Here is a 144,179-nt window from a genome sequence, read left to right on the forward strand (position 1 = left end):
CTGTAAGGTATCTGAGGAGGGAAGGAACATGGGCAAGGCATAGGTAGTGGTTACAAGCCTGAAAGATCTTCAGTCACTTCTCAGTAATGTGCTAGAATCCACTGCCAGACTCTCACTTAAGGAGGAAACATCAAATCCAAATGGAGATTTGGGTGAATCATCTAGGCTTCTTTTGGTTGTAAGAATAAAGCTTCAGTAACAAAAAAATTAATTTGTGGCCTTTCCTTTAAATGCAAAATGTCTTTCATCAACAAAAAAATAAGGTTAGAAAAATGTGTGACTTGGACATAGGCACATCTATTCATGCTCCATTGGCATCAGGAGTCCCATAACCAACGTCCAAGGTCAATGAGGTGGAAATGGGGAGCCAATATTTTGTTGGCGGTTTATGGGAAGTTCCTTGATCCATGTATTCTAGTTACAGGCAAAAATGACAATATATATTGGTCTCTGGTCACATTGCTGTTGGCTTGTTGATGCTACAATTTGTAGTGAGAAGGTGTATGGTAAAACCAGTGGATTCCATAGGTATAATCTCGTCACACACTTCCTGCATTATAAAATGAGTTACCTGGTCAGACTTGTCCTGTGGATGGATGAGGATGAGGCCTTCTAAAAGTCCAATAGAGGCACCAGCAGAGGTATTTCAGGCAGGGAATGTGAATCCATATTCAGAGGAAGTGATAATTCCAGGGAAGGCACATACCTTCCTCTGCCCCTACCTCTTGTGATGGGGGAGGGGGTCCAATATATCCAACCAGCTGGCCAGCTGACTGCCAGAAAGAAAGCTGCTAAGTTAGAGGGCTTGGTGTCACCCTCTGCTGTGGTCAGGGTCAGCACTCAGTAGATGCTATGGCCAGGTCAGCCTTGGTGGAGGAAAGCCCATATTTTTGAGCTCACACTTGACCATCAAACCTGCCAGTATGATCACTTCACATGCAAGTCTAGTGGGCCCACTTTGGGGAGGTGGCAAAAAGAGTGACTGATAGCCACTCATCAGGCTACCTTATTCTGCTGTTTGATAAGAGCCACCTCTACCATAGTTGGGAAGAATTTCTGAGGTTCCCAGGTCCTCATGCTCTGACTTCAGAAAGGTCCATTCAAACACTGTTTTCCCAGAGCATTGATTTTTCACTTCCAAGTCCCTGAACATCCAGTGATGCCATTGGGCGTGACCTCTCACTCAATGTGGTTCCATACCTCTGGCCCCTCTCCTTGCAGGTATAGTGAACAAACCTGGGGGGACCCCCCTTTCCACTGCCCTTGAGGTCACTCCCCTGTGGTGCTGTAGAGCTGCAGCTGCTGGCTTTCAAAGATGCCAGCAGAACCATATGAAAATGAAGTCAAGGGTTTTTTTTCTTCTTCTTCTTCAATCCCCTGGTCACTGGGAACTTCCCGTTGGGCCACAGGTGTGAGTTGTGGTAAAGGTATCAGTGCAAAAGAATGAGGTGCACAGAAGTTGAAGCCACTTGTTTAAGCAACTTACTTGTGCCTTTAAGCCCAATTTCCCACATAGCAGTTCAACTTGATGATGGACAGCAGCTACCATGCCCAGCTTTGTGGCTCAGTGACTTACAGCAGGGCTTCCCAATCCCGGGGCCATGGACTGGTACTGGTCTGTGGCCTGTTAGGAACCAGGTCTCACAGCAGGAGGTGAGTGGTGGGTGAGTGAGCATTATCACCTGAGCTCTGCCTCCTATCAGATCAGCATCATCACTAAATTCTCATAGGAGCAGGAACCCTATTGTGAACCATGCAAGCGAGGGATCCAGGTTGTGCGCCCCTTACGAGAATCTAATGCCTGATGATCTGAGGTGAAACAGTTTGATCCTGAAACCATCCTACCCCCTCTCAACCACTGTTTGTGGGAAAATTGTTTTCAACAAAACCAGTCCCTGATGCCAAAAATGTTGGGGACCACTGACTTAGGCAAGACGCAACTCTCAATGTGCATCTTGAGCTACATAGATGCTACCAGGGCCCAGAAGCAAGTTAGGAGCTATTTCTTAAAAGGAGAGGAGTTATATGAAGGAGTGGATGATCTTATTCCAAAATTTTAAGGGATTTCTCACATGTAATCTTCTATCAGGGTCTGCTAATGCCCACCGTGGACCTGCTAGACATATGGCTCCTATGTAAGGCATCTTGCCCAGTAGGCTAGATCAGCTACAGAGCCTTCTGTAACTATGGCACCCATTCATATCTGGCAACCTGATGGGTAACTCGGGAAACAGGTTGGAACAATATGGTCAAATAGAGATTTGACCAGGAATCTATTTCAGAACCTATTTCTATACATAGTCCTCAGGTTACACTCAATGTAAACCAATAAAATTTTGCAATTATTTTGTTGCATATTGTATTAGTCCATTCTCACACTGCTATAAAGAACTATATGAGACTGAGTAATTCATAAAACAAAGAGGCTTAATTGACTCACAGTTCCACACACTGCACAGGAAGCATGACTGGGGAAACCTCAGGAAACTTATAATCATGGTGGCAGGTTGAAGGGGAAGCAAGCACATTTTCACATGGTGGCAGGAGACAGAGTGAAGAGGGGAGGGCTACACACTTCAACGACATGATATTTGGGTGGGGACACAGAGCCAAACCATATCACATATAGAATCTCTTTTGAGATCACATTTTATACCCCTCCCCTTAAAGTCCACGGTGAATCCATAGCTGTTATTAGACTCTTATTACAGATGTGAAAGTATTAAGAGTTGGTGAGGTGGGTCTGAGGGAGAATCATCACCCCTTGCAAGCTAACTACTTCAGATGCAGTTATTATACAGTCTTCAAGTAAGAGGAGGCTCACCTACTCTGCTTGGGGAGAAAGGGCTACTCTGGCAGGTGGAGCTTGCTGGGACGTGGGATTCAAGGTCCTCAGAATGATAAGAACAGGATCATACTGATCCCATTCCAATCTCAGGGATGTTCTTTCCTGATTAACACTTTAACTTTACGTAAGATACCAGAAAACACTGCAATTCCAATTTGTATTATAATTTGGCTACTCTCAGGATTCAATTTTGGCCTGGTTAGTTTCCCTGAGTCCTGGTTGTTCAGCTATGAGAAATAAGGGATTTCCTGAGGACAGCCATTGAACCTCTGTATGCATGCCTTAAGATGAGAATTTAAAGTGACAAGCGTGTCACTGCCTTTTCCCCAAATCTTCGTTCCAGTGAGAAATAACCATTAAGCCCCACATTAAACCTTGGACTGTTCATTTCCATCAGAACATTCCATGTAGCAGCTGCTCAATTTCCCATATTTGGCCTTCTATAGGCACTTGGTTCCAGGCAACTAACTGCATTTGAGAACTTCAATGGCTTTGCCACATCATGTCATGGGTGGTAAACATCCCATTTTCCACTGGCAATAAGGTCTCCACTACGTTCATATTTGGTCAGATCTGAGGAATCCTCTGGTAAGAAAAACTGTATCCTTCAACATTCAGATAGGGAACAGAAGCCACGCTATGCTCTCAAGGTTTAGAGGTTTTAATGTAAGGAAATAGTGGCTTGCACAAACAGTTGGAAGAACTATGAGTGAAGGTTGGGGAAGCTGCCACCAGCGATCTCAAGCTGGCACACCCGAGGGCGGTTCTTAAGTGCACCCCAGGAAGCCCCCATAATTCTCCAGAACTTCTAGCAAGCTCCTGCCATTCTCCCCATAAGAGCAATGAAGTAGGGGGGTCTCCAGAAGTTGCTGGGAAGCCACTGTGAATCACGCATCTGCTCACACCTTTGCCCCCAGTTGCCTCTAGAAACTCATGGCCCTTCACTCTCTTTTATCTTTGAAATCTCCTCTGAGTGCCTCTGATTGACAGTCTTACCCAGACCCACATGGAGTGAGGATTCTGGGGAGATGGGGTGCACAGCTTCTTTACTGCAGAGTAGAGGGGACCCCAGGGTGCAGCACTGGCAATAGCTAGTCAACTGCAGATTGTCATGTGCGAGAACATCTCTCTGCTTTTCTATAAGTGGGGAATCTTGCTCCCAATTTGGATAAAGTCATGGGAAAATGGAAATACAGTGACTTGGGCAAGGAGCAATTGGCTTGCAATGGAAGAACTGAGGGCTCCTACTCAAGTGTGGTGAGCTGCTCTACAGCCACAGATCATTCCGTCCTGACGCATGTCTCTTTTCCAGGGTCATTTTGCCACCTTCTCCCTTTTACCCTCTTAGGGCTCTACCTCGAGGTCTGCTGGAAGGGAGCCACTCTGGCTCACTGGAGCCTGGGCGGCTCCATGGGGGAGAAAGGAGGGAACCCAGGCGATGGCCAGTGCCACCTGTTGGACATGTGAATGTGACCATCTTGAACCGTCCAGCCCAGCTGCCTTTCCAGCTGAACATAGCTCCTGGAGTGTGCCAGGAGAAGCAAGCAGAGAAACTGCCCAGCAAAACCTCGTGGAAGCATGAGGAATGACACATCATTCTTTTTTTGAGCCACTATGGTCTGTTGTGCCGCAAGATAACCAATATACCACAGTGGGAAAGCTCCAATATGGTGCGAAACTGGAAAGAAGAGAATGCAGAGGGTAGCTGTGCTGTTTACAACGCTCCCTCTGTTTGCTAGCTTCATTTTGTTTAGTGAGTGTGCAGATTCTGACAAGGATCATTTAGACATGTTTGACCTCGTCCTTGGAGCCATGAATCGGAGACCTCTTGACAGCAGGCACAGATCCTCTATATGGAAAAAACAAAACAAAACAGAACGAAATAAACAAAAAAACACAGGACAAGAAAAAATGTTGAAAAACATATTTACCTATATTTCTCATTTCATGAAAAAGGATTCCTGCAGTTTTGTTTAGAGAGCCTTGAAAACAAATCATCACCACAAAGACTTGGTTTTATTTCACTTCTAAAATTTAAGGAGATGAAACTTCTGAAAAAGCAACCATCTGCAACGTCTAGCATTCATCAGTGTTCTCCTCTATTAATTATTTAGATATACTGGGCTGGGGAGATCGAAATATAATAATAATACCACCAACAATTCATATTCACTAGGTGTCAGACTGTGTTAAATAATTTACATGCTGTGTCTAAATTAATAATTGCAATAATTCAATGAGTAGGTACTGTCATTATCTCTACTTTACACATGAGGAAACCAAACTCAGAGAAAATAGGTAATATACACAAGGTCACATAGCTAGTTTGGGAGGCAGGGACTGACCCATGACTTTCAAATCAATAATGTGATCCCAGGTGCTTGCCCCAAGGGCTTGGATATAGATGCAATTCTGGTCACTGGGTGCTATGCAGCCTGTGTTGCTGTGGACATTTGGGGCTCTGGCCCTCATCACACTTGGATTAAAACAATGAATAAACAAAAATCAGGATGTAGATTTTCCTTTCTGATCACTCACACCATTTATCAGAGCCCAGTTTCTTTTCACTAGACCCAAAGTCTTCCCTAATATTTTTTAAACTTGCTTTTTAAAATTTGTGATTATATTTACTGTCCTTTTAAAAATATATGTAATATAAGGTATTAGGACAAGACAGAAAGTACCCTTTTTCCCCACTGCCCAAAGATAATTATTGTTACAATTATTTTGGCATCTTTAAAGATTTTGTTTTTTTTGTTTGTTTGTTTTGAGACGGAGTCTAGCTCTGTCGCCCAGGCTGGAGTTCAGTGGCCCGAGCTCAGCTCACTGCAACCTCTGCCTCCTGGGTTCAAGCGATTCTCCTGCCTCAGCCTCCTGAGTAGCTGGGACTACAGGCGCCTGCCACCACGCCTGGCTAATTTTGTATTTTTAGTAGAGACAGGTTTCACCATGTCGCCCAGGCTGGTCTCCAACTCCTGACCTCAGGTGATCTGCCTGTCTTGGCCTCCCAAAGTGCTGGGATTACAGACATGAGCCACTGCACCTGGCCATCTCTAAAGATTTTTAAGTCATAGAATTATATAGGTATGACTCATATACATATATCTGTGTATAAATTTATAAGAAATATGTGTGTCTATATGAATAAGAAAGAGACTACAACATAGATACAGTTTTCTATCCTACTTGTTTCCCTTAACATTACATCATATTAGTTCCCGCATCATGCACTTTTGTTTACACATGGCTTTAACGGCTGCATGGAACTCCCCAAGGCTTTGTTGCAGTCATTCTATGATGTTTTCTCTGAGTTAGGACATAAAAGAGCTAGAGCCTAAGACAATCTTCTTGGAAATCCCATTCACGGTGGATGTCCCCATGTTTTTGACACGGGCAAGCCCCCATCTTTATACCTGTATTCACTTTGTTCCTTACACAAAGAAGTGGGAGGTGAACATATTACAGACTTTGAGAAAAAGGACCTGGGCTTATATCCTGCCCTGCCACAGTGACCTTGATCAAGGAGGAGAGCCTCCTAGAGCCTCTATTTCCTTGTATATCAAATAGGGGTGATTATATCTATCTTCCAAGGATGTTGTGAGAATTAATCAGGTAATGTTGGTGCAGCATCTGCTACATAGTGGGTGTTCAGTCTCAACATGTATGTTATTTTCTACTTTCCAGGCTTATTTTCCTTGGAGAAGGGAGACAGAGGCTAATTTTTGAAAGTGAATTATTTGTCTCGTATTGTCCATAAGTATGGCTGTTTAGTATGTCTGGTGGCTAATAGGGCTTTGTGGCAGGCTCCTTTTAACAGTCGATAACACAGTAATAGCACAACAAAGGGATCAAGGGCTACAGAGCCAGCTACCTGGATTGGCTCTACCCCTTACCAGCTCTGTAACCTAGGTTATTTCTCCATGTCTCAGTTTTCTCATTTGTCAAATGCAAAATCAATGGTACTTTGTCTATAAGATTAAATACATCATTTCATGTGGTGTGATATGGCAGGACATTGGGCAGCATGAAGTGCTTAATAAATATTAGCTCTTACTATTCAACATCATCTTCCAAATCCGGTAATATACACAAGGTCACATAGCTAGCATGTGTTGATTTCAGCACAGTGTGCAGAAGTCCTGCATACCATCCCAGGTTAGGCCCGAAAGTGTCCACGAGGTCCTGCTGCTCTCTCCCCATCTGGTGGCTCATGCAGAGGCTGCAGTGGGGAGCGCTGCAGCCCTCAGGCAGGGGGAAGAGCCTCAAGGTGTAGAACCTGTATCCGCAGTCCCCATGTGGAAGGATGTTGGCCAAACACCCTATTGAACTATCATGGATGCACAACCCAAATCTTATATTTGGGAGTTGTTACAACAACAACTTGCTTTATTAATATAGCAATCATTTCCTCATTTGCAGGGGTAAAAACTATGATAATTGCTAAATTTTTCTCAATGTAAAGTATACCGTCCATATTTTTCTCTTAAGCGATTGGCCCCTACTGTTGTCTGCTAATGATGCCAGCAAATGACAAAACTATTAAGTCATGAATGAAGATAAATTATAAACTCGAGGAATTAATTATCATTCTTAGCTCAGAAATTTGCTTTGTTGATCTTCAGGCATACTCATGGTTATAATTACAGAATGTACCAGTACCTTAGAAGAAAATCCTGGAAACAGTCGTGGAGTGCTCTTTAAAACTAGTGCATTGCCATTGCTTCTGATGGTGCAGAAGACAATTTGGGATAGAAAAAAAATCGTAGAAATTGGCCAGGCGCAGTATCTCACACCCGTAATCCCAGCACTTTGGGAGGCTGAGGTAGGTGGATCACTTGAGGTCAGGAGTTCAAGACCAGCCTGACCAACATGGTGAAACCCCGTTTCTACTAAAAATACAAAATTAGCCGGGCGCGGTGGCACAAGCCTGTAATCCCAGCTACTTAGCAGGCTGAGGCAGGAGAATCGCTTGAACCCGGGAGGCGGAGGTTGTACTGAGCCAAGATCGCACCATTGCCCTCCAGCCTGGGCAACAAGAGTGAAACTCTGACTCAAAAAGAAAAAGAAAAAAAGGAAAAAATCATAGAAATTAATGACTCATTCAAAAAGTGATTCGAAAGAGAATTACTGTAAGTATAAATGTTTTAAGAATAACTTAAATGGTCAGTTTCACACATATTGTGCTTTCCTTTATATCCCTTAGTGATATATAATGAAAAATCTATGCCTAAATAAGTCTAAAGTGCTTTTTTGACAAACTTCGAAGTTACTATTGTTTACTGGAAATATAATGTGAGCAGACAATTTTAAATCTTCTAGTAAGCATGTTCAAAGATATAAAAAGGAATGTCAAAATTAATCTCAGTAACATGTTTTTATTTGAAGAAATATATTGAAAATATCAGTTCAACATGTACTCAATATAACAAAGTTATTGAGGTATTTTACATTCACCTTTTCATACTAAGTCTTGGAAGTCCAGCCTGTATTTTCCACTTCACACCTCAATTCAGGACTGGCCACATTTCAACTACGCCAAATTCACATGTAGCTCATGGCTACTGTGCTTCACAGTGCACACCTAAGTGGGACAGGAGACTCATGTTCTAGTTTGATTATGTTTTTATTTGCACTGGGGTGCAAAAGAATGGTGCATTTTATGCTTAGTCATGTCTTAGATTAGATGAAATAGGGTAGTTTTTACCTTGCATTGAAAAGGGGATTTAAGGTAAGAAATAAATTTAGTTAGGGAAAAATATTTGTTTCTCACACATACCTACTATGTAGTTTTTGGAAGAAAGTTGTCCGAGAATGCAATTTCTTGCACAATATTCCTAAAAATGAGTTCAGTGAGTCACCATCACTGCCGGCTCTTCCTCTACTTGGGCCCACGTGGGTGGCTGAGGTCCCTGAAATGTCTTCTTCTAGGTTTTCTAGCACCCTCCTGGGCTCTCCTATACCCCCTTTAACCTCTTCATGCCAGTGTTGTTTTAAAAACTAAAGGGCATATTGCTGTTTCTATCTCCTTTTTTTCCCATCCTTGGGATGGTAAGCCAGCAATAACAAGAAAAGACATATTTTCCAAAGTCATTGATTTTTCTTTTGCTTTGACTTTTCTGATCAGTTTCTCAGGGGGTTCCTCATTCTTAAGTACTGCTTGTTTCTCCTACATGATACAATGAGCTAGGAGAGTGGCTGGGCATAGAGCTTGTGGAATGTCAATCCTTCCTGGCTGCTTTCTCTATATCACATCAGAGGCACTCTTTATATTGGGCCATGACAATCATAGAGGCTGCCTTCTTATAACAAAATAATTGTACTTGACTGACACATACAGTTCAGAAAGACTCTGGGGCTCTGGGGATTTAGAGGACTGGAAAAGCCCAATGTTAGTCTCCATAAATTTGAAAGCACAGTTTCTCACAATATTCGAAGTGCAATGATCCTCTGTAGAATTTTTTAGTGTTAGGGCAGCATCCCAGGGCAAGGCTGCTATTAGAAGACTAACAATCCTCCTGACCAAAGGCTTTGAAGCCAGTCAGAGATTGCATGTCTGGCTCTGTCATTTCCTGGCTGTGTGTCACAGGCTGACACCTAACTGCTCTGACTTCAACTTTCCTGGGCTAATATAATACCTATTTTAGAAGGTGGTCTTATGAGGTAGAACCACAAGACCAGCCTAAAGAGTTTTCCACAGATTGTATTCATGATCAGGGGTCAGCAAACTGTTTCTGTAAAAGGCCAGGTTGGCATGGTGGCTGCAAAGTCTATGTTGCAACTACTCAACTCTACCCTTGTAGGGTGAAAGCAACCATAGACATGTGAATGAATGAGCATGGCTGTGTTCCAATAAAACTTTATTTACAAAAGTAGGCTGTGGGCCAGCCCGTGCTCTAGGCAATGAGGGGCTTGCAGAGATCTAGTGCAGAAGGGCGTTCTCCCTGCCACATTTTGTGCACCAGGGTCTCTTGAACATAGCACTTCAGCGCATTCAGTGGGGTTGACTGGGTATGCCTTTGGTTGTGAGGTAGTTCTGTTTCTGAGTTGATGATTTTGATATGCAAATGGCATCTGGGACCCCGGACTTACTTTTCACTCCCTCTCACTTTAGCCTTCTCTCTCTCTCTGCTGTTCACTTCACCTCCTTCCCCTAGCTCCTGCTGTCTCTGAGTGCAACGTATCTTATACAATTCCTTTCTCTTCCTCTGAATCCTCCCAGCAGCATCTAGTGCTAATGGACACCAAGTCTCCTGTGTGTGCCCCTCAGAGTCCCTGGAGTATGCGCATGCCTGGCTTCTCCGAGAGCATGGAACAGTATCCTTCCAGTGATCCACTCCAGCCCTTCCCGATCAGGGCTGGTGCAGCCATGTCTACCTTTTAATTAGCTGGAAGAAAGTGGTCATCTTGTGGGGAAAGAAACACAACAACAGCATGAAGGTGGTGAGAGTCCTCTCTGATTCAGCACAGCTGTTTGAGGTGATGGATGACTCTGAATTTCCTACCTGCTCACACTGTCCTCACATCAAAAACCCCAAAGACTTTCTTGATTTGAGGATTTCCTCACATTCTAAACAGAAAGCGCAAATGACCGAGAATTTCTTTCCAGGAGCCTAATTAACTAATTTTCCCTTCATGTCACAAGTATGAAAATACCAAGGCCAATTTGACATTGTGGTGGGTTGTAGGTGACTCAGCTGTCTTTAGGCTTTCCTCGAATAACTTATTTATGTTTTCTAAGACTTAATGCCCTGTCAAGCTGAGGAAGAGTCTCCCAAAGCCATGCATTCATCAAAATCTTGGGTTATTAAGTCAACATCAAGATTTGTTAGCCTAAATATGCCTTTTCCACTTGATTTCGCCACTTTCATTCTCCGGCATGTGGCCATTAATCCCTGGAAGAAAGAAACCCGCCCACCTGTGGTTTTAGGCCCAGGCTGTGTCGATATTCATGGCTGAAGGCCTGCTGCTGTTCCTTCTGTTGCCACTCAGTCTGCTAATTAGATTTCAGCTTTGCCATTTGTTTTCCTAGGGATGGATTGTTATTTTGCCACTTGCTCATTTGTATGTGTAACTTCTACGAATTAAAACAAGAAACTTCTAGACAAATGAAAACATGTTTTATTTACAAGAAAAAAGTCTGTACATTGTGTATACATAAAAATATACAAAACCAAAATAGAAAATATCAAAGTGTTAAAATGTGTACAAACACTTTTAAAATGTGACTCCTGGAAAACTTCAAGCTTTAATTAGTTTGAAGAGTACACATTTCATTTTAAAAATTATCATACAAAAGAATTCCCAAAGCTGTTAAAAAAGTTCACTGGTTTCCACTGGAAGAATTGTCTAAGTATTTCATCTAGAATAAAACAGGATTTGTTATAAATGTTAGATTTTAACACCACCAATGCAATTTCTTTGTTTCCAATCTACCTAGCAAGAAGACTATTTTCCATAGAACCAGTAAATGTTTCTTCTAATCTTTGAAAGCCATGAGCTATAGCTAAGCTTCCCTTCAAAGTTCAGTGTTAAATCAGGCTTCTGACTAGGATAAAATATTAAGGTAGTGTTCTACCTTCATAGTGCCTTTTAAATAATTCTGTCAGACCATTTTAATGTAGCCAAGATGTGCAGAGTATGAGTGTGTGGGAAGCGGTTGGCGGAGGACTGATTTTTTTTTTCTTTTAACAGAAGGACATATAACATTTGCTTCCTTCTCTCAAAATATTAGTGGTTACATAATTAAAATAAAATTTATTGTAAAGGTTTCAGTCAAAAATATTGATGAAAAAGCAATATAAAACCAACCATGTGTGTAGATATGTATATACACAATTATATAACTATATCTACTACATGTACACTTTTTATACTAAGAACTAGATCAATGTCTTTAATTCCTTAAATGTCATTAGCTCAAGTTTGAACAGAAACATATTACATTACTTTTTTTTTTTAACCAAAAGGCTTCATTCATTTAATAAAACAAGAACTTACATTTTATTTCCTTGAACGGACAGAGAAATACCTTTCATTTATCAAGTGTGTAAATAATGCCCATGTGACAGAAACATGCATAATAATCTCAAAAGAGAATATCCAGAGTATAAAAGACAAGTTGAAACTCAGGGACATTTTACCTAAGCAATTAATTTCCAGATGGAGTTGCCTTGATCAGTCATGTAACCACTGGGTAAGAGTTCTAAACTATCAGAAAGAGTTCTAAACTATCAGAATCAAAACAGACAATACAATAGAACATACTTGGAAGCTACCTGGCCAATAGGTTCACTTATGTCTTTCTGATAATTCCCCTGGTCCCACCTCACTCCCTTTCTCTGTCTCTTACCACAGCTAAGCAGAAATTCAACCAAGTAACTGACCACATGTACTGTGTGTTGATCTATAAGAGAAACTGGAGAGAGAACTTGAATCATGGCATTTGTGCGTATGAAATTCGATCACATACTGGCACTCATCTAAGACTGATCCCACTTAATGCACCCAAACGGGACCTACCTAATTAATTCAGGAGATGTGTTACTGCTCAGAAGAGTCAATCAGCAGCGTAAGTATGATCTGGCCAGCAGAATGAACTGGCTCATACACACGTAAGAGAGTGACCCAGCTACTTTGATTTCCTAATTTTGAAAACGCGAATGATTATTTTAGCATTTCTTTTTTGGCAGATGCTATGGCTACAATGACTGAGGACTACTGGAGAGTCCAGGATTGATTAAGTGTCTGGCTGAGAGACCAAGAGGACCAGGCACATGGGAAGTGCTGTTTCTCGAAGCTCTGCCTTCAGGCAGACAAGGAAAGACCTGGTCGTTCAAAGATGTATAAAAGCCCTCCCTTGCCCATTTTAATGCACAAGCCTGATGCTTACATGCAACTTTTAATTGACCATCCCTTGGTCCTGAGCACAAAGTTCTCTGTAAGAGCAGCTCTATAAGGACATAGTGGGAAAGGTCAGCTCCCTGGGACGAGCATCGGTATTCCATGAGAACACCAGGTCTGTTAAAGATTACCCACCTGCCTGGTGTGACTGGCTGGAGAAATAAGTTAGGGAGAATCTAGATGTGGTTGAATTGTCATTGCTGCTCAAAATTTGTTTCTTTGTGATAATAACAACAACAACAACAACAATGGGTGAAGTTATCTTGAAATACAAAAGAATGTTTGTTGGTCCTGAGAGTGAAAAAGGGAATCCTTAACAGCTTCAGCTTGCACCAAGAGGATTTTTTTTTTATCAGCTTCCCTTCATAAGAGAGGATGGAGGATTTTGGAAGAGACAGAACCTGGGAGAAATTCAGTGAGCTGCCACTTAACTGTTAACTACTCCACAGAAGAACTGTATGTTTATTGGAATTCAGTAAATGTGGCATGTAAGGATTTAGTCAATGTCTGGCAAAATGCTGCCACTTAGGACCCATTTGGCTAATACCAGAAGTAGTCATCAAGTTAACTATAACTGCCCAACATTTTCTTAGAAGCCAAAGAACTTAAACTTTTATAGAAGAATGCCCAGTCAGTACTATATTAATGTGTGTATTACATTTATTGACTGTTGAACAGACCCTGATTCCCAAGAGTCTTTAAGGCCATAATAAATGCAAAAATTGTAACTAAATTTCCTTTGTACTCTTCAGTCTTTCTTGAAACCTCCTGAAACTGAAAGTACTATTTTAAAAGTACAATGATTATGACAAAATTCTATTTAAAAATCTTTAAAGTGTGAGGTTCTGAGGCTTTTGAACTTGAATATTTACACTGACCCCAATAAATTCTCCTCTAACCAAGTTCTCATGTCAGCCAAGGGGGATTGTGCTGGATAGTAAGGATGTCTACAAGTAAATCCACTTGCACAACTATAAAAGGAGCTTCAATAGTCAGGGGCATTTAATGGCCTGGAAGATCTAGAAAGATCCAAGGAGGGTAGGGAGTAATATTCATCCACCAGAGCCACCTCACCCACATTCCAGAGTTGCTGAAATTATTACACACATGTAAACATAAGGACAAGACAAAGTTTTTTCAAGAAATTAGAAAGGAATGGCCGGACGCGGTGGTGGCTCATGCCTATAATCCCATCACTTTGGGAGGCCGAGGCAGGCAGATCACCAGGTCAGGAGATCGAGACCATCCTGGCTAACACGGTGAAACCCTGTCTCTACTAAAAATACAAAAAATTAGCTGGGCGTGGTGGCGGGTGCCTGTAGTCCCCAGCTACTCAGGAGGCTGAGGCAGGAGAATGGCGTGAACGCGGGAGGCAGAGCTGGCAGTGAACCGAGATCGCACCATTGCACTCTAGCCCGGGCGACAGAGCGAGAGACTGTCTCAAAAAAAAAAAAAAAAAAGAAAAGAAATTAGAAAGGAACATGGCTTAACTATGTCTATTTAGACATAAGTTAATATATAGGACAAAGTTCCCTATCCCTTCTCATTGACTTAATAACAAAACTCTCAAAATGGGCTTTTATTGGATATTATTGTGATTAAAACTTTCCAATTTCTCCTTCACTATTATAACAAGCTATAGGAGATGTCTTGTTTTCCAGCTCCATATCTGCTGAATAGACTAACCAAACAGAAGCCTTCAGTCTCTGTAAGCCATTCTTGCTCAAGAAAGTAGTCCTGAGAACAGTCTAGAAGAAACCAATCCTGAAACAAAGAAAACTTTTCCACTAAACTCTCCTGACATTCATACATTTTGCAAGGGAGAACGCATTTAATTAAGCTGCTATTGTCATTGCAACAAGTCTTAATTGTACCATGGAGATATGTTTTGGTTATACATTGAAATAATAGCATGTTTAATTAAGGTATTACAAAATGTTTCTGTTTCACTATATTCATAGCAAAAATTTTTCAATGTATCAGTGACAGTTGAGATTAAAGAAAAAATCAACCCTGAATATAGCTAACATATTGGGATGAAAATTTCCCTCTAGCTGCCTTTCCCTCTGAAGCATCTACATATTTTCCTTGTTAATAAGCAATGCTTTCACATAAATTATTTAATTATATGGCTTTGTCATGCTGCTGACATAAAACATATCTGCAAAAGCAAGGACTGGATTCCTAAATGTCTGTAGGAAGATTTAGTGAAGATTCAGTGCTCATCACTGTGGAGTTCCCACTGGCTGATAAAAACCTGCAAGAAACCTGTATAATAAAGACAGGCGTGCATCCCTAGAAGCACAGGGTGATGGCTCTGAAATCTTTCCTTCTAGTTTGGAAGGAGCAAGGTGTCTCCCGTCTTCCCCAGCACAGCTGTGCCAATTGTCAAGTGTGTCACTGACTATGCAAAAGCTGCAGGGTGGATCTGCAGGTGAGGAGGTACAAGGCAGAAAAGCCAGAACCGGGGAGTGTCCAGGGGCACCTGCATCCCTGTGATTCTATGTTACTTGCCAGTGATGTGCCTCCTGGTGGATGTGATACTAATGCTCCTGGTTGAAATATTGCAGGGAAACAAAGGGCCTCCTCTGTGGTGCTATATGGAATTTGGCTTTTTCTTGGACCTTTCAAGATGGATGTTTTCTGGTTTTAGAACTCTGTCTTGATGCACAGAAAGCAAAGCATTCAGTGGGCAATGGGAGACAGAGATGAAGAATGCAACGGTTGGAAACAAAAGCCTTTGCCAGGATGTGCTGGGAATTTTTGCTGTTAAACACATCTGAGTCATAATTTCAATGTCTGTCATAAAACCTAGGATATTTAATGATGAATGCATGTATAACTGACACACTCGATGCTGTAAATGATGTCCCTCAATTTGAATGTTTCTAAACATAAACCACTTCATATGGTCAGGAACATCACCAAAACCTGTCATTGAAACCAACCCTGACGAGGGGTACTCATGGCAGAAGAATAAGTTGTTAACATTTCTGGAGGTATCATACCCATGGTCATACACGTGTTTTCTTTCTAGCTATCCTTGGTTTTGCATCTTTCTTGAGCCTTATTTTTTTTAAAAAAAACCATTTCTATGTTCAAAGCAGTAATACATACTCAATGGCTTAGAAAGAGAAGGATTCTCATGACCACCACTAAATTACAGTTTAAAGACTCAAAACTACATTGTCTAAAATCTATCTTCAAGTATTCTTTTGTGACTTTGAGTACAACAGTAGTACCTTATTGCACACTGATTCCCAAGAAACCCTTTTTAAGAGTGTGGAATGACTGGACTTGGTGCAGGGCAGTGCACCGCCTGGAAGCCGGGCAGAACCACCTTGCCCTTGCGATGCAAATCCCCCTGCGTGCCCGTGTTCAGGCGCTGCACCAGGAGCTTCTCATAGAGTAGTGGGTGGTACGCCCCGAGGGTGCAGGCTGCGTCGTAGTACAGCTCGTGGTAGTGGCACAGCTCCGTCTGCCGCACGGATGGGATATATTCATACACGTGCACCTCTCTGCACATGGACATCATGATGAGGATTCCTGACATGAAAACCAAAAATTAGAACCTAATGAACAACTCCATGTGAGAGGGATGAGTTTTTTGGGGGAGGGGTGGTGGTGATGGGATATGACTGTGGCAAGAGACACTTGCTTTGCACTCACTTTTTTGTTGTTGTTGCATTTGCAATGTTATAACTTCCATTAAGTGGTGTGTATGCAGTTCATGGAGTATGGGGGCATATTAAAATGTAATACTATATATATATATATATATATATATATATATATATATATTCACTCATTCAATTTATCACTGTGGGCCTGGTAAGGAGAGATGAAAAGAAGTCAGTGAACTTAAGGGAACCACACTCTAGTGAAGGACAGATTTGCAACCCCAAAATCAGAGTTTCCTGTATCACATTCTATACACATGTCCCATCTGGTTTGCAATGATGGGACAGTTATGTTCCAAAGAAACAAATGCCATAAAAACTAAATTATAAAATAGTTGCTTGATTATAAACTGACTATAATACAGTTGTTTGAAAAGTTGTAACATAAAACTGTACAATGGATCAGCTCTTATACTATAGTTGTCCGAATGGAAAGAAATGGAGTTAAAGCGACAGAGTTTAAGATTCATATTAACAAAATTATTTTTCTCACTGAACTATCGGTGTTAAAGTTTTAATTTTTTAATGTTTCAAATAATCAGCTATAACAGCTAATCATCACTGAGTACATTTTATTCTTTTTTTTTTTTTTTTGAGACGGAGTCTCACTGTGTTGCTCAAGCTGGAGTGCAGTGGCGCGCTCTCACTGCAAGCTCCGCCTCCCGGATTCACGCCATTCTCCTGCCTCAGCCTACCAAGTAGACGGGACTACAGGCGCCCACCACACGCCCGGCTAATATTTTGTATTTTTAGTAGAGACAGGGTTTCACTGTGTTAGCTAGGATGGTCTCAATCTCCTGACTTCGTGACCCCCCCCACCTTGGCCTCTCAAAGTGCTGGGATTACAGGCATGAGCCACCGCGCCAGGCCTGAGTACATTTTATTCTTTATCTAGACTAATGGCTTTCTTTCTTTTCTCAACACCACCATGCCACTATTAACTTGAAAGTTAAAAAAAAGACATCTCTTTTCTGAAAGGGATGTCCCTTGTTATAAAAAACATAAAGCAGCACAGTTATTCTTGTTATAGCCAATATTTATCTGAAGATGACAGTAATATTCCCTAATTAACCAACCATGTGTGCAACACAAAAATCCCATACCAGAGGAGTCCTGTATAAGGGACACTGGGAGAGAAGAGAGAAGGGGCCTAATTTTGCTGAGGGGATCCAGAAAGGCTGCCCAAAAGTGGAGAAGTGTGAAGCTCAAGGGGCTGCCTGGTGGACAAGGGGTAGAAGGAAACAGGAGAAGGGATACTGCTCCAGAGTCAGCAAGGATAGCTTGTGTAGTAGATGTCAGAGTCATGATATGGTATCATAGTTGAGAGTAAAACACACTCCTAACAAAGACAAGGGGATTATGCACTTCAAATTCCATGCAGTCAAGTTGCTCTCAAGAGCGATGGTCAGAACCTCAAGTTACTGGGTCAATTCCTCTTGTTTTTCTCCCAGGTCCTTCTACCAGTTTCCTTCCTTCTTCCATGGCTGCCTGGCTGCTGCCCCTCCCTTAGATCAGCCTAAAGCACTGTGATTCAGGCATTCGGGTGGCACCAATTGAGAAAAAGGAAGCAGTACCCCCCAGATGCTCGAAGTGTCTGCACCCATGGAGAAACATGAGTGCAGTGGTCAAAAGTCTGCCTCCTGATTAGTAATGAATGCTGTCAAACATTTTTTCTCCCCTGTATAAAATCATATACAAGGAATTCACATGGCGAATGACATCTGCCCATGGAGAATTAAATTCTTTTATTTCCAGTCACTTGCCGACATGGTGAAATCCCATCTCTACTAAAAATACAAAAAACTAGCTGGGCATGGTGGCATGTGCCTGTAATCTTAGCTACTTGAGAGACTGAGGCAGGAGAATCACTTGAGCCTGGGAGGCGGAGGATTCAGTGAGCCAAGATTGTACCACTGGACTCCAGCCTGCACAACAGAGCGAGACTCTGTCTCAAAACAAAACAAAACAACCCACAAAAAAACCTAAACAAACAAGAAGTGCTCTGGTGTGAATGTTCTCTGGTGGCTGAAGTTTTCCCAGAGCCTGTGTCTGTGGAGCTGAGGATGGCTTCATGTTTTCTAATCAGGGGCTACAGACCAAGTTGCTGTGCACTGCCCAGCATTGGGGGCTCCCCATCTCCTGGGCATGACATATGCTCTGCCAGCTCTGCACAAGGAACCACGCTGAAGGGGGTGGACTTCATCACGGGCATCATTAATCAATATATTTATTAGAGCACTTTCCTTGCACATGGCAGGGGGGTGGCTTCAAGGGTGTCTTTTACACAAAGTCACTGTATAACCTAGCAGTGGAACTGTACCCAGAAACCACAGTTCTCTGCTACTTGGGCATTTCTATGAGCTAATAACACAATGGCGTCCGTAAGGACTGGAGTCAGTTGTGTTGGAGTTGTGACCTTTGCAACTCTGGTTCTTAAACTGGATGGTTTTCAAAAGCCAATCTTATACTTAGGGGAGTATGTTAGCCGTGCAGTTGGTCCTCCCCATAAAGCAGTAGTCCTCAAAGTTCAGCATGGAAAAGAATGACACAGGCAGCTTGATCAAATGCAGGTTCCTGGGACTTGTCTTCATTTCCAGAAATTCAGGTTCTATTGGTTTGTGCTGGGGTCCAGGAATCTGAACTTTTAACAAGCGTTCCCTTTAGGTGAAAGGCCAGTTAGAGAAAAGTTCCAACCTATCACAGACCAATGCTTTTGTAAAATACCATAATGAGGAACTACGAGAAAAATGATCAACTATTTGGATGCCATGGCTATGTGAAATTGCTATAAGGTGTCTAAATCCTTCCATTTTCTACACTAATCTAGTTGTAGACCAGTAACACACGTTCCTGGACCAGTGCTGGTCTACTCTCCATGCTTTAAGGACCAGGTTGTTTTAACACACATATGTTTTGGAAACTGCTGAGGAATCCCTAAGTTGTCTCATAGGTAGCAAGACATTCTGCACGTTGACAGCTGATCTAGATTTGAACTGCTACCAAATCCAAGTAACTCTGGGGAGCTTCCCTATACATCCTTGCTATCCTCTTGGACTCAAAGAGCTATCAGATGCTTGAATCTGATTGTTTTTCCGGAGAAAAATTTTACCCTTGCTGCTAGTTAACCATTATATCTTAAATCATGTTATCTGCTAAATATACAATATAGATTTTGTCATAGACTATGCAAATAGTTATGCTTTCAATATATGTAAATAGGTACACTTTTAGTATTTTCTTATATAAGTACTCTATATTTAAAAAGAACTTCTTCAGCTTCAGAAATAGAGGGATTTGTCAGTTAGCTCATGGCAGTCCGAATTGAAAGCCAATAGATCCTATGAGAGTGGGTGTTTGTCCTGAGTTTTCTGCTCAGTTCTTCCTGATCTTTGCCTATCAGATAGAGATTTAGCAACAATGATTTCTCCATCTTGTTTTGTAGTCTCATGAATTTGTGGCTTCCTGAAACTATGAACCATGGCTTGGAGCATCCTAAAATTAAAGTAACAGTAGAATCTACCCTGAGTGTTTAGGCGGCAGCCAGCTGCAGCCACTGATATGGAATTGGTATGGCGGCATCTTCAAAAAAAAAGGAAAAAAATAATTTAAAACTCACTGTGGAGTAGGGCGTGCAGTGGCTCACGCCTGTAATCCCAGTACTTTGGGAGGTCAAGACAGGTGGATCACTCAAACCCAGGAGTTTGAGACCAGCCTGGACAACATGGTGAAACCCCGTCTCTACAAAAATATACAAAATATCAGCCAGGCATGGTGGCTCGTGCCTGTGGTCGCAGCTACTCAAGAGGCTGAGGTGGCAGGATCACCTTAGCCCAGAGGTTGAGGCTGCAGTGAGCCATGATTGTGCCACTGCACTCCAGCCTGAGCGACAGAGTGGCATCCTGTCAAAATAAATAAATAAATAAATAAATAAATAATAAAACTAGTAATAATAAAACTGTGTAATGTGAAAGGTAGACAAGGAGATTTATGGTGCCAAAGACGTAGAATATTCTTTAACATTTTAACTTTTTTTTTCAGGCAGCATGATCAATTCATTTAGCATAAGCATACTTAGTCTTTTAATTTTCTTTAAGGCTGTTGTTATACATAAATTTGAGTTTAGATTCAGACTCCGTCATATAATAAATAGTGAAAATTATTAGTATTAAATTTGATTCCATCTACATATCAATTTTCCTAAGAGTTAATAATAGTACTTAGCAATATACAAACACCTGAAGAATAAATTTCTTCATACTTCGCAGAAGAGAACTAGGTAGATGTCAATGTTTGGACATACATAACAATAGCTCTTACATGGTTCAGAATGGGGTATGTGGGGAGTAGGTACTGCAGGCAGACAGGACGGGGACAGGATTAGGGAAGAATAGAGTCTTTAAGTGCTGTTTGAGGCCTCCTCAATTAAATTCAACATCTATCAAGCTGACCACGGTACTAATCATTGGCAATTTAGAGCACCTTTCTTTAAAAAGGTAACGAAATTAAATAAAACTAAAGATTTCACCTTTAAATTTAAAGACAGTAGAAGGCCCATGACCATTCTTAGGATGGCTTGAAGAAAGTATCCTAAACATCATACTGAGAAAAATGTTTATGAACTACCACCAGATCTCTTCTGCAATGCCCCAATGCTGAGCCTTGTCATTCACAAATGACTACCAACAGCACACAGCTCTCAAATGAACTCTGAGTCACCAACATTAAGGTCCTGTGTCAGTTCCCAACACACCCCTAGGTTCAATGATTCAACAGGAAGACCCAGAATCTAGCATAGGGTTTTACTCACGATGATGATTTATACAAAATGATACAAAGCAAAATCACCACAAGGAAGAAGTGTACAGGGTAAAAAGTCCAGGGGAACCAGGTGCGAGCTTCAAGAATCCACTCCCAGGGAGTGGCACAGGGACTGAATTCCCCCAGCAATGAGTTGTGACCACTGCTACGAACTGAATGTGTCTCCATCCCCACTCACAGGTTGAGATCCTTCCTAATCCTTAATGTGATGGTATTAGGAAGTGAGGCAGTGATTAGGTCACGTGAGTGGAGCCCTCATGAATGGGATTAGCGCCTTTGTAAGAAGAGATGTTGTGGAGATGATTTCTCTCTGCAACAACACCATGTGTGGAACCAGCAAGAAGGCTCTGTCTCTGAATCAGGAAGAGGAGCCAAACTGACCAGCGCCTGCTCTCTAACTTCTCACCTCCAGAACCATGAGAGAGAAATTTCTGTTGTTTAAGACACCCAGTCTATGGTATTTGTTATAGCAGCCAGAAATAATGGAGACAACACAAATGAAATTTTGCCAACCAGGGAAGCTTTTGAGAGACTCAGTACTCAGTGTTTCTATTTGAAACTGGTCATGTCAGCAGTCTCTGCCTGGCATGTACTAAAATTCCATACTCTCGGAAGGAAAGCAAGTATCCAGCATAAACCACATTTCTTGCATAAACAGTACACACATAGTGAACCACGCTTATCAGTTAGAGGGGTGGGAACCTTCCCAAAAAATCCAAGTTCCCAGACATCAGCCAAGGGCCAGTCTTATAAGCAGGCCTTCCTGAGGATAAGCAGTCAAGCTGGCGGTGTCGTCTTTTCTGCCCGGATACCATATATGAACAAATTCAAAGTATCACATTACTTTGTAATCATTTCCCCATGCCAGACTGATGTGAGGAATTCACATCTGGTTATGCTAAAAATGTTATTGATTCTTTTTTTATTTCCTCTCTTATGTCTGCTCAGGACTACATAAAATGCAAGAAGAATACAAATCATCTAATAACATGCAATTCAGTAAAGGACAGCTTTTAAAAAGCATTTAAGAAACTTTTATGTTAAGTAATTTTGTTTAAGAACTACAAAAAATTAACAACTTTAATCACTAATAAAAGTTTTACTGCTTTCAACATGAGGCTGGACTTTTTGATAGGCAGATCAAGATTTAGACACTTTTTAATGTATTTTTTCAAGCCAATCAAATGGGTATGGGGCCAGCTGTTTTGAATCTTTAAACAGTATGAATGTTAAGTTTCTTATATGGCCAGTTTTTTTTTTTTGAGACGGAGTCTCGCTCTGTCGTCCAGGCTGGAGTGCAGTGGCGTGATCTCGGCTCACTGCAAGCTCTGATATGGCCAATTTTTACAAATGAGTCTATATGAGGGATTCATTTGAAGAAAATAAGTATTAGTATTTTCTAGGCAATTATGACTCAAGAGGCATTCATTTGCTGAACTGTATGCTTTTAAACGTCATATAATGCAAGATAATTATCAAACCATTTAAAAAGCATTTCTACTGGTTTTCATAAAATGTCATGTTATATGATTCAGCATAATAAGCAGAATGGGCACTTATTTATTTGCTCCAAAACCTGAATAAAAGGCAAACTTTAACACATGTTCAGATTATCACAAATTCTAGATGACTGAGGTTTCCTTTATACATCTTTAATTGGCATAGATAGATATATTTGATGTGTTATCAGAGTCTAGTATAATCATTTAGCACTTAGCTTAATTGTGGTTATGCCAAAACTATCTTGTTTTCCACTTGGCAGAATATTTAAAATAACATCCCAAATCATTGAGAAAAACAAAATTTTCTCCTTGATGAAAATAGCCTTTCATTAAATAGCAAAATGAGCTCTGGATATAAAACAGAACATAATACAAGTAACAGGAAAACTACCAGTTTAAATCAATTCTAAAAAACACTTGAACATAATTCACACATGAAGTAAATTAGCAGTTTCTAAGAGTCACCAATAGAACACTGCAGAACACTTTTCCGAATGAGGGGTGAGGGTGAAAGGCTAAGTGTATTAAATATGCCAGACTAACAGAACTCTAGCAGCTGTTTTGTGGTTTCTCCTTAAATTCAATCATAAAATGGAAAATAATGACAGCTACACTTGAGATTCTTAAAGAGATAAAAGTGACTTTTTAAGTGGTAGTTCTAGAAAATATTTGTAACTAAAAGATGCTTTGGAAATTTGAACCTGATGTAATTTAAGAAGACTCTACCACCCTAAACAAAATAGTATAATGCAAGAATAATACTGGAAGGTCAATTTTTAGCTCATTTACACTGCATTATTTGTTGTTATCACACACTCAGGATTCATTATTTACGGGAAAATACAAAAAGTTGTTCCTAACCAACAAAACTGTGACACATTTGACACGATCCTAAATATAGATGTTAAGTAGCTTATTATTTTGTGTTAATGTTCTGAGTTTGGGTGACACATTAAAAAATGAGATTCCAAAAGCCAATATAAAATGGAAAAGAAAGAAGTTATGATGTGTTTTTAAGCCTATTATTCTTGTGCATCTATAAATTGGCCTGAAATTACAGTGTTTGCACCTGTAAACTTCAGAAATATTAGTTACAATATTACGAGTAGTGGTTGAGTTCAAAAAAAAAAAAAAGGCAAGGTGGGGGTGTTGCTGGCTTCTGCAATAAAAAGAATTGGCAATTGTACCTTAAAAAGGAGTTCCACGTCTGTGTGTATGTTGGGCGGAGGCCCTGGCTACAAGGCCTGTCTGCCTGTTAACACTCAGGCTGGGAGCCGGGGTGGGTGAGGCTGGTGCCTGCTGGTGTGCCTGGATGCCCTATTGCATGCAGGTGGCAAACCCATCCAGCTGTGCATGAAGACCCCAGGTGAGATCACTCACCTATAAAAATGTCATTACGTGGGCAAAATAGAAGCTACAGGACTCCAAGTAAATTATTCCTTATCCTCAGTCAGGTACAGTCAAAATGACTTCATTGCACTGAATAACACGATAAAATCTCTAGTATCTGACTAGGGATGAAAGAGAGAAATGCTCTTCATATGTGAACAAGTAGCTCCCAATGGGCTGAGTGTAAGGAAGCTAATGAGATGGAGAAGTTGTTCCAAAGAAACGAGTCCTTATGGATCATCTAAATTACCCTGATTCATGTTACATCTTTTTAGTTTTAAAAATACATGTGCAGTCCAATAATAGGTGTATGAATTCCTTTACTGCTTCTCTAGAGAAGGAGATAGTACATGTAACACAATCCAATATATCTACTAGTGCACTTTCTTCTGTGAACTCAGAGGACAAATATGGAGTCTAATTAGAACCTCAACTACATAATTCTTGGGAAAGCAATATATCAGCTCATCAATAATCACCAGAATGCCATACCCTTTGCACTGGCACTAATACTCCTGGGAATTTATCTTAAGGAAATAGTTTAAAGAAAAGTCTATATAGTCACTTACTGCACATAATTTGTATGAGTACATACATATAGTAATGACTTGTCAACATAATTGTTTGATAATATCAAGTACTCTGAAACAACCAGAATATCAACAACTAAACAAAGGCATATATTACGATACACCTGTTTGATGTAATTATATGATCTCTGTAATCGCAAGGAAAACAAAAGTCTATTTTCACCTTGATTATAGGTCTTAATGAAGGAACAGTCCTTTTCTGTTCGGGAAAGAGTCTTATTTGACCTAGCATACATTTTTAGACGACACGCATTACAATAACAGCAAATAGTACACATTAGTTATTGTGTTTAGGCACATGATAATTCAAAGCTAAAGGTACTATCAGTATCTTCATTTTACAGATGAAGGAACTGGGGTTTGGAGATGCTAAGTAACTTGTTCAAGGTTATATAGCTACTCAGTGGTAGGGCCAAGACTTGATTCTGGTCTCTGTAGAATCTAAGGTCTTAGCCACAGTGCACACATAAAGTGACAGGCCAGGAGGGTGGCCACCCTTCTACATATGAGACCAGTTAAATCAAAGGTGAGCATCTATAAGATGACATCAATCACAGCCTCCCATTCATTCATTTGTTTTTTCAATCAGAGAACACCATGCACTGTGCTGTGGTGCTTCACAGTGAGGGAGCCTTGTTCATTACAACAACGTTAAAATCTGGATGTGCTCAAGATTTGGAAGGGTATACACTAACATAAAGTCAGGATGGCAGTACCAGAAAGGGAGGTGGAGTTATTTGGTGTTTTTTAAAATTGTATAAACATTTAGTTATATTACTATTTTGCTTCTTTTTATAAGGACTGCAAAGTTCTAGGAGATTATCCCAAAAGTTGCAAAGAAAAACTAATAAAGTAAGGCAGAGTCATTCTCTTCCTTAAGGTTTGGTGAAAGCTTTGGACACATACTTATGTGAGGATAAATAGTAATTCTAAACCTCCTCAGCCTTACATATGTTAATAAAATGGGATTTGTCAAAAAGCTAGTCAGGCTTTTACTGAATTCCAAGAAATAATCTTGATACTAAAAGTCAAAACATATTTGCAAAGTTATGGTTTAAATGTTTTGAAAAATAATTATCAATAATTGATATGCAGCTTTGAGTCAGGTTTCCATGATTAATTGCAGTAAATAGTCAACTCTAATAATGATTCTTCAGAATATTTTGTGAGGTGGAGTTGCTCAGTAATAACAAAAACCTGATGTTAAAAATACAGAAAACAAGATTTAAAAATATTAATTTAGAAATTTGAGACGGCTAACTTCAGTACACATTAGTTTTAAAACCTTAATAAGGATATAGGGAGGCAGAGCAAGATGGCCGAATAGAAGCCTCCACCAATTAATTGTCCTGCCAGCAGGAACACCAAAGTCAACAACTATCCACACAAAAAAAGCATCTTTGTGAGAACCAAAAACCAGGCGAGTGATCACAGTACCTGGTTTTAATTTTCTATCACTGAAAGGAGCACTGAAGAGAGGCGGAAACTCAGTCTTACATTGCCAACACCGTGCCTCCTCCATCCCCCAGCAGGGAGGAGAATCTGTGCACTTGTGGGGAGGGAAAGTGCAGTGACTGGGAGACTTTGCAATGGAACTCGGTGCTGCCCTGTCACAGCAGAAAGCAACACCGGGCAAAACTCAGCCAGAACCTGTGGAAGGAGCATTTAGACCAGCCCTGATCAAAGGCAAATCATCCATCCCAGTGGTCACAACCTGAGTTCTGGCAAGCCTCGCCACCAGGGGCTGAAGTGCTCCTGTGTCCTAAATAAAAATCAATGGCAGTCTAGGCCACAGGGATTTCCATTCCTGGGCATGTCCTAGTGCTGTGCTGGGCTCAGAGCCAGTGGACTTGGAGGCATGTGACCTGGCGAGACACAAGCTAGGGCAGCCAAGGGAGTGCTTGCACCACTCTTCCCCCAACTCCAGGCAGCACAGGCTGCAGCTCTGGAAGAGACTCCTTCCTTCCTTGTCAGGAGACGAGAGAGAAGAGTAAAGAGAACTTTCTCTTGCAACTTGGATACCAGCTCAGCCACAGTAGGATAGGGCACCAGATAGAGTCCTGAGGCCCCCATTCCAGGCCCTAGCTCCTGGCTGACATTTCTAGACACATCTGAGCCAGAAGGGAACCTGCTTCATGGAGAGAAGGACTCAGTCCTGGCAGGATCCATCATCTGCTGACTAAAGAGCTGCTGGGTCTTGAATAATCAGCAGTGGTACTCAGGCAGTACTCACTGTGGGCCGTGGGTGAGACTCAGAGCCATGTTGGCCTCAGGTGACACTCAGCATTTTCCCAGTGGTGGTGGCTACAGGGAGGGACTCCCGCTTGAAAAAAGGAAAAGGAGGAGTAAAGGGCACTTTGTCTTGCAGCAAAGGTACCAGCTTGGGCAAAGTGGGTTAGAGCACCAAGCAGGCTCCTGGGGTGCCAGATTCCAGGCGTTGGCTCTCACACAGCACTTCTTGACCTGCCCTGGGCCAGAGGGGAGCCCCCTGCCTTGAAAGGAGAATCCCAGGTCTGGTAGCATTTACCATAAGCTGACTGAAGTGTCCTTGGGCCTTATATGTACATTGGTGGAAGCCAGGCAATACTCACTGTGAGCCTGGGCTGGTAGTGGCCATAGGAGACACCCCTCTGCTGTGAAAAGGGGAAAGAACAGTAGGGAGGACTCTGTCTTGTGCCTTGGGTGCCAGGTCAGCTGCACTAAATACAATACCAGGTAGAATCCTAAGTTTCCGACTCTAGGCCCTGGCTCCCAGATGGCATCTCAAGACCCACCTGGGGCCAGGGGGAACTCACTAGCCTGAAGGGAAGGACACAAGCTGGCTGGCTTCATCATTTGCTGATTGTAGAGCCCTAGGACATTGAGTGAACACAGGCAGTAGCCAGGCAGTGGTTACCATGGTCCTTAGGTGAGAGCCAGTGCTATGCTGGCTTCAAAACTTATCCAGTACAGTCCCAGTGATGGTGGTCACAGAGGTGCTTTTGTCCCCCCTTCCCTACTCTAGGCAGCTCAGCACAGAGGGAAAGACTCTGTTTGTTTGAGAGAAAGTGAGGGAAGAGAACAAGTCTCTGACTGGCAATCCAGAGAATTCATCTGGATCTTATCCAAGACCACCAAGGCAGTACCTCTACAAGTCTGCAAGGGCCACAGTGTTACTGGGCTTGGGGTGCCCCTTAATGCAGATACAGCTGAAGTGACCAAAAACTTAGATCATAATACCATACTCAACTCCTTTCAAAAACCTAGAAAGCCTTCTCAAAAAGGTTAGATACAAACAAGCCCAGACTGTGAAGACTACAATAATACCTAACACTTGAATGCCCAGACACCAGAAAACATCCACAAGCCTCAAAACCATCCAGGAAAATGACCTCATCAAACAAATTAAATAGGGCACCAGTGACCAATCCCACAGAGACAGAGATATGTGACCTTTGAACAGAAAATTCAAAATAGCTGTTCTGAAGAAACTCAGTGAAATTCAAGATAACAGAAAGAAGAAATTCAGAATCCTATCAGATAAATTTAACAAAGAGATTGAAATAATTAAATACAATCAGGCAGAAATTCCAGAGTTGAAAAATGCAATTGACATACCAAGGAATGCATCAGGGTCTCTTAATAGCAAAATTATTCAAGCAGAAGAAAGAATTCGTGAGCTTGAAGACAAGCTATTTGAAAATATATAGTCAGAAGGGACAAAAGTAAAAAGAATAAGAAAGAATAAAGTACACCTGCAGGATCTAGAAAATAGCCTCAAAAGGACAAATCTAAGAGCTATTTGTCTTAAAGAGGAGGTAGAGCAAGATATAGGGGTAGAAGGTTTATTCAACGGGATAATAACAGAAAACTTCCAAAAGCTAGAGAAATATACCAATATTCAAGTACAAGATTATAGAACACCAAGCAGATTTAACTTGAAAAAGAATACCTCAAGAAATTTAATAACCAAACTACCAAAGGTCAAGGATAAAGAAAGGATCCTAAAAGCAGCAAGAGAAAAAAAAACAAATATTAACAACATACAATGGAGCTCCAATATGTTTGGTAGCAGACTTCTCATGGAAACCTTAGAGGCCAGGAGAGAGTGGCATGACATATTTAAAGTGCAGAAGGAAAAACAAATACACTTTTATCCTAGAATAGTATATCCAGCAAAAATATCCTTCAGACATAAAGGAGAAATAAAGACTTTCCAAGACACACAAAAACTGAGGGATTTCAACAAAACTAGATATATCCAACAAGAAATGATAAAGGGAATTCTTCAATCTGAAAGAAAAGAATGTTAATGAGCAATAAGAAATCTGAAGGTACAAAAGGTACTCACTATATTAAGTACATAGAATATTATAATAATTATAGCCTGTAAACTATTCATATCTTGAGTAGAAAGACTGAAAAATGATCAAACATAATAACTATAACAACTTTTCAAGACACAGACATTAAAAAAAGATATAAAGAGAAACAACAAAAACTTAAAAAGTGGGAGGACGACACAAATGTAGAATTTTTATTGGTTTTCTCTTTATTTATGCAATTGGTTTAAAATAATGAATTGAAGATATTATTTGCCAACCTCATGGTAACCTCAAATTGAAAAACACACAACAGGTACACAAAAAGTAAAAAGCAAGAAATTAAAATACCACCAGAGAAAATCACTTTCACTAAAAGGAAGACAAGAAGGAAGGAAAGAAGAAAGAGGAGACTGCAAAAGAATCAGAAAACAACAAAATGGCAGGAGTAAGTCCTTACTTATCAATAGTAACACTGAATGTAAATGGACTAAACTCTCCAGTCAAAAGACACAGAGTGGCTGAATGGATAACAAAACAAGACCCAGTGATCTATTGCCTACAAGAAACACACTTCACCAATAAAGAGACACATAGACTGAAAATAAGGAGATAGAAAAGACATTCCATGCTAATGGAACCCACCTCCCAACTAAAAGCAGGGGTAGCTACACTTGTATCAGATAAAATAGACTTCCAGCCAAAAACCTATAAAAAAAAGACAAAGTAGGTCATTATATAATGATAAAGGGGTCAATTTAGCAAGAAGATATAGCAATTGTAAATATATTTGGGACCCAACACTGGAGAACTCAGATCCATAAAGCAAATATTACTAGAGCTAAAGAGAGAGCTAGACCCCAAAATAATAAAGGCTGGAGACTTTAACACCCCACTTTCAGCATTGGACAGGTCATACAGACAGAAAATCAACAAAGAAACATTAGACTTAATCTGTATTACAGACCAAATGGACCTATAATTATTTACAAAACATTTCATCCAATGGCTGCAGAATACACATTCTTTTCCTCAGCACCTGGATCATTCTCAAGGGTAGACCATATGTTAGGCCACAAAACAAGTCTTAAAAACTTTGAAAAAACTGAAATTGTATCAAGTGTCTTCTCTGACCACCATGGAATAAAACTAGAATTAACAAGAGGAATTTTGGAATTAAAAAGACGAATTTTGGAAACTATATAAACACATGAAAATAAAATGGTATGTTCCTGAATGACCAGTGGTCCAGTGAAAAAATTTAGAAAAAAATTTAAAAGTTCCTTGAAACAAATGATAATGAAAACACAACATACCAAAACCTATGAGATAAAGCAAAAGTAGTACCAAGAGGAAAGTTTATAGCTATAAGCATCTACATAAAAAAGTAGAACAACTTCAAGTAAACAACCAAATGATGTATCTTTAAAAAGCAGAAAAGCAAGAGCAAACTAAAACCAAAATTAGTAGAAGAAACAATAGAGATCAAGCAAAATAAATGAAATTGAAATGAAGAAAATGATACAAAGGTCAATGGAACATAAAGTTGGCTTTTTGAAAAGATAAACAAAATTGAAAAATATTTAGCCAGATAAAGATAAAAAGAAAGAAGACCCAGATAAATAAAGTTAGAGATGAAAAAGGAGACATAATACAACTGATGTCACAAAAATCCAAAGGGTCATTAGAGGCTACTATGAGCAACTATAATAGTATATATTAAATTGTATATATATTAATAGTATATAATAAATTGGAAAACCTAGAAAAAATTAATACATTCCTAGACACATACAATCTAGTAAGATTGAGTTATAAAGAAATCCAAAACCTGAACAGACCAGTAACAATTAATGAGATCAAAACTGTAATAAAGTTTCCCAGCAAAGAAAAGTCCAGGATTCAATGGCTTTACTGCTGAATTTTACCAAACATTTAAAGAAGAACTAATACCAATCTTACTCAAACCATTCTGAAAAATAAAGGAGGAGGGAATACTTTCAACCTCATTCTACAAGCCGTCCTGATACCAAAACCAGACAAAGACACATCAAAAAAGAAAACTACTGGCCAATATCTTTGATGAATATTGATTTAAAAAAATCCTCAATAAAATACTAGTAAATTGAATTCAATGACACATTAAAAAACCATTCATCACAACCAAGTGGGATTTATCCCTGGGATGCAACGATGGTTCAACATATGCAAATCAATCAATGTGATACATTAACAAAATGAAGGACTAAAAACATATAATCATTTCAACCGATGCTGAAAAAGCATTTGATAAAATTCAACATCATTTCATGATAAAAACCTTCAAAATGGTGGGAATAAAAGGAACATAATTCAATACAATAAAAGCCATATTATGACAGACCCATAGCTAGTATCATACTGAATGGAGAAAAATTGAAAACTTTTCCTCTAAGATCTGGAATATGGCAAGGATGCCCACTTTCATCACTGTTATTCAACATAGCACTGAAAGTCCTAGCTAGAGCAATCAGAGAAGAGAAAGAAGTAAAGGGCATCTAAATTCGAATGGAAGCAGTCAAATGATCCTTGTTTGCAGACAACATGATCTTATATTTGAAAAAACCTAAAGACTCCGCCAAAAAACTATTAGAACTGATAAACATTCAGTAAAGTTGCAGGATACAAAATCAACATACAAAAATCAGTAGCATTTCTATATGCCAACAATGAACAATCTGAAAAAGAAATCAAGGAGGTAATCCCATTTACAATAACTACAAATAAAATACATGGGAATTAACCAAAGAAGTGAAAGATCTCTATAATGAAAATTATAAAACATCCATGAAAGAAGTTGAAGAGGCCACAAAAATATGGAAATATATTCCATGTTCATGAATTGGAAGAATCAATACTGTTCAAATGTCCATACTACTCAAAGCAGTCCACAGATTAAATACAATCCCTATCACAATACCAATGACATTCTTCACAGAAACAGAAAAAAAAATCTTAAAATTTATATGTAATCACAAAAGACCCATTCAATAGAATGACCCAGAGTAGCCAAAACTATCCTGAGTGAAAAGAACAAAACTGGGGAAATCACATGACCTGACTTCAAATTATACTAGGTTGGTACAAAAGTTAATTGTGGTTTTTGCCATTTTTGCCATGCAGTTTCTCCATTAATAAGAATCTTATTAATATTGAAGTAAGCTTGTAATGAAAGCATAGTTTAATTTCATATTAAAATGTATTTATATTATGTCAATAATGTAATTGTTCGCATGTTCTAGAATTCATTTATTGTAAGGAAAACAGAATCATTGTTATCTTTGATAAATTTTCTATGTACGTAAATTGCAAACTTCTGAAATCAGGTGTTTTTCCAACAATAAAATGACTTTTGGTGAAGAGGTTCTTAGAGTTTGCTTTCTTCAGTGCTAGGTCAATGTGTTCTTCAAATTTTGAAACTTATTGTTCTTTCTCTTGAAGTGGAAAAGGAAGCCCTGTTATTTTCAGATAAAACAGGAAGAATTTATTTGGTTGCAAACTAAGTATTTCTGTCCAAATCTGATTTCACTAGGAAATCTGATTTTCTTCTCCATAGGAAAGAATGCACAGATCTTACAGCACCAAAGAAAAAGCTCAGCCGTGCCTATGGGGTACTAGTACTAGATCAATAACAATTCTGATGTCACAATATCTCCAGGCCTACTAACCAAGAAACATTCAGACTGGTGCACTGAACAGAAGTTGTTTCTATACTCCTTTTCCCTTTAACATTTATTGCTTTCCTTTTCCCAGCAGAAAACACACACACACACACACACACACACACACACACACACACACAGAGAGAGAGAGAGAGAGAGAGAGAGAGAGAGAGAGAAAGATTTCCTAATCCAATAAGGCAAGAACACATGATGTATGAGCCATCAAAGAGACTACTGGTACTGGGCTAGGGGTTGCTAATGAAAGTGCAAAAAGTATGTTATGCTTTTTGAGAGGAAGGTGTTGGCTGAATGTCTTATTCCATTTGGGCTGCTGTTCCAAAATGCAATAAACTGGGTGGCTTATAAATGACACGAATTTATTTCTCATAGTTTTAGGGGCCTGAAATTCCAAGAACAATATGCAGCAGATTCAATGTCTCGTGAGGACCCACTTACTGGTTCATTGATGGCCATCTTTCTGCTGTGTCTTCACACAGTGGAAGAGGCAAATGAGCTGTCTGGGGTCTCTTTTATAAGGGCACTAATCCTGTCCATGAGGGCAGCTCCACCTTCATGACCTAATCACCTCCCAATGGTCCCACCTCCTAATAACATCACCTTGAGGGTTAGAATTTCAACATACAAATTTTACAGGGAGAAACATTCAAGTCGACCACACCAAATTGCATCTGCCCAAATGTTAGTGAGAGAATGCCTTCCTGCAATCAATGACAGTTGGAACTTTGCTTGCTTTTTGCAAACTTATACCCCACTAATCAGTATATTCAAGAATCTGGGTCCCCACTTGATAGGAACAAACACAAATGCACTTTTAAGAAAAGGATTTACAGTTCACATTGTAATGTATGTCATTTCACAAGAAGTTTTAAGGACAAAAACTGAGTTCATTAGTAAAGCAAGTAAATTTTATAGTTATGTCTTCCAAAGAAACAAAAAGAATAATTGTATTTGTAGTTAAAACATCCAATAATGCTGGAATAGGCCAGGCAAGGTGACTCATGCCTGTAATCCCAGCACTTTGGGAGGCCAACGTAGGCGGATCACGAGGTCAGGAGATCGAGACCATCCTGGCTAACATGGTGAAACCCCGTCTCTACTAAGAATACAAAAAATTAGCTGGGCACGGTGGCACGCGCCTGTAGTCCCAGCCACTCGGGGGACTGAGGCAGGAGAATTGCTTGAACCCAGGAGGCAGAGGTTGCAGTGAGCCGAGAAGGCTCCACTGCACTCCAGCCTGGATGACAGAGTGAGAGTCCATCTCAAAACAAACAAACAAACAAACAGAAACATCCAATACTGCTGGAATATAGGATTTAATGTTACGGAATTTCAAAAGATGAAAATATATAAAAATGTTATATTTTTAGTAATACATTACATTGTTTTAACTAAATACAAATAAAAATAATTATCCCACTTGGGATTAAAGATTGCAATAAGTACATGATTAGTAGTTATTCAAGATTCCTGTGTCCTCTACTGAGCCAAATGCATATCACCTTGCTGGTACCTCCATCAGTATGGAGCCTGTGGACTAGACTTCTAAAGTTCTTAAGATTCCAAAAAGCTGAAAGAATGGTTCTCAAAGCGTGGCCCCAGGACCAACAGTGTCAGTATCACTTGAGAACTTGTTCCAAATGCAAATTCTCACAACCTCCGGCAACTCAAAAACACTAGGGGTTGGCCCGGTAATCTGGTTTACAAAACTGTGACAGCCACCCTCTAAACTGACTCCATAATGATTCGTGCCTGCTATTCATGCCTTTGTATAGTTTCCTCCCATAACAATGGTGCTGACTTGTGTATAACAAAGATAATGTAGCAGATGTGTTAGCTTATGACATCATAAAAACATTGGGCCTTCCTCCTTGCTCTTTCTCAGATCCCCCGTTCTCTGGAAGCCAGCTGCCATGTTGTGAGGATGCCCAAGCAGTGCTATGGAGAGAGGTTCATGCAGTAAGGCCTCTTGTGCTCAGCTATGCAAGTGAGTCATCTTGGAAACACATTATCCAGCCTGAATCCAGACAGTTTCATTGTAACCTTATGAGACACTGTGAGCCAGAATCATCCAACCAATCTTCTCCCAGATTACTGACCCATGGAAATTGTGTGAGAGAATAAATGCTTATTAATCTTTTTAGTATCTAACTTTTGCTTTGCAGCAATGGTTTACTAGCATACACACCTTTTGTGTGATTCTGACACATGCTAAATTTTGAAAAACATTGAGCTAAAACATTCATTCATTCACCAAGTAATTATTATTTGTATCTGCTATGTACCAGGCTAACAGCAGAAATACAATGATGAGCAAAACAGACACTGACCATTCCTTGATGCATCCTTTTCTTTTCCTTCGTTGGACTTATCATACTTTATAATGATTTTATTTATGTCTGTCCTGCAAATTTTGGGTGGGCAGGACCCTTGTCTGGTTTCTTCACCACCAGGTTTCTGGGGTCCAGTCCTGTGTCTGGCACACAGGAAGTGTGCAATTAATATCCACTTGACAGTGACCCTTACCTTCCTTGTTCACCACCTTTCGCCTATATGAAGGATTCAGGCCCCAGTAACAAGGCCTTGAATTGCACTAATAGCACTACATTTAAGGGGCTCAGTAACTTCTCCCTGGGAATCTAACTGCCGCTGGATAATCTCCATACAAGGAAATGTCTTTCGTGTTCAAAAAGAGTCAACTTTTAGAGTCTCTCTATTTCAAACATGCAGATTCCTAAGCGTGTATAAAGAAAATGTATGCAGTGGATGTGTTAGCCTGTTAAATGTATGCAGTGGATGTGTTAGTCTGTTCTTGCACTGCTATAATAAAATACCTGAGACTGCGTAAATTATAAAGGAAAGAGATTTAATTGGCTCATAGTTCTGCAAGCTGTACAGGAAGCACAGTGCTGGCATCTGCTTCTGAGGAGGCCTCAGGAAGCTTTTACTCATGGTGGAAGGCAAAGTCAGAGTTGGCACTTCACATGTTGAAAGCAGGGGCAAGAGACAGAGTGGGCGGGAGGTGGTGCCACATGCTCTCAAATAACCAAATCTGTAGTCCCAGCTACTTGGGAGGCTGAGGCAGGAGAATTGCTTGAACCTGGGAGGCAGAGGTTGCAGTGAGCTGAGATCGTGCCACTGCACTCCAGCCTGGGTGACACAGCGAGACTCCGTCTCAAAAAAAAAAAAAAAAATCAGAAAACAACCAAATCTCACAAGAACTCACTATCATGAAGATAGCCCCAAGCCATGAAGGATCTGTCCCCATGATCCAAACACCTCCCACCAGGCCCAAGTGAATTGGGAATTACAATTCAACATGAGATCTAGGTGGGGACAAATATCCAAACTATGTCAGAGGGTTTAGAAATATAAGTAATTGGATGGGAGACTATAAGGATGAACATATCAGTAAAGGTTTCAGCCAGAAATATTGGAAAACAAAAGCACTATGAAGCCAACCATGTGTGCAGCTATGTGTATATATATGTATCTAATGAGCATATCAGTATAGGAAGTGGGGCACACTGCTTCACCTCCAGTGCAGCTCTTTGTGGATCAGAACAACCGGAGGCCAGGGACACTGCCAGGGTAATCTTTTGCGATGGTGACCGTCCTGCTGACCGGTGTACCCAGGGCTGAAGATGGGACTGTGCAAACTGAAATGATCTAATCCCTTCTAACAGCTCTTCGATGAGTTCTTTCATTCAGGAGCTGACGTTAGAGGTTAGAGCACTTGGAAACAATGAGGTGCTGAGACAACAAGTCAATACCTTCTCAACATGACCTCAGAGCATGAAGGGGCCATTTAGAGAACACTTTTTGATAGCAGAAAAAAAAACAGTCATTGATTTTTAAAATTCTTACAGCAGACAGATTGAGATGTGGGTGACATCATTTTACTGCTATTTAAGGATGTTGGATAAATTATAAAACAGATTCTGGCTCTCAGCCTATTTATGATCAAGATCAAAGAAGAGGGGCAAAGACTACTGCAGTCTTGTGAGTCATCAGAAGGTGCTGGAGTTTTTCTGAGCAGAACTCATCCAAGCTGTCTCCACTGCCCATCCTTGGTGAGGGTTCTCACATGCCTCATCATGACAAGGCACAAGGGCCACAAATAAATTTAACAACGCCAGACCACATCTTCTGTTGCCTCTTCTATCCTCGCCCACCCCCAACCCTTACCCACAGAGCACAGCCTGCCCAGTGGGAACTGAGGGATTTCTTATCAACTTGCTGTTTTTCTTTCTTTTGTGACTAGCAAAAGATAACAGTGCTGTCTACATAACGTTCTGGGACAATGGAATTGTTCTCTCTCTGCACTGTCCAATATGGCAGCCATCAGGAGCACATGGTGACTCAGAATTTGAGATTGGGCTAGTGAGATTGAGAAACAAAAGGTTTCCTCTTATTCAGTTTGACATAATTGAAACATAAGTAGCCATATTGGTCAGTACAGTGTTAGAAAATAATAATGATTATTAGTATTTCCATTTCTCATCTGTGGCTATTCAGGGTCAGAGGATTAACTAACTTGCCCAAGGTCAGAAAGCTAGGAAGCAGCAGAGGGGAATTCAAACTCAACCCACCCTGCACAACCTCAACTTCTTGCATCAAACTGCAGCCCCTTCTTCATGTCAAAGAAGGCTTAAAAATAATCTTCAGCTTCTGAAACTTTAAATTCTCAGTAAATAGCTTTAAAAGGAAGCTGGCTATATGTGGCATGATTTCTTTTAACAAAAACAACATAGGAAAGTACTTTTTTTCAGTTATGACTATCTAACTTGAATTTTTTAAACCCCATGTTGATAATAAGTGTATCTGACAGGCCCCTCTAACTGTGCTTTAAAACTTTTGCTCTAATCAAATATTAGCCACATGAATTCATGAGAGGGTGACAATATGAAAAAGACTTTATTAAACTTCTGTCACATCCTATTATGCTGTCTAGGCATTATTCTATCCTGTTTATCCTTTGCTGACAAACTAGATTATACTTTCTTTCCTAAATCAACAAGATCCTATGAAACCACACAAAAGATAAAGAACTTAGGATTTCAAAAGAGTGATTTGGAAACAAAGAGTGTCAAAGGCATGAGTTTAAAAGGGAGAAAAAAAGCTGAGCTTAAGGAAAATAATATGCAGTCATATTGTAAATTTTGTTTTTAAATTATATGTAAAATATTTCACATTATTACAATACCAAAACCCACTCTAAAATCTGCAAGCTTCAATTCAGGATACCTGTGTGTCCTGAATTCATAACCAAACCAGTGTTATCTCCACAAATCTTTCCTTTATTCATGGGGAACTACTGTGCAGCCCAAGAAAGGAAAAGGGGTGTAAATTCATCAAAACTGGGGAAGAGAACATTACAGTTCTTTAAAGACAAAACCAATACCCTTTGGTTCTTGTATAGGTTTTAATATTGCCAAAAGGGTCTAGGATATTCCTTAATATTACCCTACTCGGGTAATATCAAAGAGACAATGGGGTGATAAGCTAAAACACAGACAAAGAAATGGGGTAAAACCCAAAAACTCTGAGGATCAAAGCTAGACTGAAAAACAATGTAGGCCCAGTGTGATGCTCTTGTTATATAAAACCCATCTGTAGATGAAAGATGGTGTACTCTTCGGTTAAGAGAGCTAAATGAGGTACTGGAACTAGTCTCATCAAAGCCCGTACCTACTCATAATCTTGAAACACAACACACTATCCTGTGGTCACAGATTCAGCTCCACAACCAAGCATGGCATAAGCTATGTGAACAGGCATGGGTGGTGGATTCATGATGCTGCACATTCCTGGACATGCCTCCCTCACTTCCCTCAAGAGGCGGGGGTCTATGTTTTGTCCCCTGGAATCAAGTGAGCCCTGCAGTGACTCTGGCCAATAGAATTGCACATGTGATGCTGTACCAGTCACTAGGTGTTGGCCTTAAGAAACTGGCAGTGGCAGAGAAGAATTCAAATTCTTGATTTTCTGTGTTTTCAAACATTCTCCCTAGGATCCATAAGCTGCCATTTAAGAAGTCTAATTACTTTTGAGACCACCATGCAAGAGAGACTATGGGCAGGCACATGGTCAACTGTCCCAGCTGAGGTGGGCCTTTAGCCATCCCTGCAAAGGGACTGGATGGATGTGGGAGTGAAGTAATCCCACAAAGCAGCTGAATACAACAGATAACCCTCATGGATGCCATATAGAACAGAAAGAGCTGCCCAGCCAGGCCTGTCCTGACCCATAAAACCATGAGAAAAATAAAACGGTTCTTGCTTTTACACCTTGGAATTTCAGAGTAGTCTGTTACACGAGTGTTTTTTTTTCCTTAGTTAACCTACCTTCCCTCCAAAGCCACCTGTTAATGGCTCTTACTATACAGGTGGAACATGCCTAATCTGAATAACCAGAAGTTTAAATGCTCCAAAATCCAAAACTTTTTGTGTGCCTACATGGCACTCAAAGCAAAGGCTCATTGAAGCATTTTGGATTTTTGGATTAGAGATGCTCAGTCGGTTAAATATCTGCAAATATTCTGAAATCTGAAAAAAAAAATCCAAAATCAGAAACACTTCCGGTTCCAGGCATTTCAGATAAGGTATTCTCAACCTGTATAACACGACTGTATATTTGTTAAATATTAGATCTCATCCTGTCTGCCCCCCAATCATTCCAATTTTTAACATAACACCTACCAATGAAACCAGAAGATGGTGGGTTTGGTTGAATCTTCTCTTTAGTGTTCTCCTGGATAATATCCCAGAGCTGCCATATAAATTTAGGATGAAGAATGTAAAATGGCTGATTTGGGTTTCTCTGACGATGCTGAATATATGGAGTGAACAGGTTGTAATCCGGTTTTTTGTACCACTAAGGAAAAAAAATTCAATGCAGTCAAGTAGAAAGAACTAAACTGTGAAAGGCGACTGGGCATGGCTCATTGATTTGAAGCAGAGGGGCCAGGCTGGGACTAGAGGATGGGGAAAGGTCATGACTCATGACATCTACAGACACTTCCTCATTGGGATGAGGGGACAAGAACAAAGACAGACCAGGGCGCTAGCCCTAGCAGATATAATGCTTTGTGCTTAAGTAAAATGAGGAAAATGGACTAGATCACGGATCAGCATACTTCTTCCACAAAGGGCCAGATAATCAACACCATGCGCTTTGCAGGCCATAGAGTCAGTCCTCTCTACTCAACGGTACCATCGTAGCACGGAAGCAGTCATGGACAATAAATACTGAATGGGCGTGCTGTGTTCTAATAAAACACTATTTATTAAAACAGGTGGTGGCTAGATTTCACCCATGGGTATAGTTTGTTGACCCCTGGGGACTGGATCAGTGTATTTCAGATATGAGTTTTCCAAATTTCATCTACAGTGACAGAAATTGTATCGTTGCTGCTTGGGCCTGAGTTGGGGCTGGGAAGATTAACTAGGATTGATTAACAAAGGAACTTTCTAGGGTGATGGAAATATTCCAGTTTTTCATTGCGGTGGTAGATACATGAGTGTATAAATTTATCATTCATCAAAATGTACATTTATATTTGCTTACACCATGTATGTTATTGTATGAAAAATCAATAAAGATGTTTTCTAAAAAGGAAGTTTTCAGAAGCATCTCAGCTGTAACCATGACATGGATTTGGAGAGGGTAGGGAGAAGCTTAGCTCATCAAACTCCCTTTAAACAGACATCGGGGTATATAATGGGTATATATTAAGATCACAGGAAATATTCCACTAGTGAAATGGCACTGTCGCTTTAAAAGCTTTGAGAATGACTGGACCAGAGTATCTTTCATAAATGAAGCCCCAAGCCATGTGGCACTGGCAAGGGAGCAAGAGGAATGTGGGGCCAGAGGGAGAGTTGCTCCTTTACCCTCCCTCCTCTTGGGGCCTCACATGGCAGCAAAGGCCTTACAGAAAGCAGCCTTGTCACTGGGATTTTAGCACTGCTGGGTGGCCAGCTCTGTGACTTGGGCTGAGCTGCTTCTAACAGAGGAAGAAATAAGGTCCAATAGCTAGAAACTCTCAAGTCTGTTCACAAATAGCAAGAGAGCTGTGAGAGCTTAAAACCAGGGAACCTCAGGCTGGAAAGGAAGTTGAAAAGTTCAAACACCCATCTGATGCTTGATTCTCAGCGGAGGGTACATATGAGAATCAAAGAGTCCTCTCAAAAAATATACACTGAGGCTATATATATCCTACATTTCTGGAGATGGGGCTCTGACAGATTTTGAAAAATACTCTCCAGGTGATTTTGACTTGCACTCCTGGTCCAGAATTGTAAGTAATCATATGAGGTAAATGTCCAGCCTCAGTCTCAAGGTCAACAGTGACCAAAATGCTCCTTCTCCAGGAGCTGCTTCTATCTTGGGAGGTTACCTCTCGCAGAAGCAAAGATCTTTCCCTGACACTCATCTTAAGAAGGTTGCATCCTCTCTGGTCTTGACTAAACAAGTCAAAGACACTCATTTACAGAACTGACAGCATCTCTTACTAGGCTAAATACTATCCATCTTTTCCAGCCCTCACTGAAAAACAAGCATGCTGGCTTTTCATGAAAGGTTTCACCAAAAGTAGCTGGCTGCTTGTTTAGACAGGCAATGATTTACCAGAATGTCCCAAATATAACCTGTTTGTGTTTTTATGGCTAGTAATAAATTTGTTTCAGCCGTATTGCATAAAATTCAACAGATTCAGAAGCAGAGGCCAGAGGAACACACTCAAGAAGAGCCTGGAACAGGCCCCATTTAAATAAAAATGAGCTGTGGATTCACAAAGTTGAGATTTTCGTGCCATCACTTTCAATTTATTTCAAAAGGTCTTCCAACTACTTGAAAGGTAATGTAGCCCTATCACAATGAAACAATTCTGAGTTTAATCAGTCAACCCTTTAGTGTAACTAGAAATTTCTGAATATTTAGATATTCTACATTTCCCCCACCCGGCTGCCCTGCCCACCAATTCTGCACAAAAGCACTTTGGCATTACATGGCATTACAAGTGTGCTACTGTAACTGGGTATCAACGTGGTGTTCGCAAACATGCATTAAATTGATATTGATGGGTACTTTCATTGTCTGTCAAAGCTTAATCCTTGCCTTGCTCTTATGATTAATTAGTCAAAGCCATTGTCTGACCGTTGGGGTGGGCAAATCCAGGGAAACACTTACCAGGTTAAGATTTGCGGAATATGGGGCAGGGTCCCAGGCCACCAAAATGACGTCTTTATACAGTGAACTGTCAATGAAGTGATGGCTGGGGTTGGTCAGAATCTGCAAACACACAGAAAAACCATTTCAAAGCCAGGGTTTGGTTGTTAAAAATTGCATTTTAAAAAGAGGTGAAAATTAAAAAGAACTGGGGCAAGAAAAAGGTGGCTCAGACGTTGTATTTTCTTCTGGGGGAGGGAGAGAGGCAGGCATTGCATGCAGAAGCACTTAAAGAATGTTTGAGGAAATTACTTTTTTTAAAAAAAAGCACAAGTTCTGACATTTTCACCAGCAATGTACTCATGTCTAGTTGTATTGAATCCAGATCCTGAACGATGCAACTCCCTAGCTAATTCAAGCCGCACAACCTCTTCTACAATTGCCTTCACATGTAATTTGGAGACAGAGTTGCAGGTGTGGATGAAGTGAGTTCAGAAGGAGCCTCCAGGGTGCCAGCCGCAGCCTTCCCTCTGTGGCCCTACCTAGTTCTAAATGAGTTCTTCAATCTCAGCTGCCAATCATCTTTTTAAAATTATTATTTCAGGAAAAAACAACGTATTATTTTCCCTCAGTTTTAAGATACTTTTTTTTTAACCATTATTACGATGTACTTTTTTCCTTCACATGTTAAAGTTTCTTCGTTAGAATGTATGTTACAGATGATATGTATTCTAATTTGGTGGCATTTACCTCCTCCTTTGTAAAAAGTTGTTATTAAATGAATGGCAGATTTTACAGTCAAATGACATCTCTGAATTAAGGAAATATGGTAATTGTTTCATACCTTGCGGCAGGCTGCCTGGTGCAGTGAACTGTGCAGAAAGCTCATCTTTTGTTCTGTAAGCAACTCACCATAAATCACTCATCACCTCACTTTTTTCTACATATTTTGAAACTCCAGAAATTGTTGTGGTTTGTTCTGAGGATAATTTTGCTATAAATTTGCAAGGCATTCTCATTAAGAACGTGAAGAAACGAGGTATTTTCATTTCCAATTAAACAATTCCTTTTCATTTTTTCAAATTTCTAAATGGCAGCCTAAAGTTGCAAAGATCTCCTACGAACTCAGATTTTATACTTTGCTTTTCTCCCCTTTATCCTCTGCTTTCTTTATTGCCATTTCTTCTAAATTTAACTTTTGTCAGTTCACAAAATGCAACATGCTAAGTCTATGATTATAAATATATATATTTCTATTTCTACTGATTTTTCCTTTTAATTTTATTCATTTCCTCCTATTCATGTCATGTCTAAATCCCCATTTCTCTGCAGTTTTCTTCATTAATTTCTATCAATTATAAGATTGATAGAAAGAAACAAGCACCACGGTCATAATTAACCAGGTAACTTCTCTTCACTCATCCAGTTAAACTCATTTCTCTTCACTCATCCAGTTAAACCTAAGAAACATACATCCATGAAAACACTCCATCTGTCTTACCTGCGAATTAATGATGCGTACGGTGGTTTTATTCCCAACATCTTTCTCATAACCACGTGTAGGAGCAGAGTTAAATCTCAAAACTGCATCATGAGAATCTAAGGGCACATAAGTGACAAGCTTACTTTTGTTCTCTGTAGAATCACATAATCTAGGAAAAAATGTTAAAGCAAATCTTTCAATACCTGAAGCTAATTATACATCACCAATAAAGTTAAGATATCCCCATATGATTTTCAGAGAATTTACTCTTCACTGAGAATGAGATCTTGGCTGGAGGAAACATCAATATGGATATATATAGATATAAAATCTGTTCAATTATGGGCGAGACTGTATGATCTAAGTGATATTTAGATACTTGCTACCTTTTCAACATTCTTACAAGTGACATGCTTGATGCAGCCATTCTCCCAAAGCTTCCAGTACATCTTGAGGGAGACTGTACTGGAGCAGATAAAGACACTGGAAAGCAAGGGCTGCTTTTTGGTGCTGGTGTATGCTTAAAAAGAAAGCCAGCCCTTAAGCAGAGATTCTGCATGTAATGTTGAAGAAAGAAAGAAAGTCAGCCCTGACTTTGACGCAGCCTTACATACTGCTGCCGATGGCAAGAAGACCTGTGTGAGAGCAACCTTAAGAGCATTCTGCGTTAGCAGCAATAGCCTGCCAGACCACCATAGCCCCTGAGGATGGGTGAGATGGAGAGACCACCAATGCCACCAGCTGCCAGGGCTCTTATGTTCTATAACCACACACCGTGCTTCACCAAACTTGAACTATGAATGCAACGTAAATCTACATCTCACTTCATTCAACTTGACAGCCTGACTTGCCCAAGTTCTCTGAATGCTGGGCTGGGAGGTCCTGGATGAAAACAAGGTACCCCTATCCTGGAGGCTGACAAGGAGGTGAACAGTGGGAGGCACAGGAAAGTGGGTTCACCTGATTTAGCACTGGGACTAGGGGATATGTTCCCTTTACAGAAGGCAGCCTATAAACATACATGTGTCTTGAAATTCCTAGAAACCAGCCTGAAGCCAGAGTCAATGAGCAAGAAAGCAATTTTCTAAGGGCCTTCTTTAGCTTTAAATATCTCATGCAGATTCCAAGCTCGGCCTGGAGCAAGGACAGTGCCTGTCTGTGAGGGAGAGGTGAAAAGAGGTGTTTCTGTCATGCCCAAGGGGAGCTGCATTTATAGTCCCCGAGCCCGCACAAGTGCCTAAGGCAGCCGCCTTCTTCCCTGAGTTCCTGCTATCTGCTCCTTTGGAGTTGTCTTCTTGCTCCCCAAATAGCAGAAACTCACCATGCATGCCCCCGCTAAAACAATGTTTAAAAAGGTGCCTTCACTGACAAACCCTAAATTTAAAAAAATTCAAATTCCAGCTTTAGCACCAAAATTAATTCACTTTTGGAACACGTGAATGCGTAAAGCGTAGGTGGCTATGTCATCAAAACCCTGCAATGTTCTTTTAGGGGAAATTTTGCAGGAGTTGGCAAACTAGGACCTTCTGGCCAAATCTGACCTGCCACTTGTTTTAGTAAATCAAGTTCCACCATAACACAGACACACTCACTGTACACGCTGTCTATAACTGCAGAGTTGAGTTGTTAAGACAGAGACAGAGATACAGTTCACAAAACAAAAAATATCTACTACCAGGCTCTGTAAAAAAGTCTGCCGATCTCTAGGTTCAAGGGGATCTATTCTTTGTGTAAATGATGTCAAAATACATGAATGCCTCCAAGTTAAAACCAGTTCTTTACTTCACAATTTAAGGATTTGTTCATACTTTATTGAGGTAATGGATTTCTTATTTATTTTTATTGAATAATGTTTTGTCAAAAAATTCAAATAATATTTGAGGTACAAAAACTAGATTACCCAAAACAGTAGACTCTTGAAATTTATTGATAATCCAAACACTTTTTAGGCAGATGGAATATATCTACTGATATTTACCATACTAAAAAGTAAAACAGGGAATTTTAAAATGTCTCTTGATTTATTTTAAAATAGCTTTTTTTCAATTTAAAAAACCTCTATATTTTCAAAAACCAAAAGAATACTGAGAAGACTGGCACCGTTTTTAATGTTTGCAAGTCTCTTTAAGGTCTGGCTTTTTTAGAAAGTTGGTTTCTCACATCTGCTTTTGAATTCAACTTGTTGCAATATGTTGTTTTATTTGAAGTATATGAAGGCTCAGACACACTGTTGAATTGAGAGAGCTATTTAAAGAATCCTTCCAAAGAACTGTGAATATTCTTCTTTGATACCTAACAAAACTCTACGAGGGCGAGTTTCTTAGGGTTGGTTATAATTTGGAATCTGAAACCCATCAATGAACTTTTTGTGCTCTGTTACATTAAAACTTGTGGTCTATTTTTCTCTTAAAATGGATCTTTCACTCATGCATAATTGTATAATATTGTACAATGATCAGCTGAAAACTATCAGCTAGGCATAGTTATATATAAGTTATATATATATATAAAATATGTTAGTCAGATATTCCAAATAGTGATGCATTTTGTTATAAAGAGTTGAAACACTGGCTGGGCATGGTGGCTCATGCCTGTAATCCCAACACTTTGGGAGGAACAGGTGGGTGGATCATCTGAGGTTGGGAGTTCGAGACCAGCCTGACCACCATGGAGAAACCCCGTCTCTACTAAAAATACAAAAAAAAAAAAAAAAAAATTAGCTGGGCGTGCTGGTGCATGCCTGTAATCCCAGCTACTCGGGAGGCTAAGGTAGAATTGCTTGAACCCAGGGGGCAGAGGTTGCAGTGAGCCAAGATTGCACCATTACACTACAACCTGAGCAACAGGAGCAAAACTCCATCTGAAAAAAAAAAAAAAAAAAAAAAAAAAGAATTGAAACACCACATTGATTAGTATCACCATGGAGTTCCCCAGTTTTTAAAGTCTGGAAAACTTCCAAGTTCTTGGTTCAAAGCTTGAGTTTTATCATTGGCAACAAATACTATCAGTTATTTTCCTAAAAGTGACAGGCTCGCTTGATTCCTTTTTGAGAATATATCTGCCAAATATCCAAGTCTGAATAATTAACGTTTCTTTTCAAGTTAAAATTGTATTTCATGAAAAAAGTGGCTAGTTCGGCTCACAGTGCAATTACCCAAGGGCTTTTCCTTTGTGAACTGGCACACATAAGTGCTTTTCTCCTATTTCCCCATGTGCCCCACTGAATCTGAAAAACACGTGTATTCAAAGGTTGAGCTTTGGGTTCTGCTGCCCTGACTTGTGCTAAGAAGCCCCAGTCTCATGCATCATTCATTGTGTTTGTACCACCAGTGCAAATGTCAACAACTGAAAGGAAAAGAACTCTGAGTATACTTATCAGAATAGTGTTTTCTCATGGACCCTCGAAAGGGCCTTGCAAAGGCTAAGGGTAAGCTTAGATCTCACTGTTCCCACTGCTAAGCTAGGGAAACCCTCTGGTTGCAGACAGTGAGAGGAGACTCCACCAGCGAGGTGACTGCAGGTGCTGGGAGGGAATCAGCCCTAAGCCAGAGAGGAAGTGTGATGCCAGCAATCCTCAATCTCAGTTCTCTCCAAACCACGCTACCCACCCCTCAGACACAGCCTACCCAAGGGCCTCAAGCGGTGGGTGCATTTCTATTATTTGACTAATAAATCTGAATTAATTGCATCACCCTTGAAAACATCCCAGCATTTAAATGCCCATTGTCTTATTGTGGAGCTGTGCTCTAAACCATCCAAGGACTTCACGAGGCATAGGGCACAGAAAGATAACGCAGTGTAATTCCTTTGGGGGTGGTATTAGTCTGCAGAGTTAAAAGGCCACCTGCGTGGAGAGGGCAGGGAGGCAGGGTCATGTAGGCTTGTGGCTAGGCCCAGTGCAAGCCCTCTATGAACAGCCACTATGAGCAGCGTGGGGTTGGGATGGAAGGGGAGGGTGCGCTGAGACTGTCTCTCACACAGACACGTTCTGTAAACGTACACCTGGTTGTGCATTCCTTGATAATGCACTGTGAGACTAGAAGCTGTCCATTCATATTTAGAAAAAAAGGAATAGGTCAGACGGCAAATACAAGGGGAAGAAAGTCAAGTTCTATTTCTGGAGAAGGCATTTCCAGGCCAGAACCATGCTGTGTTGTCCTTGAGAATGGAGCCATACAAGTGCATCCATGGAAGGAAAATTAAAGCCCTTCAAGGAGCTGCTGGGCCAGCACCCGGTCACTGCCCTGCCCCAGGCCCCATTCACCACATCATCCCCCTCTCCTACACTGATGAGAAAATTCAAACAGCAGGAGAGCAAGCCTCCAGTCACTAGAGAATGGCCTGCCTGGGATTGGACAAAGCATCGCTTTGGGAGCTCCATTACCCTGGGAGCCCTGTTTCTCCCCAGGACCTGTAACCCTCACCTCTTGATGTACTTCCCTTGCACCCTCAAGTCCAGGCTCTGGAGTGATCTCTCTACAGTGACTATCTGCAATGGCTGCACATCATGGGCACAGGGGTGAGAGCTAGTGTTTCTGGAGACCCAGACTGGGGTTTGAATCCAGACTCTGCACATATGACGGGAGGTACCTTCATTTCCTTATCTGTAAAATGGGAACAAAGTTATCTATCACTTAGGGTTGTAAGGTTTACAACAGTTAGCACATAAAAAGTACTTTGGGTTGGGCACAGTGGCTCACACCTTTACTTCCAGCACTTTGGGAGGCCGAGGCGAGCAGATCACTTGAGGTCAGAAGTTCAAGACCAGCCTGGCCAACATGATGAAACCCCATCTCTACTAAAAACACAAAAATTAGCTGGGTATGGTGGCGCGTGCCTGTAATCCCAGCTACTCGGGAGGCTGACGCAGGAGAATAGCTTGAGCCTGGGAAGTGGAGGTTGCAGTGAGCCAAGATTGTGCCACTACACTCCAGCCTGGGCAACAGCGGGAGACTCCATCTCAAAAAAACAAAAAAACAAACAAAAACAAAAACAAAAAAACAAGAGCATTTTGAACAGGGCCTTGTCTGTACTATAAGTGGTACCTATGATTTCCATTAAGTGAAGTCTAATTTTCAGAGAGTGGCTTGCAAGGGCATCCAGGAAGATGATCTGCCTTCCAAGCCTGCTTCTTCTTCTGTCCCTACGAGCCCATGTACTCCCTGTAGCTCTCACCACCTGCACAACATGCTGTTTCTCACTTCCATATGATGCTGGGCCTTCAGCTTGGTCTCCTCTCCCTGGAGCAGTCTTTACCAATCTCTTCTCTCTACCAGCCCTCAGGGGAGTTAGGAATCCATTGTCATTTCTGCCTTGTCAGCCTACATATCTCTCTGTCCTTCTCCAACCCACAACACTGGAATTGTCTGTTTACCACTGAAGTGTGCCGGTATGGATAGTTGAGCGTGTGACCTGTTCATTTTTGTGTCTAGCCCAGGATCTGGTGGAGAGTTGGTGATCAATAAATAATGCTAATTGGATGAGTATATGGACTGCTTTCTTCTTTCTTGCTTTTTTAAAAGGTAACATGACATGTCAAATCTCAAGCCCTCTCCACCAGTCTATGCATCCCACCCCCAGTCTCTCCCTCCATGTCCCATTTCCCATGCACTTGCCAGAATTTGAGTTTCAGGTACACAGATCTTGGTTTCCCACATGAAGGCTATTGCTGGTGGTTCAGAGCAGACCTTTCTCCTCTGTAACATGTTTCCACATGAATGCTAGTAGCACTGCATAGAAGCAAATTATTATTGCTTATATGCATGGGTGAAAACAGATCATCTTATAACTCTAGGAAAGAATGATCCAGGTTTCCAAAACAATTAGTTTGTTTTTCAATAACATATTCACAGTGGAAGCGTTTACAACTGCTCTACTTTTCTAACCTAAACCAATTCCATTGTGTGATCCAGTTCCAGCAGAAGGGTAGAGGGATGGGGGCTGCACTGCCAGTAGAGCAAACACCAGGGGGAGCGAAAGGGCAGCCAGTAAGCAAACCTGAGACTGACTGGGTCTCCCTTTGACATCAGCATGGAGAGGGGTCCTCCTGGCAGAGCATAGGTAGGGCTGATAAGCACTGATCATCTGAGATACTTCCTAGCTCTGCCTTCAATTTTTCATAAGATCGTGATCTTTGGTAAGTCTTTTGATCTTCATTTAGCCGATTCACAAGTAGATACTTAGGGGCCAACATGAATTTAGCTACACCATGCCCCCAATATTCTAAGCTGCCTGAAGGAATTTGCTGCCAGAGTTTGTTTGTATTCTGCAAGCCATTCATAACTATGTGGGTTTGCTTGCATATATTCAGGTGAACAGGAAGGAGCGAGGTCGGCACCTGGCATGTACACTGCTGATGCTGAGATACCAACTTATACAAATGAAACTTTTTGTTTATACAAATTGAGCCATGCTATGGTAACATGTTCTTAAAATAGTAGATACAAAATCTGATCCAAACGACCCTAGACAAAACAATAAAGAGAATTTTAAAGACATTTCCAGGCATGTTCTTCAGTTGTGATTCTACAGTTCTAATCATAAAGACTCACGCAAGTGCATGCCAAATAAATTAGATTTGGATACTAGAAATTAACAAAGATATAACTGGCATTTCAAGTTTCCCAGAAACATGGACTTCTCAGCGTCTTTCACGTTCTCTTCCAAATTGTAAACAGAGTTTACAAGATTCTGGTCAGGGATATTTATGCAGAAAAAAAGAACGAGGGACTGCTCACTGACATGCAAGAGCAATCCAGATCTTCACCTCTGATGCAGAGGTGTTTAAAACCAAACCAAACCGGAAGCAAGTGACTGCCTGCTTCAAGCATAATACTTAAATCCCTTCTCCACGTTATTAACATTGGCTCTCAGAAATGAGAAAGAACTGTGGTGTCATTTCACCCCGGGGACCTCTACACCACTGCTTCTTCTTAATAAATTGCAGGCTGCTCTGCTCCGGCTTTGGCTACAAGCTTATGTGACACATGGACTGTGTTATTATGAGCCTGCTGTAATGTCAGCACAGGGACACAGGGACCCCAGACCTTGATTCCAGACTCACTGTCTTGTTTTTTTTAACTTTAAAAATATTTCTCATTCAGCCTCATGCCCAAGGACTTCTGCTGAGCTGAGATCTGGGCTTCTGAGCCTGCCTACAGTGGCTTCACCCTATTCCGAGAGAACTCTGGAACATAGGCCTCTCTTCAAGGACACAGAACAACTAATGGATCCGCTTAAAATGAAGACAACAAAGATTACTTATTTGCAAAGAGGGAGCAACACTCCCTGAATGTCACTTCCAGACCAGTTATGCCCTAACAGCGCCTACTGTGAGAGTGTACAGGACATGATTGTTTTATATCTGGACTTGAGGCTGACGCTGTATTTGACTCACATTTGTTTTACTGCTCCTAGTACAGAGTCAAGCACATATTAGGGGCTAAACACATATTTGTCAAATGAATGAGCCTAAAGGGCCAAGCTGCTTGCTGACTGGTCTAGCAGTGGAATTAGCCTGGGAAGAAGGGGAGTTCCAGGAGCAAAGGGATCTGAAACTGCTGAGGGAGAGCCCAGCTATGGCAACACAAGAGCCTGGGTATCTCTGGCAAGACGGTGAGAGTCTGGGGCAGGTGGGGAAATGAATGTGATCCAGCGAGGAAGGGGAATTCTGAGGAGAGCCAACGCAGGCCCATCTGGTGCAGAACCTACACCACTCTGCAGGAGGGAAATGTATTTGAACCCTGCCATGCCCCCATCAATCAAAAAAGATTAGAACTGTTATTTTACTTGAAAACTAGGAAGAAATAGTGATGGCTAATGTTGTGTGCCATCTTGGCTAGGCCACAGTGCCCAGCTGGTTGGTCAAACACTAGTCTAGATGTTGCTGGGAAGGTGTTTTTAAGATGTGATTAACAGTTAAATCACTAGACTTTGAGAAAAGCAGACGACTCTCAAAATGCAGGTGTGCTTCCTCAAGCCAGGTGAATGCTTTAAGAACAAAGACTGAAGTTTCCTAAACAAGAAACAATTCTGCCTCAAGACAGCAACACAGAAACTCTGCCTGAGTTTCCCATCTGCTGGGCTGCACTACATATTTCAGACTTGCCAGCCTTCACGATCATGGGAGTCAAGTCCCTAAAATAAATCTGTCTCTGTATAGACACATAGCCTCCTGGTGTGAGTCTCTGGAGAACCCTGACTGATACAGGAGCTGGGAAACAGATGTGCTCCAGGGCTCTTGACAGGGATGTGAAGACAGAGCCTGGCAGGGAGGGAGGAAGCCCAGGTGTTGCATGTTATTTACCATCTTGGAGAAGGTCCCTGGTAGGTGCACTGGCAGTGCCCCAAAGGTTGGATTTGTGCCAACAGTTGGGAGGCCAGAACTTATTCCCCCACGGGAAAGATGTTCCCAACAGCAGCTGGGCTCTTCTCAGAGCCCACAGTAACCAATATTATCTTCATGCACCCTGCTCTTTGGAGCTGATGCCCTGATTGGGCAGCTTCTGCTTTTTTGCCTCCTCCTCTTGTTCCCTTCCCATATTCCCACTGCAGGATGGGTTCACCGGGCTTTCAGGGGCCACAGCCTGGGGGCATATCCATGCAGACTGCGGTTTCCATGGGATACGAAGTCTGAACAGTGAGAAGGACGCCGGGGGCAAAGGGCGGCGCTTTCCTTCCACTGCCTACTGGCATCAGCTATGGGGAGGACCCTTCCTGCTCCCTAGCATTCCCCAAATCCCTGCTCTAAGAGTCTCCCGAAGAGTACTTCTGCTGTGACCCCAGGCAGACTCATTCTGTGCCAGCAATGGGAAAGCACCTGAAGAATCTCCAGCTAATATTAGGAACACCTGGTGCGGAGACCCCAGCTTGCTCCGTCAGAGATCCAGAGGCGCGCTCAGAAAGAACCGGCCCCCAGGGACACACTGGCTCAAGACAGGGCGACCTGGTCCCCCCGCTGAGACCTACCTATTTCCTCGCCCAAGGAAGAGTTGAGGATTGCGCCTGCAGACATGACGACAGCGCAGCTGCGCAGGCCGCGCGGGTGCAGCTGGCTCAGGGGCACGGCGGGCACCAGGCGCCGCCAGCCCAGCGCAGAAAAGGGCGCCTCGGTGCCGTCCAGCGTCCGCACGCGCGCGCGGCTCCGCAGCTGGCACAGCAGCTGCGCCCTGCTCAGCCCGGCCTCCCGCTTCCCGCGGAAGCGCACCCCGTGCTTGTTGGCGGTCAGGTAATCCTTCATCGCCTTCTGCAGGCGCGGGTTCAGCATTTTGGAGGAGACGTTCCCCTTCCAAAGCCGGTACAGGAAGGCCCTGGACATGGAGGAGTACAGCCTGTCGCCGTCGTCGCCCTCCTCCAACACGTGGCTCCTTCTCTGCCTCCGGTGCCTCTTCTTCACCCGCCTCCTCTGGACCTGTGCAGCCGGAAAAGCCCCCTCCCGCGGGCCTGGCTCCCCGGGGGAAGGGAATCCCAATGTCCCCTGAGTGTGGCTGTGCCACCCTGGCTGACCAGCAGCAAAAAAGTAGTCGTCATCCTCCGGGTAGAAAGCACTTTGAGATTTTCTTCCCACCTGGGATGAAAAAAACTCTTTATGTTCAAACCCATCTTGGGACTGGGCCCATTTCTGCAGGTCTCCAGGCCCCGCATGAAAGGAACCGGCTGGGTGGGCGCGGGGCAGCGCCTGGCGTGCGTCCAGGCCCCCAGGCGGGGAGGGCTCATGCGCGGCGCCCATGATGGCCCGCTGCTTCCCCTGCACCGGCAGGAGCCTCCTGGTCTCCAGGAAGGAGAGGGAGCTGGGTACAGGCTCAGCGGGGTTGCTGTCGGTGAAGTAGATGAAAATCAGCAAAAAGAGGAGCCCCCAAGCGAATATTCCGAAAAGCATTCGTTGTCTCCATTGCTTCAAGTGTGGTTTCATGGCAGGTCTCTGCGGTCAGCACCTTGTGTCCTAATGCAGATGGGTGGCAGAATGAACCTGAAAAACAGCCAGATGGCAGTTAGCCAACATGGGGCATCTGCTCAGATGCTACTGGGGACATTCTATCTTGAGCAGTGTTTCTGTAGGTGGTGGGGTGGGGTTGTAGAAGGGGCACTAGAAACCAGAATCATCCAGGAGTTTTAGCTAAATCCAGGTGTCGTATCTGTCCCCCTCCCGGCCCCCCACCTCCCACCAACCTCTGCAAAACAAGGGATCTCGCCATCTCAGGTGAGTCTTTGGAGAGAGGCGATGGATGAGTGTATATTTGCAAAATCCTCCCCATGTGACTCCGGGACACGTCTGCCTTCCCACTTTGATAGACAGTAGTGCCCCTGCCCACAAGTTCCCCCTACTTCTGAGATTATAAAATTCCAATTTGATAAAGCAAAGCCAGAGAGGTAAGCATGGTTTGCCCTCTTTTGTCTACTTATCAGACCACCGAAAGCTCAGAGCTCATAGATTTTACAGCAGCGCTGCTGTGCACTTCTAAGGAGTGACAACCCTATCTGATTCTTCCTGTTCTCCCCAGTCTGGAAGGCTGCCTAGAACATACCAGAAGTCTACCAATGGCACTGAATAAAGCAATGCTTCAGTGACTGTGTCTGTGGGTGAATGTTATTGCAGGGTGCCTGTTGTCTTCAACAATGCCCCCAAGACTACCCTCCTACTTCACCCTTACAGTGAACTTTTGGTGAGATAAGAGGGAAGTACATTAAAACTTGAAATAGGAGGAGAGATGAGGAGAGAGCTTGCTGATTCTAGATGAGACTCAGAGAAAGGGTAACAAAAGGGGCAGAGATGAAAAGTAAGATACAATGTAAGAGAATGAACCTCTCCTCTGTACAGCGTTGCAACTAATATGTATTGCTATGTGGGTAGCACACGGCACCTGGTACCAAAGGAAACAAAAAAACATTAATAAGAAATGCTCCTAACTTCAGGAACTTAAGCAAAGTCCTGGAAAGGGAAAATAACCTAAGGTATGTTTGTGGAATAATAACTAAGCTTGCTGGAACTTCAAGCTGAGCACCAAACCAAGCACAGGCAGATATTCAATAAATATTGGCTGGGTAAATGATCTGAGCTGGTGTTTGTGTGTGTGTTTTGCAGAGGGCCTTGTGTGTCTGTGGCTATGATGGGTGTTTTGGTGGGGGTGCTGGAAGAAGAAGCAAGACCATTTGGGGAAAACATAATTGGAAAGCTATCCTCTTCCAGCTGTGGAGGGTCTGGAGTGCCTACCTGGATGTCTGGGGCACATGCCGTATAAGAAATAGGGAGAGAGTGAAGTTCTGAGAGCAAAGGAGTTAGGCATTGGTTCCATGGGCTTTCAGGAGATTCCTTGGTGGTAAGTAAGGTAGAGAAGCGTGCAGGGAGGCAACACAGACTGCAAGGAAGTCGTTAGTAGAAATCAGATACTCAAAGTAGGGTGATTCTGAGGGGAGGGTCTGCCAGGGGAAATGTGTGACCCCCACGCTCCTTCCCCAGTACGGGCTGACCAATGCCAAAACACAAAGGCATGTAGGGCATGGCTGTAATACAATGGTTGTGTTTTCACTAAAAAAGATAGGAACTGAAATCAAAATGAATGTTCCTACCTCAATGTGGTCACCTTGCGAAGTCATACAATGTCGCTGGTGGGAAAGGATGTGCTAAACTAAGAAAACTACATTCCTTTTGTGGCTCTATGGCAGGTTAAAGGTGGACACAGATTCTTTGACCCTCCACCCAGAGAGAGGCAGGTTCTGTGTCTCCCCCTGTTAAATAAGGACAGGCTCAATGACTGCTTGGACTAGTAGAATATGGCTGTGGTGATACTATGCCAGTTACCAGGCCCAGGTCTAGCATTTTCCACTTTCTGCCTCTCAGGACATTCACTCTGGGGGAAGCCAGACACCAGTGAAGACATATCCCTAAGCTTAGCCCAGCATGCATCAAGGAAGCCCAAGCTAGGAAAGTCCACGTGGAATGAGAGATACCCAGCCAGCCCCAAGCTGTCCCAGCCGTCCCAGCCATCCCAGCCCAGGCACCAAATGTGAAGCGCGAAGAAGTCATTCTGGATGTCCAGTCTGTTGCACTTTCCGATGACTCCATCTCCAGCCAACATCTGACTGCAACCCCATGGAAGACCGGATAGGAGAGCCGGTCTAGCCCAGTCAGTCAACGGTGAGTGATAATGATAGATTGTTGTTCTAAACCACGAAGTTATTTTTTATTTGTTTTGTTTGAGATATGTATAGATGTGTATAAATACATTTATATACCTATATATGTATTTGTTTTAAATTTTAGATTCAGGGGTACATGTGCAGGTTTGTTACAGGGGCATATTGCACGATGCTGAGTAAACTCCTACATTTTAAGGTGATTTGTTACATCAGAAGATCACTGGAACAGGTTCTAATGGAAATGTTAAATAAGTTCCAGAAATCATCAGTAACATATACAACTATCTTATTCCCATTATAATTAAAAAGAAAAATTAAGCCAAAAAGAAGAAGTCCTAAAAATGCTTCCAACAATTGCAACATTTTCAGATAAGACTCTAGCATCTCAGAGGAATTCTACAAAATGCAACATTCGCTTACATGTATAAATTGTGGCTTTTAAACTGTGTTTACTTTATTTTGTATTCACATGAGAGCAAGGCTATAGATTTTATATACAGTAATACATCAAACCTACATAGACAGAATATACTTTAACCAAGCCGGAACCACGGATGCCAACAAGCGAGCGTAGAAGAATTAATACCCGCAGTTAGCTTACTATATATACAGGTCTGTGGTTAACACTTGTTCTGGATTATTTTATTTGGTCTTTCCAGCATCGAATTAGATAGGAAATACTGTCATATCCATTTTCTAGATGAGGGAACTGAGTCCCAGAGCAATTAAGTAACTTGCCCAGGACCACAGAGCTAGCAAGCAGCAGATATTACATGCAAATCCATCTGCTTCATCCTATGGCTCACACCTTTCACAGTAAGTTCTGATTCCATCTGGTCATACCAACCAAGGCTACATTTTCTAAATTTACACTCCCCAAACTATCTGTTGTGAAGGGTAATTCTTCCCCCAAATTGTCACTGTGTGATATTTTAATATTTCCATTTCTGAATGTCTTGGCATTGTACAATTGCTATAAAAGTTTCTAAATGCCTGCTCTCAAGTTCTGTAAACATCTTACCAGGAACTGGTAATGAACAGTTGTGGATGTGCATTAGTCTGGGCCCACACTTTGAGTAGCACCTTCCACATGATCTGTCTAACCTGTCCACCCAGGGACAGTGCTTTGAGCTGTAATGACCAACATAAAGGTCTAGAAGCTGTTTCTAATATTTCAAGAATTCTATTAAGAAATTGCAAAATTATCCTTAATAACAGTTATTCTGTTGCATCCCACTGGGTGCACTGCAGTATAATTCTGACACTTGCTACTGGGAGTTAGTGTAGACCCCATGTGTTAAGGGCTCAGGCCTCCAGGAGACTGCCCTCATTTCACATGCCAGCTGTGTGGATTTGCATGTAATTATCCGCTGCTTGCTAGCTCTGTGGTTCCGGGCAAGTTACTCACAAGTTACTCAAAGCCACTCACACTTTTAACTGTTCAACTACCAATCCCCAGACTCTAGGACACCCTTCAGCTTCGATAATTTGCTAACATGACTAACAGAAGTCAGGAAAGTACTAGATTTATGGCTATGGTTTTATTGTAAAGGATGCACACAGGGTGAGATCTGGGGGAGATGCAGTTCCACCCTCTTTCCCTGTGGAATCTGAGTGTATCACCCTCCCAGCACATCAGTGTGTTCATGAACCAGAAGCTCCAGTGAACCCCAGAATCCAGAGTTGTTATTAGGGTTCCCATTAGACAGGCATGATTGATTAAATCACTGGCCATGTGAGTGAACTTAATCTCCAGTGCCACTCTTCTCCCTGGATGTCGGGCAGCCCAAAGTTCAAAAAGTTCAAACCCTGTAATTTCTTTTTCTTTTTTTTTTGAGACAGAGTCTCGCTCTGTCGCCCGGGCTGGAGTTTGCAGTGGCACGATCTTGTCTCACGGCAACCTCTGCCAACTGGGTTTAAGTGATTCTCCTGCCTCAGCCTCCTGAAACCCTGCAATTTCATCTGGTTGATCTTTCTGGTGATCAGAGCCCAAGCTGAAGCTATCTGGGGGCACAAAGTGAGTTCCCTCATTAGCAGAATGAAAACAGTCCTATCGCTAAGGAAATTCCAAAAGTTTTAGAAGTTCCATGCTGGGAATACCAAGGCTGCAGCAGCTGATTTAAAAGACAGTCTTTTTTTTCTGACTGGTAGTCACCATTTCCTGGTTTCCCTGCACTGAGCAACAGCTCTGGTGGGCAACTAAAAAATGAGAAATGCAGGTTTCTGATTTCAGCATTTGCTCCAGAAAATGTTTTTTAAAAACAGAGGCAAAGATGAGATGTGTGCACAGTGGTGGGAAGTGAAACAACAAAAACAAAGCTTTGACCTGTTGGGAGGAGCCCAAAATCTCTGGCCTAGAGGGCTTGGGGCTGAGAGCCAGTGCCCCCCCACACCAGATAATCTAATATGACCTTGGTTTGACGAGTCAAGAAGCCGCAGGAACTTGAGCTGAGAAAGTGAACTTGGGAAACTTCATGGCAGGATTCAAATTATCAGATGTAAAATTAAATAATTCAAAATTAAAATAATTCAAACTTAAAGCTATTGGAACTCAAAATTATCTTGAGCCTTGGGAGGAATGTGGCTATGTAGCCTGCGTCAGACAGCTGCAACTTCTGCCTTTTTGTTCCTGCAAATAATTAGAAAGACCAAGCAGCACCAGAGATAAGACCCTCTCAGATCATTGTACCTCCTCATGGAATAATAAAGTATTCTTGCTTAAAATGGAACAATCTGTAACCAATCAAACAGCTGTGGCATATATACCTGGTCTTGTATGGAAAATGCAGTGATTCTGCTGGAACTTCTCTGACTCTGCCTATATAATTGAAACTTTAACTTCTCCGTTTTGGAAACACTGACCCCATTCATCTGCAGTTGGTGCTTTCCCAGGTGGCCAGCCTCAAGCTTTGCGCTCAAATAAACTCTGTACTTAATCATATTTCCTGAACCTCACTATTTAAGGTTGACACAGATGTAAACTGAAAATAAATTCCTAAGCGCCTCAACTGACCCAACAGACCCCCTCATGGCCAGATGGACCCCAGAGAAACCTGAAAAACTGAATTTCCAGTCATGACTGGAAGGGAGGTCAGACAGGCCTCCATATATTCCCTCTCCCTTTGATATGTGGACACAACTGACCAGGATTAATATTAAAATAGACATCATAAGCTGACCAAACTCTTTGTGGTGATAAGATGCCAAATTCCAGCCTGACTCTGGTATAGCATCACGTGACAGTTAGAAGACCCTGAAGGAAATCAAAATATTTTACCCCAAAATATATTTCTTTGACATATTTTGAAATGGCCATGCAAAGCTGTCTTTTGTGGGGGAAATTTGCATTGGTAGAGAATCTCCATTAATGCAGCCTACCTTTCCCCTTCTAGGCCTTTCCTGGACCTAGGAGAGATTAAATGTGAGTGTAACACCTTTAAGTTCCCAAAAGAGACATGTACCATCTATCCTCTCTGAAGGACACTACCTATGAGGCATCATCTCTACAACAAGAACCTTGGCTTCCACAACCCCTCTTAACTCAAGCATTTATTTCTATTGACTTCAAGCCTTGAGACAAAGCTTAACTCTTTCAACCAACTGCCAATCAGAAAATCTTTGAATGTACCTATGACTTATAAACCCACATTTCAAAATATCCCACCACTTTAGGCTAAACCAATGCACACCTTTCATGTATTGATTAATGATTTTATCTACAATGCCTGTCTCCCTAAAGTGTGTAAAACCAACCTGTGACCCAATTGCCTCGGGCACACGTTCTCAGGACTTCCTAAGACTGTTCCCTGGGCCATGGTCACTCACATTGGCTCAGGTTTAAATATTTTACAGGGCTTTTGTGTTTTTCTCTGCATCAACACAGACATAGCCTCCATTATATGAAAACGCCTAGTTTCTACCCAGAAGAAACTACCCTTGTTTGTCATGGGGAGATGACATACGGGAAAGGAAGGGAGAAGAATGAGAGGATGTCAGAGGACACAAATAAAGAGAAGAAGCACCTGGCAGGATAGAGGGGGCTGTGTCGGTGCCAGGACCCTGTGGCAGAGTTTGCTCTCTCTGCCCGCTGTGCTGGGAAGTAGAAAGAGGCAGGATTTGTGAAGCTCTCTGAGCATCTTTAAAGGAGTATTACAATGCAAAGAATGAAGACTCTTCATTAGGTGGAGCTTAAGTGGCTCCTAATGCACAGGAATAATAGGAAGGAGTGGATTTGCTGCACTGCCTCAATTTGTGATTAGGTCTCAACTTTTAATAATCCAAAAGCCTCCACTGCAGCCTCTGGAGCTGCAAACCTTCTGCTGCCAAGAGAACATTCTCCAAAATGATTAAGTCTCAAGGCAATGTCAAATCCTCTGCTAGCAAAATGCTACAGAAATCACGATCTGCATCATGGGTCTCAGTCATCAGCATATCTGTAACAAATCCAGGTTAGAGAGAGGCAAGGGACATCATCAATGTTACAGCCCTGGATCATCGTTTTCCTTGAAATGACCATAAGCCTAATAGGAAGGCTCGGCTAAGCAAGAGAAAACACATCTTTTCCTCTGATATAGTATATCTGAAATATTATAATTATACAGCTTAAAGAAAGTCGTCGGTAATACTCACTGCCATATCCCATCATTAGCTGGTGTGATATAAATGACATCGGGGGATATAAGAGGCCCATCAGGCAAATCATCTGTCCCCAGGCACCAATGGGACAGTGCTCCTTAATCACACCTTCACATGTGCTTTGTCTACGATGGTTTAAGTGACTGGGGCTGTCGAGTTCTTGCCAGTTTTCCCCTGGGAAGAGCACTGGCAAGATCATACTCATACTGGATTGGGTGTGACTTTCTTTTCCTTTCCACCGCAATTCTAACATTATTACCTGGCAATGCAAAGGTGTGAATTCCCAGTGGATGTTCTCTGCCTATTTGGACTACTTTTTTCCATTTCCATTCTTTCTCCCTGTTCTCTGCCCTTTCTGGCCAGGCCTCTAGGGAACTTCTATTTTTAGAGGCAAAATCAAAAGTGCCTCACTGCTGGAAATCACGGTGATTGTTCCACTTGCTTAGGAAGGTCAGTGCCCACATCTTAAATACTAATGCCCAAACAAAGACACGAGTCACATTTCTTAGGGATAGTTAAACTAGCACAAAAGAGTGTTTAAATTCTCCTTCAAATTGTTCTGAGAGAAATGACATTTTCCAAAAGGCACAATTTATTACGAGTTGTCAGATGAAACTATGAAATGTAAACACTGCCACAGAGGAACATTACAATGCAGCTTAAGGTTAATGCAGCTAACTTCTTATTTTGTTCAAGGGCAAAGAGAAGTTAATTCTAGGTCTTACCACTTTAACAATGTCCCTCTTAAGCCTTGTGGTTGACAAGCTTTATTGCCCATTTTCTTGACTGGAGAGTGTTTTTCTTTCTTTCTTTTTTTTTTCACATTTTGATTGATGTGTCTGCTATTAATTGCCAGCTGGCCAAGTCTTCTGTGGGTCTGAGACACACTCACGTCCTTTTTTTGTGTCAAAGAGTTGTCTGGACTAATGCTAAGTATTTATTTTAATGTTGAAATAATAAAGAAGATTTAGCATGTGAGCTGTGGTGAGATACTCGTGTATCTTAATGGCCTTCAGCAGTCATTTTCTTTCGAGAATCATTTTTTCTAAAATTAGCTCTTGTCACATATCCAAGAAAACATCCAGTCTGCAGCAGAGAGGAAGATACCTCCCTCAGCTGGAATTCTTTTATCTCTTAACACCCTTATTGGCACTTTTTACAAATGGGCCCTTCTCTTTTCTTTGCTTTTGGTAAATGTGAGAAAGTCTCCAGACTGCTAAAGGCAGAACACCAAAGAGGCACTCCCTTATTCATTATCCCTTTAGTTTCTGCCCATTCTTAAGCTAATGTCCAGAAGAACAGAAAGAAAAAGGTCGGCCAAGTCAGCGGAGCCTGTGGTAGCGGGAGGACATCCCCCTCTCTAAGGAGTACAATCCTGCGGGATTGCCAAGTCCTTGCCTCCTCAGAAGGGCAGCCCCCCTGCAGGCAGTGCCCCCTCCTTGTGATGGCGCTGTTTGACACCAGAATGCATGGAGCAATCCCACCTGCTAGGAAGGGCACTGCTAGGGCTGGCCGACCCAGTGACCTCGCTTGGTTGAGGCATAAGTTTAAAACACTGGTGGCTGGGCTTCCGGTTAATGTAAAATTCAGATGTTTGAGTAACCCACAATGGGGATGCCTGTAAGGTTCCTGAAGGTGGGGACTACATCTTATTCATTCTTGTATTCCCACCAACCAGCATGGGCTGGCCTGTGGAAGGTTCCCAGTAAATACTCCTGCAATCAATGAATGTCTGAAATTAAGAAAATAAGTGGGGGGAATGTACTGTAATGGCATTGCCTGACCAGGGGCTGTTGGTTGGTTCAGGAGGGGAACGGTTCCTCATTTACTGTGCTGCTCAGCCTGGCAGAGGTGTCTGGGTGGCTCCAGGCAAAATCATGGTTAGGCTGTTGTAGGGTTAGGCCTGAGTCATTAACAGCAGTCATGGCAGGAGTCAGGGGGCTGATGGGTGCACGAGCAGCGAAGGTATCCCAGGCTGCCACTGGCCAAATGCCTGTGCTGTGCTGGGCACTGTATCTAGCACCTCACTCACATTGTCTCAATTCCTCGTCTCAGTTTAATCTTGACAACAAATTCCTTAGTAAACATTATTTGTCTCCTTAGGCCTATGAAAGCTCCAAGTGGTTCCCTTCTGGTTTACTGTCCCAAAGCCCCTGTCTTTTTTTCACTAGAACACGAAGCCAGAAAAAATTGCTGGGGTCAACTCAAGCACCAGCCTTAAAATTTTAATAAGATTTATTTTTCCTTTTGGCCACGAAGTACTATGTCTAATTTCACTCCAGCTCCCGACATTTAGCAGAACAAGTGATCCTCTGACATCCGTATCTTTGTTTGCTGGAGTAAATGATGTTCCCAGTTAGGCTTTACAATCCATACTTTTGCATGCCCTGCCTTTGTCAGAGATAGCTTAGTTTTCGGACACCTGCCAAGCGGATTTTGCCTAGGCAGAATGGGCTACCAATTTACTAACATTTCCAAAGAGACTACAGGTGTTAGGCCCATGGTTGCAGGGGTTTTCTACCTCGGTAGGAAGGCAAAACAGTTCTGCCTTTGCTGTTGCATGGTCCCAGGACTGCTGAATAAATGACAAGCAATATGGATTAAAGTAAGCCTGGAAGGCTTCAAAGAAGAGGAGGTCCAGAGCTGGACGTCGAAGGATGCACGGGTATGGAGGAGAATCAGTGATTTCAAGCCAGTGGAATGCCTGGGCCCGGTGTGCCAGGGATGAGAATGTGTATGCTGGACAGACTCATGTGAGCTGGGGCTGGACAAGGGTGAGCTGCCCTTAGAAGATGATACCATTATCTTTCTGGGTCAGGTCATTCCAGCAGTACAGGGTTTTTGCTCAAGAGACAGGGCAGATGGGAACTAGTTTAAAAGGCAAAGATTCACATATGTGAGCCACTCTGGGCATCTCCCAGTTGAGGAAGGGGGAGGTGGAAATGATTCCAGACGTCTATCAGTGATTGTGCAGAGACACAACACAAGCTGCCTACTAGTTAGGGTCTGCTGGCTTCCAGAAACAGCATTCATCTGCTTTGGACTCAGTGGCCTGTTTGTTTTACAATAATTAGCATTCAAATATTTATACTTCATACCAGAAATGTGCCAAGGCTCATGACTGGAGCTGTAAATTCGCTTCAGTCCTGATGGCTAACACTAAGAAGATGGAAGATGTATACCTGCCATTGAGACTTGAAAGGTTAGGTGAACTCCTAAAATGTGAAGTGGGCTTTGAGGTAAAAGCACAGGTGGCCAGCAGGTGGCTTTTACAAGGAGGCTTCTGTACCAGCAGAGGCCACATTTCTTTCAGCGGGTATTACAGAGTGAGATAGATAATGCCACCTATTCTGAGGAGTAAAGGCCATGCACGGTTGACCAGAAAGCCCTGCTGGCACCTGCATAATTTTGGATAAGCCTTAATTTCGGATAAGCCTCAGTTTCATCAAATATGAGTTGTAAGATCATCACTGCTTTATGAGATGAATGAATAAAGTAATGTGCTTAGCACTGTGCCTGGCCCAAAAAGAGAGCACAATAAATATTTTTCAGTCCAAGTTTTGAAATTCTGTAAAAGTGGAAAAGGTGGCATAACACACATGGATTTCACTGTATATTAGTGTATTGTATTGTATGATATTACCGTATATTATACTAAATAATTTAATATCTATTACATAGAGTAATTTAATTTATATGTTACATTATATGCATTATAATACACCGTATTGGTGCCATGCGTATAAACTTGATGGTTTACCAGGAGGCACCTCTCTTTAACTGACAATAAACTAACACGCCCCGGTTTAGATAAACACGAGTGTCTGACTCAAGCTAATAAGCACAGAATAAGGCCTGCCTAAATAAAGACCTCTCTCTAGTGTCTCAGTCATAAAAAGTAACCCTGTCAGGGACTGAATACCTGATAAATGTCTTCTAATGGGTTCACTGTGTTAATCAGCTTATTATAATTTATGCTGCTATAATTCAGCAAATATTTATTAAGTCTATCATAAGGTGGCATATATAGCACATGATACCTTGCCCCTGGAGAAGTGACTTCATTCTTGGGAAGTATTTAAATGCTTGAGTAACAAGTATGAACAAAAGGATACTATAGATTCAAATTCCAGAATCTCTCTTCAGTCCAGACCAGTGAGGCCTCTCACAAGAACCCAGGGAAGAAAGGGTGTTTAGGGGCACCCATTCAGAGGACTGCAAAGGCCCCACATGGCATTTGTTTCTCTCTTTGGAAATGGTGTTTTATGTGGTAAGAGCTACACTTAAAAAGATAAAGCAAAGCTAAATCTCTTAGCTCCATCTCTGTGGGTAAACTTCCTGTGTAACAGTTGAGAGAAAAATAGAGGCTGCAAAACAAACATACAGAACTAGGCCATTTATGTAAAATGTTTAAACACATAATATAAATCACCTAGTAGCTACCTCTGAGGACGGAGGAAAGGGGTTTGGATGAGTGAGAGAGGGGATGCCTGCTTCATTACTAAAGTATTCCTTCCTTATAAACAAAAATTGGAAGTAAATATGGCAAAATATTAATATGTGTTACATCTAGGTACATAAACTCTTATTATATTAGTTTTTCTATTTTACCACATAAAGTATTTAATAATTTTAAACAATGAAAATTTATAAAAGTTGTAATAAAAGTTGTAAAAAGTTCTAAAATAAGACAAATCATTTATATTTACATCTCTATTTCCAAATCAATCCCCTTAAGTGACAATTCTTGCTGATCTGGTAACACAAAACATACATCTAACATTTTACACTGAACTCCAGATTTAATTAAAGCTTTCTTCTGGTCTTGACATGACCAGTCAAGACAAGAATTACTGAATGCTATAATGGTTTATGAAAGCTTCACAGAGCGCTGAGCTTCCGGTGGAACAACGATTACAATCGTGACTTTTACTATCCATGTAAACTTGGACAGGTTTCTTTACCTCTTTGCACCTTGGCTGCATCTTCTGTAAAATGAAGAGCATCCCAACCTCACAGAGTTGTCATAGAATAACATATTTTAAAAGAGAAAATGCAAATAAACTATAACTCCCATAAACAATAGATATGTAAAAATCCCAGCTCTGCTGTGTGCCTGCAGGCTGAGCTAAGCACTCACGTATTCCATCTTGGCTCCTAACTGCCTAGGATAATGGCATCTCTCCTCTTTCCATGTTGAGGGACAACCCAAGGATAACAACCCTGGCTTCTCACTCCACCTTTTAATCCTTCCCACAGAAAAGGAGTCCCAAGTCCACTGAGAGACACGGATCATGGTGTGAGTCTCTGTAGACCCAAACTGTCCGTCAAATGGGTTTGTTCAAGATCTCGACTTGAGTGTGGAAGGGAAAAGGGAGGATTGGCTACCCAAGTTGTTGCTCATCTCCAGGACAAAAGCTTCACCTGGCTTTTTCACTAATACCCTTGAGATTTTACCCTCCTCTGTTTGACATTCGTGGCACCAACTATGGTGTTGAGCAGTTACCATTTCAGTTTCCCTCACATCCTATGATTGAGGAGCTATGATCAAGCCCATTTTATGGATGAGAAAAATGAGTGACAGCAAGGTATTAATTACTTAAAAGCACTGCTTGTTACTGTGTGGTGAAGCTAGGACAGGACCTGGTATCTTTGAAGGCAGTCAAAATAAAGACATTTGACAATGACATCTGCTCTCATCACCTCCCAGTGTTGTTGAAAATAAACAAGAAAAAATGCATTGGCAAGAACATTTTGAATTTAGATATTCTACCAATTTTTTCAATTTTCATGACATGAGGAACAGTCAATATTTAGATTTAATAATATGCCACAGGAATCTGGGTCAATTTTTGGTTTCATAAAATAAGTGTAAATGAAAAGATGATCCTGGTATACACAAAAATCACCTTGGCAGATGCAGAGGTGCCAGTGAAAATCATAGACAGGTAAGCATTTTTCTGGGCATGTGCAGATGGAAGCTGTTTGCTTTGCAAGGCTTTGTAAAGGCTGTGGTAGAGTAGTATCGACATTACTTAAGTTTTATTTTTGAGGATGGAATTTTAAGACCTTATTCAAAGAAAATGCCAAGTTGCTAATGACCTAACATCTTGCTTTTTATGATGGGATACATTATCCATAGAAGTGACTGGAAAAGCCAGCCATGAGGTGTTGATTTTAATAGAAGACTTGGGCTGAGAGAAACTCATTAATTTTTCTATTAAAACACATATACGGCCAGGCACCGTGGCTCATGCCTGTAATCCCAGCACTTTGGGAGGCCAAGGTGGGAGGATCATCTAAGGTCAGGAGTTTGAGACCAGCCTGGTCAACACGCTGAAACCCTGTCTCTACTAAAAATACAAAAATTAGCTGGGTGTGGTGGCAGATGCCTGTAATCTCAGCTACTCATGAGGCTGAGGAAGGAGAATTGCTTAAATCCAGGAGACTGAGGTTGCAGTGAGCTGAGATTGTGCCACTGCACTCCAGCCTGGGCAACACAGCAAGACCCCATCTCAAAAACAAAACAAAACAAAACCAGAAAAACCACACACATATACACACATGTTCTGGAGTCAAATATAAAATCAACTTGAATATTTAATACAAAATATGGCCCTTCAAAGAAATTTCTTAGTGTAGGGTTTTCAGCTCTGCCCTCTGATCATCTTGACCTGAGTGTTCTCTGTCCATAGAGTGGCCTCTTTGGGCAGGTGTGAGCAGCATGGCCGAAGGAGGTTGCTGGGGTGACACTCAAGAACAACGCCTCGCCGCTGACAAGAATAACCTACACACAGGTCAGGTGTTTTCTCTCCAGTCTACTTGTCCAGTGTTCACTTTTCAATGCCAGTAAGAAAGATACTACTAGATTATGAGCAATTTCTGAATATTACAAAATAATTTTTGAGGTTTCTACCTCTGAGGACTAGCTTGCTGTCATATCTTCTTCTTAACAATAAACTCCAGTCATGGCCAGTGAGTCACTGTTCCCTTGTGAACAGCAGCATAAAAGCTCTTTTGTATATGTGCGCATGTGTACACATGAGCACAGAACTGATCGTGCACTACACATTCACCTACTTTACTCATTTTACTTTTTTACTCGCTATACTCATGTTTTTTACTCACTTTACTCATTTTGCAGACATTGGAGCACCTGCTCTGTATTGAAGTCTAGGTAAAAATGCTGAGCAAATCAAAAAGAACTTCTCCCGCACTCAGCTGACAGTAATGTGGCAAAGAGAGAAATTACACAAATTCTTCAGGATACTGTGTAGTTTTACTTGACTTTTTTCCATTCCCTTTTACCCTACAACCTTCCTCCATTCACAGTGATAAACACAAGACTCCCCAGCCCTAAAGGATAATTGGGGCAAAGGAATCAGAGGGGAGTAATGTCAATTCTTGGCTTTTAAGCTCAAAAGCTGTGTTTCAAGGAGTGAAGAAGGAAGGTCAAAAAATGGAAAGAATACTTGCTAAGCCAGTTTCCTTTTGGCCAAGGGAAGATAAAAATTATCTCTGGGCTGATGGAAAACAAGAGTGGGAGTTGAAGTAGATGAGTTAGAGACCAGCAAGTGTCTCCAAAGAGGATTCCCATATCCTGCCAACACCAAACCCTATTGGGCTAGCACCAAGAGGAAGAGGACACTAGAGCCCTAGGTAAGTTTGGGGATTGAACGTAGAAGGGATCGTGATCCACTCTGCACCTCTGCATCTTAGATGTGAGGATCTTGCAGGAATTCCCCACCCCACTGGAAATGGAAGCACTGTGATGAATGTGTGAGCCAGAGTTGTCTGTGCTCAGAATGGCAAGGGAGGACAGCCAGATGGGCCCCAAAAAAGGAAAAATCTGCACAACTAAAGAAGAAGGTGTGCAGGCATGGGAGTGGGGGCAGGCAGCAGATGGCAGCACATGTTGTAATGCTTCACAAAGCAGGAGACCAGGCTGGCTGCCAATGCTGCGACAGTACAACATATGTGCAAGTGGATGCTAACTAAGGACTAGACAATCTTCCTGATGTCATGAGGCTGTCTATGCCCCCAGGAATTAGAGGGAGAATAAAGAACCTATGTTTACAATGTCAACTTTATTTAATCACCTAAAAGGGTTGGCTGAATTGACAGTAAAATTTCCCTGTTCTCGGTGGAATGGGGTCTCAAAATACAGCCTAAGTTGAACTTAAAGTTGCATTTTTTGAATACTTTTGGAAGTGGATGGAAAATACACATCTGATACACATATGCACAGTTATAATTGTGCTGTGTTCTCTATATACTGATGTTGATATCTATACCCTTGGTTTCTCCCCTGGACTGCAGATCCACATAATCAATAAACTATGTGATATCGCCACTTAAATGTGTTCTGAGAATCTCAAACTTAATGTCCAAACAAATATTTGTTATTCTTTTTTCCTTCCTTAGTCTTCCCCATCCCGTAAATAGCATGGCCAGTCACTCAGTTGCCCAGGTCTAAAACTCTGGTGTTTTTCTTGATTCCTTTTTCCACTTACAACCACATCCAATCCCAACCACCAGCAAACCCAGATAACCCTAACTCCAAAACACATCTAGACTCTGACAATGCGTTGCCTTCTCCACTGCCCCCATGTGGACCTAGTCGCCTCTCACCTGAACTATGAAGAACTTTTGAACTGGTCTCCCTGCTTCTATCCTGTCTTTCTTCTGTAGATGCTCCATGCAGCTGTCGGAGTGACACTTTTCAAATGGAACTGTAACATGGCCAATTTCTGTGCGCAACCCTCCATTATTCTTCCTTATACTTCAAATTTAAAAAAAAAAAAAACAAGATACCCTTTGCCGTGGCCTACAAGGCTGTGTTCCTGCTCATCTCTCTGCTCTCTTCTCTTACCCATTGCTCCTTGCTCCCTCCTACCCGACCCCTTGCTGCCCCTGAGTCAGCTCACACAGCTCCTGGCCATTTGCTTGGGCCCTTCCCTCTGCCTGGGACAAGCCTGCTCTAGAACCCAGCTTGGCTTCCTCCTAGTTTTGTTGAAGTCTTAGCTCAAATGCCACCTATTCAGTAAGGGTTTCCCTCCAGCATGTTTGCATCCCTTTCTCTCTACCTCTCTTGGACATCTTTGTTTGGATTTTTGGTACTGATGCCACTGGATATGCTTATTTGTTTACTGCCTTTCTTCTCTAGTGAGCTCTAAGCTCCTGCAGGGTGATCTGTCTTTCTGGCTGACCATGCATCCTCAGAGCCTGGAACAGTGCCTGGCACACAGTAAGTACTCAGTCAGTCCAGGAAGGAGATTGAGGAGGAAATGCTTAAGGTGCTGTGGTGAGACAAAAGACTTAGGGCATAATTTCAATGGGGGAGCCTGGGAAGGTCTTTTGCAGGCAGAAAAATTTAAGCAGGGAACAAATGGCTAGTGAGGGGTTAGGTACTTGGGGATGGAGTGCATCTCACATGGAGGAAACAAGAGCTGCAAAGGGTAGGGCAGCTGAGAGCTGTACACCATGTACTGCAACACGGGCAGGTACATGGCTGTATCACAGGTCCTCTTTATAAAGATCAAACCACTTGTTACTGACTCCATACACACATTGTGATATGGAAAGAAGCTTCTATGAAATACACTAACAATAACTTTTGAAATATAATTTTAGTGTTTTTATCACGTCTAATTACATGAATAAGGTGCAATGGGCTTCAGCATCCCCATCCCAGATCAGTAAAGGCCTTCCCTCACAAATGGTTTTGGCTAAAACTCAACCATATACAATGGATATGGAAACTTAGAAGTATGTCTGAAAGTTTATTTTGTGTTGCATGGAACTAGAAAAAGAGAAAAGTGAAAACAGTAACATAGTTATACCCTCCCTGCTTTGATTGACTGCACAAAACTTTTGCTGGCTTCAGCAGTTTTACAGTCTAACACACTTAGGAGGCACCCACGCCAAACGCCGGAAACCTGAATCTGCTCTTGAAATGTCAGTGATAAAAATTAAAAGAAGAGTAGAAGAATGAGACCCTAATTGTGGCTAAATCATCAGACTATGAACATAAAACTAACTAGGATGACACAGGAAAATAGCACAGCAAAGGCGAAGAAAAACACCATCTAAAAATTGTGTGTCTCTGAGATGACACCAAGAATCACAAAGCCTGAGGAATTCTGCTTTAATATCCGTATAAAACAAGTAATCTGTTTATCTTCTCATCTCAGCCCATCCTGGCCCTTTTTCCTTACTGCCCTAACCTCTCTTTGACCTATAGAAATCTCTTTCTCCCAATTTGTGAATAGGTCATGGCATATAAACTGCCAACCTACCCCTTGATGAGAATACCCATTTTTATATGTAATTGTGTGTCTGTGTGTGTGGATTAGACATTTATTATATATCCAGGCACTGTGCTAGATGGTGGGGATTAAAAAGACAATACAACATGTTCTTATCTTCCATGATCCTATAATTTAGTGGAAATAACTGGTGAAGTCTTCATTGTGCCTGTGTCAGCCAAGAATATTTCATTACTAAATAAAATAGATGTTCATTTATTCTTTCTTTTTTTCTTTTCTTTTTTTTTTTTTTTTTGAGACAGGGTCTCACTCTGTCACCCAGGCTGGAGTGCAGTGGCCGTGATCTCAGCTAACTTCAACCTCTGTCTCCCAGGTTCAAGTGATTCTCCCACCTCAGCCTCCCGAATAGCTGGGACTCCAGGTGTCCGCCACCAAGCCTGGCTAATTTTTGTATTTTTTGATGGAGATGGGGTTTCACCGTGTTGGCCAGGCTGGTCTTGAACTCCTGACCTCAAGTGATCTGCCCGCCCTTGGCCTCCCAAAGCACTGGGATTACAGGCATGAGCCTCCAATCCATTCATTCTTATTGGCATCCAACCTCATTCATTCTTATTTCATACTCTTATGTAAATATACAAATGGAATTACAATAAGGGTATCTGCAACTAATTTCCACGCTGATTAAATGACAGTTCTGTATCACAAAAGAAAGCACTAATCAATCATTTATTCACTCAACAAACATCTCTTGAAGCCGCACAGTCAGATATGAAATTACGAGTGATCATTCCGTATATGATATGCAGCTTAAATGAAATGCTAATGCTGCTGCACCAGAGTCGTGAAGCAGTACCAATCTTTATGTTGCCTCTCACTCCAGTGTGCTTTTTGCTCATTTTATTTCTGCTCTTGGCAAGATTTAAATAAAGGCTTTTTTTCTTTGCTCTACAAATGTTTGCAGCAGCTATATTACACTGACTTAACACAGCATTAACTACAGTACAAATACATACTCCCTAGATTGCTTTTCAAGAAAGGAAAATGTTTATGATCTGTATCAAACAAACACTGAATTCATCAGTCTGAAATTTATTTAAAGTGTCAGATGAATTTGACAAAAATCTATACCTAGAATTCATTTCTGAACAGCGTAGGCTTATTACTTTGATTTCAAAGAAAAAAAAATACCCTAAAAATGTTCTGGCTCTCTCAGAATGTAAAGTTCAAGTTAAGGCATGTATGGCTACTATGGGTTTACACTGAATTACGTGAAGAAAAAAAAAAGCATTTCTGTCTTGGTTGCTTAACTCAGAGTAAAATTGTTAGTCCCAATTCTGCAATAAAACAAAATATCAGTCTAAGTGAAAACAAGTAAGAAGCATGGGCTGAGAGGATTTTACTTTTATTAGGCTTTACTTTATTACCCAGGCACCAACCTGAGGCAGGGCATAGAAAAAACATTTCTAGACAGAGACAGGGCAAATCAGCCAAGAAAATGACTAAATGCTGGAGAAAACAAGTCATTGAGCTATTTTAAATCTAATTAATTTGATAAAATATGTTTCTATTTTTCCCAACCTAAAAATAAATGAATACAATAATAGAATCACGAGTGCACTGCTTATAATGTAAATGTCTTTTTTTTTTTCTATTAGAAAAGATAAAGAACATGGTATTCCTGGGGATATTTTTCTCCCTTGGTAGTTTGCCATCATGTGTGTTACAGCTGGGACAGGCCTTACAAGGACTCCAAATTTCTTTCTACAAATGAGGAGCCCATGGTCTGGAGAAACGAGGCGAGTTACCTATGGTTACAAAGCTAGCTGGAGGCAGACACAGAATGAGAAGACAGGTTGCCTGGCTCACGTTTGCTCTCTTGTTCTCTGTCATTAAGTGATGGAAAGGGACCGAAATACTTACAACCTACAGAAATCTATTCTACTCACGATATGCTCCTTGTCATCCAATGATACAGAACAGATTGGATCATGGATTTTTGCTTCTTGAGTGTTTTGGAGTTCTGTAGCTAAACAGGATGCTGCAGAAACTGGGAATGAGGAACCTCAAGAACAAAACTACACACTGTAAAGTGTGTAGAATCATTCCAACGGGGTTCCAAATATTTTGGGGAGCACAGATGACCCCCCGTCTAACGCACAATGTTTCTGAGGCTGGTCCCAGAGCAGATCACGATGAAGTGGCACCTGTAGAACGTGTAGGCAGTAGCCACTATGGGGCACTGTGCAACCAAGGAAATACACCTGCAAAACACTGAGAAATCTGGGTCCTCCGTTTGCTAAAGGTAGGACCTGGCACTACTTAATTAACCTCTCCCATCCCCAGTTCTCCCAACTGTAAAATAAGAAGAGTAATTAACTGCTCTGAACATCTCACAAGGTAATTGTGGGGATCGATAGAGACTGGGTATAAAAGATGATGTGGAGCTAGGAAGAGATATTATTATCATTACATGCGTGTTCTTTCCTCTTACTTGGGAAGACAGCACAGAAGCTACAAAACAATATTATTTCTGGAAGTGTGGTGACTGGTGCTGCCTCAGAACCTCTAAGGAGGTGTGTTTAAAATGCAACTACCTGGGTTCTATCCCAGACTCACTGAAACGAAATCTGGGTGGGCATGGCCCATGATCCTGTCATGTCAAAACTTTCCTTTGGATTGCATGCCCCTAGGACTGCACTAGAAGGGATCCAGGGAGTAAAAGCCAGAGGAGGCTGGGAAGATGGGCAACCGCATTCCACAGAAACAATGTTCAACCCACTGGCTGGAATCTCCAAACTACCCACAGATGTCTGCCTGATCACAATCCTGTAATTCTTGTTACCTCTACCAAAACCAACCTCTCTCCCTGCAGCACTTCAAGCCCTGGAGACTACAGGCACTGCCAGACACACACCTGCAAGCCTACGCAAGGGTTGTTTTCTTAAGCGTCCTGCTCTGATGGCCCTTGGTCTTCTCCCCTGTTCCTGCAACACTTCATAGGTAACTATTCCTTCCTGGGTAGAACCTTTCCATGACCAGTGATTGGCACATTTTACTTTCAGCGTGTGATGTACAAATACTTGAATGAAAGACAGAATATGGAATTCATTATACTCACAAAAATCTTACTATAGCATTTAACACTATTCTTTTTGCAAAATGTATTCACATTTCCCATTCAAGAAGGCAAAGATAATAAGCATTTGAGTAACAAATACCTGGATTCGGATACATTTCCAACATAAGCTTTTTTTCACTTATTAGCTGTATCAACTTGGGCAGGTTATTACACCTCAGATCAGTTTCTTCAACTGGAAGACAGATGTAATATCATACAACCTAGCCCGCCTTCAGGAAGATTTTAATTGGGCTCCACAGGAAAGGCAATTAATGTATCGCCAGGCACAGATGCTCAAAGAATCTTCATTCTCTTCTTGTCCTTTTCCCTTTTCACACTTTCTAATGGGTTCTCTAATAGTCTGCAATAGCCACAGCTTTTAACAAATCTTCCAAAAGGAACTCCGACAGTAAATTTGATTCCTACTCAGTAGTGTGCTATTAAATGTTTTACAATCATCTCTCAGGGAGGGGGAGTGGAGGAAGAACCCTGATTGTTAGTGTTTGCCCATTCTATGGTGTAAACGCTTCCACTATAGCCAATTTCAAACTACCAATGGGATGTTACCGAACGGAACGGGGATGCGATGCGCAAGAGCTCATCATTGTATGAGTATTTCCACCACACAGATACAATAAAAGTAAATAACTTCCGAGAGCGCAGATAATATGAAATAAATTGCAAAATGAAATAAAAGAATCAGAAAGTGATGAGTGTGGAGTCTTTGCCATCTTTGTTTTTAAACTGGCTCATAAAATTCCTGAAAAGGTACAAGCCAACTCCAGCACACTACTGTATCTTACTCCATCAAGAAAACTCTGCCCTTAGAAGGGTACTAATTCCAGGCATTTCAGCCTACCTAGAGAGCTTTATTTATGCAGGACCCTTTAAACAGATGCAGAGAGCACATGCTTAGAGTTTCTACAGGGGTGAAATGTGGCTACAAAGCAGTATGTGTCTACGTGATACTGACGTGCTGTACACGTGCATCAGTTCTGCTAGGGAAGAGCCTTGTCTGGGGAGAAAGAAAGCTGTATGGTGCTTAACACATGAAAGCACCCGGTCAACAGGTAACAGTAATAGGTAGTAAGCAATAGTAAAATTCGTCACACCTCTTCTCTCCATCTCATCCTTATTACGAACATTTATTTATGTGGCTTAACTTTTACCTTAGGTCCATCGTCGTTGTAAGACACTAAGCCATGATGTAACAATTTTTAGGGCCCATGTCAGACATGTGTGACACTCTCACTTTAGACACAAGGAAACGGAGGTACAGAGGAGGAAAGCAAGTTGCCCACACTTAAAGGGATGTAGGACTGGAATTCAGGCCTTATACTTTTATAAAATGGATTAGTTCTCCAAAGCCTTTAGGCTACTATGTTTCATTTGTTTATTCATTTGTACACTGTTTTCAAGAGATAATAAAATACATTTGTGACTTATAAAATTTTGTTTGCAGCCTGCTCAGTTCCAGAGGTGACATTTAAGGACCCTGACTTGCATTTGCATTAGGTTGTCTTTACCACAACAGAGCCATCACATTGGAAAACTTGCTCAGCAGTAGAAGGGGCAGGAATTAACTTTTATTAAAGGCTTATTAGGTACCAAGGATATTAGTAATAAATTATAAAGATGGCTTCATTTAAACAGAAGAACAACCTACGAGTTAGGTAATATTATGGCCTCAATTTTATGATGAAGAAATGAAGACTCCTTGAGGTTAAGAATCCATCAGAAGTTTCTAGGGCTGGCTTGCTGGGCATGTGACTGTGCAGTCATGTGGGACCCGACACCCAGAAGAGCCACACTTGTTTTAATGTTCTCCTGCCACTGGCCTGAAGTTCTCAATAACTCTGTCTTTGACTTTGTGTGCTGTACCTGAAGTCAGATGGGAGAGAGTGGAACGATGAAGCAGACATGGGTCATATGTGTGCCACATCCTATCCATCGTTCCTTGCTGCCCACTTGAAAGTTGTCTAACATTCATGATGCCTCGTGAGCACAGGACTCTGGTGAGGTCACAATGCTTGGGAGTTCAGCAGGACTCAAAACGAGTGCAAGGTGAGTATGGTACCTCTACGACAAGTGGAGGATCCCATAGCTCCCGGAGGCCATGCTTTCTGTTAGAACCAGAACTAGCTTCAAACACAAAAGTAAGGCAATTGTACTTTAAGAAACACAACCGATGAAGGCCCCTATCATGTCCTTTCTTATTTCCTTGTATTGGCCAAACACTTGTGCTCCAAATGGTGACACAGAAGGAAATCCCTGCCTTACTCATCAGGAAGCTGAAGGTAGAATGTGTTGGTAAAACAAGCATGTATCAAGAAGTAAAATAAAAACAACAGAGTTAGTTTTTGGCAGTGTTTCCTCTGTTCTGGTCAGAAAGAAATACATAGGAATGTAACAGCTATGAAATACAAATTGTGTAACTTCAGTGATTATGCAAATGAGTTAAATGCTTTTAAATTTGCATTTAAAACTGGCATTGCACGAGTTAACAATAACAGAAAAAATCATACCAATAATTAAATTTTTAATTTTTCTTTACTTAGAATATTAAAAATACTGTGACAATTCAAGAGGCAAGGAAGAGAAGGGAAAGGAGGGCAGAGAAGCAGTGGGAAGGAAAGGGCAAAACATTTTGTTTTAGTACCTTGGAGGGCACTTCTTTCCTGTTTTTTGAATAAATGGCTCCACATTCTAATTTCACACAGGGTCCCACAGCCAGCCCTGGCTGTCACACAACTTGGAAGCATCAGAGTCAGTATCTGAATCCAAACTGACTCCAAAGCTCCTTTGCTTTGACCCCATTTTATTCAGCCTTTTATTTTAAACAACAGGGCTCTTCAGTTTCAGAAAATTTTTGTCATGATTCCACTGTTGGCAATCTGGACATGTGACAATTGTTTGTCCCTCTTCCTTTTTCTTAATTTTTTCCCCTTTCTCTAAATCATTTCAGCTGTGCTTTCTCCATTCATTGAACAAGTATTCACTCTGTGCCAGGGACATCTAACTCTGTTACCCGGTGGTGCATCGGCAAAGCCTATGATTTTGGAGACAACAAAGGCGAAGTCATTTCTAAGAACCTCAGAAATCCCAAATGACGAAGTTTATGCAACTTCAAAGTCCTTCTGCTTTTTTTTTCCTCCTAATACTTGATTACCTCTCTAAGCAGAGGCTGCACTTCATGCAGGTCTAATCTTTCAGGGCACAGTGTGGTTAGGAACCCACCCCCAGCCCGACCCCCGCCGCCAAAATGAGCACTGGCTGCTAAGTAGGCATTCAGTTTCAAAGAGGGTTTGTTCCACTGAACACCAAATGTGGACTAGAAGCAGCAGATTAAAATTCTGTTTGCTTGTGCCCCATGGAGGACTCAAAGTCAGGGGATTTCTATCCAGGACTTTCTTTTTTTTCTTCCTCAACCTCTCCCTCCCCCCACAAAAGCCACTGTCTGGGTTGTAAGTTAAATCAATCATAAGTCATCTCAAAGAATAAGGTATTATATAAGAAGGTAAGGCAAGAGCGAAACTAACAAACAAAACCCTATGCCACTTACGCTGCTTAAGAAAGAGCCAAAAAATGTACTAGACATGACGCCAATTCTATTTCTTTTAATTCTTCTGTTGTGTCCCAACGATACTAGCCACAAATGCTACCTTTGAGCCCAGCACAGTTGTGCTGGCTGGCAAATTAAAATACTGTTTGTCAAAAGGAACCAGATCATTTACGCTCACTTTACAGGGCAAGGAACGGAAGCCTGGAATACGGTTAATTTTTTCGTGCTTTGTTAAAACAGAAGGAAAAGAAAGAAGGAAAGAAAAAGGTAACTCACACAAATCCCCGCAAGGTGCAGGGCCTGGAATTTGAGACTAAATCTGTGGACTCCAAAGCCCCAGTCTCTCCTCACAGGCTGCCCTCTACAGGTTACAAAGTGCATTCATGCACTGCACATCTCAGTGCCATATGGATTTCAGATTAAATGTCCAATTCTGATCTCAGTTTTACTGAAAATAAACTCTTCATAGGTCATAAATTTTTAGAACCGGCCATAATAAACTAAATATCTGTGTACAAGTCCCAAAGCGAAGATCGCTGCACCGGAAGCCTCTAGCAGTGCTTCAAACATGCTTGCTGCTAATACTTAGAACTGCCGTTATCAGAGACAGAGATGGGAGATGAGAAAGAAACAGATTGGGAGACCAGAAACTGAAGAATGCCAAGGATAGAATCCAATATGACAAAACTGTCATCAATCTACCATCTGTGTAGAGTTTGGGGGTTTCAGAGACAACATCATAGGTCAACTCGTTTTTCAAATGTCTGAAATTGTGCTCCCACATGCGTGAATTGTGGCTAGACAGCATGAATCAGGGAGTGCAATACAAAAAAAAAAAAGAAAAAAAAACCACTTATGAAATGCATCATTGAGGGAGTGTCATTACATTCTGCTCTAAGCTGGTGGTAAGATTCAAAGTAGACTGGTGGTGGGCCATTGCTAGGTTGTAATAAAGCCACATCTATGGTGAAAGGAGTTTCTTTTACTTAACAAACATCTATGGAAGAAATCTGCTAACCACTGGGGATACAAAGGCAAATGAGATGAGCTCCCATATCTTAAGAACTGGTGGAAGGGGAGGGGTGGTGGGCTTTGGAGGGGATTTGGGGAGTGGTGAACAGAATATTCCACAAGTACAAGACAGATACTCCAGGAGAGGAAGGCCTGGAAGGGAGCTGCAGACTCCCTAGAATTCTTCATTTGGAGGGGAGGGGCACCTTTCAAACAGGTACAACCAGCGGGGAAAGGGGTGTGGGCCTCTGGCAGCTTCCTTGTGCACAGAGCTTGTCTTCTTCCATTGAGATATTTGGACAAAAACCAAACTAGGGCTACTCTGTTAATTTTCTGCAGCAAACTGTAACACATCTTGTTTCATCCTCTCATCTTCTCCCGCAGGAACTTCAAAATATCGACCGCCCTTTAAACTCAGGGATAACTGCTCCCATCCTAGGAAGCCCGCAATTTGGAAATGGGGCAGAGAGGCTCCAGCTCCCATCCAGTCAGGGAGGGCATGGGCTGACTGTTTACAAAGTGCAGACGCCCCCTCCTGCTGCTGCTTTGGCTCTCTGGGCAGAAGCAGGGCCTTCAAAGCTGTCAGTCAGACCTTTGAGAACATGAAAGAACCCTGGGGAGGGAAGAAAGGGTTTGTTTGTTTTTAAGCTCTTCTCATTAAGTTGACTGATAGGGAGGCTCACACACAGCAGTGGGGGGCATCCAAGTCTAATGTTTAAGCCTAGACAGCTCCAAGGGGACACCCGTTGGCTGTTCTCCCTCGCACCTGCCCAGGTGGCTGGGCCTCCGACTGTCCTCTCTGCACCTCACCCCTTCCCGACACCAAGCAGGACTGAACAGAGGGCCCTGCCCACAAGGCACCTGACCTTTGAGCCAGGGAGACAGCCAATCCTAAATTGTGGAGACTGCGATGAGGCTAGCCACTGTGCTGTGCCACTTTCCACTTCAGTGGTGTGACGGACCAACACAACTAATGAAGGTGACGTACCTGGGGTCTGTCTGCAAGATGGCCAGTGAGAGGAGGGTGGGAAAGCCAGCTATGTACAGGCAATCACCTGGGGGATGGGGGGCGCTACAGTCTGCTGCTTTTTGCACAGGAATCGTCTGATACCCACAGAATGAGATTCTTCCCACCCTTCATTGGCCAGAGAGAGAGTCCTGGAATTGTGCAGAGCCCCCAGCCTGATGCTAGTCTTCTTTTTCCTGGACACCAAGAGACAGCCTTTCTTTCCAAAAACGAATAAAGATAGTTATTTTGATGTATAAACTGAACGTTTAATAGTAATTCACTAAGAGGGTGAAAAATGTGAAAACTTCCAGTTAGCTCGGATAGTCATGAAATGTAAACAGGTAAACCCAGGCCACTTCTTCTTGTTAGATCCATATTATTTATTACCAGTTTTCTAGGAAGCCACAAAATTGTGTTTACTTTCACCGCCTGAGAGTACACGTTCTCAAGGAATATAAATCAGTCGAAAAAGCAATCTAACAAATAAACAAGCAAAACACCAAACTCATTACTAAAGGTGTGCCCAGGCCAAGTTCATCTCTTCTCCCAAAAGCTTGAGATCCTTTCAAATCCAGTGCCAATATCCAATGATTATGGGTTTCCTGAAGAGTGCAACATTCTTCAGGTTCACGGGTTGGTTTGGGCACAGGATGAGGGCTTCCTAGACATTGACATTCCAGAATACAGTCACAGACCTTTCTAACCACATCCAGTCATCTAAAAACTTCTCCAGGACAACAATATAATTAAAAAGTGCAGAGAAACCAACCAGCAATGTAAACCCTATTAAGATGGCATAGCACGGCTCATAAGGAAAATGAAAAGGGCTTGGGGGTGTGCGGGGATCTAAGATCATTAAGCAAAGTGAAAGAATTTTAACAGATTTTTAAATTTAATATAGTCATGCCACGCTAATGACAGAGACACATTCTGAGAAATGCATCCTTGGGCAATTTCATCGTTGTATGAAATCACAGCATGTACTCACAAAAAATCTAGATGGTACAGCCTACTGCACACCTAGGCAATGTGGTATGGCCTATTGCTTTGCTCCTAGGCTGCAAACGTGTACAGCATGTCACTGTACTGCATACTAGGCAATTGTGACACAATGGTATTTGTGTCTAAATATATCTAAACATAGGAAAAGTACAGTAAAAATATGGTATAAAAGATTTAAAAATGGTACAGCTGTATAGGACACTTACCATAAATGGAACTTCCATGCCTAGAAGTTGCTCTGGGTGAGTCAGTAAGTGGTGAGTGGATGTGAAAGTCTTAGGACATTACTACTTGCTACTGTAGACTTCATAAACACTGTTCACTTAGACAAAGTGTAAGTTTACATGAAATTTACAAAAAAAATGGTTTTCTTTCTTCAATAATAAATCTTAGCTTAAGATTAGTAATTTAGCTTAGTAACTTTTTAACTGTATAAACTTTTTATTTTCTTAGAACTTTGGACTCTTTTGTAACACTTAGCTTAAAACACAAACACATTGTACAGCCGTACAAAATATCTTTATATTTATTCTATAAGCATTTTTCTATGCTTAAATTATTTTATTTTTCAATTTTTTAAACTTTCTTGTTAAAAGCTAAGACACAAACCCACAAATCAGCCTAGGCCTACACAGGGTCATGGTCATCAACATCACTGTCTTCCACCTGCCACATCTTGTCCCACTGGAAGGTCTTCAGGGGCAATAACACGCATGGAACTGCCATCACCTATGAAAGCAATGCCTTCTTCTGGAATCCTCCTGAAGGAACTGCCTGAGACTGTTTTACAGGTAACTTTCTTTTTTATTAATTAGAAGGAGTACACTCTAAAAGAACGATAGAAGTATAGTACAGTAAATACACAAACCAGTAACACATTTATTACCATTACTTTATTATCGTTTATAATCATTATCAAGTATTATGCCCTGTACATAATTGTATGTGATAGACTTTTCTATGACTGGCATATAGTAGGTTTGTTTATACCAGCATCATCACTAAAATACACGTAATGCAGTAATGCACACTGCAGTACAACCTTACAACAGCTACAAGTCTCTTAAGAGATTGGAATTTTGCAGCTCCATTATAATCTCAGGAGACCCCTGTGTTATATGTCGTCTGTCACTGACTGAATGTTGTATGTGGCACTTGACTGTATAATATCTGAAATAACAGCAATGCTGAAGTGCTCTAGGAACCAACTTAGGTTCCTAATAGAAGATCAAGTTTTCTTCTTTGCCTGGTGCATGAGTCCAGGGCCAAACCTGAGTTTCTGCTTATGTTGTGGAAATCAGGAACAGCCTCAGGCAGTGGTGGAGACTGCCAAGCTGACACAGTCAGAATAACAACCACTAACAGTCAGCATCCATGAAGTCACTGAAGTCCTTTTAAGTTGCTTATGAAGGTGACTTAAAATGATTTCCATGGATGTGAGGACATCCACACTTAGGCTCTTCTTTCCTCACTTGTACGAGAGGTCCCTGTGTCTAACGTAAATGGAGAAATGACATCATTTATTCAAATGCCCCACATACATCCTTTTGTTATTTATTTATTTATTATTATTATTTTGAGATGGAGTTTCGCTCTTGTCACCCAGGGTGGAGTGCAGTGGCATGATCTCGGCTCACTGCAACCTCCGCCTCCCGGGTTTAAGAGGTTCTCCTGCCTCAGCCTCCTGAGTAGCTGGGATTACAGGTGCCCGACACCACACCCAGCTGATTTTTTGTATTTTTAGTAGAGACGAGGTTCCTTTTGTTTTAAACTTCATGTGCTTTCATTACATCCTGTGAAGTTCTATTTAATACTGAAGATCACTTAATGTTCCTAACTTCAATCGCTGGTAATTTTTTTTTATTTCGATTCTAGTACAGGTTCAGAGTAAGGAAAAGAGTCCTTTTAATTAACTGACATGTGCCAGGCATTCCCTTGATTTTAGCCTTGCCTTTGGGAAGTTGCAAAATTTCAAAAAACAAAATAAAACTAAACAAAACGCTCACTCAGAAGGATGTGAGTCTGGGAAGAAATTCTGAAAATATACAAAGTTCCACATAAATTCTAATGACCCCAAATGCTCACTAACCCTTCATCTCTCTCCGTAGATGTCCCCAGCCCTGTGGCCATCTCCTGCAGGGAGCGATGGCAGAATGAGGTTGTGGCCATGCATCTGATACACACAGGTAGGGGACAGCACAGCAGCTTCCTGGGCTTTAAGCTAAAGGTGTGTGTTAGTTTCTCCATCTGCAATGGGGTTGGGCTAAACCCAAGATCAAGGCCCTGCATTTATAATTCTTCATGGACAACTGATGTTGTATACTCCCCCTGGGGCAGAAGTACCTTTTTCAAATTGCATAGATGATTCTTGGGCAGGCAGCATAATAACAAAACACTGCTGAGCCCATTCATTCTGAAACGGCCTTATTATCACACCAGGTGCTGAAAATGTATATAGTTCTAATTGTAGGATTTGACAACATTTTTGAATCCAAGACAAAGTGCTTTTATAAATTCTCCATGGACAGATCCAACCCAATATATTTACTAATTATTTACTGATTACACATGTCCATTAGTTCCGAATGCTTTGCTGAAGGAAGAAACAAAGATGCTGAATGCTATTTTTAATCATTTTCAACAGAAATGAGAATTTCACGTTTTCTCTGTGAGATTCACAAGTGGCACAAAAATTATGAGGTTGAATGGTTTAGCAGTGATTTCCTAACATTGCTAGTAAATGTGTTTCTCCAAAGTGATTAGTGGCAACTCTGAAGTATAAGACAGTGTATGTGCAGAATGGCCCATCTGGGCCATGGTCTCTTGTCCTTAGAGAATGTTCTGTTTACAAATAGATCACTAGAATTTGAGGAGCTCTATCCATGGAGATTCAACTTGAAGAAAGAGGGAAAAAATCCAACCTACTCTCTTTTGTTTTAGAAATCACATTTAGGGAGTGGACAGCCATCCTTTCAGTCTAATAGGACTCTTAGATCCATCCATTTGACATAGATTTATGAAGAACCTCCAGAGCTCAGTACCACACAACATGCTCGGTAGCTGGGACACAGAGTTCTGGAGGCTGCCTGCAAGGAACTTACAATTTAGCAGGGATGGGAAGGGAGCAAAGTCAATTATAACAGGGTAGCAAGTGTAGCAACAGAGAAATGATGCTGTGCTGCAAGTAGGGACCATTAAATCATGTTAGGTGTGTGTGTGTCAGGGAAGGCTTGCTGGTAAGTTAATGGGAGTCGGTGGAAGTTAGGGGTTGGGAGGCAGGCAGAAGGAGAGGGAAGGAACCAAGTCCATAACAATCGGGTCAAGGAGAGATCCTGAAGGTAGTTGTGGCTAAGAGGGGAGTAGGAAAGTGGAGACCATGAGCTTGGATCCAAGCCAGAAGCACATGATGTTCTAAAAATGGTAGACAGTGTTCCATATGCAATGGAGGACGACTGGGGAATCTAAGGAGAAGAGAATGCAGCACAATCGAGCTTAAGGTTTGGAAGGAGGACTCTTGGCCAAAGCAGCAAAGGGATGGGTATGCAGGAGGGGCAAGAGCGTATGGAGACATCTGTAAAATGAATTCTAATATAAAATGCTCTGTTAGCTATAAGCAGTGCACTGCTTCCCCTCAATTTTTTCCTTAAAGAGTATGATAAACAGGTGATGCTGAAGCCCAAGAAACACTTCACCCTCTAGAAACTGTAAATGTCACTGTTTCCATAAGGGCAGAGACTGTGGACAAGCACATGAAGCATAATCACACATTTTCAAGCCACTTAAATAGCACGTGCCCAAGGGCACATTATAGACAAGCCAGCATTTGCAGCAGCAGGTAGCAGAGGCAGCTGCCTCTTCAGGAAACAGACACCAAATCATTAGAACCTTAACGCTGTGTCAACTTTGGCTGCCAAATATGCAGCTCCATACCAAATGGTACCATTTACATCTGGCTCTGTATTTAAGCCAACTTGTTTGGCTTTAAGAAAATTCTGAATTTATACAATATAACATGAGGACATCTGATTTTCATTAGGTAGTCTGCCTGTTCTCCTTTTTCACTTTTGAAATCACATTTATATTTCTTATTCTCTTCCATTCTACTAAATTTTAAGATATCACTTTACTTTTTTTGTTTCTTTTCTTTTTTTTTTGAAATGGGGTCCCACCCTTTTGGTCATCCAGCCTGGAGTACAGGGTGTGATCTCAGCTCACTGCAACCTCCGCCTCCCAGGATCAAGCAATGCCCCCAACCTCAGCCTCCAGAGTAGCTGGGACCACAGGTGAGTGCCACCACTCTTGGCTAATTTTTGCTATTTTTGGTAGAGATGGGGTTTCACCATGTTGCCCAGGCTGGTCTTGAACTCCTGAGCTCAGGCAATCCACTCATTTTGTCCTCCCAAAGTGCTGGGATTACAGGCGTGAGCCACTGCGCCCAGCCCATTCCACTTTTTCTTTATATTCCTTTGAACTTTAGTTTTTGGTATCATGGACACATCTCTCAAAGCTGGTCAGCACACTCCAAGTACAGACCAGCAACTGATGGAGTACGGGACAGGCCTGGACTGGGTTTTTATATTTACATTCATTATTTCCAAATTGCAATGTAGAATTTCTGTATAAGAACAAAACTACAAGGAATCTATATGACTTTAATCTTCCATGTCCTGATGAACTTTTCCTGATGAGCTAGTTCTTTAAAACATCTCCTAAGAGAATCTAATTATATTATGTAGAAAAGCTTCTAGAACTGACCATATAGGAAGCTTCCATATTATAATTGGGATAGAAATAGATCATCTAGAAACAACAGAGATTCCTTGGGCTAAGAGTCCTATATCAATGTCCACTTGCAATATTAAATTTTTTCCAAATTCACAATTCAGAGGCTACAAGTTAAATGCCAAACAAAATTGAACCCAGTTAGTAGATTTCTTTTTTTGTAAATAGATGAGGTCTCGTTCTGTCCCCAGGCTGAAATGCACTGGAGCAATCATAGCTCACTGCAATCTTGAACTCCTCTAGGCTCAAGAGATCCTCCTGCCTTAACCTCCTGAGAAGCTGAGATTAAAAGTGCAAGTCACCATGCCTGGACACAAATTTCATTTTTAAAGTGTGTTTTTTTCATATAAATGTTATATGTCCAGCATTATTTTTAATAAACTGGAATATTTTAAAATACATCTTCAAGATTTAGAGTAAAATGTACTGGCTTGTACTACATTTTAAAATTTACTTTTGGTCTTCTGGTTATAGTCTACTGAAGGAAGATCTAAAGCAGTGAACAAACGGCAAAACTAAGCTCTTCTGTTATAACAATCCTGGGGTTTTTATAACGAAATGAACTTCAGACAGCATGAAAGTTTCAATGATGAACAAATATTTGTATTAAATACATTTGTATTATAAAATACAAAAACTTTTGTATTTTAATAGCACAACCAATACTTCATTCCTGGTTAACTTTACCTTATTTTTTAAAAAAGATAAATTGTTTAAAAGTTATTTTGTTTAAACTTTAAGTATAAACTGGTGAGCAGGTGACACAAAACTAATCTACTCTGATATAAATCAGAATAGTGAGTACCCATTGGGGGACAGTGACCAGAAGAGGGCATCAGGAGGCTTCTGGGGTCCTGGTAAGAATTGCTTCTTGATGTGCTGGTTATATAGGTATATTCAGTTTATGAAAATTCATCAAACCGTACGCATGCTCTGTGCAAGTTGGCACCGGCAAAAGATTTAATAATTAATTTTTTCATGTAGCAATTTTCTGGTTAAGGTATACGGCTGAAGAAAACAAGACAGATAGGGTAACTGCATAAAAGTCGGAGTAAACCTGTGCCTTGGAGGTAGCAGGCGCCACAGCTTCCTCCCTCCGCATGTGGACAGAAGCAGCACATTGGTGAGAAAGACATGTGCTTAGAGAGGCAGAAAATGAGGAAGAGAAACGTTCAGGACTCCAAAGAGTCTATTTAGAGAGAAAAACGGTGGTAGGTGGGGGAGCAAAGACGACATGTTTCTTTGTACCCTTTTCTCCTCCCAAATTCCATTTGACGTCATGCAGAGATGTTCATTTGACATTTCTGGTTTGAAGACTATGAGGGGAATGCATCCCATGGGCCAGTGGTTACTGACTACAATACCACCTTCAGAAAGTTTAGGAAATCCTCTTATGGCCTTCTGTGATTTTCAAGCTGGGGATATAGCCAAGTTGGCTTCTTGCAGACCTTCGATCCCAGAAGGTGGTTTGGGGGCAATATTCCACCTCAGTCTTTTGTACCTGAAGTTGATGAAATCTGACATGTGAGATTACATGAAGCTGACAATGTCACATGAAAGTAAATCTGGATTAAAATATTACATATACATGTATATACACATGATAGAAGGCCTGCGAGCTCCACACGTTCGTTGTGTGCAATGATGTCACTTGCCCAAGCGTCTGAACACATCAGCACCTATGAGCTTCTTTTGGTAAAATTCAGTACCTACCTCCCATTCTACCATCATAAACAATGGGGCCTGTGACTTAGTCTCTATTTCTCCCCCACCTTAGAGACTGTCAGTACCAAATGAAGAAAATTTTACTTTGAAGTACACAGTTGAACATGCCAAGAGGCTTAACCACATCTCTATAAAAATATTTGGCACCTACACAAGATAAACAAGAGTACTCAAATACCTTACTGCATTCATTAATCCTTATTTTCTACCCACCATATATATACATAACAAACAAACAAAAACAAGTGTGAGCACCTTCCTACAATCCTGTTCCCTACAACCTCTCCACACACACAAACTTGAATGTTACTTAAAGGAGAAACAAACCAATCAATATGGGTATGCCTTTCAGTTCAGTGAGGAACAGTTCTAAGGAACAGCCTTGTGACCAAGGTCCTACTCTCTGGGTTGAGCAGGGACCTGAAGAGCTGCACCCTGGTGCCTGGCTGGAGGTTGTGCCCACCATCCTGAAAATTCAGTGGCTATTGCTTAGGTGCTGGTTGCACACAGTAATTCCCAAACCAAATCTGTACGCCAGTCACAGTTAACCCTCTGCATCCGCAGGTTCCACATCCACAGATGCCACCCACCACGACTCAAAAACATTTGGAAAAACAAATAAATAAATATGAATACAACAATAAAATACCAATAAAAATACAGTATAGGCTGGCATAGTGGCTCATGCCTGTAGTCCCAGCACTTTGGGGGTTGAGGTGGGAGGATCGCTACAGACCAGAAGTTCAAGACTAGCCTGGGCAACAGAATGAGACCCTGTCTCTCCAAAAAATTTTAAAAAGTAACCAGGTGTGGTGGTGCCCACCTGTAATCCCAGTTAGTCAGGAGGCTGAGTGGGGAGGATTGTCTGAGCCCAAGAAATTGATGCTGAGGTGAGCCATGATCGCACCACTGTACTCCAGCCTAGGCAACAGAGTGAGAGCCTGATTGTAAAAGACAAAGACCAGGCTGAGCGTGGTGGCATGTGCCTGTAATCCCAGCATTTTTGGAGGCCAAGGTAGGAGGATCGCTTGAGTCCAGGAATTCAAGACCAGCCTGGAGAGAACAGTAAGACCCCTATCTCTCAAATAGAAATAAAAAAACAAAACCAGCGTAACTGTTTAGATAGAATTTACATTGTATTAGGTACTATAAGTAACCTAGAAACAACTGATTTAAAATATACAGGAGAATCTGCCTAGGTTATGCAAAGATACTATGCCATTTTATATCAGGGACTTGAGCATCCATGGATTAGGGTATCCATGGAGAATACTGGAACCAATCCCCTAAGGATACTGAGGGATGACTATATTTCTACATCATAAACTCACCTCTCATTTTCAACACAGTGTGGTAAGAACAAGATTGAGCTAATTTGGGCAATTGAAAGACAGGGATCGACATGGAGTAAAATGAGTTTGTTTAGTTTTACCTGTAAGACACACACATTAAGCACTTGATTATACTCATGGGCTTCCAAATTATAATTGGGATAGATACACACCATCTAGAAACAACCGGGGTTCCTTAGGCCAGGAGTCCTTCCATTACCCCTTAAGAAGCACATTGTGTAATACAGTCTAAAGCTTTCCTTTCACCCACTTCTGGTTCTACATCGAATACTGTGCTTAACAGTCATGAGACAACACTGAAAAAATGCCAAACAAAAAAAATTAACCCTGCCTTTTCTGTGTATGTATCCGGTGGTGATATATGGGGTATTAGTAGGATATGATGATAATACAGCATGATGTGTTTTAACTCTGTGGGGCAAAGTGTAGAGTGAAGCAAGTAACAAATGTTTAGATTGAACTTATGGAAGCAATCACATTATTTTAAAGCCATACCTTTCTGACACTTTCCTACTACTATCAAGTCAACTTTGGAAACTCTCCCACCTCAAATAGTTAATGAAATAACCTACTTAAAGGCACCCCATGAATGTTATTCTAACATATCAAGTATTGAGTCAGGCCAATTACTTAATTAGTTCAACTTTCCCAGCTACTAATTTTGAACATCAGGCAGAAGAATGTTTTTTAACTACACTGTCACAAAGAGGGGGTAAGCTGCCCTTTAAACAACAGAAATTATAGACCAATTATATGCATATCTATTATAGACCAATTATATACATATCTAATGTATATAATAGAAATTATATATTATAGACCAATTATATACATTATAGACCAATTACATATTATATAGACCAATTATATATTATTATATATACATGTAGACCAACTATATACTATTATACATATAGACCAATTATATAGACCAATTATATACTATTATATATAATTAATCTATATATAGATAATAATCTATAAACTATAATATATACTATATTATACATATAGACCAATTATATACTATTATACTTATAGACAATTATATAGACCAATTATATACTATTATTTTTATACATATAGGCCAATTACATATTATTATATATACATATAGACCAATCATATACTATTATAGACCAATTATATACATATCTAATGTATATAATGTATATAAAATTATAGACCAATTATATACATATCTATACATATATTGACATACTTTTAAAAGAGAACCATATAACACTTGTCTGTTTCCCATTTATTCATAAATTATCTAAAATTTACCTTAGAAATTAGAGCATATAGTTTTCTTTTAAAATAACTCTTAGGCTTATGTTCTTAATTATTTTGCCTATGTCTATAGTAATTAAAAGACACTATAATTCAGGGCAATTCCAAATAGTCACCTGCTCTCCAGAAAAAAGACTGAATCACCTATAGTATTTGCTGAACTTCTGGCTGACCTAAAACATCTCAAGTGGTTCATCTCTGTCATCACAGAGAACAGCTAACCAATATGTAGGATTCCAGTCATCAGCCTGGGGCCAGGTTCCCCAAAGGACCTGCCTGAGAAGCCAATCTCAAAAGTTAGTCTCAACAGTCAAATGCATTCTGCATATCACCAAAGGGACCAAGGGAGTAGAGGTTCTTGCATGTTGAGCATGATGCCTGCTGTCGTCATAAAGAACATTTACACAAACATTCACATTCACATATATGTACACACATAAGTATGTTTTCCATATGTATCCTATTTATAATAAACTAAGAGAAAGTTTAAACCTTAAACATTTTTGTTGGCTTCTCACAAGCCATGTAATTTGGAAGATAAAATTTTCCCAGAGATAAGCCACATAGGAAAAAGAATGTTCTTCCTTCAGTTGGAAGGGCTAGGCTCTTGTCCTGATTTTGTTAGGCAACAGCCATGAATCCCAACAATTAATGCTGAAGTATCCCAATTCAAGTTCTCACTCCTGATTGCTGATGTAACAACACATAATGCAGGAATTTATTCCTCTGGTACTTACTTGAAAGTGTGTGAATGTGTCTGTGTGTGTATGTGTGCACATGTGTTCTTTTGAAAGACATTCCTCTTTTTCATATGAAAATTTATTTTATTTATTTCTTTATTTTCTGAGATAGGGTCTCACTCTGTCACCCAGGCTGGAGTGCAACAGAGTGATCATGGCTCACTGCAGCCTCAAATTCCAGGGCTCAGGTGATTCTCCCAACTCAGCCTCCTGAGTAGCTGGGACTACAGGTGCACGCCCTCACACCTAGCTAATTTTTGAAAAATTTTTTGTAGTCATGGGGGTCTTGCTATGTTGCCCAGGCTAGTCTTAAACTCCTGGGCTCAAGCAATCGCCTGCATCAGCCTCCCAAAATGTTGGGATTATAGGCACTGCACCAGGCCCATACAGGGATTTCTAATGGGGTATAGTTTCCCTAATTTTAAAATATAATTTACATAGCAAGATCCCTCTTCTAACAGTACAAACAAATCCATTCATTTAATCCTATATGTACAGTTCCATTTTGTAACTGGGTTAGCTCTATCATTTAGAAAACAAATCCCATATTAGCTGTACTTTTTTCTACCCATTTGAGGCCAGTGGCACAATTACGGGTTTTTGGCACATAGCAATATACTTACATTTCAGAAAAGTCATCATTACACTTTCAAAGAAGCTACTTTTACATTTTACTTCTGAATAATGAAAGCTATTGGATTATCTAAGAGACTTACCCTTTCCCATATTTAATTTAAAGCTAAGTCATTTTAGAAACCACAATTACCAACATGCAAGAACCTCTACTTGAAAAATTTGTATAATTTGAACATGGAAAACCAATTGTTTTAAATTTAATAAAGCATTTTTCTCTCGGGCTCAAACAGTAGAAGCAGCCCAGAGTAGAACTTAATGTGTGAATTATAAACTTCTGAAAACAAAGACTTATAATCAAGATATTGCAGAATTTTTCTTTACAGTGTATTCTCTAATGCTTTAGCCAATGTATTTCTAAATGTCCCAGAAGACTACTTTTTGAACTTGCTCTCCTTACCAACCCAGTAACTCAAAGCAGATGGATCATTTTCTTGAATCTTAGCCTAAATTTTTCCTTGGAAATTTCACTTGATATGACATGCTTCGTATCAGCCCAAATTTCATTCTAATAATGACTGCCTGGATATTCCACATTTCATAGCCCATTTTTAAGTTGCAGCTTAAAACTTTTTCTGCTTCCAGGTTCTGACGAACACATGCTTTCTGTATACATGGGCTCCCTGACATCCTCTTCTATCATATACAATCTTCCCCATCCAGCAGGCTCAGCCTGATTTGAGGACATGAAAACTTATAGTCTTAGTTGGTTTCTGGCCCCACACAATTACAGGAGTTGTCATTCTTGTTTTCCTCTGTTGAGTGGATCTCAGTCTAATAGCATGGGTTTTGGACACCCAGACACAGGTTCAAATCCCAGTTCTGCCAAGGCACTTTACCTTCCTGAGGTTCAGTCTTCTCGCCTGTAAAATGGGCACAATGATACCTCCCAGGATTGTGGCTAAAGTACACTTTGATAATCTGTGCAAAGCAAATGGCAGGATGTAGTACATCATAAGTGCAAATTAGTTACTATTATTATTCTTTGAATTACTACCATCTCCTGGGGCTGCACAGGAATTAGCTTTTAAGTATGCCACAACTTACAATTATCAATTTTGTGGAATCTCACACCAGAAGACATGTGGGAAAGGATTTAATGTAAGCCTTCCTTTTTCAGCCTTGGAAACTGAGCTCTGATAAGGCTGTCTTTCTCCAGTGCTGGTCGCTGCAGGAGCACTGGCCAATAGCTTTCCTTTGCTCTCTAAGAAAGTCCAGTGCAAAACTACAAACCTAGCCTTCACATGCTTCTAGCTTTGTAAAGCCACTGCATGCCTTCAATTTGGACTTCTTCCCTAGACAAGACCACAGAGGGCAGCAGAAGCCAGGATGGCACAGAACAGTTCTGTCCAGATAGAAGTCCTCCACAGTGGGCAGCATGCCTCTGATGTCATTTCCATGCACGGAACAATTCTCCCAACCAACCAGTAGGCCCTGGGTACTGTGGGATAATCAGGAACCTGCAGGTGGCAAAGTGAAGATAATAGTCACAACTGCTGGGACCCTGCTTTCACCAGGGCTAGGACCAATGCTGGAGCTGGACCAGATCACCAACTCCTGCAAAGCCTTAGGACTGCCCAGGTCACACTTCATCCCCTTTAAATGTATTTCACCTGTGGACTAGGTAGATGCCAAGTATTTTGAATTGCAACTGTTCCCCTATCAATTCAATGGGAGGGGTGGGAGGTGGCTGGGACCAAGCAAGGGTAAATTTCAAATTTTGGAAGGGGCATAATAAATCCGTGTTTCTTTAACACTGATATCTTCGCATTGTGTACTTAATAACATTTAGAAAGAAATTTCTCAAAAGTTGGAAGGAGAACTTTCGGAAAAATGGTAGGTATATTAAACTGAAAATGTGGTAATCCACTAACAGTGGCTGGTCATCTACAGCCCATTCAGTCTTTGGCATTGATATCAACAACTGGTATAAGAACATTGAAAATTTCTGTGCAAATATGCACCTGTGTTTCCCTTCCACTTTCCAAAATTAGTATATAATTATATGCAATTGTTACTTTTATAGTCATTTGGGAATTTCATCCCTTTTTTTTTAAGGGATGAGATTTCAGATTTCAATGCTTAGAAAATCAAAGCTTAACATACACCTGCCATGAGGGTACTATCTGATTCCCTTAGACATTTATGCATGCTGAATTAAGTACTTAATTTAATTTAAGCAATTAAATTTTAAGATCGCATTACAGAAAATCCAGGAAAAGAAAAAACTCAATCAATCAGGAATAACACAATACATTTAAAGAGCAAATGCATTAACACTGTCCTTATTATCACGCATAAGATATTTTTATTCAAAGTCTCACCAATGAGGTAGCAATCTGCAAACTAATTAAGAGCTTCCCAGAGGACAAATATCTCCAAGTTTTTGGAAAGGAACCTATCATTTATTTACCTAAGCAGGAGTGGCAGAAGCCTAGAAATGAGTTTGTCATTTCAGAAAAGATGTAATCACTTGAGAAATGCTTGGATAAATTCTAAACCTGGAGGGTAAAATTTCAGGCAGTATCAGTATAAGCAATAGACCAGAGCCTCACACACTGAAATCATCTCAGAAAGAGGAGAAACTCGGGGGTGGGGGGCGGGGGGGGGGGGGGGTGGAACCTCCAGAAACAAGCACGTACAGGAATTTTTTCAGCAGTCCCTTCACTATTTAACTAATCTTTGCTGGCTGGATTGGCCACAACTCCCTAGACTCAACTTATGTCTTCACCCCACAGAGTAAACCTTTTCCCTCTTAATTATCCTCATCAGAAACTCAACACAGATAATTGCCCTCTTCTGCATAATAAATCATTCACATGTTTTCAAATGTTAAATTGTCTCAACTTTGAATCCTCTAGTCTAAAAATCCTGAATTTTGTATCCTTGCTTCCTAGATCGTGTGCTCCACATAGCAAACTCACCAAATGTTGGTCCTTGCTCTGACCTCACTCTTTCCAGGAGTATCCATCCAAAGCCTCTCTAAACTGTGGAGCTCAGTACTCCATATAAAGCAGTGACTCCTATCACAATCTCTACAAGAGATTTAACTCAAAACTCCAGAAGCTTTCACAGCACCAAGCAAAAATGTAAGATGCTACCATTTGTATCTATTGCAGCAAAAATTGGATAGAGTGCCTTTTTAACTTTGCAGTAAAATTCAAGGCACTTCACCTATTATTTTAGAGTTTCATCAGTTTTGAGCACAATATCCATTCACCTTTGCCAACAGTTTCTTTTAATGCATTAGTACAAAATTCCTCAAGTGCTATAAAAATTTTGGTTGCCAGTTCCAGAAAAATAATGGGGGAAGGGGAGTGGGTAAAAACAGGTTCAAGGCCACACATCAGTTTTCCTTTTAAAAAAAGTTTTAACCCTAAATTTGCAGCGCATATATATATACACACACACACACACACACACACACATACATATATACATAATATGTGTACGTATATACATACACATCATATATATATAGCACTTCACTTTATTGGAATTCTTCCTTGGTCATAAATTATATTTCAAGTTGGCAAAAAATGTTGATCAGAATTTCAAAAAAGGGAAGCATCAAAGTAACCAGCATGGGGTTTTTCAAGTGTGCGGAAAGTTCTCTAAATTCAAAATGTGCTTCCAGCCCACCAAAGACCCCCCTCACCTAAGCAGGCAATCCGCGGCGAGGAGGGCCAGCATGCCCCTTTATGGTCACAACGGCAGTGGTGCAAAAGACAATGATTTCAACCAAATATGGTTTGCCTCTCGCCAAATTTTTCGCATGTCCAACAAAAATAAGTTCACAAAAATCCAGCCAAGCATTACTTTCCCCCAAAAAGTGCTTCTCAGATTACAAAACAGCTTTGAAAGTTCAGCCTGACAAAACAAATATGGTACTAGGAGGAGAGACCTGGAAGGCAATCACAAAAAGTCTCATTTAAATTCCTGGAAAGCACAGCTTCTCCAAACACTGCTATTCAGCTCTTTGGAAGGCAGCACTTGCGGGAGCCATTGAGTTTAACTTCACTCAGTCCCCCAACACAGAACCGGCAAATCCGAATGAGATGGACGTCACACTCCCTACTCAAAAGAATGCATCAAATATCCACTCCGTACACCGCGGAAAGTAAACCCAAAAGCGGAGTTTGCCGCCTGCCAACTACATAAGAATTAACACTCGGGTATTTAGGATTCTAAAGATCCCTACTACCCCAAACATTATAGCCACAGAGAACCAGAAATGAACAGAACACACTTTAACCTTTAAGAAGTGCAGTTTTGTACGGGGGTTAGCTGAAGAAAGACAAAAATCTTCACTCCCTTCCAGAGCCAAAAGAGCCAAAATAAAAGATCACCGTTACTGAGCCACAGGGGCACAACTGTATCCGCCCGTCCCCAAAGCGCAAGCCGTCCTCCCGTTCGCTTCTCCAGAATTTCCTGCTTTTCCCCAAACCACCTCCAACATTCCCCACACACGGGTCTGGCTCCTAAACACAGAGTGTAACTCCGCGCACAGCAGCGCGGAGGCTGCAGCGCCACCAAGGAAGGCGTCGCCCACCCTTACCCAGTGCCCTCCCTTACCAGCCTTCTCCCCACGCCGCGCCTCGAAGCGCACGACACCGTGGTGCTCGGCGCTCCCCCTGTCAGCGCGGCACTGGAGTCCGAGGCGTGCGTGTCACATTTTATTCCCCGGCAGCCGCTCGGGTGCGCGCGCCACGCGCTCCCACACTCACACTGACGCCCGCTAGAGCTGGGACCCTGGTCGGGGTCCACGACTCACGCCGCGGAACTTGGGGGCTGCAGAAGGCGAATGCGCGGTGGGAGTCGTCCTGCCGCAGGCTCGAGTCCTCCTCCTGCCACCGTGGGGTCTCGGAGCTGCCCCCGTGGGGTCTCGGAGCTGCCCCGCGCTCCCGTCCCAGGCGGCCTGCGGGATCACCTCTCCGGGGCCAGCGCTGCTCCGCGCCGGCGGCAGCTGCAAGCGCGGGCGGCGGGGCACAGCGGGTGGCTCGGCCTCAAAGTCGGCGGGAGGCTACGCTCAGCCCCGCGCCGCACGCCTCATTGTTTTGGGCAGCGCGGCGGCGGCTCCCGCGGCCAGAGGAACCGCGGCCCCGAGCCCCGGGGAGAGGCGGCGGTTCCCGGCCTCCGCACCGAGGCTGCGCCGCGCCCCGCCCCCGAGCTCCGCTCGCCCCCTCCGCTCGCCCCAGAGCCCCCTCCCTCTCCGCCATCCCTTTCATCCTTCCCGCTCCAGGCTCACCTAGCTGGCGGGAGCCGGGCACTGGGAAGTTGGGCTGCCCCCTCCCCGCGCCCCCGGCCCGGCAGCTCGGCCCGCCGGCGAGCGCAGGCGGGGCGCTCCCTGGCTGCGCGCGGATTTCTGCTTCTCGCGGAGAGTGATTGCAGACTTGGGCTGCGTGGGGCGGTGCGGGGCAGCAAGGCTGCCTAAAAAGGCGTGTTTCTCCCCGGCCGCCGCCTCCATCCAGGCCTAGTTCTTCCGAAGGTTACCTGCACAGTACCCGCCTGGCACCGCGCCTGGACACCCCCGAGGCACTCGGGTCCCAGGCGGCGGCAGGGATGCAGGAATGCGCACAAGCTGTGGGCGGCCGGGAGTGAGTCCCGGCGCCTGCCCCGGCGGAAATGAGTCTTTGTGTACCCTCTCCAACACCTCCCCCCGCCAGCGCCGAAGGCCGGGCTACCTGCGCGCCTGGCAGCGCCTGGCAGCCGGCTGGGTGGGGCGCAGGGGAGCGCAGCATCCTCCCCGGCTCGCTAGCTCCCTTTGTTCATCTCGCTCAACCAGGCTCCGCGCTGCCGCCTGGCCCTCGCTCCCAGAGCTTCTCTAAGGATATGGGATGGACTTGGGAGCGGGCCACCTTTCATTTGGGAAGGGTAGCTCGCCAAGTCCGGTGACAGTGCTCCCTGGAGACCCCCACCTGCCCGCCCCTCCACACTGCCGGTCCCCAACCCCAAGAGGGACGGAAAGTTCTTGGGGTAGAAGCCGGCGGGACACGTGGTGAAGCAGCCTCCGGAGCCAGTGGGCGGCTGCGAGCTGGGCAGCTGGAGCCTGCGGGCGGGGCCGCGGGGAGGTGCCCATCGAGTGTCCGTCTGGTCGCGTGCGGAATGTCCACTTGTCACCGCGGCCCTTGCGTTTTCTCGAGACGGCGGCAGCTGGTCCTAGGACCCCAAACCGCGCCGCCCTTTGTTTGCTGGTAAATACTGTCCTCTGAACTTCAGCGTGGCTCTCCGCGCGCACTCCTGGCATTGGGTGCCCCACCCCGCTGGTTCTCTCGCGGACCCAAAGAGCTGTTCAGGTGTAGGGGAATCCCAGGTAGATGGATAATATTGCTAAGGTTGGGCCCATCTCAGGGGGACTGGTTAGTCACCCCTCACCCCACCCCACACCCTCAATCGCTAGAAGGACACACGTTTTGGAGACACAGATCTTCCATTAAATGTATTATTTAAAAATCCACAAGTACGTTTATTCAAGTAATTTAGACTTTTTTTTAGGGGGGAAAAAGCAATTAACTGGCTACCCAATTCATTCAGCATTCATTAGTGCCTACCTTAGCCTGGAACTCTGAGCTAGACAGTGGGCGCCCAGAACTCCCTCAAAGAGTTTACAGAAATGTAAAACAGCACGGGAATTAAACTAAAATCGAGTGGGTATAATGCACTGTGTTCAAACAAAAGTGTGGGCCGAAAACGCTTACTCAGTATTTCCCCAATTGTATTAATTATGTCTGACACATGGAATTCTGCGGAACTGCCTGAATGAACAATGTGTTACACAGATATTTTTTTAAAAAAGAAAAATTATATTTTATAAATGTGAAATACATACAGTGTGGTTAAAAGTGACCAAAACAAAACAGAAACAAACAACCTGATAGAGACCGATAGCTGGTGGGGATAGAGAAAGGAAATACTGCAGAAAGACTCACCTTCTTAATAGTAGAGGGGCGCAGACGGGGTTGCAAAGTCTGTGGGCTTCTGTTTCTCTTCTGTATAATGGATGTAATAGTACCTACCTTCAGCCTGGCGCGGTGGCTCACACCTGTAATCCCAGTACTTTGGGAGGCCGAGGCGGGCGGATCACGAGGTCAGGAGTTCGAGACCAGCCTGGCCATAATGTTGAAACCTGTCTCTACTAAAAATACAAAAATGAACCGGGCGTGGTGGCAAGCGCCAGTAGTCCCAGCTACTCGAGAGGCTGAGGCAGGAGAATCGCTTGAACCCCGGAGGCGGAGGTTGCAGTGAGCCAAGCTGGTGCCACTGCACTCCAGCCTGGGTGACAGAGAGAGACTCCCTCTCAAAAAAAAAAAAAAAAAAAAAAAAAAAAAAAAATATATATATATATATATATATATATATATATAGTATGTATCTTCAAGGTTTGTTGTAAGTAGAGAGCATGTGTTAAAAGCATCTCCCCCAGTGCCTGACATGTTATACCTAATAAATTGTAGTAATTAATAAATGACAGTGGCCATTATTAAAACACTTTACCTTGAAACAGAAAAAATTGTACACTTTTTATAGTGTATATGTATCTTATACACTTACTATCCTTTCTGCGTAAATGCTGCCAAAGTTGATATCTTAAAGAAATTTTAATGAGTTAAATAAAAGTGTCCAAGTAACAGTCAACTTTATAGAAGTAGAAAAACTACCATCTTAAGGCAAATATGCAAATTACTGTTGTAAAACTTTAAGTGGATTGAGTTCATTACTTATGATCGAGGTAGTAAATACACAGTCACTAAACCGACTTAAATCTATTGCTTCCCAAAGAAACCACAAAACCAGTTTATATACAGGAAGCTATATGCTGATGATTGCTTCTGTCAAAGTGTAATGGTAAATAAAATATTTTGGCACCCTTTAATTACTCAGAGACACAAGGAGCAGATTATTTAATTATTTTATTGGTCTGTAGATTCATGAGGAATTCCTGAGTTCCTCTGGCACTATAATATTATTTTCCTTACAAAATCATCAATAACAACAAAACACAATAAACTTATTCCTACAGATAGGCAGCATTCAGAAATCCACTTGCTGTTATCCATTTGCTCATAATAATATGAATTTCCTTTCTTTTTTTATTTAAATTCAGGGTTCCTCAATTCTCCTTTTCTCACCCTGTGTTAACTAACCAGCTAAGCTTTCACAGGGACAATTCCTTCCTGTTTCAGGAACTTGAAGCACATCATGAACAATCAACCAAATCAGGAAGCTCAGTTACTCAGCTGGGAAGCATTCAGGTGGGGCAGGGATGAAGAGTAAATATTTTTTAACTCCACCATTGGTGAATCTGGGCTATTTTATTTCACTTACCTATTGTTCATATAAACATATTTTTCTCCCATTCATTATGCCACTCAAATTTCACAATAAAACTATAGATTATTTTACAGATGAGAAAACTCACCGATAGAAACTTTCAGGACCACTTTCTCTAAACAAGATGCCTTCGTTTTCTGATTTACCTGAGATTTTCCATCTGTAGCATTGCAAAAACACATTGATTTCTTCCCTTGCTTGAGAAATTAGTACCTCAGAAAGGAAAATCTATATCTGGGCTCCTCCTATTTAATCAGTGAAACGAATTTTCATGTGGCCGATCAGTATTTAAAAAAAAAAGAATTTCAGATTCTTGCTTTTTGGAACCCATTATCCACTGACAAGATTAGGTAGAAACATTTGTTTCCTAGCCAACCCATAGATTTTTTTAAAAAAGTAGTTCCCTTTGTCTTTGGAAATGTTCATAAGGAAATAGACCACCATTAGAAAAAAAATGCTTCAGGTATTTGCATATGTATAGGAGACAAAATCCTCGGCCAGCAGGAGCTTCTTCTACCTTTCTGTCAGTGTTTTCAGGTGGAGAGAAAAACATCATTTTTTCGCATCAGATATAGGAATGATGCCATTTTCAGTATCTGCAGTAGGAACAATAAAACCAAAATGCAATTGGTTACCCTTAGGCTTGCTGACACCCGCGCTAGTCTGTGGGCTGCCATCCAGGAAATAGAGGCTGGCCTCAGAGGCGGGGTCCTGGGGCCACAACCTGACCTCAGCTGGCAATGAGCTCTACCAGACAGAGCAATAGAAAAACATGTCAGTATGTGAAAGAAACTATCCTTTCCTAAACTTCTCCTTGCAGCCCACTATCCAATATTAAAAAGACAGAACTGAAAGTTGGATCTCTGGGTTTTAGTCCTGACTTTGTCCCTTTAGTAATGTCATTTGAACTTTCTGAGTCCAAAGAGCCTCATCAGCAATAGAGACAAACATCATCAGATAGCTGCACACAAGAATCTGAGTTCATATTCAAGCTTACAGACATTCACCAAACCACAGCACTTCACAGTTTATGTAAAGACTTTTCTATCCATTATCTCATTGGATTTCTCCAAACTCTGAATGATGAAGTGCAGGGATGAGGGAATTAAGGATAAGGGTGTATAGGCCAGATAGAGGTAGCCTTGCCACTTCTTAATTCTATGGTAATAATAATTACATCTAATCATTAATATTTTAAGGTCTATGTTCTAAATCCTTTGTAAGCATTAACTCATTTAATCCTCATAACAGGTTTTATTTTAATTTCTTTCACATTTAACTTTTTATTTTGAAATACTTTCTGATTTACAGAAAAACTAGAAAAATAATACCAATTGTCCATATTTCCCAAATATCACCACTTTACTGTGTTTGCTTTATCATTCCTCAACTGTTTTATGTTTCCTCCTGAACTGTCAGAAAGCAAATAATATACAAGATACCCCTTTAACCCTAAATACTTCATTTTGTGTTTCCTAAGAACCGGAACATTGTCTTATGTAACAAGAGTGCAGTTATAATTAAGGAAATAGCATAATTGGGAAATAGATAATAATACTATTATCTAATCTCAGAGTTTATTAAAATTTCACCAATTATCCAACTAATATCCTTTAAGCAAAAAACAAAGAAGAAACCCCACATTCCATTCAGGATCCAATCCAGAATCATGTGTTCTAGTTAGCTGTCATGTTTCTTTAGCCTGTTTAATCCAAAACGGTTCCTCTGTGTACTGGTTACATGATATTAACATTTTTGCAGAATTCAAACTATTTGTTTTGTTAAATGTTCCTCAATTTGGGCTCATCTGTTGTTTCCCCCATGATCAGAGTTAGATTAAATTTAGGTTATGCTTTTTGTCCTGTATCTTTATCTTTTTCACCAGGAAGGCCACAGAGTGTTATGTTCCTCTCAGTGCATGCTTTGCAAAAGGCCCATTATGTTTATTTGTTCCAGGCCTGGGTGAGGTTAACTGGTTACTTGGTTAAGGTGGTACCTACCAGTTTTCCCCACTGTGAAGTTATTAGTCATTCCTTTCAAATTAAAAGGTAATGTATGTGGACATAGTTGGAGGCTGTCTCAAAGAGGAACAGAAGGTGAGAAACAGTCACTGCTAGTTTTAGCCACCATTTATGGTTCCACCTGCAATGCTGGTGATTTTCTACTTTCATTGCTCCTTTGCACTTTGTGGTTAGTGTTTTGCAATAAAAAGGAGTGTTTTTCTTTTCTTTTCTTTTTTTTTTTTTTGAGACAGAGTCTTGCTCTGTCACCCAGGCTGGAGAGCAGTGGCGCGATCTTGGCTCAGAGCAACCTCCCACCTCCTGGGTTCAAGTGATTCTCCTGCCTCAGCCTCCCAAGTAGCTGGGATTATAGGCACACATGCACCACCACGCCCAGCTAATTTTTGTATTTTTAGTAGAGATGGGGTTTCACCATGTTGGCCAGACTGGTCTTGAACTCCTGACCTCAAGTAATCCACCTGCCTCAGCCTCCCAAAGTGCTGGGATTACAGGTGTGCGCCACTGTGCCCCCACCATGTGCAAGTGCTTTCTGTCACCCTCCTTTAAAGAGGAGTTCAGTTCTAGAATTTGTGGATATAGATGTTAATAATGGAATAGGTGCCTGCTCTTACTGTCTTGTATATTTTCCAGGCAACAGAGTAAGCCAAACATACCCCCCTAACCAATCACACAGGAGGTCCTACTTCTAGTTAGTCACTTCCATCTCCTCCACACCAACAGCCTCCAATCAGGGCACACCTGGAGCCTTCCTTCCCCTCTTTCCACCAAGAAGCTTTCCCACTCCTCTGCCTGCCTTTGAGTCTCTGCCAACACAGGTGATGGTGGCCAACTCCCTTGCTATGGCAAGCTCTGAACAAATACCCTTCGTTTGTTCTTATTTCAGTGGTTTTTGTTTATTTCCACACAGGCAGAAGGGAGACAAATCAGAAAGTTACCAGAAGGACACCTAACTCCACTCCAAGACCTTGAGAGGCTTTGAAGATGGACTGAAGAGTAGTCAAGAATTTTCCATTTTAAAAATAGTGCTAAGAGAACAAACAGCCCATATGTGATGTTTCTTTGATTACCTTTTCAAAGACCTCTCCCTAACAAGCTAGCAATATAATTAATTAAAACCCACCTCAACTGCTGGGTAATTTTCCCTTGATTAGCCCTGCAATTTGTTATACATCTCTCACAAAACCCTAATCACTCTAAGGTGAAGCAGCCTGTACTGACGCACAATTGCAGCAGAGTTGAAAACACCATTCCATTTCAGAAGTCTAAATCCTACAGCAATTTAAATTTTTTTTCAGTCAATGATAGAACTGGTATAAAATAGCTTTAGTTATAGAAACTAATGGAAAATAATGATGCTAATTTAAAAGATATCAGAAGCATGAATACAAAGTAGAAACTTTGGACTAATTTTTTTTTTCAAAAACCTCACACAGTTTTTTAAAAGTAGTACTAGATTGCCTCATATTTCTCTTGTTCAGCTCAAGTTATTCCCCCCAGTATATTTCTAGGTCTCCAACACAGCTTAAAATCAATACATGCTTCCCAAGAGTATTCTTACATGATTGGGATTGATCATAAGTTATATATTAAATAGCACAATTTAGATATCCATAAATGTCTTTTTTATTGTTGTTGTTGTTTTGAGACGGAGTCTTGCTCTGTCACCCAGGCTGGAGTGCAATGGTGTGATCTCAGCTCACTGCAAGCTCCACCTCTCAGGTTCATGCCATTCTCCCACTTCAACCTCCCGAGTAGCTGGTACTACAGGAGCCCACCACCACGCCTGGCTAATTTTGTTTTTGTATTTTTAGTAGAGGTGGAGTTTCACCATGTTAGCCAGGATGGTCTCGATCTCCTGACCTCGTGAACTACCACCTTGGCCTCCCAAAGTGTTGGGATTACAGGCATGAGCCACCACGCCTGGCCTAGATATCCATAAATTTCTTAATTCAAAAAATAAACAAAACTGAAAAAAATACCAAAGTAAACTGCATTACATTACATGCAAGAAATAATTTTTAAATTTTTGAGTGACTTGGCTAGGGGAACTAATTATCTTGTGACATGTAGAAATATGAGAGGGAAAAATCAATTTCTTCTACCCTTTCAGTTCAGCTTAACTTATGGTGGCAGTATTGATGAGACATAATGAATAATTTGTTCTGAAAAGGTTAGCACTTTTTAAAATGTGCCCTTTTTTTCTAGTTTACATGCTGATATAGTTTGGATGTTGTCCCCTCTGAATCTCATGTTGAAATTTAATCCTCAGTGGTAGAGGTGGGGCCTGGTGGGAGGTTTTTGGGTCATGGGGACAGATACCTCTTGCTGAGTGCTATCTTCTGATAGTGAGTGAATTCTCAAGAGATCTGGTTGTTTAGAAGTGTGAGGCGTCTTCCCCAACTCTCTCTCTTGCTCCTGGTCTGGCCATGTGATGCACCCACCCTGCTTAATCTTCTCTCATGAGTAAAAGCTCCCTGAAGCTTCCCCAGAAGCTGAGCAGATGCTGATGCCAGGCTTCTACAGCCTGCAGAATCGCAAGCCAGTAAAACTCTTTTGTTTATAAATTGCCCAGCCTCAGGCATTTATTTGTAGCAATGCAAGGATGGTCTGACACACGTGGGTGGTGGAGGATGCTCCGGATGCTCCTATCTATGAGTCATTGAGAGATGATAAGAGGAAAAATACATATACGTTCATGATTTTCCTACTGTTGAGAATGGTAACGTCCATGGAAGAATGCTCTAGAAGGCACAGTCCAAAGATGTCAGCATGGGCTGGCCACATGCAGACAGGTTCTTGGGGCCACAGGCCTCTATGCGTGGCCAGGGGCTCTGGGGGTGCTCAAGGCCCTGTCCAAAGGGCTGGTGGAGTCAGATGTATTATTTTTGTAATACTACTAAGTGTCATTTGCCTTTTTCACTCGCTATCTCTCGTGAGGCAACGTGGATTTTCTTGAGGTTGTAGCATGTAATGCAGCAGCAGAGTGATTGCACATGCAGCCATGAGGATCTACCTGTTTTTTAACCCAGACATTAAAACAGTTTGCAAAAATGAGAAATGATGTGATTCATCTCATGAGATTTTAAAAAATAGAGTGACTTTTCCACCAAAATATGTGCTTTCAGTTAGCATGTGCGGTATTCCTCCCTTAAACTTGGTTTTTGTTTTGGAGGTTTTAGTTACCTGCAGAAATGGTCCATCACTGTCTGAAAATAGTCAATGGAAAATTCCAGAAATAAACAATTTCTAAGTGTTAAGATGTGCACTGTTCTAAGTGGTGTGATGAAATCTTTGCTGTACCACTCTGTCTTGCCCGGGATGTGAATCCTCCCTTTGTCCAATGGGTCCACGTTTGTCTCTGCCACCCACCCCCTGGTCACTCAGCTGTTTCAGCGATCAGATACACCGTCTGAGTATTGTGGTATTTGTGTGCAAGAAACCATTATTTTACTTCATAATGGCCCCAAAGGACAAGAGTGGTGATGCTGGCAATTTGGATATGCCAAAGAGAAAGCTATGAATTTCTTCCTTTAAGCAAAAGCGAAAGTTTCTGACTTACTGAGAAAAGAATTAGATGCTGAGGTTGCTAAGATCTGCAGTAAGAATGAATCTTCTATCCATGAAATTTCAATGAAGAAAAAAATTGTACTGGCTTTACTGTCACATCTCAAACTGCAGAAGTTATGGCCACAGTGAGTGCTAGGGGCTTAGTTAAGGTGAAAAAGTCGTTAAATTTATGGGTGGAAGACACAAAGGGAAACATGTTGAGACTGACAGCTATCCAGTTCTGTATTTTCCTTGGTTTCAGGCATCCACTGGGGGTGTTGAAACAGATGCCCAACTAGGAAGGCGAGGCTACTGTAATAGCTTATTTTTGTTATTTTTAAATGAATTATTTTTAAAATTTCCCAGTTTTGATTTCAAGTACAATACGTATCAATAGATAAAGCTGATAAAGCCCACACAAATAAAAGTTCTTTGGGGGCCAGGAGCGGTGGCTCATGCCTGTAATCCCAGCACTTTGGGAGGCTGAGGCAGGTGGATCTCTTGAGGCCAAGAATTTGAGACCAGTCTGGCCAACATGGCGAAATCCTTGCTGAAGAGGTGAATGAGAAAATCCCACAAGATCAAGCCCCTGGATATCAGGAGAAGAAGGAATAACAAGAAGCAATGATAATAGAGGTGAGCTATTTATTAAATATTAAGGCAGTAAAAACTTTTAACGTGTAATTACATATATTCTTTGACATCTCTTTCCCTGCTTGAATCAATAATAGCGAGGATGTCATCTGTTGTGTTCTGTGTTCTGTAAATATTTGTTAGGCGAATGCCGAATGATCAGTGCTAGCTCTGCCTCTTCACCTGACATTCATGAGATAGCTTCCATCTAAGTACACTGTCCTCTTGCTTGTAAAAACTGGCTGCCCTTGCTTTAGTTTCTTTCCCTCAACCTACCCTGCAAATGGAGGCTTCCCTCAGCAGGGATGCTCAGCTCCTCAGCGGGGCAGCAGGATACCAGCCTGCTCCTGAGATGATGTCTCCCTGTCTGTGGAGGGGGCACCTGCTGACCTCTTCTGAAGGCCAGATCAAGAGTGTGTCTGCCCACTGGGTACCTAGAACTCCTCAGGCTTTGACTGTGGTCAAACTCATTACCCAAGCCCACACTGACGCCAACCTCCTTCTCCCCTAGTAAGCCCTGTCTCTGTGTTTAATGGGCAGTGTTTACAATCCAGAAGGAAGGCCGGTGTTAACTGTTACCCATGTGTGCTCATTATAGAAAAGTTGCGTGGGTGCCTTTACCAATGGGCATAGGTTTGACTTAATAAGGCTTGACTTGAAAACAAAATCTGAAAATAGCCTGGAATGTATACGAATGGGCCCCTGAAACTAAAATTAACAATATTCCATGTCTTCAGCATGGAATATGGTTTGGCATTGATAGAAAATGAAACAGTGATGGACATCAGCAATGATGTTAGAGATCGGCTGACACGCAGACTAAACTGAGTTTTAATTTATCCACAGCTCACAGGAGTGAAAAGAATACAAAAGGCAGGTCAGGATGTAGCTTAGCTAATAGCATCATCTTCCACCTAGGTGCCCAATCTAAGAAGCCAGGAGTCAGAGGATATGTATACATCACTTTATTTCTAATAGCTAACTAAATCCTTTGGATCTTGTATTCACATAATCTATTTAATATATTCTTTATTTATTTTTTTGAGACAGAGTCTCACTCTGTCAACGAGGCTGGAGTGTAGCGGCATGATCTCGGCTCACTGCAACCTCCACCTCCCAGGTTCAAGCAACTCTCCTGCCTCAGCCTGCTGAGTAGCTGGGATTACAGGCCCCCACCACCATGCCCGGCTAGGTTTGGATTTTTAGTAAGAGATGGGGTTTTGCCGTGATGGTTGTCCAGGATGGTCTCAAATGCCTGACCTCAGGTTATCCACCCACCTCGGCTTCCCAAAGTGCTGGGATTACAAGTGTGAGCCACTATATCCAGCCAATTTATTATATTCTTGAAAAGAATATTTTCCTAATGCTTTGGGTAAGTTTCTTATTCAACTTGCACTAAAATTATTATATGGGCCAGTCTCCCTAACTATAATTTCTCCTCAATTCAATCCACCCCTCATGGCCACCATGTTATGCTCCTAAAACATAAAAATAATACACACACACACACACACACACATGAGTTTATCTATCTCTATGCATAGAAATATCTATGTATAAGCTTATCTATGTACAGATTTACCAGTCCACTCTCTCCTCTTTAAAACTTTCTTTGAATCTGTGAGCTTCAGAACAAAAACTAAACACTTTCAAGATGGTATTCATTTGCTAGTTCAAAATTCATTTTCCAGCCACATTTTTGCCATTTCTTATACATTTTCTATATTGGAAAAATAACCATATTGGTTATCTCTTAAACAGAATACAATTGATCCTTGACCGCTGCAGGCATTATGGTGCTGAAACCCTGTGCAGTTGAAAATCCACATATAACTTTTAACTCCCCTAAAACTTAACTACTAATGGCTTCCTATGGACTGGATGCCTCACTGATAATATAAGCTGTTAACTAACTCATATTTTATATGTTATATGCATTATGAACTATAATACTATAATAAGCAAGCTACAGAAAAGAAAATGTTATGAAGAAAATCATGAAAAAGAGAAAATAAATTTACTATTGATTAAGTGGAAGTGGATCATCATAACAGTCTTCATCCTCGGCATCCTCACGATGAGTAGGCTGAGGAGGAGGAAGAGAAGGTATTGGTCTTTCTGTCTCAGGAACAGTGGAGGCGGAGGAGTTGGAGGGGGCAAGTGGAAAGGGAGGCAGGAGAGGCGAGCACACTCCACTTGTAACTTTTTTAAAAAAATTTTAAAGTTCTGGGGTACATGTGCAGGATGTGCAGGTTTGTTACACAGGTAAATGTGTGCCATGGTGGTTTGCTGCATCTGCCAACCCATCATCTAGGCATTGAAGCCAGCATGCATTAGCTCTTTTCTCTAATGCCCTCCCTTGAAAGGCCCCTGTGAGTGTTGTTCCCCTCCCTGTGTCCATGTGTTTTCATTGTTCAGCTCCCACTTTATAAATGAGAAGATGCAGTGTTTGGTTTTCTGTTCCTGTCTTAGTTTGCTGAGAATGATGGCCTCCAGCCTCATCCATGTCCCTGCAAAGATGCATGCATGTGTATGTTCGTTGCAGCACTATTCACAATAGCAAAGACATGGAATCGACCCAAATGCCTATCAGTGATAGACTGGATAATGAAAATGTTGTACATACACACCATGGAATACAATGCATCCACTTGTAACTTTTATTGAAAAAAATTCATGTATACATGGACCTGTGCATTTCAAATCTATGTTGTTCATTGGCCAATTGCATTTAATTTCACTCTGGCTTTATATGTTCTTTAGTTAGACCCACAGTTCCCAAACAGTGTGCTGAGGTGCCCAGGACGTCACAGCAAATTTACTAAGATTCTGCAGGATAGTTTAAATTTCCATGGGAAGCACAGAATACGCAATTTTCCTGTGGGATAATGTAACTTGCCAGTCTCATCATTAGAGCATGCAATATTTGTATTAATGATGTTATATCTTCTTGGAATTGTGTTTCCAGTGATTGCTGTTATTAAACGTATGTGAAAAGCGAAGTGGAACCAGAAATGAAGGTGGCAGTTCTCAATCTGATTCTACATTTGAGAACGTGTGTAGCACTCAGCAAGAACACACATTCTTAAGCAATTTGGGATATTTAAGAATGAAGTGAAGGCATGTTATTTCCTTCAATTTATATGTACTGTTTTTCAAATAACTACAGTTAATTCTCATTATCTGCAGTAGTTATGTTCCATAAAGTCACCCCGGACAGTGAATTAGCGAATACTGAGCTATTATTCCTAGGGGAAATACAGGAGTGGTTCCTGCAAGCTTCTGACCACAACAGTTTCATCAGCCAACCAATACATAACCTTGCTTTATGTGAGCTTCTGTTTAAAAACACCTTATTTTATTTATAGTGGATGTATTAATATAGAACTTTTGGCCAACAGCACAGTAATGTAACTCCTGCCTGAACAAAGAATGTCTAACAAATATATGTTCTCTGTAAGTTACATCACAGCCTTCCTGAGGTTAGGGACATTAGAAAGCACTCCAATACTATGTTTTGGGTCATTTTAAACAGCACTCAGGGACATGCACAAGATGGTGAACATTTTGAGTCACTTGAGCCACATGTTCCCAGCAGAGGTGACAACACATTGCTCTGTCTTCCTGTTGAAGTGAATGTCCCTGAGTGACTTGAAAAAGCACTGTGAGGCTTGGTCTTGGGGCTACAAACACGTAGCAAGTAGGCAAACAATGAGGATCCTCCATAAGTTGTCAAAACAGATACTTTTTAAATTGTGCGAACTTAACTAATGATTAAATGGAGCTATGCTATTAGACATTTCTTTTGGCTTAGATGCACCTTGAAGCATTTCTGAGACGCTAGAGGTCATGGTAAACTAAGTTTGAGGAACTTTCATTTAAACCTGTCTCCTCCCCAAGTTACGTATATCTCAGTTTTCTTTCCCAACCCAATGGAGCTATCCCTTCTTGACATTGGCCACTTCCTCTTTTGGCTCCCATATCGTTAACAGCTACCTCTATCATGAGACTGGTAACTCTCTGAAATCCAAGAGCGTATTTCCTTGTTTGCCCACCTTTCTTGCTCCCCACTAGGTCACAATATCCTAGCATCATCAACCCTAACAAGTGGAATTTTGCAAGCTCGTTTTCTGGTTCCTTATCGCTAGACACTTTGCATTGTCTCAGTCTTGCCCATTTTATTTCCAGGATTCCTGAATTTGGAGGAAGGAGGGAAGGGTAGGATCTCATTTGTGTTCAAAAAGCTTTCATGTGCTTCAGTCCTTGCTGAGCATTGTTTGCCCTTCAAGCCATTGGTGTCTCCTTTGCGTCCTGGGGTTGGCACCACAGTTTGAGAGTGCTGCTTGCTGTTGTCTCAGTATACCAAAGGTGCAGCAAGCAGCATCCTCACCTATGGACTTCATCCATCTTCCAAAACTACACCATTTTTTTTTATTATTATACTTTAAGTTTTAGGGTACATGTGCGCATTGTGCAGGTTAGTTACACATGTATACATGTGCCATGCTGGTGCGCTGCACCCACTAACTCATCATCTAGCATTAGGTATATCTCCCAATGCTATCCCTCCCCCCTCCCCCTACCCCACAACAGTCCCCAGAGTGTGATGTTCCCCTTCCTGTGTCCATGTGATCTCATTGTTCAATTCCCACCTATGAGTGAGAATATGCGGTGTTTGGTTTTTTGTTCTTGCGATAGTTTACTGAGAATGATGATTTCCAATTTCATCCATGTCCCTACAAAGGACATGAACTCATCATTTTTTATGGCTGCATAGTATTCCATGGTGTATATGTGCCACATTTTCTTAATCCAGTCTATCCTTGTTGGACATTTGGGTTGGTTCCAAGTCTTTGCTATTGTGAATAATGCCGCAATAAACATACGTGTGCATGTGTCTTTACAGCAGCATGATTTATAGTCCTTTGGGTATATACCCAGTAATGGGATGGCTGGGTCAAATGGTATTTCCAGTTCTAGATCCCTGAGGAATAGCCACACTGACTTCCACAAGGGTTGAACTAGTTTACAGTCCCACCAACAGTGTAAAAGTGTTCCTATTTCTCCACATTCCCTGCAGCACCTGTTGTTTCCTGACTTTTTAATGATTGCCATTCTAACTGGTGTGAGATGTTATCTCATTGTGGTTCTGATTTGCATTTCTCTGATGGCCAGTGATGATGAGCATTTTTTCATGTGTTTTTTGGCTGCATAAATGTCTTCTTTTGAGAAGTGTCTGTTCATGTCCTTTGCCCACTTTTTCATGGGGTTGTTTGTTTTTTTCTTGTAAATTTGTTTGAGTTCATTGTAGATTCTGGATATTAGCCCTTTGTCAGATGAGTAGGTTGCGAACATTTTCTCCCATTTTGCAGGTTGCCTGTTCACTGTGATGGTAGTTTCTTTTGCTGTGCAGAAACTCTTTAGTTTAATTAGATCCCATTTGTCAATTTTGGCTTTTGTTGCTATTGCTTTTGGTGTTTTAGTCATGAAGTCCTTGCCCATGCCTATGTCCTGAACGGTAATGCCTAGGTTTTCTTCTAGGGTTTTTATGGTTTTAGGTCTAACGTTTAAGTCTTTAATCCATCTTGAATTAATTTTTGTATAAGGTGTAAGGAAGGGATCCAGGTTCAGCTTTCTACATATGGCTAGCCAGTTTTCCCAGCACCATTTATTAAATAGGGAATCCTTTCCCCATCGCTTGTTTTTCTCAGGTTTGTCAAAGATCAGATAGTTGTAGATATGCAGTGTTATTTCTGAGGGCTCTGTTCTGTTCCATTGATCTATATCTCTGTTTTGGTACCAGTACCATGCTGTTTTGGTTACTGTAGCCTTGTAGTATAGTTTGAAGTCAGGTAGTGTGATGCCTCCAGCTTTGTTCTTTTGGCTTAAGATTGACTTGGCGATGCAGGCTCTTAAAACTACACCATTTTTATGGAAACCTGGTAGTGCTTTGGCCTCTCTCCTCCCTTGAAACAGGAAATTTCTCTGTACTGTATAAAAAAGGGTTCATCCAAAGACATTACTAAGAGAAAATGCAATTCACAGAACGGAAGAAGACACTTGCAACATTTACAAATGAAGAAGCACAGCAGCTCTATAGAAAATAAGCAAGATTGAACAGGTGACTCACAAAAGAGGACATGCAGATGACCCACAAACCTGAAATGATGTTCAACCTCCTTTGTAATCAGAGATATGAAAATTAAATCTGTAATTATTTTCCATAACAGAATTCTTAAAATTTAATAAAAGACTGATGATACCAATAATTGTAAATATTGTCACTGTATTATTTCTATTTATCCCAATCTGCACGCATTCCAAAGTCCTTCAACCATAAAACATAAATAAAATATGATATATCCATATGTGGAATATTATACAATAATAAAAATAAGTAAACTATAGCTACATGCAACAACATAGGTGAGTCTTACAAACATACTGTTGAGTGAAATAGTTCAGACAAAGAATGCATGTCCTTTGAGCATTGCTGAATCATTTTACATTCCCACCAACAATGTATGAGTGATCCATTTTCTCTGTATCCTTGCCAGCATTTGGTATTGTCCCCATTTTTAATTTTAGTTGTTCTGGTACATGTGTTCAGATATATCATCATGGTTGTAATTTGCGTTTTCCTGATGGTTACTTACGTTGAACATCTGCTCATGTGAGTATTTGCCATTCATATATCTCTTCATGTTGTTAGCCATTTTTTAATTGGATTATGTTTTTAATGTTGATTTCTGAGAGTTTTTTTATACAGTATAGATTAGACTTTTGTTAAATATGAAATTTACAAATATTACTTTGTCTTTTCATTTTAACAGGGTCTTTTGCAGAGCAAAAGTTTCAAATATTGTTGTAGTCCACTGTGTCAATATTTTTCTGTTATGAATTATGTTTTTAGTGTTATATCTTAGAACTATTCACCAAGACCTAGGTCCCAAGATGTTATCTATTGTCTTCTAAAAAGTTTAATGGTTTTATGTTTACCATTTAAATCTACGTTGAGTCAGGTTTGAGGCTTAGGTCTAGGTTCACGTTTTGCCAATAGATAGCCAGTCGTTCTAGCATCGATTGTTGGAAAGACTAGCCTTCCTTTATATAAATGCGTTTATGCCTTTGTTATTAGTTGGTCATAATTGCATAGAGCTATTTGTAGGTCTTTAATCTGAACCATGGATCTCTGTGTCGTTACTACCCCAGTCCTACACAGTCTTGATTACTGTAGCTATCTAAGTTTTAAAATTGGGTTAAGTGATTCCTCCCACTTTATTTTCAGAATTGTTTTAGTTATTTTATCTAGTTTCTTTGCCTTTCCACATAAGTTTTAAAATAACGGTGTCTATATCTACAGAAATTATTCCTGGGATTTTGATTGGAATTTTGTTAAATCCATTTGTGAATTTGGAGGAAATTGACTTCTTGACTCTATTGAGTCTTCTAATCTATAAATTTGTTGTGCCTCTCCATTTATTATCTGCTTTGATTTCTTTCATCAGTATTTTGTAGTTTTCAGCATACAACTTCTGTACAGGTTTTACATTTATTTCTAAGAATTTCATCCGCATGTTCATTGCTAATATATAAACATACAATATATGCCTGTATGTCAATCTTGTATCGTGCAAACTCATTGAGTTCACTTATTAATTCTACGAGTTTCTTTGTAGATTCTTTTGGATATTTTCTACATAGACTATCATGAAATTTGTAAATATGGGCAGTATTATTTCTTCTTTATAATCCATTTATCTTTTATTTCCTTTTTTGTCTTGTTGCTCTGTCTAGAACTTCTAGCAGTATGTTGAATAGCAGTGTTAATAGTGGAAATCCATGCCTTTTCCTGGTGGTAAGGGCAAAGAACGGACTCTTTCACCACTATGTATGATATTAGCTGTAGGTTTTTAGAAATGTTCTTTATGAAGTTGAGGAAGTTATTCTTTATTCATTGCTTTCTGTATTGTCAGTATTTGTCATTAATGAGTGTTATATTTGACTGTCAATTCTGTATCAATTGATATGATCACGTGATTTTGCTTCTTTAACCTGTTAACATAGTGGATTATATTGATTGTTTTTTGCATATTGAACCAGTCTTGCATCTCTAGAATAAACCCTACTTGGTCATGACATAAAGGCCTACCTTGTCTTTATAATATCGACAATTCTATTTGCTAATATTATATTAAGAATTGTCACATCTATATTATTAAGGGATATTGGACTGTGGTTTTGTTTGTTTTGTTTCGTATTTAGGTCTTTAACCTGAACCAAAAGAGGAGTGATTCCTTCTCTCTTTTTTTTTTTTTTGGAATATGTTGTGTAGAATGGTGTTAATTCTTTTTAAAACATCTGTTAGAATTCTCCATTCCCCTTTGAGCCTGGAGATTTTAATTGAATAAAAATTACAAATTCAATTCCTTTATAGTTGTAGGGCAATTCACATCTACTATTTCACAATGAGTGGGTTGTGATAGTTTGTATTTTTTGAGAAATAGGTTCATTTCATCTCAGTTGTCAAAATTATATGTGTAGACCTCTCCATAGTATTGTATTTTTTAGTTCTAAACATTTTTTTTCTGGCTCTTCTTTATATCTTCAAATCTTTTCTGAGATTTTTCCATATTAAAAATTTGTTTTAAGTCTTTTTATAATTGGCCATTGAAGCATTTTTATCATGGCTTCTTTGAATCCTTGTCAGATATTTCTCACATTGATTTCGTCTTCGTGTTGGTGTCTATTGTCTTTTCTCATTTAGTTTGAGATCTTCCTAGTGTTTTGTATGACAAGAGATTTTTTTATTGGAACTTGAGAGTTTTGACTAATATAAGATTCAGGATCTTATTTAAATTCTGTGTTTCAGAAGGGCCCATCTGACACCATTCCATTGGGGAAAAGTGACTGTCAGTTGGTTACTCTCAAGGTGGTGGAGAAAGCCCCAGTTCTTCATTTGGCTCTGTTGATAGCTGGGGTCAGGGTCAGACTCCCTGGTGTTGCTGGGTAGGGAGAAAGTTTAGGTATTCACCTAGTCCCCCCGACCCCCCCATACCACCTTGGTACCCTGGCATATTATCCTTTCTAGGTGTATTAAAAATGATAGATCTGAAAGTATTTATCTGTCAACAATTAATCATAAGGCAAGAAGGAAAATGTGAATTTAGACCAGATAACTATTCTGGCTGACTCTTTTTTGAAATAATGAGAGCGCACTTCAACAGCGAAGCCTTTGGAAATGCAAAGCCAGAAGTCATTTAGGCAGAAGAGAGGTTCTCCCTACAGACAACTTTTCCAACCCTCTTAATTTGGTTTCCCCAGAAGCAGACCTTGAGACAAGCATGTGCTTGTTTGGAGGTGATCTCAGGAAACACTAATAGGAAGGAAAAGGAAGGCAGGAAAGAAAGACAGCCAAAAAGGAGTGCACCGTGAGGCAAATGACCAACCTGGGCATTGGAGCTCGATCTTGCTGAGATGCTGTGGGTACCAGCACGGTACTCATAGCTCAGAATGTGGAGGAGCTGGGGTGTGGATGCATGATTTTCTGTTCCTGTTAGGAGTAATGCTTCAGAACAACTGGGGTATGGATGCATGAGTCTCTGTTCAAGGGCTGCCTGGGGATGAAGGGGGTGTTACCAAGCTGGAGTGACAGGACTCCAGTTGCCAGAGAATGTTCCCTGGCACAAAGATGAAATAATGGCATTTGGGCCAGGCGTGGTGGCTCACGACTGTAATCCCAGAACTTTGGGAGGCCGAGGCAGGTGAATCATGAGGTCAGAAGTTCAAGACCAGCCTGGCCAAGATGGTGAGACCCCCATCTTTAGTAAAAAATACAAAAATTAGCCAGGCGTGATGGTGGGTGCCTGTAATCTCAGCTATTCGGGAGGGTGAGGCAGAGAATTGCTTGAACTCAGGAGGCGGAGGTTGCAGTGAGCCATGATCGCGCCACTGCACTCCAGCCTGGGCGACAGAATGAGACTGTCTCAAAAAAAGAAAAAAAAAAAAAGGAATAATGGCATTTGGAAGTCAGCCTGGTGCACTACAGTGGCAAAGCCTGATGCAGGGTGGGCACAGTACCACAGCATCAGCAACATTACCTAGATGGTACCTGTAATGCTCCACTGCCACATTTTGGTAGTCAGCATAAAATACCTGGATTTTAAAAAATGCCTCCTTTAGCTGCATCCTTCCTCCATGATTTTTGTTTCTCTGTATGATGGGAGCATTGTTTAGGAGGAATGCTTCATCATCTCCACTCCCCTTTGTGAGAACTTTCCCTGTCCCAGTCTTCTTCAAGAGCATCCCCGTGCTCTCAAGAACCCCACGCTTAATCTCTTTATATAGCATTGGACAAATCCATGCTGAAATGATAGCAATTGAGTGTGTTATCGCTGCAGGCTGAGTTGCATTCTGAGAGGAGAATGAGGATCTAATGGCATTTCAGGCATCTGAGCCTTTGAGAGTGGCTGCCTGTTGTGGGGTGGGAGGGAGATGCCAGCTTCGATTTTTTCTGACTTTGATAACAGACATAAGCAACTGCAAATGGGTCGCCACCTACAGCTGTTCTGGAAGCAGCTATTCTGGAAGCAGTCCACATCTGGCTTCAACTTAAGGACAAGCAGTGCCTCTCTGAAGATTTGATTAGGCAGGTGAGCAATATGGATGATTAAATTAATACTTAGGACCTGGTGTTCTAAAGCAAATGCCTGGGAGGCAGAGCTCTATCCTTCCTGAGCCACTGAAGGTTGTGGGGAAAATAATCTAACACTTCAGTTCTTCATCAAGAGATTGGAAAAAATATGAACCACCACACTGGGGCATTGTAAGAATCAATTAAAATATAATTGTTTAATTTTCCCTACAATCGCATAGGATGATTTCCTTGCTAGGGACCCTATGATGCTTTGTCAGAGGGAGGTGCCATTTCTGCTCCTTGGTTGCCGCAAGCCTTAGAAACATGTAAACATATGAAGAAATGTATGGAAGAGACTGTGTCCCCTATTTCCTAAAGGGTAACAGCAACTTTACCCTTTCTGCATGTTTTATCTTAGCCTGAAATGTAAGATTACGGAATCTGACAAGGAACGCCCTTTTAAATGCCATAAGTGTATCTGTCAAAATACTCGCATGGTTAGAAACATCTTACCCTATATAAGAAGTCTGAAATTTATTTAAAGATAAAGATTGTCTTTTAAATTCTCTTTATCTGCTACCTCTAGTGGCAGTCAAAAATGACATGGATTTTCACTTAAGAAATAGAATTCAAAGCCAATCAGTGAAACCAAGCCAGGACTTTCCCCAAATCTGGCTTAGCTTGAAAGAAAATATTTTTGGATAAACACCAAACATTTTATTGAATTTTCTTTTAATGTTAGACCAAGAATTAACACAAACAGGAAGCTGGTTTTAGGTATATACCTCCTAAAGCCAAAGTTTTGAGGTATATAGCTCCTAAAGCCAAAGTTTTGAATGATTCAGCAAACCATGGTTTTATGTAGCATTTGTATCAGTTTTCCCCTGGAAAACTGTGCAGGGAAGTGTGGAGTGGCAAAAACAAGAGCTAACACAATGTCTTAAAACAGGTCTCTGCTAGGAATTTTAGTGGCAAGGATTGAGTCAGTGGCCAAAGAAAGAGTGAAGACAAAATTGCCACAAAACCGTTGGCTTAAAATAACAGAAATTTACTTCCTCCCAATTTTCATGACCAGAAGCCCAAAATCAAGCTTTTGGTAAGATGACCCCCTCTGAAGACCCTATTAGGGAGAATCCTCTCTTGCCCCTTTCAGCTTCTGGTGGCTCCAGGTATTCCTTGGTTTAGGCTGTATCACTCCTGTCTCTGCCTTCATCTTCACAAAGCATTCTGTATCTCTAGGTCTCTCTCCTCTGTGTGTCTCTTATGAAGTCATTGGATTTATGGCCCACCTGGATAATCTAGGGTGATTTCATCTTGCAATCCTTAATTCCATCTGCAAATGCCCTTTGCCCAAACTATGTCACAGTTATAGGTTCCAAGGGTTAGGACTTGAACATATCTTTTTAGGGACCATCATTCAATTCACTCCAGCACTTTTTTTTTTAGATATACTTCCCAGAATTAAAGTTGTAATAACAGTAGCCTATATTGGAAAAGCAAACATCTTTCATTCTCTATTTATGTTTTCCCTTTCCAGCATTTCTGCTCTCTGAAAAAAACATTACTAATCCACTTAAAGATTTGCAAATTCCTCTAAAGGTTTCCAAATGCCCACTGTTCTCTGCTAGTGCAAGAAGCTTCCTCCACATGGCAGGGCACAGGGCTTCAAGAATTGAAGTCACTTTCTCACTTGGTCAGCTCCACAACTGCAGAGATCAGAGGCCTCTGGTCACCTCCCACCCCTGGTCAGCCCCAGACAGACCTATCAGGAGTGAAGATCTTGATTGGCAAGACCAAGATCCTGGGACCATCTATCTCAGCCTGTGCAGGGAAGTGTGGAGTGGCAAAAACAAGAGCTAACACAATGTCTTAAAACAGGTCTCTGCTAGGAATTTTAGTGGCAAGGATTGAGTCAGTGGCCAAAGAGAGAGTGAAGACAAAGAATATTTCACCAGCTGACCAAAAAATCAAACTTCCAAAATGGGTCCATTTCTCTTTTCCACTATTGAGGTCCCTGTTTTCTCGGTATGTCTGGACAGCCTGATGAATATTCTTTTTTTGTTTGTGTGACAGTGGCCACTCCAGGCCACCCCAGACTGCCCTTTTCAAATGGAATAACTGTAATGCCACACAACCCTTTCGTGACTGGGTTGCCCAGGAAGCTTGTCTATACCAGAGTGGCTAAAATTATGTCTTTATCAGCTTAACTGTAAATGTCAGAGTTGGCATGCTGCATTCTGGTTGCAGACCTCTGTGTCTTCTGACTTTTCCAAAGGAGGGCCAACACCTAGTGAACTTTCAGGATTCATGCTTCTCATTCTCATTCAGGTTGAAAACTCATTGTTTTCCACAAATATCCTGGCACCCCCTACTCTTCCCTCCTCTCTTACTATGTGGTCTCTGCACACACAAGCTCCCCTTCTCCTTCCGCCATGAGTGGAATCAGCTTGAGGCTCTCACCAGAAGCAGATGCTGGTGCCTTGCTTCTTGTACAGTCTGTAGAACCATTAGTCAAATAAACCTCTTTATAAATTACCCACCCTCAGGTAATCCTTTATAGTGACACAGATGCACTAAGATGGAAGACTTCCTTGTCCTATCAAATATGGCTAAGAGTTTGGGTTCACACTTTACAAAAATGGCTGCTACGAGTCAAATCCTGATCTGAGGAAAACGATGGGCAGGTCGTTTTTCGTGGGATGGGCAGATACCTTAAAAAATGTCTGCTGGAGGAGAGATTCCAAGATGGCTGAATAGGAAGAGCTCCAGTCCTCAGCTACCAGCATGAGCGACACAGAAGATGGGTGATTTCTGCATTTCCAGGTGAGCTTTGAAGAGAGTAGTGGTTCCCCCAGCACAGAGTCTGAGATCTGAGAATGGACCGTCTGCCTCCTCAAGTGGGTCCCTGACCCCCGAGTAGCCTAACTGGGAGACACCTTCCAGTAGGGGCCAACTGACACCTCATACAGCTGTGTGCCCCTCTGAGATGAAGATTCCAGAGGAAGGATCAGGCAGCAACATCTGCTGTTCTGCAATATTTGCTGTTCTGCAGCCTCTGCTGGTGATACCCAGGCAAACAGGGTCTGGAGTGGACCTCCAGCAAACTCCAACAGACCTGCAGCTGAGGGTCCTAACTGTTAGAAGGAAAACTAACAAACAGAAAGGACATCCACACCAAAACCCCATCTGTACGTCACCATCATCAAAGACCAAAGGTAGATAAAACCACAAAGATGGAGAGAAACCAGAGCAGAAAAGCTGAAAATTCTAAAAATCAGAGTGCCTCTTCTCCTCCAAAGGAATGCAGCTCCTTGCCAGCAATGGAACAAAGCTGGATGGAGAATGATTTTGACAAATTGAGAGAAGAAGGCTTCAGACGAACGTTAATAACAAACTTCTCCTAGCTAAAGGAGGATGTTTGAACCCATCGCAAAGAAGCTAAAAACCTTGAAAAAAGATTAGACGAATGGCTAATTAGAATAAACAGTGTAGAGAAGTCCTTATATAACCTGATGGAGCTGAAAACCATGGCATGAGAACTATGTGACACATGCACAAGCTTCAGTAGCTGATTTGATCAAGTGGAAGAAAGGGTATCAGTGATTGAAGATCAAATGAATGAAATGAGGTGAGAAGAGAAATTTAGAGAAAAGAGAGTAAAAAGAAATGAACAAAGCCTCCAAGAAATATGAGACTGTGTGAAAAGACCAAATCTATGTCTGATTGGTGTACCTGAAAGTGACGGGGAGAATGGAACCAAGTTGGAAAACACTCTGCAGGATATTATCCAGGAGAACTTCCCCAATCTAGCAGGGCAGGCCAACATTCAAATTCAGGAAATACAGAGAATGCCACAAAGATAGTCCTTGAGAAGAGCAACTCCAAGACACATAATTGTCAGATTCACCAAAGTTGAAATGAAGGAAAAAATGTTAAGGGCAGCTGGACAGAAAGGTCGGGTTACCCACAAAGGGAAGCCCATCAGACTAACAGCGGATATCTTGGCAGAAACTCTACAAGCCAGAAGACAGTGGGGGCCAATATTTAACATTCTTAAAGAAAATAATTTTCAACCCAGAATTTCATATCCAGCCAAACTAAGCTTCATAAGTGAAGGAGAAATAAAATCCTTTACAGACAAGCAAATGCTGAGAGATTTTGTCACCACCAGGCCTGCGTTACAAGAGCTCCTGAAGGAAGCACTAAACATGGAAAGGAAAAGCCAGTACCAGCCACTGCAAAAACATGCCAAATTGTAAAGACCATCAATGCTAGGAAGAAACTACATCGATTAACAAGCAAAATAACCAGCTAACATCATAATGACACGATCAAATTCACACATAACAATATTAACCTTAAATGTAAATGGGCTAAATGCTCCAATTAAAAGACAAAGACTGGCAAATTGGATAAAGTGTCAAGACCCATCATTGTGCTGTATTCAGGAGATCCATCTCACATGCAGAGACACACATAGGCTCAAAATAAAGGGATAGAAGAAGATCTACCAAGCAAATGGAAAACAAAAAAAGCAGGGGTTGCAATCTTAGTCTCTGATAAAACAGACTTTAAACCAACAAAGATCAAAAGAGACAAGGCCATTACATAATGGTAAAGGGATCAATTCAACAAGAAGAGCTTACTATCCTAAATATATATGCACCCAATACAGGAGCACCCAGATTCATAAAGCAAGTCCTTAGAGACCAACAAAGAGACTTAGACTCCCACACAATAATAATGGGAGACTTTAACACCCCCATTGTCAACATTAGACAGATCCACGAGTCAGAAAGTTAACAAGGATATCTAGGAATTGAACTCAGCTCTGCACCAAGCGGACCTAATAGACATCTACAGAACTCTCCACCCCAAATCAACAGAATATACATTCTTCTCAGCACCACATCACACTTATTCCAAAATTGACCACATAGTTGGAAGTAAAGCACTCCTCAGCAAATGTAAAAGAACAGAAATTATAACAAACTGTCTCTCTGACCACAGTGTAATCAAACTAGAACTCAAGATTAAGAAACTCACTCAAAACCGCTCAACTACATGGAAACTGAACAACCTGCTCCTGAATGACTACTGGGTACAAAACGAAACGAAGGCAGAAATAAAGATGTTCTTTGAAACCAATAACAACAAAGACACAACATACCAGAATCTCTGGGACACATTTAAAGCAGTCTGTAGACGGAAATTTATAGCACTAAATGCCCGCAAGAGAAAGCAGGAAAGATCTAAAATTGGCACCCTAACATCACAATGAAAAGAACTAGAGAAGCAAGAGCAAACACATTCAAAAGCTAGCAGAAGGCAAGAAAAAACTAAAATCAGAGCAGAACTGAAGGAGATAGAGACACAAAAACCTTTCAAAAAATCAGTGAATCCAGGAGCAGATTTTTTGTAAAGATCAACAAAATTGATAGACCGCTAGCAAGACTAATAAAGAAGAAAAGAGAGAAGAATCAAATAGACACAATAAAAAATGATAAAGGGGATATCACCACTGATCCCACAGAAATACAAACTACCATCAGTGAATACTATAAACACCTCTATGGAAATAAACTAGAAAATTTAGAAGAAATGGATAAATTCCTGGACACATACACCCTCCCAAGACTAATCCAGGAAGAAGTTGAATCCCTGAATAAACCAATCACAGGCTCTGAAATTGAGGCAATAATTAATAGCCTACCAACCAAAAAAAGTCCAGGACCAGATAGAGTCACATCCAATTTCTACCAGAGGTATAAAGAGGAGCTGGTACCATTCCTTCTGAAACTATTCCAATCAATAGAAAAAAAGTGAATCCTCCCTAATTCATTTTATGAGGCCAACATCATCCTGATACCAAAGCTGGCAGAGACACAACATAAAAGAGAATTTTAGACCAATATCCCTGATGAACATCGATGTAAAAATCCCCAATAAAATACTGGCAAACAGGATCCAGCAGCACATCAAAAAGCTTATCCAGCACGATCAAGTTGGCTTCATCCCTGGGATGCAAGTGTGGTTCGACATACGCAAATCAATAAACGTAATCCGTCATATAAACAGAACCAAAGACAAAACCACACGATTATCTCAACAGATGTAGAAAAGGCCTTCGACAAGATTCAACAGTCCTTCATGCTAAAAACTCTCGATAAACTAAGTATTGATGGGATGTATCTCAAAATAATAAGAGCTATCTATGACAAACCCACAGCCAATATCATACTGAATGGGCAAAAACTGGAAGCATTCCCTTTGAAAACTGGCACAAGACAGGGATGCCCTCTCTCACCACTCCTATTCAACATTGTATTGCAAGTTCTGGCCAGGGCAATCAGGCAGAAGAAAGAAATAAAGGGTATTCGATTAGGAAAAAAGGAAGTCAAATTGTCCCTGTTTGCAGATGACAAGATTGTATATTTAGAAAACCCCATCGTCTCAGCCCAAAATCTCCTTAAGCTGATAAGCAACTTCAGCAAAGTCTCAGGATACAAAATCAGTTTGCAAAAATCACAAGCATTCCTATACACCAATAACAGACAAACAGAGAGCCAAATCATGAGTGAACTCCCATTCACAATTGCTTCAAAGAGAATAAAATACCTAGGAATGCAACTTACAAGGGATGTGAAGGACCTCTTCAAGGAGAACTAGAAACCACCGCTCAACGAAATGAAAGAGGACACAAACAAATGGAAGAACATTCCATGCTCATGGATAGGAAGAATCAATATAGTGAAAATGGCCATACTGCCCAAGGTAATTTATACATTCAATGCCATCCCCATCAAGAAGCTACAAATGACTTTCTTCACAGAATTGGAGAAAACTACTTTAAAGTTCATATGGAACCAAAAAAGGGCCTGCATTGCCAAGACAATCCTAAGCCAAAAGAACAAAGCTCGAGGCATCACACTACCTGACTTCAAACTATACTACAAGGCTACAGTAACCAAAACAGCGTGGTACTGGTACCAAAACAGAGATATAGACCAGAACAGAAAAGAGCCCTCGGAAATAGTACCACACATCTACAACCATCTGATCTTTGACAAATCTGACAAAAACAAGAAATGGGGAAAGGATTCCCTATTTAACACATGGTGCTGGGAAAACTGGCTAGCCATATGTAGAAAGCTGAAACTGGATCCCTTCCTTACACCTTATACAATAATTAATTCAAGATGGATTAAAGACTTAAATGTTAAACTTAAGCCATAAAAACCCTAGAAGAAAACCTAGGCAATACCATTCAGGACATAGGCATGGGCAAGGACTTCATGTCTAAAACACCAAAAGCAATGGCAACAAAAGCCAAAATAGACAAATGGGATCTAATTAAACTAAAGAGCTTCTACACTGCAAAAGAAACTACCATCAGAGTGAACAGGCAACCTACAGAATGGGAGAAAATTTTTACCATCTACCCATCTGACAAAGGGCTAATATCCAGAATCTACAAAGAACTTAAACAAGTCTACGAGAAAAAATCAAACAACCCCATCAAAAAGTGGGCAAAGGATATGAACAGACGCTTCTGAAAAGAAGACATTTATGCAGCCAACAGACATATGAAAAAATGCTCACCATCACTGGCCATCAGAGAAATGCAAATCAAAACCACAATGAGATACCGTCTCACAGCAGTTAGAATGGTGATCATTAAAATGTCAGGAAACAACAGGTAGTGGAGAGGATGTGGAGAAATAAGAATGCTGTTACACTGTTGGTGGACTGTAAACTACTTCAACCATTGTGGAAGACAATGTGGCGATTCCTAAAAGATCTAGAACTAGAAATCCCATTTGACCCAGCCATCCCATTACTGGGCATATACCCAAAGGATTATAAATCATGCTGCTATAAAGACACATGTTTATTGCTATAAAAACACGTATGTTTATTGTGGCACTATTCACAGTAGCAAAGACTTGGGACCAACCCAAATGTCCATCAGTGATAGACTGGATTAAGAAAACGTGGCACATATACACCATGGAATACTATGCAACCATAAAAAAGGATGAGTTCATGTCCTTTGTAGGGACATGGATGAAGCTATAAACCATCATTCTGAGCAAACCATTGCAAGGACAGAAAACCAAACACCTCATTTTCTCACTGTTAGGTGGGAATTGAACAATAAGAACACTTGGACATAGGGTAGGGAATGTCACACACTGGGGCCTGTTGTGGGGTGAGGGGACGGGGGAGGGATAGCATTAGGAGATATATCTAATGTAAATCAAGAGTTAACGGGTGTAGCACACCAACATGGCACATGTATACATACATAACAAACCTGCACGTTGTGCACATGTACCTTAGAACTTAAAGTATAAAAAAAAAGGAAAAGTCTGCCAGGCGCGGTGGCTTACGCTTGTAATCCCAGCACTTTGGGAGGCCAAGGCGGGTGGATCATGAGGTCAGGAGATCGAGACCATCCTGGCCAACTTGGTGAAACTCCGTCTCTACTAAAAATACAAAAATTAGCCAGGCGTGGTGGTGTGCACCTGTAGTCCCAGCTACTCAGGAGGCTGAGGCAGGAGAATCACTTGAACTTGGGAGGCAGAGTCTGCAGTGAGCTGAGATCACAGCACTGCACTCTAGCCTGGGTGACAGAGCAAGACTCCATCTCAAAAAAAAAAAAGAAGTCTCTTTTATCCCACTCACTCTGTTAACTAAGCTTATAGACGTTCTTCTTTTGAAAGTATTGTTTTAATACCTAGGGGGAAAATCGGCCTGAAATGCTTTAAAAAGTAGATGGTTAATAAAAAAAACAAAAAAAACAAAAAATGAAGAAGTAGATTATGATACCTTTTTCCTCCAAAATATTTGTGGAGTGAATATGTTATGATTGCTAATATCACACTTTATTGTAATTATTCATTTGCATCCCATGTTCCTTGAGTTGCATGGTAAGCTTTGTGCGGGTATAATTGGGCCTTAATAATCTCTATGTCTTCGGTTTTCGGCACAGAGCAAACTGAACTGGGCTTATATGTGTTACTCCAGGTCAGAGCTGCACAAGCAGACCTTCTGTGAAGATGGAAATAGCCTATCTTTGCACTGACTGATATGGTAGACACTGGTCATAGGTGCCTCCTGAGCATGTGAAAAGTGCCTAGTGTGACTAAGGAATCCAATGTTTAGTTTTATTTATATTTAATTTATATACACTTAAATTTAAATAGTCACATATAAATCAAGGAGGATGGCAAATATTAATACACAACGAGAAAAATAATTTATGTTTAAGGTTTGTGGTAGAGATGATGGGTTCCTAATCTAAAACCAGTCACTAACTGTGGCATGTCTCTCTTGCTTCTTGCTAACCCCAATTTTGTTTGGGTATCCGGAGGTCTGTGCTTCCAGAAAGGCCAGGCTGTCCTCCAGCTTTTAGTGTGTAAATCTTAATTGATCAAATCCAGAGGTTCTTAACCTTGGCAGCATAATAGAAACACCCTGGGAACTTTTAAACCTCCAGATGCTCAGACTGCAACCCAGACCAAGAAAATCCAGATTTCTGGGGATGGGACCTGGGCATCAGTATTTTATAAAATGCACCAGGAGCAATGGTTAATTTTATGCATAATCTTGTAGGGTAATTTTGGATGAGATTAACATCTAAATCAGTGAATTCTGAGTAAGCAGACTGCCCTCCATAATATGAATGGACCTCATCCAATCATTTGAAAGCCTGAATAGAAGAAAAAGACTAACCTCCCTAAACAAGAGGAAATTCTCCAGCAGACTGTGTTCAGACTTAATCTGCAGTATAGGCTTTTCTGGGCTTCCAGCCTCCTGGCCCACACTGCGTATTTTGAACTCACAAGGCTGCATAATAACATAAACCAATTCCTTATAATAAACTTCTTTATATGTATGTATGTGTGTATATATATATATGTGTGTGTGTGTGTATGTATCTATCTACAGATACATGGATGTGTGTGTGTATATATATACACATACATATACATACATACATATATACATATATATATATAGAGAGAGCACTATAGATGTGTGTGTGTGTGTGTGTGTGTGTATACGTATATATATAAAACTTGCAGGTCTTATTTCCCTGGAGATCCTTGACTCACAGGGATTTTGGAACCAAAAACAGTTATAGAGAAATATGATTTTAAGTATGAGTTTTCTGAATTTTCTCTGGGGTTTCTGGAATTTGCTCTGTATTCTGATTAGATTTAAAATTCTGATGACTCTGTTTTCAGTACTAAGGAGAACTCTGATTGTTCATGGTGTGATCTGGCAATAATAATATGCAATATATCTGCATGGGTACTCTTTATGAACCACTTATAAGAAGTAAGAAGCTGGGTAACTGTACATGTAACATTTTGAAACATTTTTGGAAAACTAATGAACATAATAAGGTTGGCTAATTGCTCCTAATGTCACTGGATAAAGTGGTGAAAGAAAAGGTTGAGCTCAGCGATTTGAATTCCTGGCTCCAGTCCCATATAAATGATTCAAAGGCTTTAATGTGTACCTGGAAGGAAATCCTTATCTCCTGTAGCGGCAGAGCTGAGATTGCTGAAAATCAAATGCAGAATCTCATCTTGTCACTGGTTGAATTGAATCCCCTGCCTCATAGTGTTCTACTGCTAGACTGAGAGTGTTGACTGAGAAAGAATGGGACCCTATAAGTTGAACTGGGGACATGTAGGAAAGTACTGGTGAAGTTGTGGAAATTGAGCCCCTAAATTCTGAGTCTTCTTTGCTAATGAAAGAGGTCTCCACACCCCTAGTGGAAAAAGCTACTCCATCCCCATGGCAGCAGCCCACCCTTAGTGATACCTGCCTTTACACCCCTATTTCAGGGATATAATGCTGTGTTGCCTGAGTAAAGTGGAATAGCCTCTCCTCAGGCAGTTGCCATGCAAGACAACACTGTTTCTCCTCAGTACCCACCACACCATCTCTCATTGTTTCTAGACCATTACTTCAAATCCCAGAAGACTCCTAATGGTACAAAGTATGACCCATGACAAAGTGTGCTTTGACCCATGACAAGATATGCTTTGTACCTTTGATCCAAAGGGAATGGGAATGGACACTAAGAGTGTGGGATAATGGTGGAAGGAAAATAAATTTGAATCAGGTCCAATTTATTGATATGAGCTCACTAAATAGAGATTTGGCATTAAATATTGCAGTTTGCAGTCATAAAGGGTTCTGTCTGGTTGGTTGGCTGAAATACAGACCAAAAGATGTCCCATGGTGAGCAACTTGGAAATGTCTAGTGCATCTTAATTTAATGTGGAGGAAGGGATTCAAAGGCTTACAGTGGAATGTTATAGTGGATATGTCATTTAAGACCTACTCATCCACATTGGGAGGATAAAGAAGACTTGCTTTCACCAATACTGTGAGAAATATATTTGTGAAGAGAGCTGGATTATTGTTGATGAACTCCGTAATTTCTCTTCTCTGTAGACCAGACCTTTCAGTGGGAACTATGGCCACTTAATTGAGAAACTTAAATGCAGTGGGTGTAACTGAATCCCAGGGTGGCAAGGGCCAAGTGGGGGCTGCACTCAACCATCAAAGGCAAGGTGAGCATGATTAAGGCAACGGACAGTAGAGTCAAGGCAGCAAGCAGAAGGGTTTGACTACTGCAGTCTTAGGGCATGGGCTAGCTGATGATGGTGTTCCTAGAACCAAAATAGATAGCAAGCCTACTAAATGTTTACTTGATCTGTATAAGCAGAAAGTTCTAGGTCAAGTGAACAAAAGTCTAACCTAAACTATAAAAATAGAAGTCACTCAATTGATTACAGACTTGAGTCAGTTTACAGACCTAGAACTTCTTGGATGAAGGGGAGGCTGCGTTGCATGCTGTTGAGGAAAGACCCTTATATACCACCAAACATTTATATTGTTAATCTTTCTCCTATCTTTCTTTCAATTTTTTATTAGGGTAACAGTGCATTGGGGAAAAGGAAATGATCATTTATTTTGGGAGCTGCTGGACCCTGGCTCTGAACTGACACTAATTCTAGGAGACCCAAATATCACTATGGTCTATCATTCAGAGCAGGGGCTTACGGAGGTCAGGGGATCAATACAGTTTTAGCTCAGATATATTTCAGCGTAGGCCCAGTGGGTCCCCAAATTCGTCTTGTGGTTATTTCACCAGTTCTGGAAAGCATGATTTGAATACATTTAATCAGCAGCTGGCAGAATCCCCACATTGGTTCCCTGAGCTATGGTGTGAGGGTTATTACGATGGAAAAGGCCAAGTGGAAGCCACTAAAACAACCTCTGCCTAGAGAAATTGTAAACCAAAAGCAATATCACATTCCTGGAGGGTCTGTGGAGATTAGTGCCACCATCAAGGACTTGAAAGATGCAGGGGTGGTGATTTCCACCACATCCCCATGTAATTCTCCTATTTGGCCTATGCAGAAGGCAGACGGATCTTGGAGAATGACAGTGGATTATTGTAAGCTTAACCAGGTGGTGACTCCAATTGCAGCCGCTACGCCAGATGTGGTTACATTGTTTGAGCAAATTAACACATTTCCTGGTGCCGGATATGTAGCTATTGATCTGGCAAATCCCTTTTTCTTCATCCCTGTCCATAAGATCCACCATAAGCAGTTAGCCTTAGGGGTTTATCAGCTCGCCAGCCCTGTGTCATAAGTTAGTTCGCAGAGATTATGATCACCTTCCCCTTCCCTGAGATATAACATTGTTCATGACATTGATGACATTATGCTGACTGGACCTAGTGAGCAAGAAGTAGCAACTACTCTAGACAAATTGGTGAGATATTTGCATGCTGAAGGATGCAAAATAAATCTGATAAAAATTCAGAGGGCTTCTTCCTCAGTGAAATTTCTGGAGGTCCAGTGGTGTGGGGCACCTTGAGATATCCCCTCTAAGGTAAATGATAAGTTGTTGCATCTGGCCCCTCCTAAAACACACACACACACACACACACACACACACACACACACACACACACACACACACACAGACAAACAATAGGCACAAAGCCTAGGGAGCCTCTTGGGATTTTGAAAGCAATGTATTTCTCATTTGGATATGTTGCTGTGGCCCATTTATTGAGTGAACCAGAAAGCTGATAGTGTTTGCTAGTGGGTCACTAGGGGTAATGGTGAGCGGTGGGACCCAGAACAGAAGAAAGCTGTACAACAGGTCCAGGCTGCTGTACAAGTTGCTCTACTGCTTGGGCCACATCATCCAGCAGATCCAGTGGTGGTTGAAGCATCAGTAGCAGATAGGCATGCTGTTTGGCACCTTTGGCAGGTCCCTACAGGTGAATCACAGTGCACAGATAACTATTCTTCTATTGAGAAGCAGCTCTTGGCTTGCTACTGGGCCTTAGTGGAGACTGAACATTTAACCATTGACCATGGAGTTACTATGGGACATGTCCTACCCATCATGAACCAGTGCAATCTGATCCACTAAGCCATTAAGTTTGACAGGCACAGCAACAGTCAAATAGAAGTGGTATATATTAGGCTGAACTCAAGCAGGCCCTGAAGGCACAGGTAATTTACACGAAAAAGTAGCCCAAGTACCCATGGCCCCACTCCTGCTATACTGCCCTCACTCTCCTAACCTGCATCTATGGCCTCATGGGGAGTTCTTTTGGATCCATTTGCAGAGGAAGAGAGGACTCAGGCTTGGTTTACAGATGGGGCTTCACAACATACGGGCACCAACTGGAAGTGGAAAACTGTAGCACTACAGCCTGTCTCTGGGACGTTCCTGAACAGTGGGGAAGGAAAATTCTCCCAGTGGGCAGAACTTTGAGCAGTGCGCCTGATCGCTCACTTTGCTTGGAAAGAGAAAGAACCAAAAGTACAATTATGTGCTAATTCACTGGCTGTGGCTAGTGGTTTGGCTGGATGGTCAAGAATTTGGAAAGAACGTGATTAGAAAACTTGGCAACAAAGAAATTTCAAAAAGAGGTATATGGATAGATTTCTCTGAATTTGGCAAAAATATGGAGACATTTGTGTGCCATGACTTCAGCCGAGGATTTTAATAAAGTGGATAGGACAACCCATTCTGTGGATACCAGTCAGCCTCTTTCTCCAGCCACTCTAGTCATCACTCAATGAGCTCATGAAAAAAGTGGCCATGGTGGCAGGGGTGGAGATGATGCATGGACTCAGCGACATGGACTTTCATTTACCAAGGCCAGTCTGGCTATGGCCACCACTGAGTGCCCAATCTGCCAGCAAAAGTGATCACACTGAGTCCCTCACATGGCACCATTCCTTGGAGTGATCAGCCACATACTTGGTGGTGGATTGATTACATTGGACCATTTCATCATGTAAGGGGCAGCAATTTGCCCTTATTGGATTCAATATTTATTCTGGATAAAGATTTGCCTTCCTTGTATGCACTGCTTTGGCCAAAACTACCATCCGTGGACTTACAAAATGCCGTATCTGCTGTCATGGTATTCCACCCAGCATTGCTTCTGATAAATGACTGAGTTCACAGCAAAAGAAGTGTAGTGATGGGCCCAAGCTCATGGAATCTACCAGTTTCACCATGTTCTCTGCCATCCTGAAACAGCTGGTTTGATAGCATGTTAGCATGGCCTTTTGAAGACTCAGTATGGTGCCAGCAAGGTGGCAATGCCTTGCAGGGCTGGAGCAATATTGTCCAGGAGGCTGTGTATGCTCTGAATCAGCAACAATGTATCATCCTGTTTCTCTCATATCCAAGATTCACAGGTCTAGAAATCAAGGGACAGAAATGGGAGTAGCACCACTCGCCATTACCCCTAGTAACCCACTAGCAAAATTTTTGCCTTCTCTCCTCATGACTTTATTCTCTGCTGATCTAGAGAACTTATTTCCAAAGGAAGAAATCCTTCCACCAGGAAACACAAAAATGATTCCACTGAACTGGAAGTTGAGTGCCACCCAGCCACTTTGGACTCCTTATACCTCTCAATTAGCAGGCAAAGAAGAAAGTTACTGCGCTCACAGGAGGGACTGATCCTGACTACTCCACAGTGGAGGTTAGGAAGAACATGTCTGGAGTTCAGGAGATCCCCTAGGGCATCTCTGAGTATCGCAATGCCTTGTGATTAAAATCAATAGGAATTGACAATAGCCCAATTCAGAATCCGAATGGACCAGACTTTTCAGGAGTGAAGATTTGAGTCACCCCACCAGCTAAAGCACCATGGCCAGCTGAGGTGCTTGCTGAAGGTAAAGAGAATATGAAATGCCAGTCTGAGCAACATAGTGAGACCCTGGCTCTACAAAACTACAAAAATTAGCCAGGCATGGTGGTGTGTGCCCGTAATCCCAGCTACTCAGGAGGCTGAAGTGGGGGGATCGTTTGAACCCAGGAGGTGGAGGTTGCAGTGAGCCGCGATCATGCTACTCCACTCTAGCCTGGGTGACAGACGAAAACCCTGTCTCAAAAAAAAAAAAAAAGAGAGAGAGAGAGAAAGAGAATATGAAATGAATAGTGGAAGAATGTGGTATGAATACCATCTATGTATAAGTAATCTTTTACAAAAATGAGGACTGTCATTTTTATGAGTAGGTTCTCTGTATTTTGTTATAAATATGTGTATGTGTGTGTTTGTGTGTGTGCGTGTGTATACAGTCATGTGTTGCTTAATGAGGGAGTATGTTCTGAGAAATGCATTGTTGGGCAATTTTGTCATTGTGTGAACATCATAGAGTGAACTTAGACACATGTAGATGGTACAGCCTGTTATACACCTAGGCTACATGGTATAGTCTATTGCTCCCATGCTACAAACCTGTACAGCATGTTGCTGTACTAAGTACTGTAGGCAACTGTAACACAATGGGAAGTATACGGTAATCTTATGGGACCATCATTATATATGTGGCTCATCACTGACTGAAACAGAATTATGTGGCACATGAGTACATACATATACATACATATATAACAAATACCTTTGTTTTCTCCCCTCTCTTTTCCCCTTATCCGGTAACATAAGCTGTATTGGCTTTTTATCATAGTATATAAGCTGTAAGATATCGAGAAGAGTAAACATCATCAAGAACATCAAAAAAGGACTTTTAATCCTTTTTGAGGAAAGCAGTTAGTGCACTCAGGGTAGGTTGAAGTATGACCGTTTTTGTGTTTATTAGGAGGTTACATGTGGTTTAAAGAGATGCATGTGATTCCAAGTCTTTGCTATTGTGAATAATGCCGCAATAAACATACGTGTGCATGTGTCTTTATAGCAGCATGATTTATAGTTCTTTGGGTATATACCCAGTAATGGGATGGCTGGGTCAAATGGTATTTCTAGTTCTAGATCCCTGAGGAATCGCCACACTGACTTCCACAATGGTTGAACTAGTTTATAGTCCCACCAACAGTGTAAAAGTGTTCCTATTTCTCCACATCCTCTCCAGCACCTGTTGTTTCCTGACTTTTTAATGATTGCCATTCTAACTGGTGTGAGATGGTATCTCATTACAACCCAAATGTCCAACAAGGATAGACTGGATTAAGGAAATGTGGCACATATACACCATGGAATACTATGCAGCCATAAAAATTGATGAGTTCATGTCCTTTGTAGGGACATGGATGAAATTGGAAACCATCATTCTCAGTAAACTATCACAAGAACAAAAAACCAAACACCACATATTCTCACTCATAGGTGGGAATTGAACAATGAGATCACATGGACACAGGAAGGGGAATATCACACTCTGGGGACTGTTGTGGGGTGGGGGGAGGGGGGAGGGATAGCGTTGGGAGATATACCTAATGCTAGATGACGAGTTAGTGGGTGCAGCGCACCAGCATGGCACATGTATACATATGTAACTAACCTGCACAATGTGCACATGTACCCTAAAACTTAAAGTATAATTAAAAAAAAAAGAAAAGAAAACACATGCACACACACACACACACACACACACACACAAAAGAGATGCATGTGAGTGCCAAGTTGACAAGTTTAGACTTGTAGTGGATAATTTTCTGTGTCAACTTGGAGGGTGTTTTTGGATGAGGTTAACACTTAAATAAGTGAACTTTAAATAACCAAATTGTCCTCCACAATGTGTGTCAGTCTTATCCAATCAGTTGGAGGCTTGAATAGAAAAATAAAAAGATACCTCCCCCTCCCCCCAGCAAGGGGAGATTCTCTATCAGATTGCCTTCAGACTGGAAGCTCATCATTGGCTCCTCTGAGTTTCCAACGTACTGGCCCAGACTGCATATGTTGTAACCCCCTGCCTTCATAATCATGTAAGGCAATTCTTTATAATAAGTCTCGATACACATCCCCATTTTTCTGTTTCACTGGAGAATCCTGACTAATAGGGAAGATGACTCGAACATCAGGAGAAATTTAATAGTCAATAGTTGAAAACAGTTATGGTCAGTCCATTCTTCTTACCAGAGATGGCTGTAGGAATGCAAATATATTTCTGCCCATTCCTAAAGCAATCACGGATAAGAGAAATAGAATAACGATAATTGCAAAATTCAAAACTATAAAACTTCTGAAAGATAACAGGAGAAAATCGAGGTGGCCTTGGGTTTCTTGTTGACTTTTTAGATACAACACCAAAAGCATGATATGTGAAATTAAAAAAAATGAAAAAGTTTAGCTCTGTGAAAGACACTGTAAAGAGAATGAGAAGACATCCATGGCCTGGGAGAAAATCTCTGCAAAACACGTATCAGATGAAGGATGGGTATCCAAAATATTCATAGAACTCTTAAAACTCAGCAATAAAAGAACAAACAACCCAACTTTTAAATGGGCCTAACATCTGAACAGAATTCAATACTGGTAGTAACGGTGCTGGGGCTCTCTAAAAAGGGTTCCTTCATTATTAAAAGGTGGCATGAAGAAGGACCACTCTTTTCTAGGTCTTGGATGTTGCTATGTGAAGATAGGATGCTTCACCTTGCTTCAGCCTTCTTGCAGCTGTGGAAGGCACAAGTGAGGTGGTAAAAGTCAAATAGCAGAACAAGAAGTGGAGAAAACTTGAGTCCTTGGGGCAGTTGTGATTCTCAGCCAATTGTCAAACTACTTTGCACCTGGACTTCTCATTTTATGGCATAATAAATCTGTTTATTGTTTAAGCTAAATGGCTCAAAGCATTCTGACTCAGTTTTTTTTTTTAATTGCTTGTGCTGCTTGGATTTTAACAGTTAAGTTAGAAAAGCATTATAATTGTCACACAGCAGCAGGTTCAGAGATGGTGCTCTGGGTTTAGTTTCAACCCCCAAATCCTCTTTGGTGAAACGATTCTGGGCACAATTCTCTCACCATTCTCCTGATTTATTTACAAATGAGGACACTGGATGATATCGTTAACATTTGGTGATGCTAACTAAAGTTCTTTACTTGGCCTTGATTTACTTGCTAACTAAAGTACTTTACTTGGCCCGGTTGATGATAGTGAGCTGAAATAGTCCACCTTTTCCAGGTAAACAAGCCCACATGAATTCCTGTTCTCAGCTTTGTGTGAATCGTGAAAAATGTGAGGATGACATAAATACCTGAAAGTCATTTTTTTGCTTAGTGTAAATCTGAAAGGGAAGTCAGGGCACTATAATGAAATATGCTTCTTTTTTTTCTAAAGGGTCAAACCAAAAGATCTCATCCTTAAAAAGAAGGAACTTATATTAATATATTATAGTGTAAGACACATGCATAGTAAATATTAGAGCACTGCCTGCTAACATTTAAAAATGTATGAGTTGTCAAGATCATGGTGAATAAAGTAAGAACCAAAATCCCTCTCTCCTGTTGATTTTCCTGTGTCTTTTTTCAATTTATTCAGTACTGTTAATAATTGAGTAAAGGAGCTCTTACTGCTGAGCTGTATGAGGACAGGGAGAGGAAGGAGAGACGAGATGAAATTATGTGTGGTCATGAGATTGCTCGTAGATGCATTTATATGTAGTACCCTTGAAAACAACCCATAGCAAATGTCCAGGACCCAAAGGGACAGAAGCTCAGTCTGATGAGACACAAATGGAGCACCTTTGAGGAGTCCTTCTAACTTGGTGTACTTTAATCTTTTATTTTCTTGGGGGTGTGTGTAACAGGATGTTCTAATTCCATTATTGGAGACAGAATTTTATGCTGGTTTATGCCCCTGGATACATTAAACAGGAGAGAAATATATGGACATCTAGGAGTGAGAGAGTGTAAAGCTGGCCCTTGTGGGCAGAAACAGATGACAAATTCATGGACAGTATGTTTGTTTTTAAAATGAATGATTTTTAAAGTTCTGCAGTGCTTAAATTAAGATATAGACTATAGTATACAAACACATGTGGAAGAACTTATGAATGCCAAGGGGAACATCTAAAACTAGCGGTCTTCGTAGGAATAGATGATGCGTGGGTAGCAATGGAGTCACAGAGCTCGAAAAGACATGTATTCTCATCTTTGCTTTCTTTACAAATTAATTAATTAATTAATTTTATCTAATAGACTTTATTATTTAGAGCAGTTTTAGGTTTACAGAAAAATTGAGCAGAAAGTACAGAGTTTCCATGCACCTCATCCTCTCTTCAATGTTCTCTATTATTAACATTATGCATTAGTGTGGCATATTTGCTACAATTAATAAACATGGATACAATACTGTTAACTAAAGTCCACAGTTAACATTAAGTGTTGTATATTCTATGGGTTTCAGCAAATTCATAATGTCACATAGCCACCATTATAGTAATGGTTTCATGGATCTAAATATCCCCCATGCTCCACCCACTTATTCCTCTTCACCTTCCCCTAACCTCTAGCAACTACTAATTTTAAAAATGTTTCTTTTTTTGCCAGGCATGGTGGCGCGTGCCTATAGTCACGGCTACTCGGGAGGCTGAGGTGGGGAAATCGCTTGAGTTTGAGGCTGCAGTGAGCCATGATCGTGCCACTGCACTACAGCCTGGGCAACAGAGTGAGACCTTTTCTCAAAAAAAAAAAAAAAGGTTATTTTTATATGATAAAAAACACATAACATAAAATTTACTGTCTTAACTGTTTTTAAGTGTGCAGTTCCATAGTGAAGTATGTTCACACTGTTGTGAAATAGCTCTCCAGGACTTTTTCCTCTTGCAGAACTGAAACTCTATATCCATTAAACAACTCCCCATTTTCTTTCCCACCAACTCCTGAAAAATCACCATTCTACTTTCTGTCTCCATGGATTTGGTTACTTTAGGTACCTCATATGAATGGGATCATACAGTATTTGTCTTTTTGTGACACAAATATTTCACTTAGTATAATGTCCTTGTGTGGGGGGAGGAAACTCTACCTTTTAGGGTCCTAGTGAGTCTAAGAATTAAATTGACAGGAGACAGATTAACAGAAGAAAAGCATACAAATATATCTAATACAAGTTTTAAGTGGTACAGGAGCATTCATAAAGAAATGAAGACTCAAAGAAGCAGTTAGAGTCAGTTACTTATAACCTGAATAAGACAAAGAATAGTAAGCTGCAAAGATGTGATAAAGCAAAGGGGATTGTGGTAGGAAATTTAACTGGGTGGAGAAACTGCTAGGAAGATAAAGTTTAGTTTAACAAGGCTTGTTTGTACAAAATTCTTTCCGCCTCAATTTTCTCATCCTTGATGATAAGAATGTTGCTTTTTCTTTAGCATAGGGAGGACAAATTTCAATGGGAATTTCTTCTTCTGCTTTTAAGAAACAGCAAAAAAGTCAGAGCGATCGTTTTGCACCTGCCATTTTAAAAGTGCCTTTAATTTAAGTAGTAAATATGCCAGAGTGGTATGTTTGTCATTCCTTCATCCTCAAGGTTCATCCACGTTGTAGCATGTGACAAGATTTTCTTCTTTTTACAGGCTGAATAGTGTTACCTTGTACATATATGCCATGTTTTAAAATCCATTCATCCAACAATGGACACTAGGTTGCTTCCACCTGTTGGCTATTGTGAATAATGCTGCTATTAACATTGGCGTGCAACTATCTCTTCCAGACCCTGCTTTCATTTCTTTTTGAATATTTATGCAGAAGTGAGATTGCTGGATTCTATTTTTAACTTTTTGAAAAACCCTCATACTCTTTCCTACAGTGGTTGCACCATTTTATAATCCCAACAGCAGCACACAGCTTCCATCTTCTCCACGTCCCCACCAACACTTGTCATTTTCTTTCTTTCTTTCTTTTTTTGGTATTAGCCATCCTAATGAGTGTGAGATGATAGCTGGTGCTTTCTATTGCAATTCTGTGATGATTAGTGATGTTGAATATCTTCCCATGTGCTTGTTGGCCATTTTTGTATCATCTTTGGAAAACTGTTGATTCAAGTCTTGCCTGTTGTTTAACAAGTTTATTTGATTTTTTTGTTGTTGTTGAGTTGTAGCAGTTCTTTTTATATTCTGGGTATTAACCCCTTATCAAATATATGATTTATAAGTACTTTTTCCCATTCTAGGTTTCATTTTCACTCTGTTGATTGTGTCTTTTGATTCATGAAATTTTTTGTTCAACGTAGTCTCATTTGTCTATTGTTACAATTGTGGCTTGTGTTTTTGGTGTTATATCTAAGAAATTATTTCCAAATCCAATGTCATGAAGCTTTTGCCTTATGCTTTTTTCTAGGTGACTTATAGTTTTGGGCCTTATCGTTTCTATGATTCGAGTATTTGTCCCCCAGAATTCATGTGTTGGAAGCTTGATTCCCAATGCAGTGTTCTTGGGAGGTAGGACCTACTGAGAGGTGTTTGGCTCATGGGGTTGGGTCACTTATGAGTGGATTACTATTGTTACCCTGAAAGTCAGTTGTTATAAAGCAAGTCTGCTCCACATGCTTCTGGTCTTTCACATGCTCTCACTCACCCTTCTGCTTTTCTGCCATGTTATGGTGCAGCATGAAAGCCCTCATCAAAAGCCAGAACCAGGCCCTTAGGCCTTCAAGCTTCCTGAATCATGAGCCAAACTTCTTTTTTTTGTAAATAACCTAATCTGTGCTATTCTTTCATAGCAACCTACACTAAGCACATATTAAGGACTTTAATTCATTGTGAGTTGAATTTTGTATGTGGAGTAAGATAAGTTCCACTTTTATTCTTTAGCATGTAGATTTCCAGTTTGTACAGCATCTTTTGTTGAAGAGACCGTCCTTTCCCCATTTAGTGGTCTTGGCACTCTTGTTGAAGATTAGTTGACCATGTATGCATAGATTTATTTCTATGCTGTCTATTCCATTAATTTTTATGTCTGTCTTTTTGTCAATGCCACACGGTTTTGGTCATGGTAGCCTTGTACTATGTTTTCAAATAAAAAAGTGTGAGTTTTCCAACTTTGTTCTGCTTTTTCAAAATTGTTTTGGCTATTTAGGGTCACTGTAGGTTCTACATGAGTTTTAATATGATTTTTTTCTATTTCTGCAACAAAAATACCAATGGGATTTTAACAGGAATCACATTGAATCTGTAGACTGCCTTGGGTCGTGTTGACATTTAACAATATTAAGTCTTTCAATTCATGTGCATGGGATGGTTTTCCATTCATTCTCTTCTTTCATTATTTTCAGCAATGTTTTGTAATTTTTAGTGTACAAGCTTTTCATCTCCTCGGTTAAGTTTATTCCCAAGTATTTTAATCTTTTTGTTACTACTGTAAGTGGGATTTTTTCTTAATTTTCTTCTCAGATTGTTCATTGTTAGTGCGTAGGAGCACAACTGATTTTTGCATGTTAACTTTGTTTTCTGCTACTGTGCTGAATTTTTTTCTTGGTTCTAACAGTTTTTTGTGTGGATTCTTTAGTGTTTTCAACATATAAGATTATGTCATCCTCTTGATTTTACTTTTTTTTTATTTGAATGGCTTTTATTTCTTATTCTTGCCTAATTGGCCTGAATAAGACTTTCAGGACTCTATTGAGTAAAAGTAATGAGAGCAGGCATCCTTGTCTTATTCCTGATTTTAGAGGAAAGGCTTTTAATCTTGCACCATTGAGTGTAATGTTAGCTGTGGGCTTTTCATACATGGACTTTATTATGTTGAGGTAGTTTCCTTCTGTTTTTAGTTTGTTGAGTGTTTTTATCATGAAAGGATGTTGAATTTTGTTAAGCACCTTTGTTGTATCAATTGAGATAATCATGTGGTTTTGTCTTTCATTCTGTTAATGTAGTGTAATACATGGATGGATTTTCACATGTTAAAACATCCTTGCATTGTGGGAAGAAACTCTACTTGGTCAAGGTGTATAATCCTTTTAATATGCTATTCGATGTGATATGCTAGTATTTCATTGAGGATTTTTGTTTCAGTATGTACCAGGAATATTACTTTATTGTTTTCTTGTCAGATAGTACTAGTCCTGTGACTTTGAAGTTCTTTCAAATTAATGCTTTGACTACTCTAGATTTTTTGTCTTTCCATGTAAACTTTAGAATCAGCTTGTTGATATCCACAAAGTAACTTGCTGTGATTTTGATTAAGAATGTATTTAGTCTGCAGATCATATTGGGAAGAGCTAATATCTTGGCACTATTGAGTCTTCCTATCAGTGAACATTGGATACATCTCCATTTATTTAGATCTTTGACTTCTTTCATCACAGTTTTAAAGTTTTCCTCATGTAGCTCTTATCCATATTTTGTTAGATTTATACCCATTTCATTTTTTGGTGCTAATGTAAATGGTATTGTGTTTTTAATTTTAAATTCTAATTGTTCATTGTTGGTTTGTAAGAAAGCAATTGGCTTTTGTATACTAACCTTGTAATCTGCAACCTTGCTACAATCACCTTTTAGTTCCAAAAGTTTTTATTTTGTTTTTGTTAGCTCTTGGGAAATTTCCACATAGCTAATTATGTCATCTGCAAACAAAGGCAGTTTATTTATTTCTTCCCAATCTTTATGACTTTTTAAATGTTTTTATTTCATTAGCTAGGGCTTACAAATGATATTGTGTAGAAGTGATGAGAGTGAGCATCCTCACCTCGTTACTCAGGAGGAAAGCTTCTAGTTTCTCATCATTAAAATATAATATTAGATCTAAGTTTTTGTAGAGGTACTTATCAAGTTGAAGAAGTTCACTTCTATTTTAGTTTTTCTGAGTTTTATTTATTTTTTATAAATAGATTTTAAATTTTGTCAAATGCTTTTTCTTAATCTATTGATAAGATATTATTATTTTTCTTTTTTAGTTAGTTGATATGATGAATTATATTAATTGATTTTGAATGCTGAACCAGTCTTGCATACCTGGAATAAATCTCACTTGGTTGTGGTATACAATTCTTTTTATATATTCTTGGATTCAACTTGCTAATGTTTCACTGAGGACTTTTGTGTCTATATTCATCAGATATATTGGTCTGTAGTTTTCATTCTTTGTAATGTCTTTGCGAGGTTCTAGTATGATGGTAATGCTAGACTCTCAGAATGAGTTAGAAAATATTCTCTCTCCTATTTTCTGAAACAGATGTAGAGAATTGGTATCATTTCGTTCTTAAATGTTTCACACACCTAATCAGTGAGGCACCATCAGGGCATAAAGTTTTGTTTTTGGAAGGTTATTAATTATTAATTTAATTTCACATATATATATAGCTAGATAGATATTTGACTATCTTTTTCTCCTTGCATGAGTTTTGGTATATTGTGTCTTTCAAGGAATTGGTCCATTTCATGTCAGTTATCAAATTTATAGGCATGGAGCCATTCATAATATTTATTTTTTTCATTGTCTATGGGATCAATAGAGACCCCCATTTTATTGTTGATATTAATAATTCATATCTTTGCTCTTTTTTCATGGTTGGCATGGTTAGAAATTTATTAGTTTTATTGATCTTTTTGAAGGGTTGGCTTTTGGTTTCATTGACTTATTTTCCAATTGTTTTCAATGCCAATTATTTCTGCTCTAATTTTATCTTTTTCTCTTGCATTTTTTGATTTAATTTTATATATTTTTGTATTTCCATATATATATTAAATCTCCCTAATATATGCATTTAATGCTGTTTCTGTCTAAAATAACTGCTTTTTGTGCATCTCACATATTTTGATAAGTAATATTTTTATTTAATTTAGTTTAGAATATTTTGAAAATTTCTCTAGAGAATTCTTTGACCCATGTGTTAGTTAGAAGTGGGTTGTTTAACCTCCAAATATTTTGGGATTTTTATTTTTTTTTTTACCTATTTCATTGATTTCTAGTTTAATCCCATTGTATTCTTACAGCACACTTTTTATGATTTCTATTCTTTGAAATGTGTTGTGTGTTATAAGATGCCCTCTATCTTGGTGAATGTTCCATGTGAGCTTGAGAAGAATAAGCATTCTGATGTTGATGAAGTATTCTACAAATGTCAAATAAACACCACGGATTGATAGTGTTGTTCAGTTCAACTATATTGGGGGAAGCTACCCCCATTATTTCAACGTAGGTTATTTCTATTTTCCATAAGTGTCACACAACTGAGAAATAAAGAGAGACAGTACAAAGAGAGGAATTTTACAGCTGGGCCACCGGGGGTGACATCATATGTTGGTAAGACCATGATGCCTGCCTGAGTCTCAGACCAGCAAGTTTTTATTAAGGGTTTCAAAAGGGGATGGGGTGTAAGAACAGGGAGTAGGTACAAAGATCACATGCTTCAAAGGGCGAAAAGCAGAACCACTAATAAGGGTCTAACAAAGATCACATGCTCCTGAGGGAACAGGACAAACGGCAAAAGCAGAACCACTGATAAGGGTCTATGTTCAGTGGCACGTATTGTCTTGATAAACATCTTAAACAACAGAAAACAGGGTTTGAGAGCAGAGAACTGGTCTGACCACAAATTTACCAGGTCGGGGTTTCCCAACCCCAGTAAGCCTGAGGCTTCTGCAGGAGACCAGGGCTTATTTCAGTCCTTATCTCAACTGCACAAGACAGACATTCCCAGAGTGGCCGTTTATAGACCTCCCCCCAGGAATGCATTCCTTTCCCAGGGTATTAATATTAATATTCCTTGCTAGGAAAAGAATTTAGCAATATCTTTCCTACTTGCATGTCTGCAAGAAGAAAAGTATGGCTCTTTTTGCCCAACCCCACAGGAAATCAGACCTTATGGTTGTCTTCCCTTGTTCCATAAAAATCGCTATTATTCTGTCCTTTTTCAAGGTGCACTGATTTCATAGTGTTCAAACATACATGTTTTACAATCAATTTGCACAGTTAACACAATTATTACAGTGGTCCTGAGGTGACTTACATTCTCAGTTTATGAAGATAACAGAATTAAGAGATTAAAGTAAAGACAGGCATAAGAAATTATAAAAGTATTATTTGGGAACTGATAACTGTCCATATTAATATGAAATCTTCACAATTTATGTTCCTCTGCCACAGCTCCAGCCGGTCCCTCTGTTCGGGGTCCCTACCTTCCCATAACACAACTACATGGTTACTGATTGTTTGCCTGCTGGATTTGTCAATTAATGATAGAGGTATCCTAAATTTTTAACTACAATAGTAGTGTGTCTATTTTTCCTATAGTGCTATCATTTTTGGTCTCACTTATGTAACACTCTTATTGGGTACATATACAGTAAGAATTGTAGTGTCTTTAGAGAATTGACTACTTTGTCAGTATATAATTCTCTTTTTTATCTCTGATAATTTTTCTTGCTTTGATGGCTGGTTTGTCTGAAATTAATATAAATATCCTAGCTTTGTTTTGATTAGCATTCACATAGTACATCTTCTTTATCTTTTTTCACTTTATCTGTATCTTTATATTTAAAGTGGATTTTTTTTGTAGAAACACATAGTTTTTTTAATCTACTCTAACAGACTGTATTTTAATTGGTATATTTAGATTATTCACATTTAAAGTGATCATAGATATAGTTGGATTAATATCTACCATATTATAACTGTTTTTTCTTTGGTGCACTTATATTTTATTTCTTTCCTTTTGGTCTTCCACTGTTTTTCTGCCTTCTCTGGCTTTAAATGAGCATTTATATGGCTCTATTTTATCTTTTCTCTTAGCATATCAAATATACTTCTTTAAAGAAATTAGTGTTTGTTTTAGTGTTGGCATATACAACTAATATATACAATATACAACTAATTTACATCCACTTTCAAGTAACACTATGCCACTTCATGGTCACTGTAAGTACCTTATAACAGAGTATTCTTAATTTCTCCTTCCTATTTCTTATGACATTTCTATCACTCATTTAAATTATCTATAGGCTATTACCACCAGTCTTAGATCAGCTAAGGCTAAGAAAAATAGGTTTTATTTTACCTTTTTATTTCTCAGTGATCTTTTATGTAGATCTGAGTTTCTAACCTGTATCATTTTCTTTCTCTCTGAACATTTTAACATTTTTTGCATAATAGGTCTACTGGCAACAAATTCTTTCAATTTTTGTTTCCCTAAGAAAGTCTTTATTTCCCTTTCACATTGACAAAAATTTTGGGAACTACTGAAAAGTTTGCTGGATATAGAATTCTAGATTAGTGGGTTTTTATCTTCCAATGCTTTAAATATTTTACTCCACTCTCTTATCACTTGTATTGTTTCTGAAAATAAGACTGATGTAATTCTTAATTCTGGTCCTTTATAGGTGAAGTGTTTTGATTTCCCCTTTCTGCTTTCTGGCTTCTTTCTAGCTTTTTATTTGTCTTCAATTTTCTGCATCTTCAATATGAGATGTCCTGATGTAAATGTTTGTGTGTGTTTATTTTGCTTGGGGTTCTCTGAACTTCCTGTGTATCTGTAGTACAATGTCTGTTTTTAATTTTGGAAAATGCTCAGACATTGTTACTTCAAATACTTCTGTTTTTTTCTGTCTTTATTATCCTTCTGATACTATTATTATTCATATATTATTCCTTTTGTAATTGTCCCAACCTTCTTAATTTTTTTCTGTTTATTTCATTTTTTCTCTTTATTTTTCTATTTGAGAAATTTATATTGACATATCTTTAAGATCACTGGCACTTTCTTTGGCAGTATCTACTCACTGATGAGCCTGATAAAAAGAATTTTTAGTTTCTATTATAGTGTTTCAATTTCCTTTTGATTCTTTCTTAGAGTTCTCATCTTTCTGCTTATATTACCTATCCATTCTTGCATGTTCTCCACTTTTTCCATTATATCCCTTAGCATATCAATCATTGGAACTTTAATTTCCCAGTCTGATAACTCCAAAATCTCTGCTCTATCGGAGTCTGGCTGTGATGCTTTCTCTGTCTCTTCAGACTGTGTTTTATCCCTGTGAGCATGATTTATAATTTTTGTTGAATGTCAGACATGTTATATTCAGTAAAGGAACTCAAGTAA

At 40.9% G+C, this 144,179-nt stretch overlaps 1 protein-coding gene across 10 annotated transcripts; it reads right to left on the reverse strand.

Moving 5' to 3' along the window:
• Nucleotides 1-10,938: 10,938 nt before the first annotated feature.
• On the reverse strand, nt 10,939-96,619 carry ST6GAL2 (ST6 beta-galactoside alpha-2,6-sialyltransferase 2). 10 transcript variants are annotated; one of them, XM_055378944.2, is made up of 7 exons: nt 96,351-96,619; nt 52,369-53,368; nt 43,420-43,517; nt 41,940-42,041; nt 39,449-39,623; nt 15,991-16,294; nt 10,940-14,183 (listed from the first exon to the last, which is right to left on the reverse strand). In XM_055378944.2, exons 2-6 carry the CDS (start codon nt 53,309-53,311, stop codon nt 16,023-16,025), a joined length of 1,590 nt encoding a protein of 529 aa, XP_055234919.1. In that variant the 5' UTR covers nt 53,312-53,368; nt 96,351-96,619; the 3' UTR covers nt 10,940-14,183; nt 15,991-16,022. The 10 variants fall into 10 exon arrangements, with proteins under 10 accessions (XP_055234910.1, XP_030864161.1, XP_018877119.1 ...); XM_055378940.2 differs by lacking the exon at nt 96,351-96,619 and adding an exon at nt 95,394-95,493; XM_055378939.2 differs by lacking the exon at nt 96,351-96,619 and adding an exon at nt 95,242-95,387.
• Between the last annotated feature and the right edge of the window lie 47,560 nt (nt 96,620-144,179).

Source organism: Gorilla gorilla, chromosome 12, assembly GCF_029281585.2.
Source record: "Gorilla gorilla gorilla isolate KB3781 chromosome 12, NHGRI_mGorGor1-v2.1_pri, whole genome shotgun sequence".
NCBI lineage: Eukaryota > Metazoa > Chordata > Mammalia > Primates > Hominidae > Gorilla > Gorilla gorilla.

Bases quoted from the DNA above. Each gene is read 5' to 3' on its own strand.
- ST6GAL2 (XM_055378935.2), bottom strand. From the start codon at position 53,311: ATGAAACCACACTTGAAGCAATGGAGACAACGAATGCTTTTCGGAATA. The intron at 43,518-52,368 runs GTAGGTCTCAGC...ATGTGCCCTTAG, and splicing joins TTCCTTGGGCGAGGAAATAG to ATTCTCATGATGCAGTTTTG. The intron at 42,042-43,419 runs GTAAGACAGATG...GTGTGTTTGCAG, and splicing joins TACGCATCATTAATTCGCAG to ATTCTGACCAACCCCAGCCA.